General features: G+C 42.7%; 1 protein-coding gene and 3 long non-coding RNA genes across 6 annotated transcripts; 3 read left to right on the forward strand and 1 right to left on the reverse strand.

Annotated features, from left to right (window-relative positions):
• Positions 1-1217: 1217 nt before the first annotated feature.
• LOC306644205 lies at positions 1218-7030 on the forward strand. The gene is made up of 3 exons (XR_013759199.1): positions 1218-1559; positions 1961-2097; positions 2922-7030. It is a non-coding gene; the product is annotated as an uncharacterized lncRNA (long non-coding RNA).
• Positions 7031-12150: 5120 nt separating this feature from the next.
• On the reverse strand, positions 12151-59564 carry LOC306644200. 3 transcript variants are annotated; one of them, XR_013759191.1, is made up of 4 exons: positions 59432-59564; positions 58131-58221; positions 55462-55597; positions 12151-12395 (listed from the first exon to the last, which is right to left on the reverse strand). It is a non-coding gene; the product is annotated as an uncharacterized lncRNA (long non-coding RNA). The 3 variants fall into 3 exon arrangements; XR_013759192.1 differs by lacking the exon at positions 59432-59564 and adding an exon at positions 58639-59419; XR_013759193.1 differs by lacking the exon at positions 59432-59564 and adding an exon at positions 58364-58607.
• A 472-nt stretch (positions 59565-60036) lies between these two features.
• PCBP1 (poly(rC) binding protein 1) lies at positions 60037-61714 on the forward strand. Its single transcript, XM_079110870.1, has one exon. The coding sequence runs from the start codon at positions 60297-60299 to the stop codon at positions 61365-61367; it is 1071 nt and encodes a 356-aa protein (XP_078966996.1). The 5' UTR covers positions 60037-60296; the 3' UTR covers positions 61368-61714.
• A 31746-nt stretch (positions 61715-93460) lies between these two features.
• On the forward strand, positions 93461-100602 carry LOC306644201. The gene is made up of 2 exons (XR_013759194.1): positions 93461-93708; positions 100093-100602. It is a non-coding gene; the product is annotated as an uncharacterized lncRNA (long non-coding RNA).
• The last annotated feature ends 10856 nt before the right edge of the window (positions 100603-111458 follow it).

The raw sequence follows: 111458 nt of genomic DNA on the forward strand, positions 1-111458 counted from the left end.
TATGTCTAAACCGTTTGGGTTTTTCAATGATGGAACTATATTCAGCATTGCTTATATAATGTATTACTATATTTGTTTTTGGGTTTTGGTACTGGGAATTGAACCCAGGGGTGCTCTCCCATGGAGCTACATTTCCAGTCCTGTTTGCTAAATTTTAGTTTGAGACAGGGTCTCACTAAGGTGCTGAGGTTCTTCTGGAACTTGTGATCCTCCAGCTGAAGCCTCCCAGGTCATTGGGATTCCTGGTGCGCATTACCACACTCAGCTAATTTACGTTTTAAATAAATAAATATTCATGCATCTTTTGCCACCAGGCTGGTGATGGATGGGGCACAGGCCCTCCCTGTCTGGAATCTTGGTGGGCAACCCTTGGGAACCTCTTTGTATGAGGAGTTGAGAGACCTTCTGAGAAAGAAGAGGGAAACTAGCACAAGGAGCTGACACAGACAAAAACCTTTACTTGGTGGAAAGGAGCTGATCTGAGCTAGACTAGTATTTGTGAATTAGATATGTGTGGGGCCAAGTTCATGACTTTACAAGGCAACTGAGGACCAGCAGCCCCCAACACTGCTTCTTCAGTGAGGCCAGTAGGCATGCTGGTGACTCCCTACAGGTGTAAGGTGCATGATGGGTGTGGCAGTGTCCAGAAGACCTGATAGCTCCATGGGGTGTGGTGGGGGCACAGGGAGGTTGCAGAGGCGGAGGAAGGAAAAAGATCGGGGAAAAAAAGATCTAGTAATTTTCTAGGCCTGTCCACTAGGACACAGGAGACACACACCCTGGGGACACCCAAAATGATCTTGGGGTACGGGCGTGAGAACTAAGCAGGAACTGGGATCCTGAAATTGCAGTCAGAAGAAAGAGAGACACGTGGATGAGCCCTAACAACGTGATAGGTGCATACGAGTCCAGGTGTGTGTACAGGCAGGGAGCACAAGAGAGGGAGCCACAAAGTCTACAGGGGAGGGATCAGAGAAGGTCTCCTGAGACAGCTGACATCAGTGACTCAGAGCTTGATAGATAGGATATGGGACACTGGGTGGGAAGGGTGGAGGAAGCCGAATACACAAAAGCCTGGAGCTGAGTGTGGGGTTTGGGGGAACTGAAAGCGGCATAGGTCGATTACAGTAAATGTAAGGGAGTGGTAGGAGATGAGGCCACGAAGGTTGTGCTCCACGGTAAAGAATCTGGACTTTATCCTGCAGGCAGTGGTGAAGCTCAAAAGAGGGCTGTTTAGCAGGGAAATGAGATGATCAAGTTTATCAGAAAGCATTTCACCACCACACGCCCGCCTCTCTTAACTCCCACCCAGTGAGCAGTCTGAGAGTGAGATTCTCTTCCTTCAGTAAGTGTTCCCTGACCACCCCTGGGACTCACTCAGCTCTCAGCTAACAGTTCAAGTTCCCAAGCACCTCTGCCATCTTTCCCCATCGCACTGCATCTTAATGATTGTACCCTGTACTCTTCCCTCCTCCTCCACATGCTGAGTACTGGTAGTGAGGAACAATGTCTGCTGTATTCCATGTTGCATTCCCACACCCTGCACAGTGCCTGCCATGGTAAGTACTCGACATTTATCTATTTAATAAAACAAGAAAATGTGGGACACTCTTACTGTTTCCAACCCTTGGAGTCTAGGTTGGAAATGGGGGGCAGGGGGACCAAGAAGAAGCTCTTGCAATAGTTTAGGTGAGAAGCGATGAAGGCCTTACCTAAAGGGGTAGTGATGGGGATGAAGAGCAGGGAGACAGTGGGAAAAATATTTGGGAGGCAGAATTAATAGACATGGGTGATTAGACCAGGGTGCCAGATAAGGGGAGGAGGGGCTTCTAGCTTCAGCAGTTGAGTGGATGAGGAGTAAACCAAAAACTGTCTATTCTGTAAGAGGAGACAATGTGGGGAGAGGGGAGATGATTCTGGAATCAGTTTAGACATGCCCATGACTTTGACATGTTTTTAGTACATTCAAGTGGAGAGGTCCCAGGCAGAAAGATTTCAGAGTCATCAGCCTGCAGGTGATGGTTAAAAACCAGAGAGGAGAAGATTGCCCAGGGAGAGGAGGAGGTGGGGAAACAATGGAGATGTCAACTCTAACAGGTGAGCTGAGGAGGAATCAGAGAGGAAAGCAGGAATGAGATGGAAGAAGAAAAGCAGCCAAGGTGGTTTCACAATTTTTAAGAGAGAAGCAGTTTCAAGGACTAGAAAATAGAGTCCAACAGAGTGGAAAAACAGAGTTCACTCAGGTCTCACTTGCAGCAGAAAAAAACAAGGCCCAGGGAGGTTGATTAAAGTGGTAGAGGTCAAATGCTACCAGGCCCATGGTCACAGAGACTAGTGGCTCTCAATCTGTGACCCCTTGGCATCTAGAGCACCCAAGACCCTTCCAGGGAGGTCTATGAGGTCAGGAGTATTTTCATAATAATTAAAGTTTTGTGCAGTTATTCACTTATTTGCATTGATGTTGTAAAAGCAACAATGGATGAAACTTATAAGGCCTTAACCCAAATCAACGAACTGGTACAAAACATTCCCAGGAGTCATAATCTTCACCCCCACATACTTGCCGTTTAAAAGTTGTTTCATGTAAGAATGTCCATGACAGCCAGGTATAGTGGTACACACCTGTGATCTCAGCAACTCGAGAGGCTGAGGCAGGAAGATGGGTAGTTCAGGTCAGCCTCAGCAACTTAGTAAGGCTCTAAGCACCTTTGTGAGACCCCGTCTCAAAATAAAAAATAAAAAGGACTGGGGATGTGGCTTAGTGGGTAAGCACCTCTAGATTCAATCCCCAACACTAAAATAAATAAGTAAATAAATAAATAAAGTCTGTGATAAGGGTAATAACCATTGATTTTATTAAAACTGGACACTTAATTGCATGTCTTGCTAACAGTCTTCTCATAAAACACTTTTGAATACAGAAGTCCTGGAAGAACTCATACAATTGTTTTTGCAAGCTGAACTACCTGCTTTTTTGTGGAACATCATTTTCATATAAAGGACTGACAGATTATGCTTCTTCATACTTGGATATCTGTGGATGTTTGCCAGGAAAATGACTGAAGTGAGCCTGTCACCTCAAGGAAAACAACTATGTATTGCCAGGTACAGCAGTAAACACCTTTAATCCCAGAGATTCTGGAGGCTGAGGCAGGAGGATCACAAATTTGAGGTCAGCTTAGGCAATTTGGAATAACCCTGTCTCTAAATAAACAGAGGCTGGGAATTCAGTGCAGTGGTACTGGTAGAACATGTCTAGGTTCAATTCCCAGTACCAAAAAGAAATACAATAGAGAAAAGAGAATTTCGTCAATAAATGGCACTGGAAAACTGAATATACATAGCAAAGAATGAAATTAGACCTTCACCTCATACCAAAAGTGAACTCAAAATGGTTTAAGACAAATATAAGACCTGAAACTGCAAAACAACTACAAGTAAACAAAAAGGAAAAAGCCGGGCTAGGGAGATAGCTCAGTCAGTAGAGTGCATGCCTTGCATGCACAAGGCCCTGGGTTTGATTCCCCAGCACCGCAAAAAAAAAGACAAAAAAAAAGGAAAAAAGCTCCATGACCCGGGTCTGGGCAAAGATTTTCTGGATATGACTTCAAAAGCATCAGCAACACACACAAACATTGGCGCATGGGAGTCTATCAAACTAAAAGGCTTTTATAAAGAAGAATGAAATTATGTCACTGGCAGGAAACTATGTTAACCAAAATAAGCCCAACTCAAAATTCAAGGGTGGTATGTTTTCTGTCATTTGTGGAAGCTAGAAAGGAAAAAGGGAAAGATCGGCTCTCACGAAGATCATAAGGAGATCAGTGGATTAGAGGAAAAGGACCAGGGGATGGAAGAGGTAGGGAAAGGGAAAATACTGGGGAGTGATATTGACCAAATTATGTTATTATATTGTGTGCATATACAAATATATAACAAAAAATCCCACCATTATGTACAACTATAATGCACCAATAAAAAATGTGGGGAAAAAACCTAAAAGACACAGCAAATGAAACAATAAACAGAAGGAAGAGACAATCTACAGAATGGCAGAATATTTTTGCAAATTATTCATTGAGAAGTGGTTACAATTCAAAATATATAAGAAACTCAACAGGCATGATGGCACGCGACTGTAGTCTCTGTAACTTGGGAGGCTAAGGTAGGAGGATAGCAAGTTCAAGTCCAGCCTAGGAAACTTTGAGAGACCCTGTCTCAAAATAAACACCAAAAAAGGCTGGGGATATTTGTATACGCATGCTTTCAGCCACATTATCACAATAGCAAGCAAGGTACACGCGTCCTGGAAGAATGAATAGATGGGCAAAATATAGAGTATACATGCAATGGAATGTTGTTCCACCACAGAAAGGAAGACGTTCTGAAACATGCCACATGAGGCCTGAAAACACTACCAGGGGACATAAGCTGCTCACGGGGAGAGATGCACTATGTGGCTCCACACACTTGGGGTGTCTATAATTAAAGATTCATGGAGACAGGCTGTATGGGAGGTGGCTAGGAGAAGAGTGGGGAGGGGGATTTGTCACTTGATGAGTATAGTTTCAGTTGAGATGGAAAGAGTTGTGAAGATGGGTGATGGGTAGTTGCAGAATTAACTAAATGTACTAATTCCACTGAACCGTACGATAAATGGTGACGTAGGGGGCTGTGGTTGTGGCTCAGTGGTAGAGCACTTGCCTTTCAAATGTGAGGTACTGGGCTCAATCCTCAGCACCACATAAAAATAAATTTAAAAATAAAGGTATTGTGTCCATCTACAACTAAAAAAATTTTTAAAAATAGTGAAGATGGTAAATTTTATATTATAACCTATTTTACCACAATTAAAAATTTTAAATGTTGGAAATTTGATGCCCATTGAAAAATGATTTCCCATTTCCCCTCCCCCTCCCCTCTGGTAGCCACCACTCCGTCTCATCCATGTGACATATGCCTCATAAGGGTGGAATCATGCAGTGCTTTCCCTTCTGTGTCTGACTTGTTGCCCTTGGCATAGTGCCCTCTCGGTTTGCCCATGTTGCTGTAGATGGCTGGATTATTGTTAGAAGCTGTATTTTAACAATATGTCATTTGGGTATGTATATTCCATTGTATGTATACACCACATTTTCTTCATCCCTTCTTCTATATGCACACTGATTAAGTTCTAGAGACTTATCATACAACAACCATACAACATCATCAATATAGTCCAGAATACGGTTTTGTGCACTTTAAAATATGTTTAGAGGATACACATCATCTTAGGTTTCTCACCCCTCCCACTAAAAAGTCATATACAAACAAAAGAACACAAGAAAAGCTTTGGAACTAACAAATACCTTTAGTACTTTAGTACCTTGTTGGGACAGAATTGCAGGAGTATGCACATGTTCAAATTTGAAATGTACACATTAAATGTGTGCTATTGTTTGTATATCAATTACACCTCAATAAAGCTAAAAGGAAGGAGTAAAAAGTTTCTAAGACCAAAACATCTGAGAACCCCTGATGCAGACCATCTGTTCCTATCTTCCAGTTCTTGTACCCTGTTTTCAACACACCTACCACTCCCATTTACTTCACTGATTGCAGAATTATAAAATCACAAAAATAAACTTAAGAGGTAAGATAGCAGGCACAGCAAGCTAGAGAGTAAGACCTTCAAAACCATTTTCCTCTAGTGGCAAGGCCTGGTAAGTAGCTCTGCCAGGCTAGGCTGGGTTAATCACAACCCCTCCCTGCAGCCACTAGTGGGAGAATAATGCTGCCACGGCCTAAATAGGAGTTCAGGTGTCTTATCTCTTTCACATTCCATGTATGATAAGAAACAACAATGAGGTAAAGGCAGGTGGGTCCATTTTTTTTTTTATCAGTCACAATTTACAGGGGAGGAAACACCAGTAAATAAGTAAGAGACGGCTGTAGTGAGTACCTTCTGTCTGCAGTCCAGGGGTCCCTCCACTGGGCACTGGCACCAAGATGCCTAAATTGCAAAGCACAGTGGCACATGCTTATAATCCCAGCAACTTGGGAGGCTGAGGCAGGAGAACCACAAGTTCAAATCCAGCCTCAGCAATTTAGCAAGGCACGAGACCCTGCCTCAAAACAAGTACTGGGTTCAATCCCCAGCACCGCCAAATAAATAAATAGTACTGGGTATATGGCTCTGTGGTTAAGTGCCCTTGGGTTCAATCCCTGATACCAAACGAACAAAACGCTTAAACTACCCCTTGCCACTCAAGCCTAGAGGTCTACCATTAAAGCATGCATTTTTTACTTAAATTCTTTTCATTATGTTTATAAGCCATGTAGATTTTTTTTAACCTTTTTCCATTCTTTGGGTTGTTAGTCATTTTATATTTTGTAAGAGAAAGTGACCCTCTGTATTACTTTTCAATTAAAAAATAAATGTTTTAAATGATTAAAAAATAAAAGTTGTGGCACATGCCTGTAATTCCAGAGGCTTAGGAGGCTGAGGTAGGAGGATCACAAATTCAAAGTCAAACTCAGCAACTTAGTGAAGCCCTGAGCAACTTAGTGAGATCCTTTCTCAAAATAAAAAATAAAAAAAGGCTGGGATGTTGCTCAGTGGTTAAGCACTCCTGGGTTCAATACCCAATACCAAAAACAAAAAAAAACAAAACAAAACAAAAGTTAACGAAACAGAAGACAAATGAGATAATAAAACAAAAGCTGATTCTTAGGAGACAGACAACAAAAAAATATTATGGAAAACGGCCAAAGCATCAAATAAGTGACACTAGGAATGAAAAAGGTAAGATAAAATACAGTAGATATTAAACTATGAAAAATTGTACATTAATAGCTTAGAGACATTTTTGAGAATTAAAGTCATCAAAATCGATGTGAGAATAAATAATCGTTTTAGTAATAAAGTCATAGTAGAAGTATTCTGGAGTCTCCTCTTAATACTCACACTTGTCAAGATAAGCCAATCTCAAAACACCAAAGGACAAATGATCTCGATGATAAGCGGATGATGACACATAATGGGGGGTGGGAGGGGGGCAAGAATGGAGGAAGGAGGGAGGGACTGTATAGAGGGAAAAGAGGGGTGGGAGGGGTGGGGGAAGGAAAAAATAACAGAATGAATCAAACATCATTACCCTGTGTAAATGTATGATTACACAAATGGTATGCCTCTACTTCATATACAAACAGAAACAACATGTATCCCATTTGTTTACAATAAAAATAAATTAAAAACAACAACAACAACAACAAAAACCTCAAACTTATCAAGGCAGCTAAACTCTAGTAAGTCGTTCCTCAGCAGGTCTTCTGTGACAAGAGATGGGACTTTGGACCCTGGACTTGTCAGTCTGGTTTGGAAGGAAGAATGGATGTTGAGAATACAGCAGAGGGACTGGTCTGTCCCCTGCAGTCAGGTTACTTCAAGGCTGAACCAGGCTGCCAAAACATTGCCTCCTCAAGAGCAGCACACACACCCCTACCCCGCTTAGCCCTGTCCACAATTCCCTCCTCACTCACTGCTTTCTTTGTTCCCTACTCTCCTCTTCTCCCTGTGCCTCCCCTTCTTTCCCCCGTCTTCTATTGAAAGTCAAAGAATAGCTCCTGGTGCCACGCTACCTTGCCCCACATCGCCCTTTCCTGGCTCCTGGCACTTCTAGCCTGAGTTGTTGTAGTAGAGAGATAAAGTCCTGAGGCCCTTCTTGGCCCATTCCCCAAACTCATTTCTCAGTATGTTCTTAGGGACAGAGAAGGGACCTGTGGGGGTAAGGGATGTGCAGTAAAAGGTGATAGTTGTCTCGCTCTGAACCCTGGTATTGGAGTTAACCCAAAAGATCCATCATTTTGTATCTTGCTGTTTGTAATCCAATTAAATGTCTCATGTATAAACACTACTGTGTCTCAAGTTTGTCAGTATAGTTGGACGAGTAAAAGTTAAATGTAGTTAAATTTGCTATTCATTCTATTCCATCTGTAAACGACTTATCTGTAGCAATAGACATTATAATTACCACACACATTGTATGTGTGTGCATGCTGGGGGGTAGAAAACTATTAAATATTTTAATGACAGAAGAGCCATTTCTTTCAGGAAAAGAAGGGGATGACCAGTGTACCTCACATTACTGTGGTGATGTTTGACGTCTCTTTATGGTCCAACCATGACGTGGGTGGGAAGGGGTCAACACAAGTTGAATTCAGGTAGGAAGACTTCCTTTGTGGATCTTGCCGATGATTTAGTCTCGGATTGACCCCTGCCCTTAGCATTCCCTAAAGCAGGTACTTCCATGAACTCTTACCTTGCTCAAAGACTGGAAGGTAAGATGGCAAATGGAAGGCAGATATTCTCTGAGACCTCCAACTTCTGCTGATATGAATGGTCTAGAATGAGCAGCCTGTCCAGGTACAGAAAATTGATGCTACAATGACATCAACCACACTCAAGGTCAGTACCTGAATGAACACAGTTAGAAGGATGAACGTCTGAATTGTAGTAGGTATTTGGCGGTTCTTACCAAAGTCAGTCTTTGGTGAACGTAAATAGGAATCCAGCACCAGCACAAGGGTAAGAAAAGGGTGCCACGTCATGGACATTAGCCAATTCAGGGAACTGTGACTGAAGGTCCCTGAGGTAGGTCCCCTGATATTCCCACCTATCTCATGCAATGCCTAAAATCCAGAATTAGAATCTACCTTTCAGCAGGTTGGGCGGGGCTGGGTGAGGCTGGTTAAGGTTAGTTGGAGCTGGGACCAGTACTACCCTGAGCTGTTGGCACTCTGCTACTCCAGTACAGATGAGGGCTCTGGATGGAGTATGATGGGGTACAGGAGGACTGTACAGAAGTAATGATGAATAGTGAGAAAACAACTTTCTAGTGGATCTACTCACCATCTGGACTTTCAGATCCCCTCTAACACTACAAAACTTATTTGGGTTCAGTTTTTGGAAATTAGTGAGCTGCCTTCTTCAAACTATCCACCACTCCCTGAGATCGGAGACCTAGGAAGTAGGATGGATGCTTTCTGCTTGGGCTTTATAGAGGCTCAAGTGCTGTTAACAAGTGACTACTCAAAGCCTCCCTCTATGAGCACCTCTGGAGGTAACATCGTAGAAGGCCCGCATCTGTTTTGATGTGATCTGTTGGGCCCTTAGAAGTCATCTTTTCAAAAATATCCTCCCTGCTTTAGATCCACCTGGTAACTAAAATTTTATCATTAGTGTCCATAAAGTCGCTTTAGGTCTCTAGAAAAATATAATTTTTAACTCCAGGTAGGAATAGGGGATTGGTACAGAGTTACACAAGAACAAACAAGTAGAAGCCCCGAAATTCCTTTTTTGGGGCAGAAGCCCTGAAATTCCTTTATCTGGATGGCAATCCAGAGGGCAAAGGAGTGGAGTGTAAATCAAGAAATAGAATTAGGGGTGTCTATCTTGAAGTTGTGTTTTCATAGAATACATGGTTTGTATTTACTGAATATTTATTTAGGGTGGCTTTGACTATGGAACTGATAGGGATATGGTATGCTAGCCTCTCCCCATAAACCACTCCTTGGCTCCACCACTGCACAAGAAAATAAGTTGACTGCAAAGACCCTGGATATCCAGACACAAAGACCTGGACTTGAGAGGAGCTGTCAAATTCAACTCCCTTCCCCTGAGGCACTCACTGTGCTAGCCAGAAGCAGGTAAACACAGCAGGACTGAGCTAAGGATTATCCATAGGGGACCTTGCGTCCTCTGAAGGAATTGTTGGCAGCACTCCCACCCATGGAGAGGCCTAAGAAGGAAGGGCAGGGCCTTGGGTCACAAATGGTAGGAAAAAGGCACATAAATTGTGGCTGCATTATCCAGTCACATGACACAATCTTTTTTTTTTTTTTTTTTTTTGCGGTGCTGGGGATCGAACCCAGGGCCTTGTGCTTGCTGACACAATCTTGTTGCCACTTGTCACATGATCTCTTTTCCCCTCCTGCTCCGGTCTTTCCCTCTTCTCCCTTCCCCTCCCGTTGCTCTGTTTTGATTTGGTTAAAATAGCTGCAAACCCTGGTCTTTTCTATTTTTACTACCCAGCCATTACATAATCCACACCGTAATTGCTGACTTGCAAAACTATTGGCAACAGTAGAAAAACCCCAGAGTTTTAAAAAGGAAAAGGATTATTACAGTACAAAAGCCTTTGGCAGCTTTACTGACTGGTAAAGCATCTGTAATCGTCACTTGCCAGTGGAAATCACATGGGCCCTGGGAAACACCCCCCACCTCAGTGAAAGTGGGCTAGGGGATGAGAGGCAACCTGGCTGGGAGGAAATGGCAGTAGGTGGGGGGCTCATATTTGAAGTATGCCCCAAAGGTGCTGAGAGTGAGTGCCAGGTTACCAGGGGTGCCTTTTATTGCTTTTGTTTCTTGCTAGAAAGTGCAATCTCCAGTGGCCAGGACCTTGACCTCATCAGCTTCCTGGCCTTCCTACGGCCTGGACCATATTCCTGCAAGAGCCTGAGGGAGAGAGACCACCCCAGTTAAACATATGCCTGAGACACACGGGAGCAAGGAAGGTGCTTGTCAGGCACGAAGAGCTTCTCTGCAAGACTTTCCAGACATTAGGACAGAACCACATTATACAATGATTTCACAAAATGGTCCAATAAAAATATAAGAACTAGTGAGCTGATAAAGGGTTTTACAACCAAAAAGAACTATCTCACTGAGCCAAAATTCTCTGTATGTTAAGTGTGAGGAATGCAGGAGATGCAGGGGGAGATAAGGTCGTCTTTCCCTGATTTTGCCAATGCTGCCACAGTACTGACTCCCCCAAGAATCAAAGTGATCAGTCCAATCTGGGTAATTGTATGTATGACATTTGCCAAATGTCACATACTGGACTTGGTGCTGATATGGAACTGTGAGTAAAATCGTTGTCCTCATAGAACTCCCAGGTCAGTCAGGAAGGCAAGCATTAATCAAAATAAGATACATGCCCTTCAGTTGATGAATGGATAAAGAAACTGTGGCATATATACACAATGGCATATTACTCCGCCATGAAGAATGATAAAATTATGGCATTTGCAGGCAAATGGATGAAATTGGAGGATATCATGCTAAGTGAGATAAGACAATCTCAAAAAACTAAAGGAGGAATGATTTCGCTGATAAGCGGATGAGGACATATAATGGGTAGGAGGGGTTAGCGTTAGGATTAGGGTTAGGTTTAGGGTTAGGGATAAGGAGGGTGGTAAGACTGGAGGAAGGAAGGACTGTATAGAGGGAAAAGGGGTGGGAAGGGTGGGGGGAAGGGAAAAAATAACAGAATGAATCAAACAACATTGCCCTATGTAAATTTATGATTTTTAATAAAAAAAATGGAAAAAGGTTAATGCAAGAGGATATTTGTAAAAATTTTTATAAAAAATAAAACTGCCTGTACTTTTGAAAGAAAAAAAGTTTTCCTATTAGTTTTGTAAAGTATAGACATTTACATTACATTTTGATTCAGTACTGAAAATCTAAAACTTTCTGTTGTATTTTTGACTTCTACTTCTGATATATTGTTCTTTTTGAAATGATGTATTGAGCATAAATAAGCATTTAAAATTAAAAAAAAAAAAAAGATACAAACCTAGCATTACAACCACGATGAAAGGTTCTGAAGGGAAAGTATAGGGTGCTAAGGGCATTTAGAACAGAACGACCAGATAGGGTCAGAGGGTTCTTAGAAAATTACCCTAAGGACTTCAGGGTTCTTTCAATTTGGCACCTTTGTTTCCTTCTGTCCCCTGTCCCTCCCTTCTTGCTTCCTACAGTTAATATTTATTGGGTTTTTACTATGCAGAGAATAATACTAGGTTCTTTTACATACATGGTCTCATTTCATTTTTTTTTAATTTATTTTTATTGTAAACAAATGGGATAGGTCTCATTTCATTTTTATAACGAACTTATGATTCAAATTCAGCACTTTAAAAAAAGGATCTGTTGAAAAAAGCTGAACCATACTCTGTAAGAGAATGATATACAATTTATAACATGGATTAATTAAGATACTTCTGGCTACAGGTGACAAAAATTCAAATCAAACATTTTTTTTTTCTTTTCAGGTCCAATAATAAAGCAATCTTTATTTAACAGCATCAACCCCTCCTTCATCAAATCAAACTTTTATAAGGGGGACAAAAGGGAAAGTCTGGGTCCATGCAAAGAAAATGTCCAGGGTTACACCAATTTAATGCGTGGTTAGGTCCAGGTACTCAAGACACCATCTGGTCTCCAGTTTTCTCCATCTCACAGCTCAGACGTCATCTATGTTGCCTTCACTCTTGGACGATGTTCTCCTTGGGGTGGCAAGATGGTCCCCGGCAGCACAGGACTTACATTCTATAGGGTTAGGGCAACCCAGCTGGAAAGGAAAATAAAAGCACATTTCTTAAGTTCTAACAAAAACCCTGACAGACATGATTGGACTGGATGTGGACCCATGCCCCTGGTGGCCTGGTGCCATTCTCTGATGGGCATAGTAATGTGTCCTTCAAGAGATGAACTTACTCCACTGGAACCACTTCTGAAAATAGGAAAGGAGGTAGTCCCCCCAAAAAAATGAAAATGTTCTTATTTAAGAAAGGAGAATGGCGAACAAAACTCACTGACCTCTACTGTTCTCAGTGTGGGAATAACAGTGGATGTCAAGACCACACAATAGATTCTTCCATCAGCCAGGTCCTCCTCTCTGAGGCATATGCAAAAGTACTCAGTTCTGTGTGGCACTGGCTAGATTCACACTGCTCAGAAACCATGACTTCTTGCTATAAAACACTACTGTAGTATTATTTATTTAGGTCCTTGCTCAGAACAGTTTTCAAGTTCCAAGATTTTACAGATTTTTCCCAACTTTTCTTCACCCCTAAATGATACATCCTACTCAGCAAGAGCATGGCTGGGAAGGCTGCAGCTCATTGGCTCTTTAACCAGCATCCCTGGTTCTGCATAACTCATAGGGAGGCTGAAGTGTGACAAAGTCCTTTGTGGTGAAGTTTTGCTTCCCTTTTGGAGTCTGAACTGAAAACAGCTTTCACTGGGCAGCAAGAGCAATAATATGATAGCTCCTGGAACATCCACAGAGCAAGATTTTGGAGAACCACTGTTAAACATTCTGTGTTACACAGCACTCAGCAATCAGAGGTCAGCTGCAAACCCCCTGTTCTTGTGCATGCTTTTAAGAGCTGCCTGGATCCTCCCATCCCAAGAAGAAATCCAATGGTCTTCCCAGAATCTCTGCAAATTCCCAGCAGTTAATGCTCTTAGTAGCCTCTTTGGCTCTGCTCCAACTCTTGCTGGAGCTTTGATCTCTTTCACATCTCACCTCTTGAGGCTGGTTTCTTCCCTCTGCTCTAAGCAGGCCCAGATGTGGGACTCAGCTCTATTTTTCCATGCTTTACCCCAAAGAAAAAATATGTACACACAAAGTAACTCAAAACATCACGTGTGGGGCTGGAGTTGTGGCTCAGTGGTAGGGCGCTAATGTGTGTGAAGCTCTGGGTTTGATTCTTAGCACAAATGTAAATAAATATATACACAAACAAATAAATATCCATCAACTAAAAAATATTTTTAAAAAATCATGTGTCAGATTTTCTTGAAAATATAAAGAGATGTGGATTTTATTTTACCCTTCTGCTTGGTTCTTTTATCCGCTCCACATGTTCCTCACATTGCGTTAGTGGTGGGGACTAAATTACCCTTATATTCAAAGGACCTTAGCTTTCCATCCACATTCCAGACTTGGAACCCACTATGAACCATCCACTCCAGGTTCCTCCCTGAACAGCACCAAGGAATAGTTACAAACTTTTACTCTCGTCACCACCAACATTCTGTAGTGGTGAAAGGAATGGAATGATTTTTCCCTCTATGAATATGAATAATATCACCCCTCTTTAGAAGGAGAACTAGCCACAATTTTTGTTTTAAATAAATTTCTATTACACTACTCTAAATTCTTCAGCCCAGAAAACAATTGGTGTAACAAGTGTGAAACAATTCCCATATGACCACTGACACTGAAATGTGAATAATCAAAGCAACACTTCTGTCCCAGAGGCACTGCCTTGTCTTTGAAAGACAAGGAGGTATATATCCTTGCTACCTTATGATGGAATTCCTGCTATTTCCAGGATGGAGTTTCGAAGCCTTAAGCTTCAGCAAAATAAGTAAAACTAAAGCAAGCTTAAGACTCCTTTCACCTGGGTTGGTGAATCTGGGATCAGAGTTTAAACCAGTGAGAAGACCTCTCCAAAAGAGAGGTAAGGACAGATGCAAGAAGCAGGTTTCCTCTCCTGGACTAGACCAGCTCTAAGCCTTGCTTTCCTGGGCCACTCATGTTTCCTGTCCCTTTCTAAGAGGGTGGAACAAGCAAGGACTCCCACACAGAGGTCCCTGCATCAGAGGCAGGGGCAGGGAGGCTCTGCAGGGCTGTGAACACCAAAAACAAGTAAATCCATGAAAGAAGAATCCTGAGCTTTGAATTCCTTTGTTCATTACTCCAAAACATGCAACTGTAGACATGGTAGCCTCCTGGAGGAATCCTTTTAATTTTTGGGAAGACAGGGTGAGATGTTCCTAAATTCTTCCCAGAAGCTAAAATTTATAATACCAAAGTACATTAGTAAAGAAAGGAGAAGGTAAGGATGGGGAATATATTTTTTACCTTCCATAAGAAGGTGGCAAAAGTTAACATTTCATTCTTTAATGACAGAGAAAAATACAGCTTTAAATATTTTTAACCTAAAGGAACTCAATCAATTAAAACGTATAACAATACATTCTAAGTTAAATAAACAGGAATTATTTTTAAAATAAATGGGACTCTCCTATTCATGTTCTGTGCTTTGTTTTTACTGACACAAAAACGTACTTCCATGTTTTAACAGTCACATAGAATTTCACAGTACCCCTACTCATGGACATTCACCACTGCAACAAACACCCTTCTCTAGACAACTCTGAGCATAAGGATAAGTTATTCCTTAGATGAAATTTGTTGCTTTACTGTGACTTGCCTATTTGTATTCTTTGCCATTTTCTATTGGGTTTGTAGTATTTTTCTTATTGACTTATAGGATCTTTCTATAGATTATAGATATTAATCTATCATATATTACATATATTATAAAAATAATTCTCCTAGCCTGTTGGCTATCTTCTAACTTTATAGTAACTTGTGCCAGAACCAAGTTTCTCTTCTTTTTTTTTGAACCCAGGGCCTTGCATATGATAGACAAATGCTTTACCACTGAGCCACATCCCTAGCCCCAAGTTTCTCACTTTTATGTGGCAAAACCAATTACAAATTATTTAGAAAAAAGTGAAATGGGAGCAATGCACCCCAAGCTCTGAGCCATTATGGCCTCTTCCACTGAGGTTCCTTGGTAAAGTGGCTAGTTGTGTAGAGTTATTTTCTGAACTCTGGTTTTATAGCCAGGGTGACGGTGAAAATTGATCAAGAAATGGCAAAAAGAAGTATGAGGATTTTTGTTTGTTTCCACTAATTTGAGGTTGCTTTTTTTAAATGTTTGAAGTCATAGTACTAACAATGTTAAAGGAATCCTGAACCACTGAAAATCCCAAAACAACTTTATGAACAATGATCTGAGAATTTCCAGACTCTTTCAAACTATGTAGGCTTTAGGGCATTACTTGCTGTCACCATGAAGGGAATGACTGAACATAGCCCAGGAAAAATAAACGTCAGACCCCCAAAGGAATACAAAAGCTCAAGAGTCCACTGACTCCTACCAGAGTTTTACGCAAGAAACTTAAAAAGTTTCCATTCAACCTCTCAAAGATTAACACACCCCACTCTGAACTACAGCAATTAAAAAAAAAAAAAAACCTAGTGGCCAAATGGGATTTGCCTAAAAGAGGGCCACTGGCTTTTCCCTAAAAGTACTTAGCTCCTATACCTCACAAAGGCCCAGAATCTTGCAGCAGTTGTCCTAGTTGGCCATCACTCACCCTCAGTGATACCATTACACCCCCCCCCCCCCCCCCATTATTTAAGCAGGAAGTGTAGAAAGCATGCCTGAAAAATTGTCCTGGCAACCTTCCCTCCAGCTGAAACTTGACACTCCTTTATGAACTTGCTTTTCTGGGCAATGAATGTTCCACCATAAAAGCATTCTTCAGTGTCTAGCAGGAGGAGAAAGAGACTTCTTTACTTGATGTCTTGTTGCCTTGATGTTGCTTCAAAAACCATTATTGTTATAATCTTACCAAAAGCATTCTTTTTTTTGCTAAGGCTCGTGCTGAACGACTACATTCCATTCATTGCTGTCATCTGCTGACCTCCTGATCGCCAAGGACTGGGTCTAAGTCTTCCTTTCTACCTCAAGTCAGACCCTTTGCCTGGTCATGAGCTCCTCTCTTTCTACTACCTCTCACTGTGCCACCTATCAGACCTCTCGGATTCACTTCTTTCTCTAGCCAACTAATGGACAACCACTCTGCTGCCAATACTCTAAACCACATCTATTCCTCGTCTTCCATTTGTTGCACAACCACACCGCGTCTATCGGAATGAAGATGTCCTCTGCTTTAATCCCCCAGTTGTTTCACACTGCTGAAATAATCATTTAATAATGAGAGCTGCTTCCTCTATAAATTCATTGTCTCCAACACTGGGTGAGTCTTCAGCACTGCTCAGCTATCCTCTTACATGTCCCTCAAGGTCACAGCCATTGGCACAAGAGCGTTTTGAAACCATACTACTCTCCCCACTATCCGATTTGCTTCTAACAGATGACTTCAACTTTTTTTTTTTTGGTGCTGGGGATCGAACCCAGGACCTTGTGCTTGCAAGGCAAGCACTCTACCAACTGAGCTTTCTCCCCAGCAACTTCAACTTTTACCCAGAGAAAACAAAGCCCAGCTATCTCCCAAAACCTCATCAAATCACTCAGTGCCATTATATCCCTTGACCTTATCATATAAGACTTAAAAGTACTCAGCAGTGGTGGTGCACACCTATAGTCCCAGCTCCTTGAAAGGCTAAGACAGAATCACTTGAACCCAGAGTTCAAGATAAGTCTGGGCAACACAGTGAGACTATATCTTAGAAGGGGGGAAAAATGTTCAGCAGAATGTTGGCAAAATGTAGGAAAGTAACAAATGGTGGTACTGGTGGTGATGTTAATCTCAGTGCAGCCTTTGTCCTTTGTTCAGTTCAAGTTTAAACTTGTCCACCAGTACTCAGGATACAGTATTCGCTTCTCCCCAGGAGCCTTGCTCAACCATTTCTACTAGCTTTTTCCCCACAGCATAGGGCCGTGCTCTCAAAAAACAGATTAACAGCCCTCTTTACATCTTGCACCCTCCTTTCACTAATTCTCCTCAGTTCACAGATGAGCTTCTTGAAAGAGGAGCCTCCCTAACAGGGTCACACCCTTGCCTCCCATTTACTAGCTGCAGTCATGGTCCAGTAAAACAGTGAATTACTCTTACTTACCAAAGGTTCTGCTCTTTGGAAAATTATTTAGCGATTATCAAAGAAGCACAGTGAATGGAAATACACTGTATTACTGATTAGGGTTATAACAGTGAGAGTAATTTTTGATAATAGGAACAAGAAAAGATTTTTAACACTATTGATAATAAGCAACAGTAAGGTTGTTTTTTTAAAATGTTTTTTTAAAATGTTTTGTTAAAATAATAGTACTAATTAATAGTACTAATAACGATGTTCATATAAGCAAGATTGTTTACTGCTTTTTTAAATTTATTTTTATTGTGCACAAATGGAATACATACTGTTTGTTTGTACATGAAGTAAAGGTGTACCATTTGTGTAGTCATACTTTTACATAGGATAATAGTGTTTGATTCTGTTATTTTTTCCTTTGTTTACTGCTTTTTTAAACCAACCAACCTGTTTTCACAAAACTTACCTAATTCTCTAGATCCAAAAATTGGAAACAATCTCTTCTTACTCTGAATTCCCATAGCATCAGTCTGAATCTGTCATACTATGACTTTATCTACAATTAAAGTTACCTAAGCACTAAACGTAAGTTCCTCAAAAGCATGCTCAGTCAAGTTATTGCAGAACTCTCTGCAGTTAAAATAAGTACTTGATAAATGAAGAAATGGGCTTAATAAACACTACTGGAGAAAGCACAATTTTAATTAGAAATCAATCTAATTGGCCCATTAAATCAGGCCCCCTGAAGAACAACCTCCACTGACAATTTGCTAACCTAATAATTAGCTCTCCTTACATAGTCTAATAAACTTGCATTCATACACATGTTGTAATTTAGGTTTTCACTCCTGTAAATATACCTTGAAAACTCAAATTTTGAGATTTTTCTCATACTATTTCCTCTTAGGATCAGTCTGGAAGGCCTAGGATAAATCAATGAGGCAGCAATCATTCAGGCTGAAGAGGGGTGAGCATTCTCCCTTCTCAAAAATACCTTGGGAAGGTTTCAACTACTTTCATATAACCTAGGTGTCAGCACCTCAGCACAGGTCTGGCTTTGCCCTTGCCTGACCTCCCTAGATCTACTCATTTCTAAGACAAGGAAATTGGTCTAGAAAAATCTCAAAAAAATGTTTTTGGTACTAATATGCTGTAAATAATTGCATATTACTTACCATTTGAAAACCAGATTTTATTCTGAAAAGCAGGTTGAATGCTTAAAGAAATGCAGTGGTAAATCCTTCTGTGTTTGTGAGTATACTTCATGCCTCCCAATACCCTCAATATAACTGTTAGATCATCTATATGAGACCAACAATTCTCCCAAAGCAGCACATGCAGGAGCTTCTTCCAAAACACTGACCTTCCTGTCACATGTCCCTCTGAAGAAGCTAGTCCCTAATCCTTACCCAGGCAGAATTACAGGCTTTGAGAACTATGCCAAGGGTTAAAAGGTGGCCAGGAATGCATGACAGAAAACAGGGCAAGGTCAAGTGACAGGCCCCAGTCCCTCTGGAGCCAGAACCTACACCTCCCAAGTATGCTTTACCGTGGTAGAGAGTGTAATTTCTAGCAGGGCTAAAATCACCAACCGCACACACGGCCAGAGGGAGGGCCAGGGTGGGTAAGCAAAAGTCAGAGATAAACAAAAGAGGCTCCTGATTTAGTATCCAAACAGTCAGGAGAAAGACCTACAATGTAGCTGCGCTCTCTGGGTAAGATCCAATTTGCCAGTAGGCAATCCCCCACCTTTGGGGGCCTCCTCATTTGCTCTCATCCTTTAGGAGGAGAGATCATGTGACTGGGGCCCAAGTGACACTAGCTTACTAGTTTTGGAAATGCCTAAACAATGACGAGTTCATAAAGCAGAAACTTTCAACAGTGCCTCCATTTCCTCCCTCCTTCCTATAAAATCTGAGCAATAAGACTTATTATGAACAACGCATCAAAGCTGTGGTATGAGGCTGCGGGAAGACTGTCCCACCCAGCTCAACAAGCCTCAAGAAGAAAGATTCTATCAGTCCTTCATGCACTCATTCCATCATCCTTTCCAGACTGCCCAGAATGCTCCAAGCACTGGGCTGCAAGAATTCCCTGCAAGATTCTTTGGACACAAGTCTAATGATTGCCAGCCATCCTTAAAGTGGACTCTTTGGATTCAGAACATCTAAAAGGTCATTCCTGCCTTTTGTGTTTATGCTATCAGAATGAGCTAAATAATTTAATCCCATAAGTATAATTTCCAGTTGGAAAACTGAAGTGACTTAAGAGGCTCATGATTTTCTACTCATTAAAGCAGGTCCTCCTAGGATTTCCACTAGCTAATGAATACACAAGCGGAGGTAACATGGGATTCCAAAAATAAACAAACATCATGACTGCAAAAAAATTTTTTTTCATTTAACTAACTCGGACAAGCCTTTCCTTCACTGAACAAAGTCAATTCACTTTTACTGTATTGCTTTCAAAGACTGAAGCCAGAATTCAGTAAACCACTAAGACACCACTAACTATGCCATAATTAAACTGGGCAACCTTACTTCCAAAACACCTCACAGCTATTTACAGAACCGTTAGGACTCCCGAGTCCCTTTGAATTCAATGGAACATCCAACATTGTCTAGGTTTAGGAGAATGTCAGGACTCAAAAGGACATTCTCCTTTTGAGGGAACAAAAAAGGGAACAATGCACTGACTGCCTATCTCATAATTGTTCCTACCTCCAGGCTGCAGTCTTTGCTTCAGTATTTCCTTCCTTGGAAAATTCACCTCTAAGAGATAAGGAGTGGGAAAATGAGAAATGGAATTTGAAGCTGCACATCTCAATTTGAATCCTAATTCTACATTCTAATTGAGTTTCAATATCCATATAAAAGAAAAAGTAATTATGAAAAGTATGTAGGAATATGTTAGCTAAGTTACCATATCAGTGGCACTCTGTAATTGATAAAGTGATTTTTAGGTACTGTTTTGGCTGCTGTTTATTATTACTGAGCACTCCTACATTTCCCCAAGATTGACCCTCATATCTGATTGAGACTGCTATCATGTACTCCCTTCCAGTGTCTCTTTTAAGACTTACACAGACGGCTGGGGAGATAACTCAGTCGGTAGAGTGCTTGCCTTGCAAGCATAAGGCCCTGGGTTCGATCCCCAGCACCAAAAAAAAAAAAAAAAGACAGAACCAAGATACCACCATGCTTCCCCCAAGCCTGTAAGGGCACCAAATTTAGGGAATCTCTATACTTACTGCCTCTATTTTAGAAATAACTTTCTCTCTAAATGGAGGTCTACAGCCTACAGAACTTTTCTTCTTGGATATACCTCTAGACCTTCAAATTCAATTCCGGGAAACAAATTCATCTCCCCTTTCTATAAAAGTGGCTCCCCTTTCTAATTACCCCCATCTCTGTCATAATGGGTAGACAAACACTGGCATTATTGGTGATGGACTACTCCTTGTTCTTTTTACTCTTCCAGCCTTACAGACTATCAAACCAGTAGTTTCTTCCATGAAATGTCCTCAGATTAGTCCTTTCTCTCACTGGTCAAAGTCATTATAATTCCACTGCCCACCCTAGTTGAAAATTTATCATTGTAGGCCTGTACTTCTACTATAGCTTCCTAATCAGTTTCTCTAATCTTATTTTCTGCTTCATTCATTTCACACACCACACCATAAAACCTTCCCTGATTACTACCTTTTATCACCACTATCTTCCCAGGAATCTACAATGGCTCTTCATTACCTAACGCACCATGGGAAAATAATCTGCAGTCTACCCACCACTCATAAGTCAGAATTCTGTTTTTTAAGTAGTTTTTTCCAAATCTGAAAAGACAACTTATAATAACATTGTGTTGTATGATTTTTTTAAGAATATATACACACAGCAATGGCTATATTATTTCAAGTGAAAGAAGTTCATATACTATATAGTATTTCCATGTATATATTATAGCCATCTTCCATGTTAATTATAAATCTATCTCATTTATCAATGTATGGACACACCATAATTTGACCAATTTCTTATCAATGGCCATTTTGTTCTCTACACTCTGTAGTAACAAATATACTCATACATAAATCCCTGTAAATTCACCCTTAGTAAAGATACCTAGAAGTGGAATCAATGATGTACTATGTTCACTTTAAATTTTGACAGACACTGTCAAGTTCAACTTCAGAGAAGTTGTACCAATTTATATTCCCAGTCACAAAGTATGAGTTCCTGCTTCTTCAAGCCCTTACCAGCAATCCAGCAGTAAATATTTTCTTTTTTTTTGTTCTAGTCCTAAGGGTTAAACCCAGGACTTCACGGCATGTTCTCTTCCACAGAACTACACTTCCAGTCCTTTGTCTTCATTCTAATATTGCAGTTGAACTATGGTAAGTCATTTCTATTTGCACTTTCTGCACTGGAGTGAAACAGCCTTTTTCTGTATGTTTTATAGTTATTTGTATTTATTCTGTGACTTTGGCACATTTTCTTTTGGGGTATTTGCTTTTTTTCCCCTTGTGATCTGTAAGAGCTTTGTGTACATTACTGATATGTTTTTCAAAACCTAATTATCTTCCAATACATTTATTACTTTAGTTTTTACGTAAAAACCTCTTACCCATCTAGAATTTATTTTGCTATATGGTAACAGTGATTTTTTTTTTTTTTTTTTAATGGTTAGTCAGTTTTCTATCCTATATCATTTGTCCTAAACTATCCTTTCCCACTGAAACTGAGATCTGATTCTGGACTTTCTATTCCAAGCTCTGCTCACCAACAAGAATCCTCCTTGAAGAATTTTCTTCATTGTCCACACAGGTCTTATAAAGGTTGCTGCCTATATTCAAATTGTTGCCCATGCCTGGATAATCCTACCTTTATGCCATAGATCATTCAATGCAAAATCATGGGGCTAAAAAGTAAATGCCTTTAAAAAAGAAATGCCTTTAAAAGAGGAAGATAATTGAAGAGACACATCAGAGGTTCTACAGATGATCTTTTGTGTAGCTGAAGAAGTGGATGGAGCACTTTATTCATCTGAGCCCTATAGTGGGTTCTGAACAGACAGAAGGGAACCAAGAGTTGCACTTAGGAAGAATGATTAGTGAGAGTTCAACTGCTGCACAAAAGAGAGTGAGAACAATTTGGAGCCCTTGGTGGCAATATAGTATGGAAAGGAAAAAAAGACTAATGTCATATGCGTGGGCAATATGAATCATGATGCATCCCTAATCGAGAGCACTTTAAAGATAAGGGTAGTCAGTAATAGAATAAAGTTGCTTACTTTGTTGCAATGTAAAATCCTGTTCATTACTCGAAAAGTTTAATAAAGTCTACTACACATACAAAAGCTTTAACTCGGGGTTCTGCATCTGGGTCAATGTGGATAGAAACAGGGACAACATGCTTGAAACTGTACGACTATCCATGATCTGAAATAATTTAGTGGGAGTAAGACCTCATAATTAGAGGGACCACAATACATGAGAGCTCCCAGGAATTTATAAGAAATCTGGAGGAAAGAATCAGACTTCCTACAAATTGTAGAATGATACCTTGAGATGAAATTTAAAAGGAAAGAGTAATCCCAGCCAATTTATGGCTTAAGATGGGATACTCAATCCTTATAACTATTTAAAAGGAACCAAACTGCATATGGTTCAGTAGACTTACAAACACAGTCACCAGGGGAGGTGCCGATTACTCTGTTTATACAAGAAAGGATCACAGGTCCCACCCTTTCTCCACTTTTCATGCTTAGAAAGGAGTCAACTCTCACCTCTTCCGTGACATTTTCTCCCCAAGGTCTTAGCCCTCAGATGTTCTCTTTCTAGGACTTCCATTTCATTCAGAATCTACGCCTCAGATAAACCTTTAATTGTTCTTGAATCTTTTTTTCCTTTCCTGTTAATTTTACTTAGAATTCAACTAATTCCTTGTAGACCTTTAAGAAAAGAAGTGGGGGGTGGGTAGTGGTCTCATCCTAAACAGCTTACATTATACTCAAGAGGCTACTGAATTTCTGCTGGGGGAACAATAGTAGATAGTGATATGAAAGTAAGTTAATAAATGTTCCCAGATAATGACATACCTGAGTCTAAAAACAAAATTGGAAGAGGAGGAGATTTGGAATAGGGGTAAGAGGATGGGTTGATAAAGACTTTTAATGTGGCTTAGGAAGTTGACTTCAGGATGCCTAAATGCTATCCAGGTTACAGTGTCAATAGTGTTTGGTTACTATGAGATAGCAACTCAGAAGAACAATGATGCAGAGGAGATTTAAGAGTATTTGACATATTAGTAGTAGGTGAAACCATAAACAGATGGCAGGGACAGTATATAGAGGAAGGAGGTAAGGGGGCAAAGGATAGAATCTTAGGAAACGGCCTCATTTAGGGAACCTGTTAGGGGAAAATCTAGTAATGGGAAAAAAAGTCTTTTACAGATCAGGCCAACTTAGTAAAAACCTGTCTAAAATACCCAAATAACCAACAGGCTCTATTTAAGATCTCTGAGTGCCCGTTTCAAGCCCTCTTTCTACCTTCTCAGAAGTGAGCTGACTCCCTGATCTTCACTGCTTCTATAGCCCCAACTACTAGGAGGCTAAAGCAGGAGGATCTCAAGTTTAAGGCCAGCCTGGGCAACAAAGCTAGATACTGTCTCTCATAAAAATGAAACCAGGCTCTGGGTCAAAGGGGCGGACGCGGAGCTGGGGCCGAGGCCCCGCGCTCGAGAGAGGCGGAGGAGGCTCCGGAGGCGGGGCGGGCGGAGTGCAAGCCGCGGGCCCGCGTTCATCCCGGCGCCGCGCTGCCGAAGCGGGCCCAGGTGAAGGCGGCCTGGGCGCGGGTTCCCCGGCGCTGTCCCGCGGCCAGAGGCGTCGGAGGAAAGAGCCCCCGAGGCCGGCGGACTTCAAGCTGCAGGTCATCCTCAGCGGCCACCGCGGGGTGGGAAAGACCGGCCTGATGGAGCGTTTCAGGGACGACACCTTCTGCGAGGCCACCGTGAATCATGTGATCACAAGAGAAGGGGAAAGATAGTCAATGAGGAAAAGGAGAACCCTCATTCAGGATGAAACAATTAAAAAACTGCCCAAGATGCTGAAAGGAAAAAAGGCCGAGGGGAAGAAGGTAGCCCTGGCCCCCACTGTGGTCAAGAAGCAGGAAGCCAAGAAGGTGGTGAACCCTTTGTTCAAGAAGAGGCACAGAACTTTGGCAGTGACCGGAGTTGTAGCCCATACCTTACCCACTTTGTAAAATGACCCCAGTACATCTGCCTGCAACATCAAAGGGCTATTCTCTATAAGAGGCTGAAAGTGCCCCTGCAATTAACCAGTTCAGCCAGGACGTGGATTGCCAAACAACCACCAGCTGCTTAAGCTTACCCACAAGACCAGAGATGAAACAGAAGAAGCAGAGGCTGTTGACCTGGGCTGAGAAGAAGGCTGCTGGCAAAGTGGATGTCCCCATGAAGAGACCACTGGTCTCAAACTAGAGCAATAACTAATAAAATAAAATAGTTATAACAATTAAAAAAAAAAAAAAATGAAACCAAACTATAGTCTTTCAAAGGAAGTGGCGGACAAACAAGTACTATAGGCCAAAATCCCAAGGCCTCTCCTCTACCCCTTATGGGTAAAAGGTGCTACTTGCTGGATACTGAAAGAACATCATACTGGGGCTGGGGTTGTGGCTCAAGTACAGCACTTGCCTAGCACGTGTGAGGCACTGTGTTTGATTCTCAGCACTGCATATAAATAAACAAAGGTCCGTTGACAAATAGAAAAGTATTTAAAAAAAAAAAAAAAAAAGAACAGTGTAGGTCAAAGCTGAGTCTTTCCATCTAGTTTGTTTTATGATTAGCTCAGTTAACAATTTAAGAACAGCCAATGAACAATCTTATTCATGAGAGCAAAGACATATATATCAGGGTCTTCAAAAGACCAGTAATTTTTAAATCAGAAGTGCTAGAGATTTCTAACTGCTGCAAATGGTCCTTTCCTAGCTATACTGATTGTGAACGGTATGCAGACAAAGTAACAGGCTTCTCTTTAGTTATCAGCTAAACCAGCTACAACTCCTGGCACTTGCTCATCCATCCTATAGATTTAAATGGCTCTCCACTTGTAACACTGCCCGGCTCAGAAAGTAAGTACTATCTTCATTCAAGGACTGAAAAATACGACTATATTCCATACTGTCCATGAGAGGTAAGAGAAAAAGGATTTAATACGGAAAGCAGAAAATGTATCACCCATTCCATAATAATGAGCTCCATCCTATTTGGTACTGATCCCCATGTGTAGGTGAAAACCCCGAAACAGCAATGAGACTTGAGGCTGATACCGAGAAAAACAGTTCCAAAGTAGGAGGAAAGAATGCTCAGAGTGTTTTAGAGAAATCCTGACAGAAGTCAAATCTGGGGAAAGAAGCCTCAGAGAAGTCCTCCTTCTTTCCATAACTGATGACATGTATAGCCATGATGTTATCACCCCACTCACCACTTCCTATTTATTTCAATTGGGAGAAAAGGGGAAGAGGATTCAAAGTGGGAGAAAGAATGCAGAATCCTTCAAGCTCCACTCCAGATCACAGCTAACACATGGTATGATTCCAGCAGAGAAACTGGTAAAGAGTAGGTGCCCAGTGAGCATTTGTTGCACAGAGTACCACAAAGAGTGCCCAAAGAATTTTTTCATGATTGTCACATTATCCTCACCTGGAATCACTCCATTTGCTGTTCATTTAGAAAGGACAAAGCCTCACAATTTCAAAAACTATGTTCCACCAAATGCCATATTCTGTAAAATTCTAATAAATATTCCTCCAGGAAAAAAATGGTTCTCTAGTTAAGTTTGGAAAATGCTATATTCTCCATTTCCCTTTTGGAGTTTTATAATACTTATTAAAAGCTCTTTTTGAGGCAGAGGAAGTTGGAGAGCTAGCATGAAATCCAGGATAAAAGTCCAACTAAGCTAAGAGTCTTTTTCCAGAAGCATAGCTAGACAGCAGCATGACATCCAGTTAGCACAAGGAGCAGTACACAGAGTTCAACGAGGTCAGCACAAGGAGATCACTGCATGGGAAGGACTCTACCTACTGAAGCCTAGAAGTAAAGGGAAAAAAAGAGGGGGCACTAATATCAGATAAGCTACCTGGACCAGGAAAGGCTGGTCCAGGCAAAGGCCACAGACCCTGATGAGGAAAAACAGCAGGACTTTAGTCCTGGATAAGGTTGGGATTTCAGGTAGGGCAGCTGGACAGAACCTGATACTCTTAGGTAAAAAGGCAAAAGTAGTAAGATGGAAGGGAGGCAAAGACTGGTGGATAGAAAACTGTCATTTAGGACACAGAACCCCTGCCCAGAAATCCCTCTGTTTGGGGCACTGGTTCCAAAATCCTGGTGATCAGCATATCCAGTTAGATTTGGTATAGGAGGCTGTGGAAGTTGGAAAGAAACAAAGGGATGTGGAATATTCAGAAACTTCCAGAGCTGTGCTGATTTTGTTAAGAGGACCAAACCTCATCAGATATTGGGGAGAAAAGAGTAGAGATCATTTTCAGGATAGCCCTCTAGGGAATCTACCAAAAGAAATGACTTAGAATTCAAGAGAACTACATGAAATCTAAAGAAGTTTCTCTGGACTTAGGGTAAGACTGTGTTCAGTGTAGAAGTTGTAGCCTGCAGGTGAAGGGCATCAATGAACCCCTCTGTGTGGAGCTGGGAAGGATACAGATTTGAGCTGCCCCAGAAAAAAATTCGCTGGGGGGAGAAAAAGCTATGAGAATTCATATCATAAAGGTTATTTGAGAGCACTGGCAAATGAAAGTAGATGCCTAGTCACCTAGGAAGACTATGGAGAAACTCAGGCCAAAAAAATTTTTCTATCTGAATTGTAAGGGCTATCCTGAAAGCTTCTGGATCTTCTTAGTAGACAAGGGGGAGCTGTGCCTTTGTGTAGACATTCCAAGTGCTTTGTCATTGCTTTTGACATGGCTTATGTTGTTTTCTGGCAAAGCCCCATCTCAACATAGCTCATTGGGAAACAGAGACCAGAAGTTGTCTGTGACCAGCCACCACTGAGGAAGTGCCCTGCCCTTGTTGTCACTGGTGGCCTCTTTTGCGACACTATTTTGCATCATTTCTGGGAAGTTGTACCTCCCTTTTCCTAAGATCTGTGACTGTCTCATCTGAAGACATCACTGCAAACCACAGACCCAAAGCTTCTACACTCCTGGTTACATTATATGGGCATCAGCTACCTTCCAGACAACACTGCCTGCACTCCAGCATGCTGGTGGGAAAATCTCTCTACTCAGCACTCCCTCTTTGGGGGTTAAAAACCTCTATCCTCAGCTGGGTTTTGTTTGTCTGTCTGTTTTCTTGGTACTAGAAATTGAACCCAGGGACACTACCACTGAGGTCACAACCTCAACCTTTTTTTTTTTTTTTTTTTTTGAGACAGGGTCTTGCTTAATTGCTTAGGGTCTCAATAAGATGCTGAGGCTGGTCTCAAACTTGTGATCTTCCTGCCTCAACCTCCCAAATCACTGAGATTACAGGTGTCAGCCACTGTGCCAAGCTAGCTGCTTATCTTTTTATAACAAAACTGTGAAGGAAATAAACAGTTTCTTTAGAGAGTCAGTTTCTCTTTTCAGTGCCTTTATCTCAATCTCATTGTGTCCCTTTTCTGTCCCTAAAACTAGGTGTGCAGTGTCCTCTCTTCTCTACTCCTTCCTTAGTCTAGTTCTCAGAAATCAGTTTACAAACTCCTTCACACTTCCACTTACACGACTGAGATGCTTCATCATTAAATCCCTTTCTGGAGGTGTGTGTGTGTTTGCTGGGGACGGAAACCCCCAGGGCCTTGCACGTGCTAAGCACACTCTCTACCACTATTCAACAGGGTCTCAAAGATTTAAATCAAGGAGAAAAAAATTTCAGTTGTGGAATTCCAAGCAACAGCGAACAGCTGCGGCAAGTCTTTGAGGGGTAGAACACATTCTTGGTGCCCCCTACCACTTAACAGACCAGACTTTTTATTCTATCACCTGACACCCTCAAGCTGTGTCTTCTGCTAGCCCAGAGAACAGGATCCCCTGGATCTGTGCCAGTACTTGCTGCCATCTGGTCTCCCTTAGAAAGGCAAAAGAGAGACACCTCTTATTTACTCAGTACTAATTCACTCTAACAGTCACACAACAGGTGTCCCCAGCTCCAGCACATGCAGTGAAGCATACCACACCCTCACCTCTTACCCATCATAGCTTACTCCTTAGGACACATCAGATTTCATGTGGAGGACAGGATGGAGCCACTTAAGCAGTAAACCAGTTACCCATGGTTATTTTGACACTTGTGGGCTACCACTGAAGATGTAGAGGTAAGGAACAAAGGCTTTTTTAATCCTCCCCTACAGCCAATTGGTATCATTCCCATATATGTTGTTGCAACATTTCTATATATAGAACCTAGTATTTGATAAACAGGATGCTCTGGCTAAACGAGTCACTCCAAGCAAAATTGTGAGGTAGAGAAAGATGGTATCTTCTGTCTTTCCCCATTCTCCTTTCCTAAATCTCACTAGAGACAGAAAAGCTCAAGAAAGTAGCATGGACTCTGGAGCTGAACAGACCCAAGAAATAAACCTAGCTCAGCCTTTTATTAGCTGTGTGATCATGAGCAAGTTACATAACTTCAATGTTCAACTTACCTATGTGCAAAAATGAGGATGATGTTTTATTAAAGAAAATATATGAAAAAATATCTAATACATGCTTGACTTTCAAGGAATGAGTGTCTGTTTTTCCCCATTTAGTTCATTATGCACCTAGTGCCCTCAAGATATATTCTCTGGCTGTCCAAGGCCATAAAGTGTTCCCCACACAAACCTTCCTTTCTTTTCCTAATCCCTATTAAAGTTCCCAAGATCCCATCCCTTATGAGAGCTGACCTAATCACACTGTTAAAAGGAAAGCAATATGATGAAATGAATTCAAGTATAGTGTAAACAGTATTGTTGAGTTCCTATATTAACTCTGTGGTGGTGTTTCAGTATTTTAAAAAGGAACCTAGAAATTCAAACAAACCAAAGTTAATGGTGAGGTTCTCCAGGATAAAAAGACCACAGTGTAACCTCTTTCCTTGGGAGCACAGCCTCCATTACTCTCCGAGATGAAGATGAGAAATCAGAGCTACAGAATGTCAGCTCAGATTGCTGTCACACCTCAAATCAGCAACAGGTCCAGAATAGAACTTGGGAGCCTTGGCTACCCCTCCTGCTGTAGCCAGCACACACCACTTCCTCAGCCAGGAAGTTACAGTGGTACTTTTTTCCCTAGGAGGTTTCCAACACTATTTTAAACGCTTTGGAATCAAGCAATAGAATTTGACTATGGTCAGAACCTTGGAACAGTCTGTGGGAGGTCTGGGTCCCATTTCCAGCATCGCATTTTTCTTTCAAAATGGTCTCAATGAGGCCCAGATTAACACAGGAAACAGAATGGACCTGCATCTTAATATCTCACTCAGTGAGCCATAAAAAAGAATCACAGGGTAATTTCATTTCTAGACTTTCAATAGACAGGATCACAGAAGCAGATTACGATGGCTAAAATCAGCCTGAGTACAATCACCTGGCACAATGTGCTATGCTCAGTATAAATCACCATTCAGCATAGGAATTCTCATTACCAGGTATTCTTTAGCAGTGTGTATATTCAACTTGATTTTCCTGGAAAGCCCCTAGGGAGCCAGGAGTACCAACCAGCCTGGGTTCTCAGGAGCCAGACATCTCTTAGGGGTAGAAAAAGCTGGCTGGCAGCTTCAGCAGGTGATATAAAGAGGAACTGGAAGTGAAGTCTAGGTGAGGGAGGGACTGGTCCAGGTAGTATTGTCCAACATTATGTGCTTAGGGAACTGGCAGAGACTATGACAACAAATATTTTTAATTATTTTATATTTCTCAATACAGACACCACAATAAAAATCAGAATTTTGCTGTATTTCCTTACATTTTTTTGCTTTCAATACTATTTTTGATATACATACTACTGGCTGAAAGTATGAGGACTATCATAATCTTTCTACCGCTTAAAGTTCTTAATTTGGCCCTTGGCTTCAGAAAGAGGCAAGAAAAACCAAGAGTCTGAAGCTTTAAGGTCAATATCCATTTCTTCATTCAGCAAACACTTGAGGGGCTAGTAAGTGACAGGCCTTTGCTCAGTCCTGAGTAACAAACTAAACAGATGTGGTTCCCATGTTCCTGGAGCTCACAGTCTAGTGAGAGAAGTTGAAAATAAGAGCAGGATCCACAGCCAAAGGTCTATACTGGAAAACAGGAAAGAGTCCACAGTCAGCAATGAGATGGCAACAGAAGAGTCCATAAGCAGACAAGGAACTATTCAAGAAGATGAGCTGGTTCAGAGAATGCCTTCCTCCCCTCACTTCGTTTGTGCAAGGGAGAGAACCACTGTGATGAACTGAGCTCCTCAACATGACAACCGATGCCCTCACAGCCGGTGCAGCCATAAAGTTGCCCCTTTTCTGCTCACAGTCATAAACGGAAAGTTGTGTATGAGATCCTGAAGCTTTAAATAAAAACACAAGATCTGAGCTAACAGAACAGAAATTCTAAAAGATACAACAGGCCAAAAGCGGGAAGCATAAAAATGATGACCAGAAGCAGCTGGGGGACACCCCCGAGCTTGTCACCATAGCTCTCTGACACTGCAAGAAAAAGGAAAAAAAAAAAAAAAAAAAAAGGAAAGCTGTGAAGAGGAGACCTACTTTAATGGACAGGATGCCATCAGAAGTCTCTTCTGCACTACAGTATGAAGTGGGCAAGAATCAGGGACAGGTTATGGCCTGAGAGGTTAGACAAGGAGACATTTTAGGAACTAAGTTCTCGTACTGCCAGAAGCTGGTGGGTATGGGGAAGGTGCAAAGACAACAAGAGCATCAGCAGGAGCCAGAGAATCAGTGCTCTGCCAGCACAGCAGTACCTACAGAAGTACCTAAAGTATCTTACCTCTTTGTGCTTCATTTTTTTTACTTGAACACAGAGATGATGGTTACAGCATGTATCAGTTTTTATAGGACTGCTACAACAAACTGCCAAATTCATTTGGCTTAAAACACAAATTTATTATCTGACAGTTCTGGAGGCTACAAGTCTGAAATTAAGGTGTCAGCAGGCCCATGCTCCCTCTGAAATCTCTAAGGAAGAGTTCTTCCTTGAAGTCTCTAGTTTCTGGTGGTTGCTGGCAATCCCTGGAGTGCAAAGCCATTCCTAAGCTTGCTGTAGCATAACTCTAATCTCTGCCTCCACTGTCAGGTGACTATCTGTATCTCTCTCTCCTTAGAAAGTTACTGGGTTAGGATCTGCCAATAGGATCATCTGAACTTGATTACATCTGCAAAAATCCTATTTCCAAATAAGATCACATTCACAGGTTCTGGATGTGTATATGAATTTGGGGGGGATGGACCTAACAGAGCACAGACCTCATAATGGGGGGTTTATGTGTGTCAGGTGCTCAGGACTATGCCAGTATGTGTTCTATGTAAAGGTTAACCACCCTTCGTCATTGTTTCTGTCAGGCTGCAGCTGCCGACAGGATATGTGGGTGCTCTGTTATATAAGAATAACCTTCCCTCCATCTTGAGTTAAAGAATAGAACTAGAGTTCTGAAAAGAGATGATGAAGACAAAGACAAAACAAAACAGGTTTACTACCTTGGGTTCTACCACCTGCACTGGGGAAAAATAAATAAATAAAACAGAAATAAAGAAAAAATGTGCAAAGGACATGAATAAGCAATCCAAAGAGAGAAATACAGAAGTCTGAAATACACTTGTAAAGATGTTCAATCTTTTATATTCCAAGAAATACAAATTAAATCATACTGAGTATTGTCTCAGTTGTTAACTTAAGCATTTTAACTGAATTAACTAATTTATTCCTTACAATAATAATCCTTTAAAATAGGTGCTATTATTATCCCTACTTTACCAAAGATGAAATTGAGAGATGCAGAAAGGTAAATGACTTGCCTAACGTCACACAACAAGTGGTTGAGTCAAAATTCAGGTCCGAAGAGGCTAGTTCAAAGACATAGTCTTAACTCTGAACTATCATGTGACCTGTTGGATGGATAAGACATATCACCTATGAGATGGATAAGACAAAAAACACAATGCCAGCCGGGTACAGTGGTGCACACCTATAATCCCAGCAGTTCAGGGGATTGAGGCAGGCGGATAGTGAGTTCAAGTCAGGCTCAGCAACTTAGTGAGGCCCTAAGCAACTTTCAAGACCCTGTTTCAAAATAAAATATGAAAAAGAGCTGGGAATGTGGCTCAGTGGTTTAAGCACCCCTGGGTTCAATTCCCCATACCAAAAAGAACAAACAACCAAACACACACACACACACACACACACACACACACACACACAATGTCCAGTGTTGTTAAAACTATGGAAAATCATGTGCTACTGGCGGACATTTATATATATTTATTTATTTTTTTTTTTCCTTCCAGTGGCTCAGCTTGGGCTGAGGCCCTAAGCAACTTTGAGGATCTGTCTTAGAAAAAAGGTTGGGGACAGGCACAGTGTAATCCCAGCAGCTGAGGCTAAGGCAGAAGGATTGTGAGTTCAAAGCCAGCCTCGGCAAAAGTGAGGCACTAGGGAACTCAGTGAGACCTAGGGGGTGTAACTCAGTGGTAAAGCGCCCATAGGTTCAATCCCCAATACAAAAAAAAAAAAAAAAAAAAAAAAAAATTACACATGTACGTGTTTAAACTCTAACTGCGAGAGAAGAACAGCACATAAAAGATGGGTACCAAACAAGGGTTCGGGTTGAGTGCCAGGCAAGTGGTAGTGGCCAGGTAGTGTGTATGTTTTCCCACCCACTAACTCAGCCTCTTCCCCACACTTTGCTCCAAAAAGAATTTAAGGACAGCAAATCCCCACACCCTCTCAAGTTCTTTAACTTTCCCCATCCTCCCTCATTCTTTCCCTCCTCTTTCCAGGCCTCTGATAGGGTGAAAAGGGGATACAAGAAGAATGAAGGTACGGTAGCAGGAGGTCACACCAGGCCTGAATCTTTCTAGGAGTGGAAATGAAAGATTGGAGCTCTTTTGGCCCTATCTTGTCCCATCCTGCATGCTTGTACCCATGAGCTATCTTGGCGAAGTTAACTTGTCGTCCCCACCACACACACACACACACAAACCTACTGACTTGCCAAGGCTACCCTAGAAATGCACAAACTTCTCCACTAGGAATCTTAAGACTAAGTCCTTATCAGAAAAGCACCTATGGTGACATGCCAGTTTGAATGAATACTTTCATTCTAGGGTGCAGTTTGAGTAACCTGGTGGAGAGTCCAAATATATCTGTTCCCAGATATGTGATAAAAGATTATACTTCTTGCCTGCATAAAAAGCTACAAATAAGAAACTAGCAACTTCCCAGAGGGAGAATTCATGTTGCTGTCCCTGGATCTTTGGCTTAGGCTGGGGAATGGACATGAGCGGAGGTGGGAGTTTAGGGCACGATTCAACTTTTCCAAATATTTCTCCCACAGTCTCCATCACCTCCTTAGGCAACTATTACATGCCATGCCTCATAAGTATTTTCACATACTACTGCCTAAAATGGCAAAAATCACTATTTATCATAATTACTTTTATCATATTCCTACTATGTGCTATTGAATTTAAGAAGTTAAAGGCACATTCAAGTCCAGCTGCCCTGCTAATCATTAAATACCCAGGCCTGATATTAGGAAGAGTATAGAAATTTGAGGTTCTCCTAGGGTTATAATACCGAAGTCTCACTACATAATATAGACCATAGCCTTTAGGCCTCAATCTGACCTCTGTTCCTTTTCTAGGCTTTCAGTAGGGAACATTCACAAATTCATTTTCTTTTTCTTCCTCTCTCTCTTTCCTCTCTCCAACCCCTTTCTCCTCCCTCTCCGTCTCTTGCCCCACTCCCCAATCCCCCAACACACTTAGTCTGCCAACGAGAAGAAACACCCTCCTAGTGAAGTAAGCAAGTTGAGTCAGAGCAAAACCAATCACTTCTTTCATAGCAGAGTCTGTCTCTCTCATCTTTGTTGAATGCTTAGTGAGCAAATCTTATGCTACTCACTAAAGGATAAAATCTTAAGAGATGCCTTCTTCCTTTGAGAACTTACTCCATTTGGGAAAACAAAACCAACACACATACACTTTTTTTAAAAAAGGGGTGCTCCTAGCCAGGTGTGTGGTTTATGCACACCTGTAATCCCAGTGACTTGGGAGGCTAAGGCTAGAAGATATCAGGTTCAAGGTCAGTTGACTTGAGAGGCTAAGGCAGGAGGATATCAAGTTCAAGGTCAGTCTCAACAACTTAGAAAAACCCTAAGCAACTTAGTGAAATCTTGTCTCAAAATAAAAAATAAAAAGGGCTGGGGATGTGGCTCAATGGTTAAGTACCCCTGGGTTCAATGCCCAGTACCAAAATAAATAAATTCAATTCAATCCAATCCAATTCAAAAAGGACTGAGGATAAGGCTCAGTAATAGATCACTTGTCTAGCATGTGTAAGGCCCTGGGTTCAATCCCCAATACCACAAAAGTAGGGGTGGGGTGATGGTGTCCAAGACTTCTGCATGGAACAGGAAGAAATGGAACAGGAAGAATAAAGATGCTAATAAAACAAATGGTAGGAAAAGCAAAACAAATGGTGTGATATCCTGATGTACACAGGTATCTTCAGTTTCAAATACAATCAAAACTCCCCCCCCCCCTGTTTTGGTCTGGGCATATTACAGGTATACAGAGTTGCCCTCTTTTTTCATATAAATACTAATACTAGCACACTATTCTGTACCTCTCTTTAGTTTTCTCTTAATAATAAGTCTTAGAGATTGTTCCATACCACTATGTATTTGTATCATTCTTTTCAACAACTGCGTAATATCCACTGTTATGGATTGGATATGGAATGCCCAACACTTCATGTGTTGAAAACTTGGTCCCTAAGAAGCAATGTTCAAAACTGGAGATTATGGGAACTGACTGGATCATGGGGCCTCTGACCTCATCAATTAATTCATTCATTGAGGGATTCATAGCTAAATAGACTATTGGGAAGGGGCAGAAACAGCAGGAGGTAGAACCTAGTTGGTTCAGGGTCCTTAAGGGCATGCCCTTAGAGACTACATCTTCCCCCTAGCCCCTTTCCCTCTCTGCTTCCTGGTTACCATGAGGTGAGCAGCTAAGTTCCATCACATCCTCCTCATCATGATGTACCACTTCACCACAGGTCCAGAAACAATGGAGTCAGTCAAACATGGACAGAAACCCCTGAAACCATAAGCCAAAATAAATCACCTTTATTTAAATTGATTTTCTCAAGTATTTTGTCACAGCAACCAAAAGCTAACACATCCACTATAATTTACTCAACTAGTTCCTTATCAATGTTTTGTTGCTACTGTTGTTGTTGCCGCTGTTGTTTTGGTGATGGTACTGAGGACTGAACATGCCTCACACATGCCAGGCAAGCACTCTACCACTAAGTTACACTCCCAGCCCATAAGATATATTTTTAAGCAAAATATACTCTTGGCTCTGCACACTGTTCCCCTCAACAAAAAATGTTCAGATGTCACTCTTTATATATCCTCTAAGAAACCATGAGTTAATTATTGACAACCGCTTTGGTTTGAATTTAATAGTGTTCCACATCATTTCAACCAAGTTGTATGTTGGCTTTCTCAGAGTCACAAGATGACACTAAGGAGAGCTGGGTGCAGTTGTGCACATCTGTAATTCCAGTAACTCAGGAGGATGAGGCAGGAAGATCACAAGTTCGAGGCCAGCCTCAGCAACTTAGAAAGACTCTGTCTCAAAATAAAAAAATAAAAAGGGCTGGGGTTGCAGCTCAATGCTAAAGCAACCCTGATTCAATCCCAGTACCAAAAAAAAAAAAAGGTAACCAAAGATATGTCAAGGAAAAACATGAAATACACATCCTCTGAACACTACAATCACCCTTTTTTTCTATCTTCCCTACTAATGGCTTGTCAATAGTATTCATTTTACTGTGTTTAACTCTAAGGATATTTTAAAGAGCACACATAAGTTTTATTACCTAAATAATAATAAAAAGAAAAAAGCACCCCTTTGACTTCAGTGTCTCTGAGCTGCTAACTTTTTTTTGGAGGGAGCATAGTGAAGCAGAATGAGGGCTTCCCAGAGACATCAGGGTTAAAATATCACTTCTCCTATTTTCAAGTTAATTAATCTCTTAGAGCATCTAGTCAGTAACCTGTAAAACAGGCAATACCACTATCTTTTGCATAGGTGAAATCACAACACAGGGTGATAAGGCCTATTCAAGAGGAACAAAGTACTGTCTCTATTGAACCAGCACAACCTGGGAAGGTCAAAGAAATGCTTAGAGAAACAGAGGACAAGAAGCAATCTGACAAGATAATAAGAAAAAGGGTTTCTGGCAGAGGCAACAGCTTGTGCAAAGGGCAAGAGTTATGCAGAGCCACAATGCAGCAAAATAGATACTAATAAGACAAAAACGTGGATTAGTCAACAAGGACTTTTTGAGTGTCTTTATGCAACAGGCACTGAAAATACAATCATGAACAAGAAGATCCTTGCCCTCATGGAACTTATAATTTAAAAGGAGAAAAAGACAAACAGGTAAATAGCATTAAGTGTTCTGACTGAAGCCAATGAGGGCCTAAGGCAGTTTCTTTATACACAGTGGCCAGTAAAGACCTCTAAGACGAGATTATATAGGTATATAGAGTTGCCCCTCTTTTTCCATACAAACACTAATACTAGTTGACCCATTAAGCTAAGGATAGTTAATGAGATCAAGAACAAGGTAAAAAGTATTCCAGGCAGAGGCCATATGGTACTGCAAAGGCCTTGAGGCCAGAGACAGTTGGAAAAACGATCAAGCAACTGTGAGCAAGTGACGGTGCCTACAGTAAGGAAGGAGGAGTGTAGCCTGGGAGGAGATTTGAGAAACAAGATATTTCAGATCTCATGGGTGACAATTTGGACCAAATTGTGCTTGACTGTTTATTTCAACCTGAAACATTTGGACTTCACTACATAGGTAATAGGGATGCAACAGAGGATTTTTAAAGGAGAAAGATAAGATCAAGTTGTTCACAGAAGGTGGAACAGAAGCAGTATGGAAGATGACCATAATGGAGAGTGAGGGCAGCTTGGAGATTAGATAAGGAAGGCCAATATAAGAGCAGGATCAATGTAAACAAAGATGAGAAGAACCCCAGAGGCAAATCTGAAGTGTGACTGGCAGCCTTAGGGTCTACATTAACCTGCTTTCTCTGAGTCCAATGCCAAAGTCCTCTATAAACTCCAAAGGTACTGATCTCTAACTGGGAAAGATATTAAAGTCTTCCACCTCATATGGGCTCTGCTCCTACAGTGTCGTATGTTCTGGCACTCTCATAGGAGGTGGTGGGCCGGAACATAAGACACTGTCCTCATTGCATGACATGCAACAAGTCTAAGGTTCCTAGGATCTTAAAACACAAATAAAGAATTCAAATCCTCTTCTTGCTCCTTTAGGGATGAGGAGCTGGCAGAGACCTCTGTCAAGAGTTTCTTCAGGTATAATCTACAGATGATGACTAGTATCAGAATCACCTGGGAGGATGACTGAACTACAGATTCCTAGTCATCATTCCACACCTAAAGAATCAGAATATCTAAGAAAACAGGAATCTGTGTTTTAAACAAGTACCCAGACTCCCACTTGCCTTCATGGGTAATTTATTTCAATGCACTGAAGTTTCAAAACAATAGCTCTAAGAACAGGATTAATGGGGAAGACCTTTACTTGAAGCTGTTAGCAGTATCAAAATTAGGGAATGATATAGGGGCAAAGTCAAGCTGGGCACAGGGTGAATAATCTAGAAAGAGAATTCAGAATGAATATGCAATTTGAAGGTCTCAAACCATAAAAGAGAAGGCAGAATATCAGAGCCTGGAGCTTAGAACAGAGGAGTAAGCAAAGACTGGGAACACCTGGGGAAATCACTAACAATGGTCACGATGGCTTACTCGTAGCTTAGTTTTCCCCACAGAGCCCTAGGAGGGGAGTGCAGATGTCTTGCCTTACACAGGCCAGATGACGGTCATAGACTATACAATCTTTACACAAAACCACTCATCCAACCTTCAAAAGAGAAACTGTTTCACTGGGTGTGGTGGTGTATGCCTGTAATTCCAGTGACTGGAGAGGCTGAGGTAGGAAGATCGTAAGTTCAAGGCCAGTCTGAGCAACTTAGCAAGGCGAGACCCTACTTCAAAAAATAAAAAGTACTGGGGATGTGGTTCAGTAGTTAAGCACCCCTAGGTTCAATCTCTGGTACCAAAAAAAAACCCTTCTACTCTCAGTAAGTAATGTTTCTACTCTCATAATTCCCTCTCAGCATGCAGAAGAGCTCCAGGTTCTAGGAACACACACAGAACACCTCTAAGGGCTAAGGACTAAAACTACTAATGACTCTCTACTTGGTACATCAGAGCCCCAAACACTTCCAAACATGAGGACCCATTCCAGGTCAAAAACTTTGAAATCCACTTCACACCCTTAGATCCTGCCATCTACCCTATCCAGTCTACTACCTCTTACTATGCCTCACTGACAGAATTCCACCCTATAGTCTATATTCTTATGCCCCTCCCCAAAATTCAGAGGGCATTTACAGATTCAGTCTCAACAGAGTCTTGAACTCCTGAGGTTACTGAGGTGAGCTCCTATGTATGGTTCAGTGGACAGAGATGGCCCGAGGAGTGCGCCCCCCTTCATCCTACCTGAAGGGAACTCAGGGACTGCTTTAGGCTTTCATACTGGAAACTTATTTCGGAACTAGTTGAACCTGATAAAGGAAAGCATGGCAGAATCTGGAAGCAGAATGTGAGGTGGGAAAGGTAAAGTAGGATTTGATTTTAAAGTAAATAGCAAATAAAATACAAAGAAAAGAATATGTAATTTCAAACACCTGTATGTAAACCTTAATCCAAAAGCTTTTTTCAGATGAAAAAGGTAAGACTACTAAAAGATGATTTAAGTAATCTACAAGTTCATTTATGACCCAATCCTGAACTGCTTGCCCTGTCCCTGCTTACACTATCCTGATTCTCTAGGTTTCTGACCTAATGATTCAGCTTTCTGTTTCAGCTTTGCTTCTCACCTTGCTTACAATTTTGTTCCACTCTCAGTTATTCTGTCTTCAGCCAATCTCCCTACCTGAGATAATGATCTTCCTACACTGAACTTATGACCCTCCTGCTTCAACCTCCTAAATCACAGGGATTACAGGCATGTGCCATCAGCATCTATCTTAAAAACAAGTATCTCAATAAAAGGAAGCCAGTCCTTCAAATATCAAATAGGAAAGCATTCTAGGTGGACATAACATGCATAAAAGCCCAACAGAAACATCACTAAAGTATTTTTAAGCAGGGGAATGACTCTATGATCATCCTTACATTTTATAAACATTACTACAGGGTGAGAAATGGAATGGAGGTGGGGTAAGATAAAATCAATACTGGAAGCAGATTTGAGAAGGGATTATATAAACTAACATGAAAAAGATAACAAATAACATTCACATAGTACTTGGTAGGTACCAGTCTATTGTGCTAACACTTTATATACATTAATTCATTTGAATTCTCACATACTGCTTTTTAATTAGGAAACCCAGGTACAGGGTAGTAGCAATGCAAAAGGAAAATGACTAAATTCAAGAACCATCAAGGAAGGGAAAAGGAAGGAGACTGAACAAATTATGTTATATGCATGTACAAATCTGGCATAATGAATCCCACTATTATGTATGATTATAATGCACCAATAATAAATAAATAAATAAATAAATAAATAAATAAATAAAAACATTGAGGAGCTGGGTGCAGTGACACATGCTACAATCCCAGCAACTCGGGAGGCTGAGGCAGGAGCATTTCAAGTTTGAGGCCAGCCTGGGCAACTTAGCAAGGCTCTATATTAAAATAAAAAATAAAAACAGGGCTGGTGGGCTGGGGTTGTGGCTCAGTGGTGGAGTGCTTGCCTAGCATGTGTGAGGCATTGGGTTCAATTCTCAGCACCACATATAAATAAGTAAATAAAAAGTAAAAGTCCATCAATAATTAATAAAAATATTTTTTATAGGGCTGGGGATATAGTTCAGCAATAAAGGGCTCTGGGTTCAATTCCTAGTACTAAGAAAAAAAAGAAAAGAAAAAGAAAAGAAAAATATTGAGAATGTAAGGAAGACAAGTCCTAGTGACTGACTGGTCATCAGATGTGGAAAAGAAGGAAGGGCCTCCAGTCACTACTAGGTTTTGGGCTTCAGTCATTACATGCTATTTACAATGTGTACTGGAGAAACAAGTGGGACAAAGTAAGGGACTGTATTTTGCCATGAATACAAGAGATGCCAGTGGAGTTTTCCACGTGAGCAGTTGGATATTCTGGTCTGGAGAAAGATCTGGGCTGGAGATTTGGGGGTCATCCACGTGTAGATGGTAACAATCTGTCAGAGAGGCTGAGATCACTTAGAGTTAAGTACAAGGAAAAGCACAGGGGGGTGGAAAAGGCCTAGCAGCAGAATACCAACATTTAAAATAAGAATCATTTATAACAAAAAACTAGAAATACCTATGTCTTTGAACAGAAGAGTTAAATAAAACAGTATTGCCAGGTGTGGTGACACACACCTGTAATCCCAGCAGCTCAGGAGGCTGAGGCAGGAGGATTGAGAGTTCAAAGCCAGCCTCAGCAACTTGGCAAGGCCCTGTTTCAAAATAAAAAGGGCTGGGGATGTGGCTCAGTGGCTAAGTGTCCCTGGGTTCAATCCCTGGTACCAAAAAAAAGTAGTATCCACTCTATGAAACTCTATACAGTAGCCAAAAAGAATGAGATATATCTATCTTTATATACTAACATGGAATACTGTCAAGGCACATTCTTAAACCAAAGAAGGAAAAACCAGAATGATACATAAAATGTAATAACATTCATGTAAATAAGTCACAAAAAAACACTTCATACAGATGGATATAAACATACAGGAAAAAAATCTGAAAGTTTCATTCTAAAACACTAACATGTTACCACTAAGGACTATAAAAATAATTGAAATGGGGGGAGTAGTAGCCAAAATATTTTCTATAGCTGGCCACAATGAGCAGGGGTCTATAAACCTAGCAACTCAGTAGGCTGAAGCAGGAGGATCTCAAGTAAAAGGCCAACCTCAGCAACTTAGGAGACCCATCTCAAAATAAAAAAATTAAAAGGGCTGGGTTTGACCCAGCTATCCCACTCCTTGGCCTATACCCAAAGGACTTAAAATCAGCATACTACAGAGATGCAGCCACAACAATGTTCATAGCTGCTCAATTCACAATAGCAAGACTGTGGAACCAACCTAGATACCCTTCAATTGACGAATGGATAAAGAAACTGTGGTGTGTGTGTATATATATATACACACATACATACCATGGAATATTACTCAGCCATAAAGTATAATAAAATTATGGCATTTGCAGGCAAATGAATGCAGTTGGAGAATATCAGGCTAAGTGAGATAAGCCAATCTCAAAAAACCAAAGGATGAATGATCTTACTGATAAGCGGATGATGACACATATAGGGGGTGAGAAGGGGGAAAGAATGGAGGAAGGAGGGACTCTATAGAGGGATAAGAAGGGTGGGAGGGATGGGGGGGGGAGAAAAAAAATAACAGAATGAATCAAAAACTATTACCCTAGGTAAATGTATGATTACACGAATGGTATACCTCTACCTCATGTACAGAGAAACAAGATGTATCCCATTTGTTTAAATAAAAATGAATTTAAAAAAAAAAAAAGGGCTGGGGATGTAGCTTAGTGGTAAAGGGTCCCTGGGTTAAATCCCCAGTACCAAAACAAACAAAAATTGTACATATGTTTACAATGTTTTGACCTTTTAAAAACATAATTTGCAAGCCAATCCCAAAAAACCAAAGGCCAAATGTTTTCTCTGATAAGTGCATGCTGATCCACAGTGGGAGGTGGGTAGGGAAGAATGAAGGAACTTTGAATTATGCAGAGGGGAGTGAGGGGAGGGGTGGGGATGGGGAGGATGGTAGAATGAGACATTATTACCCTATGTATGAAAAAAATTTTTTTAATAAAATAAAAATGGGAAAAAAATCATTTGTCATATTCTCTGCAAATTATGCTTTGTGTATATGTGTATGTGTATATATGTTTCTGGTGTTTTTGTTTGCTTATTTTTAAAATGCTGGGGATCAAATCCTGGACCTTTTTGCTTGAACCCAGAGATATTTTACCACTGAGCATTATCTCCAGCCCTTTTTTCTCTTCTACTTTTTGAGACAGGGTCTCGCTAAATTGATTAGGGTCTTACTAAATTGGAGAGGCTAGCCTCAAACATGTAATCCTCCCACCTCAGCCTCCCAAGCAACTGGGATTACAGGTATGCACCACTGCAACTGACTAAACCCAGGGACTCTTGAGTGCTAGGCAAGAACTCCATTTACCACTCAGTCACGCCCCCAACCCCAAATAGCAATTACTCTTTTTTTCTCTAAGTTAATTTTTTTTTTTCTAAAACAGAATGGGCAGAAGAGGAAGCCTATTAAAGATATCCTCTGTTTCAGATACTAAATTTTTCTGTCCCTCCCACACTCCACTAGTCTTGATGTTCACATCTTTTAGCTTCCCATCTGCCCAAATCTGAAAATGTTAACACCAAGCTCCCTAATTCCATACTCTATCTGAATCATTGGCCCCAGGTCAGCCCTGGCCACCAATCCCCCAAGTAGCGCCACAGGCCCAGAAGGGGAGGTCAGACACCAAAGTCAAACACAGGAGAAAGGACTGTAGATGTTAGCTTCAAGAACAAGGATCAGAGTGGGTTTGGTGGCATGCCTGTAATCCCAGTAGCTCAAGAGACTAAGGCAGGAAGATCACAAATTCAAAGCCAGCCTCAGCAATTTAGGAAGGCCCTAAGTAACTCTGAGAGACTCTGTCTCTAAATAAAATAATAGAAAGGGTTGGGGGTAGAAATCTTAAAGGGGAAAAGGTGTTTGAAGATCTAAATAAGCAGCTCCCAAGTGCTCAGAAATGGGGCTTGGGACAGTCAGGCAAAAGTTGTAGGGTGAATTAAAGGGTGAGCTAGTTCTATTTGTAAAGATCCCAAAAGAAGTGCTGTAATCTGGTAGAAACCAGGTTTACAGCAAAGGGAGTAAGACAAGCTGCATTTTGTGAAGAGCTAGGTTGGAGGGAAGGGTATCTAAAGGAGTCACTTCACAAAGTAATTCCAGGAAGCACACTATAAAGGCTTACTATAGCTACAGCAGCAGGAGGAGGCTAGTGACTTGAATAAAACGGAGGTGAGTAGATTCTACAAATGAAGAGAGAAGCAGCTGGGATAAAGCCTTTCCTTCTTAAGCAAACCAAAGGCAGAGAGATCACAGGTAGCTCTCTGGTGACAGTGCTCTTAACTTTCAACTTTCCGTGGATAAAACACAACATACTTCCTCATGTTTTCCTGGTCACCCAAAGAAATGACACTGCCCAGGTCTTACACAATAGCTGATTCATCATCAATTAGTCTCTATCACAGTTGCTGAGCCTCACAGCTCACACAGACACATACAGATAGCCCTGGAAAATAAAACAACCTGGTGTGAGCTGTCAAAGTCCTCTTGGTAGCTGACCTCACCCTAAAGTAGGTTTCATTTCAAAACTGAAAGGTACTGCAGAGCTGGGGAAATCCAAAGATCAACAGAGCCAGGAACAGGTGGTTCCCATCAGAAAAAAGGTCTCAGGATGGAACTCAAAACAGAAACCAGACCAGTGATAAGACATGGTTTATGATGTCTGTCTCCAAGTCAGCCTTCAAATGCCATTTATATGTTTTCCAATATTTACAACAGGGCATGACCACACTTATCCAATACCTGACTACTAAATATCTAGTTCCTTGAGTGTTTAAGCAACCTTCTCATTTTATTCAGTTTTAGAGCTTTGAGGTAGCTTATTATCTGGCATACCAGGGGACCTGTGAACTTTTCAGTCTTCCGAATGGGCCAGGTTTTTCGTTTTTTTGTTGTTGTTGTTGTTGTTTTTTTCCTCCCTTCAATACTGGGGATCAAACTCAGGGCCTCAGGCATGCCAAGCAGGTGCTCTACCACTGATCTACATCCTTGGCTTTGGCCACATTTTAATTGTAATGGGTTTTATTATCTCTTCATTGTTCATCTTCCCATGAACCCTTTCCAAAATTCCTATTTCACTAAAAACTTTTCAAATTATTCATAATGGCCCACTCACTGGAGCAATATTAATACAAAAAAAGTCTAGCTCAAAGAGTCGAGTTACTTGCTTGAGGTTTATTCATAACTAGCTACATGATTTTTGGCAAGACACTTCACCTTTCTAGGTTTGGTTTCAGTTTCTTAACAGCTGCTCTCATGTAAGTTAAGAGTAGAATAATAGTTACCAGAGGCTGGGGAGAGGGGGGAGGAGTGAGGGATGGGAGAGGTTGATCAAAATAAGGAGACTAGAAACAGAAGAAAAGCAATACAATATCCTTGAACTGAGAAAAGTCTTAATGCTAATCAAGTGCCCAGCAGGGTCGCTTTAAAAAGACACATACCTTAGCATATTATGGTGAAATACTAAGCAAAAACAAAAAAAATCACAAACTTCCAGAAACAACAGGTTATTGTTTACAAAGGAAAAAGACTCCTACTGCACTGAACTTCTCATCTGTATCACTAGAAACTTAGGATAGTGAAAAGGTGCTTACAGACTTTTAGAGACTAGGACTAGAATTTGAAGAATCCTGAACCCAGCTAGGCCCAGGGGCACACTCCTGTAATCCCAGCTACTCAAGAGGCTGAGGTGGGAAGATCACAGTTTAAGGCCAGCCCAAGAAATGTGGAAAGACCCTATCTCAAAAAATAAATAAAGGGGTGGGGATGTTGCTCAATGGTAAAGCACACCTGGCTGGTGTCAGGGAGAATCCTAAACCCAATCAAGACATCGTTCATGCATACATTAAGGTTACACAAAATTGAACAAAGAAGACATTGCACTGCCATATTTATTGCAGTACTATTCACAATACCCAAGAAATGTAGACAACCTAAGTGTCCATCAACTGATAAATGAATAAAGAAAATGTAGAATATATGCAAAATGGACCACTATTCAGGAATAAAAAAGAGTGAAATCTTTTTTTTTTTTTTTTTGCGGTGCTGGGGATCAAACCCAGAGCCTTGTGCTTGCCTAAGCATTCTACCGACTGAGCTATCTCCTCAGCCCCTTTCTTCTTTTTTTTTTGGTACCAGGGATTGAACCCAGGGACTCTTAACCACTGAGCCACATCTCCAGCCCTTTTTATTTTTTATTTTGAGACAGAGTCTCTCTAGGTTGCTAAGGCTGGCTTTGAACTTGTGATCCTTCTGCCTCAGCCTCCCAGGTCACTGGGATTACAGGCATGAGCCACTGTGCCTGGCAAGAATGGAATCTTTTAAAAAATCCTGTCATTTGCAGCATCATGTATGGAACTGATGATCATTATGTTAAGTAAAATAACCCAGGAACAGAAAGATAAGCACGGCATGATCTCCCTTATATGTGGAATATAAAAATAGCTGATCTCAGACTGGGGTTGTAACTCAGTGGTTGAGTGCTTACCTAGCACATGTGAGGCCCTGGGTTTGATTCTCAACACCACATAAAAATAAATAAATAAAATAAAGGTATTGTGTCCATCTACAATTTAAAAAAATAAAAATAAAAACAGCTGCTCTCATGTAAGTTAAGGGTAGAATAATAGTTACCAGAGGCTGGGGAAAGGTGGGAGCAGTGAGGGATGGGAGAGGTTGATCAATGACTATTAAGTTATAGGTAGATAGGAGTAAGAAGTTCTAGCGTGCTGCTGAGTGGTGGTGCACGCCTATAATCCCAGCAAAATGGGAGGGTAAGGCAAGAAAATTGCAAAATTGAGGACAGCTTTGGCAATTTAGCAAGACAGTATCTCAAAATAAAAAATAAAAAGGACTGGGGATGTAGTTTAGAGGTAAAGCACCCCTGGGTTTAATTCCCAGTACAAAAAAAAAAAAAGTAATATTTCGGCTGTGCTCTTGCACAGAAGGATGACTACGGATACAATAATGTACTTATAGACTTCAAACAGCAAGAAGAAAGAATTTTGAATGTTTTTTCCATAAAGAAATAAATGTTTGAGCTGGGCATCATGGCATGTGCCTGTAATCCCAGCAACTTGGGAGGCTGACGCAGGAGGACTGCAATTTCAAGGTCAGTCTCAGCAACTTAATGAGGCCCTCGGCCACTTAGTGAGACCCTGTCCCAATATAAAAAATAAAAAGGACTGGGAATCTAGCTCAATGGTAAAATACCCCTGGATTTAATCCCCAGTACCAAAAAAAGAAAAAAGGAAAAAAGAAAAAGAAATGTATGAGGGAACAGATATATTTAACCTGATTTAAATATGATTACACAATTTACACAAGTAGTGCAACATCATGCAGTATACCATAAATATGTACAACTTTATGTTTTTGTGTCAGAAAACAAAATTAATTTAAATGTTTTAAAAATGGACATATAAATACTGTTCATGGAAGGGAGATCAGCAGAGCACAGGAAAAAGACCAGGGAAAGGAAGAGGGGAAAAAAAGGAAAATACTGGGGAAATTATATAGTTATATTGTGTGCATGTATGAATATGTAATAACAAATCTCACCACTATGTACAACTATAATACACCAATAAAAAAATATGGAAAAAGAAAAAATTTAAGAATTAAAAAAACACATATTTAAAGGTTGTTCATATCCCTCTTGTATGAAAATTGAAGAAATAGTCCTGCAAGATTATTATTTAAAATTGGAACAAAGCCAAGAAAGACAAAGTATACAAGAAACACATTTCCCCTCTTTGCACCCCCTAAAAAAACTTTTAATAAGATTGGACCAGATGACTTCTGATGGCCTTTCCAATTCCAAACAGAAACCATCCTTACACACAACAGTCCCTGGCAGTCTGGATTTGAGTTGTTCATCACCTAGTGGTCTGATGTAGTAAATGCAGTTCATCGAGTGCCCGGATAAACTTCCAGCCATTTTGTGACTTCTCAAGACAGCAGCCTAAACTTCTAAAAATTATAAAAGTAGGAGACTACAAACTCTCCAAACTTATACACAATTGTAAAGACTCAGCTCATCACACATTCATTCTCCAAGGATGGGGGAAAGGCCCACTTTGTGCCTAAGTTATCACAAGAAGTAAAGTAAAGATTTGTGAAGTTGAATTTACAAAGTAGTGAGGCAGAGATTGCTCTTGTGCATATCAATCAGAATTGAAAGCTACAAGAAAACTGCAAATGCGCCTTCTAAATAGGAAAACTGTCTCCAAAAGTTCACAAGACTGGCATATGGAAGATGAATTATATTTATCCTATATGGTTCAGGGGACTGGCCTAAAATTAATGAGAAGTCCCAATCAGATTTCAATCCAAAACAATAAATAGTTATCTGCCAAAGAGAGCTATTCAACAATTAATATCTTCAAGAAGTGATACACTCCCCCATCAATGGAGATATTCTAAGAGAATCTGGATGATCATCTGTCAGGGGACAATAGAAAGCATTCCTGTAATCAGTTGGCAGACTGGAGACAAGATTGTATTAAATTACTTTAATGGCTCTTTCCAGCTCTGAGAGTCTATCATTTCTAAATAAAACAAAACCAAAATAAACAAAACCCACTAATGAATAACTAAAGTTCTCTTTCTACTTTTTTTTTTTTTTTTTTTTCTCTTTTAGATTCACTCAGGCAGTTAAAACCTAGTGGCTAAAAGCATAGATTTGACTCTACCTTCTACTTGAGTAAAAGTAGACAAATTATTTAACTCTATTTCTTTCCATTTCATTATCTGTAAATTTAGAATAGGCCCTATTCTCACAAGCTTATTATGAAGATTAAATGATAAGTACTTGAAACACTGTCTTATACAGAAAAGTATTCAAAACTAGGGGTAGGGAGGTAAAGACTGAAACCTGCTTGTTTTAATTATCTGTATCCAAGCCTCAACCAAAGCATTCATGGCTATTGCTGACCATAAGTTAAGTTCCTTTGGCAACCAACCTCAAAAGAGCCCAGACTTACCTTCTTTAGTAAGGAGACACATCCCTTACACTGAAATTTGGCATCTTCCTTGCATAAAGCAGTTACCAAGACTTCACAAATACCACTACACAAAATTCAAAAAACTGAAAATGTTATTCTTCATATTTGCTATAATCAATCCTGGAACATCAGAGTTGAAAGGGACCTTAGAGACCATCTAGAGCAATTCCTTTATTTAATAAAGCAAAACAGGCTAAGAAAAGTAAACTCCTGGGGCGGGAGGGGGTGGAGGAAGGAAAGATAGTGGACTGAGACAAACAGTATTACTTTATGTACGTGGTATGATTACACGAATGGTGTGAATCTACATTGTGTACAACCACAGAAATGAAGAATTGTACCCCATTTGTATACAATGAATCAAAATGCAGTCTGTAAAAATAAAAATTTTTAAAAAGGGGTACAGGTGATCAACAAATATATGAAAAAGTACTCATCATTCCTAGATTAGAGAAATGTAAATTAAAACCACCCTAAGATTTCATCTAACTCCAATTACAATGGCTATTACCAAGAACACAAGCAATAATAAGTGTTGGCGTGGATGTGGGGAAAGAGGCACACTCATACATTGCTAGTGGAGCTGCAAATTGGTGCTGCCACTCTAGAAAACAGTACAGAGATTCCTCAGAAAACTTGGAATGGAACCACCATTGGCCCAGCTATCCCACTCCTAGGCCTATACCCAAAACACTTAAAATTACCATACTACAGTGACGCAGCCACATCAATGTTCATAGCAACTCAATTCACAATAGCTAGATTGTGGAACCAACCTCAATGCCCTCAGTTGACGAATAGATAAAGAAACTGTGATACATATACACAATGGAATATTATTCAGCCATAAAAAAGAATGAAATTATGGCATTTGCTGGTAAATGGATGAAGTTGGAAAATATGTTAAGTGAAATACACGAAGCCCAAAAAAACCAAAGGCCGAATGTTTTCTCTGATAAGTGGATGACGATATAAAACTAGGGGAGGTGGTGGCGGGGAAGAGAAGAATGAAGGGACTTTGGATGGTGTAGAGGAAAATGGGGTAGGAAGGGGTGAGGGATGGAAAGATAGAACGAAACAGTATTACCCTATGTATATATACGATTACATGAATGGTATGAAGCTATATTGTGTACAACCACAGAAATGAAAAGTTGTACCCCAATTGTGTACAATGAATCAAAATGCAGTTTGTAAAACTAAAAAAAAATTTAATTAAAAAAAAAGGGGGGGGGGGTCAACTCCTGGACATAATGAGTTGGTAACAGGACCAAGAAAGATCAAAGGCTTCTTTATTCCTAGTCCAGTAGCCAAAATCTTGCCATGTTGGGAAAAGCAAAACTGGTCTTCTATCTCAAACCACATGGCCTATACAGATTGAGCAACCTTTTGAGTTTCAAGTTTTAAATGTTGGATTTTCAAATTAGAGATGCTCAACTGGTAAAAATCTATACAAATATTTCAAAGTAAAAAAAAAAAAAAACTCCAAAGTCTGAAACACTTCTAAGCATTTCGGATACAGGATATTGAATTTATATCCCCTACTTTGCACAGGTCAAAGAAGACTAGAAAGAGCAGAACACAAAGCTTAGGAGCACGAACTCTGGAGCCTGGCCACCTTATCTGAATCCCAACTCTACTACTTATTAACTGTGTGGCTTTAAGCAAGTTTTCTAACCTCTCTTTAACTCTATAAAATAGAGAGTAAAAATGACTGTGTATTTATTTGGTACTGGGAATTGAATCCAGGAAAACTCTATCACTGAGCTACATCCCCAGTCCTTTTATTTTTTATTTTGAGACAGCATCTCGCTAAATTGCTTAAGGCCCCCCTAAATTGTTGAGGCTGGCCTTGAACTTGTGATCCTCCAGAGTTGCTGAGATGATAGGCATGTTCCACCATGCCTGGAAAGAACGACTATTTATAAAGTTATGTTTAAGGATTGAGATAATTCATGTAAAATACATAGCATGAAAGTTGTCAATCTGTACTCTGCTCCTCTTTGTTATCACTTATATTAAGAAGAGAAACAAGCATAACAACAAAAGATCAGACAAATTCCTACTTCTGGTCGGAGAGCAGTGAGACATACGTATTTATTCAGCTCCATTTCCTGGCCCAGGGAATACCCAATTCCGTAAGAGGAGACTACAGCTAACCTATCACTCATTCATTTCTTCGGACTGAGGGAAGAACCAATTCAGAGGATCAAGGCACGTGCGATGATGATAAGATGCTCAAAGTCAGAAAAATTAATGTCAGAACCCTTTATACTCAGCTCAAGTTCAACTAGATGCTTTTCTTGTTCAATCTCTTCCCCTCAACCTACCAAGCATACCTAGCATAACAGTTAAAAAAGCAAAAGCTGCTGGCTACAGTGGTGTACACCTATAATCTAAGCAACCTAGGAGGCTGAGGCAGGAGGATCACAAGTTCAAGGCCAGCCTAGGCAATTAGTGAAACCCTGTCTCAAAATAAAGAGTCTGGGAATGTAGTTCAGTGGTGGAGCACCCCCAGGTTCGATTCCCAGTATTGGGGGAGGGAGGATATATATAAAAAAATACATGTAATTAAGTACATATTTATAACTTTTTTCAAATAAGGCAGAGATCTATAGTATTTACTAAGAAAAATAAAGCCAATCCCTCTTCCTCTTTCCATCCTATTTTTAAAATTTACATATGCATCATTTAATCTTTAAAACAAAGACTGGTGTCACTTGTCATTATCTCCATTTGACAGGTACAGAAACAGGTTCAGAGAGGTTCAAGGCCATATAGTCAGTAAGTACATGGGCAGAGTTACTAGAAAGAACTAAATAATATACAAAATAGGACTGAGGATATGGCTCAGTGGTTGAGTGCATCTAAGTTGAATCCCCAGTACCAAAAAAAAAACCCCACAACATTCTGGGCTAGGGGATTAGCTCAGTGACACATCCCCCAACTCCACCAAAAAAAAAAAGAGAATTATCAGATTAAAAAAATATAAATTATATAACATACAAAAATATATATTTATATATAATATACAAAATTATATTTTAAAATATGTATTTTATGTATTATACATGTAAATATTTTCTATATTACATATAAAAATGTTTTGTATGTAAGTTTTTCCCTCAGATACTGGGGATTAAACCCAGGGGTGTGCTATCTCTGAGGAACATCCCAGGACTGTTTTTCTGTTTTTGTTTTTTGCTACCAGGGATTGAACCGAGAGGTGCTTAACTACTAAGCCATGTCCCCAGCTATTTTCTATATTTTATTTAGAGACAGAGTCTCACTGAACTGCTTTGAACTCACAATCCTCCCTCCTCAGCCACGGGGATCATATGTGAGCACCACCACACCAGCTATATGGTATTTAAAGTCTTGAAAGAAAGAAAGCACCTAGGAAATGAGTGCAGACAGAACAGGGTTACAAGGACTACTCTGAGTGCTCCATCACACTGGAGGCTGAAGAGATGAGAAAGAATCAGAAAGAAAAAAAAAATGTTGAAAAAGAGGAGCCAAGGAGGAAGGCAGAGAGCCAAGAGTGGCACCCTGGAAGTCAAGTGAAGCCAGGGTGCAAAAAGGGTGCAGCAACTGCTACTGAGAGGTAAGAAAGGAGACGGCTGAGAAAGGACCACTGAATCTACATGCTGCTTTCTACATTCTTTCTACCCCATTTCACATATACCTTTTTTTTTCTTGTTTAATCCAGGTAAAATCCCAGCACTGTTCAATGAATACACATAAGGTTTCTGTTTAATGAACCTATGTCCATGTCTCAAAAATACAAAAACAAAAATCAGTGCTCTTAATCTGACAGAAGACTTTACACAGTGAATAAGGTTGAACACACACTTTGTCTAGATGAAGTAACTTTCTCTCTGAAACAAAGTTCCTGACCATGGCTTGCTTTTGTTCTGCCATAAAGTCACAATTATTCTTGAACCCCTCTCCCTTCCCTCTAACTCAAACATCCTAACCATCTGAGCAAGGCCTTAAGTATAAACACACACACACACACACACACACACACACACACACACACAGTCCTTAAAAACAAAGCAAAACACAATCAGATCCTGAAGTTGGATGACAAAGAGATACACTGTACACTGCATCTTTCTTTTTCTTTTTCTGAGCTAGGGTATTGCTATGCTGCCCAGGCTGGCCTTGAACTTCTAGGATCAAGCAATCTTCCTGCCCAACCATACAACTGGCTGGGAGTACAGGCCTGCACTATTGCATTCTGCTGTATCTTCTTTGTTTTACTGAACACTGGATTATCAGTCATTTGCTAATCAAAGGTTGGGCTTCGTTTACATTTTCTCCTTCGAATTCCTAGACAGAAATGCAGTTTCTGATCTGGGGGCGGGTGTGTGTGTGTGTGTGTGTGTGTGTGTGTGTGTGCGCGCGTGTGCGTGCGTGTGTGTGCGCGCGCAATTTCTGATGTCTTTACTTTAAAACAGAAGTATTGCTCCAAAATAAGGCCTTCAACTTTCTCTGCTCTGGCAAACATAGTAGAGTCAGAATAATCCACACTACTGAAGCAGCAGCAGAACAATAATCACTAAAAATTGGACAATGCAAACATCCTTCATAAATGGCTACAACAACTGAATGGATTGTGCTCTCTCTGCCTTTGAACTTTTGTTCCCTCTGCCTGTAATACCCTTTCCTGCCCTCTCCCTCATATTTGGGACTCTGGATATCAACTTTTATCTAGATAGCCTTCTCCAATTGCTTCCAAAGCTAAATTAAGGCCCCTCCTCTCTTCTCCCACTGCATACTTTGCTAACTCATACACTAACACTTAACGCACTGTCCTGTGTTACCTGCCTCTTCATCTAGACCATAAACATTTTCAGGCCAAGGGCAGGATCTCATGCATTTGTTTATCCTTAGCAATCAATAATGGTTTGTTGAACGAATGCATATAATCAAATTTGACCAAGAAAAGTTTCAGTAATTTTTTAATATATTTTCCCTGATAAACCAACTGAATTCAGGCTAATATTAAAGTTACTGGCATCCAATTCTATCCCCAGCTGAGAGCAAATGCAAAGAAATTTACTCTACCTCATAATGGACACAGAAGTTAAAAAAAAAAAAAAAAAAAAAAAAAATGGAAATGCATGCTACCCAAAACCAACTCAAGAGGAATCATCATTTCCACTGGTCTTCTTTGGAGACAGCAGTCTATGCTTCTCAAACCACCAGCTATGCACTGGCACACAGGAAGGGAGCAGGAGTAATAATCTCTAAACTGTTTTCTTCACCTCTCTCCCACCAATACTGTATTTCATTCTTCTCTTTTTACCCATCCTCACATTCTATACTTTGTATTTGCATTCAGTTTTCATTTTTCCCTTTAACTTTCCTCTGTCTTCTCTTCTACATACCTTTTTACAGGCAGAGGTACTACAGGATATCCAAGGGCATTGCTTTGTCTAACGGGGAGAACTCAGACCAAGGATACTGCTGTATCTTTGGGTTACTTCTGCAAACTACACCAATATACTTCTTATATATTTCTCAGGCAACCAAAGAGTGACCTCCTAACCGCAGTGTAGGGGAACTAGCACATGACACCAAATTGTTACAAAGTGGATAAGATAAATTTTTAGGTTGTAGTAGCCTATGATATAATAGAGAAAAGGCCCTTCCAATTTACTATTATTTTAAATAAAAGACAGCTCTGAAGGGGAATTTAAAAATGAAGCCATGTTTTTAAAAAACAATGCTGCATGTGTGTAGAGCAAATAGTAAATAGCTATACTATACTTACTGGACCAGGTAGATTAAAGAAAAGAAATGTGGTCTCTGCTCCCAGGGAATTTAGGAGTGTCACTGAGTAATCACTCCCAACCCTTCACAAACTTATAAATGTAAACATTAGAGAACAAAAAGAGAACAGATTATCTTAAACCAAGAGTCAGGAGACTAGTAATTGAAATGGATGTTCTGGGACAGAAAAACAAAGACTGATTTGGTAGGTTTTTTGAATTTAAAGTTATCCCAAGTGTGAAAACATTGTGCCACAACCAGGCACAGTGACACATACCTATAATTCCAGCAATTCAGGAGACCGAGGAGGAGGATTTCAAGTTTGAGGCCAGCCTCAGCAATTGAGTGAGGTCCTAAGCAACTTAGCAAGACCCTGTTTCAAAATAAATAATAGGGGCTGGGGTTGTGGCTCAGTGGTAAAATGCTCGCCTAGTCTGTGTGAGGCACTGGGTTCGATCCTCAGCACCACATAAAAAGAAAAAAAAAAAAAAAAACACAAAATAAATAATAAAAAGGTCTGGAAATGTTGTTCAGTGGTTAAGCACCCCTGGGTTCAAGACCTAGTATGAAAAAAAAAAAATCTATGCCACAGGCATCCGAAGCCAAAGAAAGGAATAATCCACAACTAGGAATCAAGAGATCTAGCTCAGGTCTTAACAAGCTGTATATCTTGGGCAAATCACTTCACTCTTCTCATCCAAAGATGGCTCTTCAGTAAACTGGGCACAAATAACTTTTGGCAAAGTTGTCTGTGATAATATAAAATCACTTTGAAAAGTTTTATGTAACATACCTTCATAACATAAGAGGAAGCAAATACTGTTCCTCTGAATAGAGTATAAATCTTGTGGTTCCAAAGTCTAAGCCTGACTCACCTTCCCAGTCTTGTTAAAACCCCTTAACCAACCTGTGGTCATTTGAGTGAGAGAAGAGTCGTGTGTGAGGTTCCAGGGGTGGGATGCTGACTATTCAATCCGTTGTTCCGTATCTCACTGGCTTCATCCATAAAATGGGTGGTGTGGAATTTGAAAATTAGTGCAGATCTGAGTAAGAGAGTGGAGAATTTGTCAAAATGAGTAAAATATCTGTGCAACCCTACCCAACCACAAAGAGATAATAAAGTCACCAAATACCATCACTGCCTGGATAGAATTTAAAAATGGCTTAGCAATCATTTAATCTTTTCGTTTTACAGTGGGGAAAACTGAGACCCAGATATACAAGTTGTAGAAGTTTCACAGTCAGTCGCAGAACTGGGGCTAGGGCCCAGAGCCTTGGATTCCAAAACCCAGAGCCTTCTTTGCCAGATTACAGCTTCACCCATGGCACCGTGTGGCCTGCAGGGCACATTATCAACAAAAAGACATCACTGTAGGATTTCATCTATAGTAAAACGTGGGCCACTGAAGGTGAGATACAGGATTCTGGGGGGAAGGAGAGAAGTTAAGAGCTGAGAAAATAGGAAAGGGAATACTTCACTGAGGAGGTGTAGTTGAGTCCTAGAGATCCTCAGATAAGACAAAACCAAGGAAATATTTCAGGGAGAAAAAACTTAAAACAGGCAATCTTGGGAAAAAAAATTTTACCTGATGGGTAAAAAAATTCTTTAGGGAAGATAAAAAAGGAAATTTGGAGGACCAGAATGCATTCGAACAGGATACTCCATGATTATATGCAATTTAGTCCTTTTGTCTCCTGAGTTTTTAATATTTTCTAATATTTTTTGTTGTTATTTTTGGAGAAGGCATCCGGATTTGAACCATTACTAGCTTTTTTTTTTTTTTTTTTTGGTATTAGGGATTGAATCCAGGAGTGCTTAACCACTGAGCCACATCCCCAGTCCTTTATTTTTTGAGACAGTGTCTTGCTAAATTGCTTAAGGCCTTAAATTGCTGAGGCTGGTCTTGAATTTGCAATTCTTCTGCCTCAGCCTCCCAAGTCACTGGGATTACAGGCATGTACAACACCACACCCAGCTATTACTAGCATTTTTAATTCCTTAATCTACTGTCTCCCTACAAGTACCTCTGCAAAGACCACATCTATTTTATGGTTAAGTATACTGTCTCTGGACTCAGATTGCCTATTTTCAGATCCATACTTTACTACTTTATGTGAATTTGGACAAACTCCTTCACCTCTCTGTACCTCTGTAAAATGGAAATAGTATCACCACCCATTTCATGAGCTTATCTGAGGATTAAATGTGTATTCCAGTCACAACCTAATGGGTTTTGAATCATTTTAGTTATAACAACCCCCTTTATCTTTGAATATAAAAAAATGAACAAATTTCCAGAGTACACTGCAAGTAGTAATAAGTACTATTTTGCAAAAAATCTGTTATATAAATGCAGACAGTGACACACACCTATAATCCCAGCAGTTAGGATAATTTGAGGCAGGATTCCAAGTTCAAACCCAGCCTCAGCAATTTAGCAAGGTCCTCTGCAATTTAGTGAGACCCTGTCTCAAAATTTAAAAAATTAAAAGGGGATGTGGCTTAATGGTAAAATGCCCTGGATTAAATTCCCAGTACAAAAAAAAAAAAAAAAAAATCTGTTATATGTGTGCGTGTGTGTGTGTGTGTGTGTGTGAGAATGTTTGAATCATGATGTAAAAGTTCATTTTCTTTCTAATAGCTTACTTTTAATAATGTTAATAGCCACTGAGTTAAAGCATAGAATAAGGCTGAGAACAGGGCCTAGTATATAACTAAGCACTTAGTGCCATTTTTGTTACTGTTGCTGGTATGCACCTATCAAAGTGGTTTGCAGAGTAATATAAAAACAATATAAAATCTTTTGGAAAGTTTGATACACATTATTGTAAGTTAAAAGCAAAAAGCCCTTTTCCATCTCTGACAGCCATGCAGTCCTTGTCAAGCATGTATGTGTTGCCTGGACCCATAGCCATGTGTTACACTGAACAGTCCACAGACTATGATTTATCTAACACTATGTCATGCTTTGTCAATATTTGCACAGAAATGGAGGCTTGGTGCCAAAGTGAAATAACTCATTTTTACAGAGATAGGGACTAGGAGTAGTGAAGTGGGAGTGAAGCACAAGTAACTGCAGGAAGCTAGTGAGTCATTCAAAGAATTGTTCACTCCCCCAGAGCCAGGTAGACTCAAATGTGTCACAGACAAGGACAGACTAACAGACACCTGGGCTTTTGAAAAGGACTGAATCACTTCCACCTCTCTCTCCTTATCCAGACGCCTCATAAAACAGCCTTTGAGTCCCTACAGTTGTCACTCACATCAGGAGAAACTGGAAATCCCCAAGGAGAAACAAACAGGCTGACTATACAACAAAGGGTTACCTGAAGTATTCCTTCAAATGTCAGCACATCTACACGTGGGGAGACTGAGGCAGGAGGATCACAAAGCCAGCAACTCAGAGGCTGTAAGCAACCTGGCGAAATCCTATCTTAAAATAAAAAATAAAAAGGTCTAGGGATGTATCAGTGGTTAAAGCACCTTTGGGTTCAATCCCTGGTAGCAAAAATAAATAAATAAATAAATTAAATTCTAAAACCCTGATTTATAGAAAAACTGGAAAACATGCTCACCAGTAAGGAAATCAGAAGGTCTGGATTCCATCCCCGACAATGTAGAACCTTGAATTGATCACCTCATTTCTCTGGGTTTAAGTGTCTTCCTCTGTTAAAAGGAGAGAAAGAGAGATCACTACTTCACTATGGTAAAAAATTAATATAGTATGCAATAAAATGCCTAGCATAAGATCTGTCCCTTCTAGACAAGAAACAAGAATACAAATTCTAATAAGCTGTGCCTCACTGACCATGGAAAAGTCTAGAGTATCCTGGTCTCTTCATAGATGTATTATTTTAAAAGAACCTTACATAAAATCATATTTTGGTCTCCCCAACAGAACCACCTATACTAGGAATATCTTGGAAAGCAATATTTTTCCATCTCATTCCTTAAAGCAATGGTTTCTAAGAGTTTTGGTACAGGGTGAGGGGTGGGAGGTGGGGGTGGGGACTCAAATTTTCCCTTGGTAATGCCCATCCATTATGAAAATCTAAAAGAAGAGATGATCGACATCGTGCCTACATTTTACTATTATTCACATTCTCGTTTGAAATTAAAGGAGGGGGAATTAAACTTCTTCCGCCACGCTTCGGACCAGCCTACAGGAGGAGTCTTAGGACTCGCGTCGCAGGGAAGTCCCCGTGAACAGTAGGAGGCGCGTTCTAGAGCTTTCAGGGCGCCCCCAATTTCTCCTTAGCGACGAATCCAGGCCACGTGTCGCCATTTTGTGTTCAGAAAACATGGCGGCCGGTGGGGGGGGGCGCCCCGTTAGACCGCTTTCACTGAGGGATTAAGTATGGTTTGCACGCCTGACATCCTCGGTTTGGCTTAGCCCATGGAGGAAAGGGAAGGGGCAGAAATCACAACTCATATGCCAGCATCTCGAGCGACATTTCCTAGTGAGAACTCGGCAAAAGAAAGGCCTCCCAAGATGGCGGGCGTCACCAGGGGCCGCCCCGACTGTGGGGCGCGGCGCAGCCGCCGTGAGGGAAGAAGGCCGAAAAGCGAGACCGGAGAGGAGGCCGCGCGGGAAATGCCGCAGAGAACCTCCAATTCTGGTCGGCACCCCTTGAATAAATAAGACCTCCACTAAAGCACATATTGTTTCAAATACAAAACTGCCACGGCAGAAACGACAAAAGAGCTAGAGGTTGAGTTTCTGCGGGTTTCAACCAAAAGAAACCAGCAAGATGCAAACAAAGCATTATGTAAATGGACGCCATTCTTTTCATGGCTGTTACTAGCACTTCGCAAAAACAAAGGTGCAACTGCGTCAGGCGGCGGCAGGGGGTCGGGTTTCGATCTTTCGGCTCACCGGCCACCTCCGTGGGGCCGGGGCAGGGGTGGGGGCTGGCGCGGGGTGCCCGGGACGCCGGGGACGAAAGGGCCCCACGTGCCCGCTCGCGCGCGCACCCGCCCCGCAGGCCGCACCTCGCCGCCCCTCCCCCCCGGAAGACGGCGGCTGCCCCTCCCGTCTCCCCCACACCCTCGCGCATGCGGTCTGGGTACCTCACGCGCACGTTTTAAACCCGCGGCGTCCCGGCTGCCGCCTGCACTGACCGTCGGGGCTGCCCGTGTCGCTCTGCGTACAAACCCCTTTGGTCTATCAGGAAAATGATATGTGTCACCCAAACATAACATTAATATTTTCAGCCACCCGCCGGTACTGTTGGAGTTAATAAAACACGTGTTCACTTCAGAACCCTGCCGGACTCAGACCTTCCGCCCATCGTATGCATTATTTTCACTACTGCGGTGTAGAAAGTGTTTTTTTTAAAGTACCGCGTGAGGGTTGGCGCAATCTCGTGACCTAAAAAAAACGGGTCCTCATTTTTTTCAAGGGGTCCTGCGCAGCAAGCACTTCCGGGGTCAGAGGGTACGCGGGGTTGAAAGCGGGCTTCCCGCCCCGCCCAGACCGCCGAGGCTGCCGCCGGAGTCGCCACCGCCGCGCCCTCGCCCACCCGCCCGCCCGCCGCTCCCGGCCCCGCTCGCCCCCTCCGCCGCCGCCGCCCGCCCCTGCGACGACGCCGCGGCCTCCCGCCCGCTCCCGCTCGCTCCCGCGGCCCTCGCTCGCCTCGCGCCGGCAGTTTTGGGCCTACACCTCCCCTCCCCCCCGCCAGCCACCAAAGACTTGACCACGTAACGAGCCCAACTCCCCCGAACGCCGCCCGCCGCTCGCCATGGATGCCGGTGTGACTGAAAGTGGACTAAATGTGACTCTCACCATTCGGCTTCTTATGCACGGAAAGGAAGTAGGAAGCATCATTGGGAAGAAAGGGGAGTCGGTTAAGAGGATCCGCGAGGAGAGTGGCGCGCGGATCAACATCTCGGAGGGGAATTGTCCGGAGAGAATCATCACTCTGACCGGCCCCACCAATGCCATCTTTAAGGCCTTCGCAATGATCATCGACAAGCTGGAGGAAGATATCAACAGCTCCATGACCAACAGCACGGCGGCCAGCAGGCCCCCGGTCACCCTGCGGCTGGTGGTGCCGGCCACCCAGTGCGGCTCCCTGATTGGGAAAGGCGGCTGTAAGATCAAAGAGATCCGCGAGAGTACCGGGGCCCAGGTCCAGGTGGCGGGGGATATGCTGCCCAACTCCACCGAGCGGGCCATCACTATCGCTGGCGTGCCGCAGTCTGTCACCGAGTGTGTCAAGCAGATCTGCCTGGTCATGCTGGAGACGCTCTCCCAGTCTCCGCAAGGGAGAGTCATGACCATTCCGTACCAGCCCATGCCGGCCAGCTCTCCGGTTATCTGCGCTGGCGGCCAAGATCGGTGCAGCGACGCTGCGGGCTACCCTCACGCCACCCATGACCTGGAGGGACCACCTCTAGATGCCTACTCGATTCAAGGACAACACACCATTTCTCCGCTCGATCTGGCCAAGCTGAACCAGGTGGCAAGACAACAGTCTCACTTTGCCATGATGCACGGCGGGACCGGATTCGCCGGAATTGACTCCAGCTCTCCAGAGGTGAAAGGCTATTGGGCAAGTTTGGATGCATCTACTCAAACTACCCATGAACTCACCATTCCAAATAACTTAATTGGCTGCATAATCGGGCGCCAAGGCGCCAACATCAATGAGATCCGCCAGATGTCCGGGGCCCAGATCAAAATTGCCAATCCAGTGGAAGGCTCGTCTGGTAGGCAGGTTACTATCACTGGCTCTGCTGCCAGTATTAGTCTGGCCCAATATCTAATCAATGCCAGGCTTTCCTCTGAGAAGGGCATGGGGTGCAGCTAGAACAGTGTAGGATCACTCATAACCCCCTTCTGCTGTTTTCCCATGATCCAACTGTGTAATTTCTGGTCAGTGATTCCAGGTTTTAAATAATTTGTAAGTGTTCAGTTTCTACACTTTATCATCCGCTAAGAATTTAAAAATCACATTCTCTGTTCAGCTGTTAATGCTGGAATCCATATTTAGTTTTATAAGCTTTTCCCTGTTTTTAGTTTTGTTTTGGGTTTTTTGGCTCATGGATTTTATTTCTGTTTGTCGATAAGAAATGTAAGAGTGGAATGTTAATAAATTTCAGTTTAGTTCTGTAATGTCAAGAATTTAAGAATTAAAAATGGATTGGTTAAAAAATGCTTCATATTTGAAAAAGCTGGGAATTGCTATCTTAAACTCTTTGTTGGTGCTTTTTTTTCTTCCCGCTTTAGCATTAGGTGTTTGGAGGGCAGAGGGAGAAGGGTGGGCCCGTCCTCGGTATTCTTTCAAGCTCTTCTCACCTTATCGGTAAGATTCCATTCCCCCTGCCTCAACAAAGGAGCTCAGCAGGTTGGGCCTGCTTTGGGCTGTTTACAGAGATGGAGGGGCCCTCCCCAGGAGTGACATCCCTCCAGCCAAGTTCCAGAGAGTGGCCTCTGCCCATTTCTCTGATAGAAAACATAAGGTTTTCTCAGGTGGAAAAAGTGCCCATTCAGTAGGACCTGATGAATGGAGAGCATCCTCTTCATCTAACCAGCCCCCTCTACCCCCACCCCACAGGAAAAACTTGGCCAGGAACAATAAAATATTCCGAGGTGGGAGGAGCCTGGGGTGGAGAAGGGATGGGGGTGGGGCAAGGGTGGGAGGAGGGCAACAGCTGCGAGGTGGCGGTGGGGAGAGGGGTCTTGATTGGACAGCTGGGGAGGGGGGCAGGAAGGAGCAGCTATGCAGACAGTATGCACCTGTGGCAATCCTGTCTGAGGATGTTGTTACACCTGTCAAGTGAGGTATCCAGAAACAAAAGAGGCCCAGTTCCCAATTTTTCAGCTATGTGCAATGTTCAGAGAATCACTACACCAGGAAATAATCCTGCCTAAATGAGGCAGTCCTTACTGGCAGGAATTTAGACTGACCCATTGATCACAGCCTAAGGATGACCAGGGTGTTAATACAAATTCCTGGATCCTGCCCCAAATGAACCAGAGAGCTGCATTTTTTAACACCCCAAAAGTGTCTGAGTTGAGTATCACTTTCTCTTCGCTGGATGAGGGAAGTTCTGTGAAGGTCTAGCTGAACCACGTCCACATCAGCTAATGGGGCTAGGATGAACCTGATGAAAGAAGAAAAATTCTCAACAAGGCAATGGCAAAGCTAAAAATAAGACAATTAGGTACCAAAGTAGGTAATGCAAGCCTCAGGCACTACATGAGATCACTACTAGCAAAGAGAAATTCCTGTGAAAGGGAAGTATTACCCATAATAGATATTTGTTGAAGCTTCTCTACAGGACAACTTCCTGAGGTACAGCCCTGGTTTTGAGAGTCCCTAGAGGTAAGATTGCCATATACTTCACATCCACTGTGGAGGTCAGGCAGGCAGTTGCCGAAAAGGAGCCCAAATTCTGGTGTTAGACCTGTTTTTATACATTCTGCCACTTGCTGGCCTTGGGGCAAATTACTTTACCTTTATAAGATAGTGTTAAAAGTATATACCTCCTAGGCTTGAGAAAATAAAAAATATTATATAAAGCAAGATATTGCTTAGGCTAGGTATGGTGGCACCGACCTGTAATCCCTGTGGTTCAGGAGGCTGAGGCAGAAGTTCAAGTAATAAGGGCCTTCGTAACTCAAGTGAGACCCTGTCTCTAAATAAAGTACAAAGAAAAAGGTCTGGGGATGTGGTTAAGTGCCCCTGAGTCCAATCCGTAGTACCAAAAATATATCATTTAGATCAAGGGGTTACAAAAACCAAAGACCTATTTTTGGGGGCAGGAGTATCTGAGCACAGAAGACAACTAATTGAAAGGTAGGAAACAAAGTAACTTGTATTAAATGTTGAGCTAGAGAAGAACTTGGTGGAGAGGCCAAAACACAAGGGGATAGGGGGAATAGTGAAGGCCTGGAAGCCTGTTCATTACCTTCTGGAAACAATGAGCACTAATCAGGGCAAGTGGATAATAAACTCAAACCCTGAGACACCAAGCCAAATAGTCTCTGAAGCTTGCTAGGTGAAGTGGTTTGAATGCCCTATGGAAAACGGCTCAACCTCTACTCCTTACCATACGTAGCCCTTATTAGGACAAAGCTGGCAATAATTTGTAAAAAATAATTTGGGCAATAAGACACATGATAAATTGCTCCTTGAAGAGACAAAAGGCAGGAGTAGCAGTTAGAAAACTACCTGAAGCAGATTCTAACACAGGCTGGAAAGTGGAATCAACAGGAACACAAAGAGGCCAATGGAAGCAGTGCTGTAGGCCTGTAATCCGAGATTGAGGCAGGAGGCTCACAAGGTTGAGGCTAGTCTGGGCAATTTAGACCTCGTCTCAAAAGGGCTGGGATGTAACTCAGAACACCTCTGGGTGTTCTGGGGTTGGGGGCCAATCAAAGCAAGAGAAATCGGGTTTGGAGACCAGAGACATAATGAAGAACAATAAATCTAGGCATGGTAATAGAAGCATATACTGTGCAAAATATTTGACCAGTAAATGACTAGAAATGGAAGGCAAACTGAAAAGGTAGCCAGAGCTACATGAGACAGATAAATAAGGAAAAAGGGCTGGAGACGAGTTTTGGTTTATCACCTGGGGATGAGGAACCTAGTTGTCTTCTTCGTTGCTGTATCTTATACCTGTCACTGTGCTAGTGGAGGCTCAAATAATATTTGTAGAGCTGGGAATGTAGCTCGGTAGTGGTAGAGCACTCAAAAACCACACATACACTCTAAAAAAGTAGAACGAACATGGAAGAAGGAGCCAATGAGGAAGACAGAAGGAACAGTTGGAACAGCAGGAGAGAAACCAGGATAATGCCCTTGAGAAGCGTCAAGGAGGAAAGTTTCAAGATTGATGGAGTGATACTAATTTTAACAGGGCTGAGGTTGTGGCTCAGTGGTAGAGCACTTACCTTGCACATGTGAAGCACTGGGTACGATTCTCAGCACCACGTATAAAAAAAGAATAAAATAAAGGTCCATCAACACCTAAAAGAAATATATAAAAAAAGAGGTGGTTAGTAGATTTGATTGAACATTTACCATGGGTAAAATACTTTGAACTTAAACATGATGGTATACATTGGGAAGATACCTAAGCATGAATAAATGGTAAAGGGAGGAAGAAGAGAGAGAAGCAGCCATTATTTTTTTTAAAAAAAATTTTTAGTTTTATGTGGACAGAATTATTTATTTCATTTTATGTGGTGCTGAGGACCGAATCCAGTACCCCACACATGCGCAGCAAGCACTCTACCACTGAGCTACAGCCCCAGCCCCAGAAGCAGCCATCATTTGAAGCTGAATTCTCGACAGTCTTCACTGTCATAATAAAGCATTCAAGCTTTATTTTGGAGATTCCAAAACATTTTCTTAAAGTTTGTGTCTCCAATAAGTCTTTAACACATACCCTTATTACATATTTGTAAATGACTTGTACATTAATCATCTCTGCTTATTTATAAGCTATATACAAGCAGAATTCTAAGAACTATTTGTATGATAAAACACAAAAATTTAAAAGTTAGCAGATTTAAAAAATTAAAGGCCTGGGGTATAGCTCAGAGGTTGAGTGCTTACCTAGCATGTGTCAGACCCTGGGTTCTATCCCCTGCAATCTATCAATAAATAAAATTTTAAATTTCAAGTCAGGCATGGTGGCCCATGTCTATAATCCCATGGCTCAGGAGACTGAGGTAGGAGGATCACAAGTTCAAGGCCACCCTCATAACTTATCAAGGCCTTAAGCAACTTAGTGAGGCCCTATCTCAAAAAATAAAAAGGAGTGGGAATGTAGCTCAGTGGTATAGCACCCCTGAGTTCAATTTCCAGTAATTAAAAAAAATACATAAATTTCAATAATTTTTTTTACCTTTGCCCCCAGTTACTTCAGAGATCAAGGAATACTGGGGAGGACAATTTCAATGGAATGGGTGCACTCAGAGAGTAGAATTTCAGAAGAGCAATGGAAGGAAGCCAGGTTGCAGCAGGAGAGGGCCTCCTGCCTCCAAGGAGTGTGGACCACTCAAATACTTCGTGCAAAGGAGGGAAAGAAATAGAACCAGAACTTGAAGGAGAGAGCATCAGGGAAAAGATCCTTTTATTTGTTGTTTTTGAAAAGAACTTCACTGAAGTCAGATAATAAGGAGCCAAAAGGAAGCAGAATATTAAAGGTACAAGACAGAACGGTAGGTAGAAGAGAGTCTGCAGTGCTTTTAGGCCGAGGCAGCTGGACTATTGGAAGTTAACTCACTTATTCTGTGCCCTTTCCTAAGGCAACATGCATTTCAGAACTCACCCCCACACGCACTTTGTCCTTTCTCTTTGGGGCAGCTTGAGCATGTCTGCTTCTTAACTAACGACTGGAAATCGATGAGGCCCCTCTGCAGTTGCTATGTTTCTTGTTACAGCTCCATTCCTGCCACCAACTGTAAGGTCACAGCCACTGCCACAATAAAGAAGCCCAAACAGGTTGACAAACACCTGTTGTGTGGTAGCCACAGGAGTTGTATCATGTGTTTAGAAGGCTGATCTTTCCCTAGTCCCCAATCGCCTCCCTTGCTTGCCTCACTCAGCATCACTCACAGGCACATTTGAACACTACCACTAAATGCTCCACGAGGCCAGCACTTTGGACAGTGAATCACCACCCTGAGTTCACCCCTCCAGCACATACTCCAGTTCTCCATGACCTGAGAACTAAGCAGTGTTTGCCAAGAGCTTGGGATTTGAGTTGATCCTACCTGACCCCTGGCCACTCTTGGTGACCCTGAGTGGTGCACTACATACTATCCAACACCCCTGGGTCTGCCACAGCAGATGTGTGAATAAGCAATTGTGGCAAGAGAAGCCTCCCACTACCAGGTTTTCTGGTCACTTTGTCTGGCCACAGGAGGGGCCTTTCTAAAAATTCAAATCTGACTGACATCACTCCCCTGCTTAAATTAAGCCTCATCTCCACTCTCCATGCATGCCTAAAAAGAAAGTCCAAACATTTTAGCAGGGCTTAGACAGCCCTCAGGTTGTTTCCCACCAATTGCACTGGGGCTGTACCAACCAGTTGCTCTTTAGCTCCACCTTCCACACCCAACAACTTGCAGTCCCCCCAAAGACATTCTGTTTGGGCATCCTTGCCTGGGGACATAATTGTTTCTTCTTCTTCCTGACCCAGACTGGGCTCTTTCATCCCTGCTTAGGGGCCTAAGGTTCTTGGGCTCCTGTATCTTTGTTTTTGTTTTGTTTTGTTTTTGAACTGGGAACTTTACCACTGAGCTATATTCTCAGCCCTTTTTATTTTTTATTTTGAGATAGGGTCTCCCTAAATTACTGGGATTATAGGCATGTGCCTCCAGAGCTCCTGCTTTTGAGTATCAACATTCTGCAAGGAAAATCATACCTGGAGGACTGGGAGACCTGAGTTCTGGTCCAGGTTCTGGCATGGACTCACTGGGTGATCTGGGACAAGTTGCTCCCCATCTCTGAAGCTCAGTTCTCCATCTGAAAGACACAGCCTCTTGCTGCCTTGGGAATAATGCTGTCTTTGAGGCACCCATTCCTGCTTCTGCTTTCTGCCACAGGGCTGACTTCTGACACCCAGGCCTTCTATAAACACTCAAGAGAGAAAAGCAGAAACTAACAAAAAATTGGCAGCAACCAGCCTCAGCTTGGCATTTTGAGCAACTATTCATGGGTGCTTGGTTGAGGAGGAAGGAGAAAGGAAGGAACTCCAGGGAGATTTGCTCATCGCTGGTCATGCCTGTCACTTTAGGCTTTGTGGGGAAGAGGGGACAATATAGAAGGGATGGAGAAAAGGAGAAAAGGGGCATGGCAGGGAAGGTTAGACATGCAAAGGTGGTCCCCAAAAGCAGACCCTAGCCCTCTTCCCTTTCGTTCCCCTGCTCTTATGCCCTAGCTTTCTGGTTGACCCCCAGGCTTTGTGTCCACTAAAGTAAGGATAGGGTAACTGCAGGCCCCTCTTTTTCTTCCCAGTACCAATTATGCCTCTGGGTATTGGCCACCAGGTCGAGCAGGCCTTGATGGAGAGCTGAGGCAATGATACTTCAGTGGCACCAAATACATTGCCCATCAGTCACTCAGGTGGTGAATGATACTGGACTGGTTACTCTCTGAGTAGCTGGATCACAGTGAAATGAGTGCCCTTTCTTAACCCTGCCTCATTGTGGATGTGGATGAAACCCGTGTCTTTTTTTTTTTTTTTTTTTTTTTTCTGGTACCAGGGATTGAACCCAGGGCACTTAACCACCGAGCCACATCCCTAGCCCTTTTTTCTTTTCTTTTCTTCTTCTTCTTCTTTTTAATACTTTATTTAAAGACAGGGTCTTGCTGAGTTGCTTAGGGTCTCCCTAAATTTTTGAGCTGGCCTTATTTTCATGATCCTCCTGCTTCAGCCTCCTGAGCCTCTGGGATTATAGGTGTGTGCCACCACTCCTGGCATGTCTTCATTTTTTAGTTCATCTTCTGTTCAAGAGCATTTTCTGAACTTGCTCAATGGGCTCTTACAAGAACCTTCTCCAACTGACTTCTGATGGGACTTTAATAAGGTCTGTTGTGACATTTCCTCACCTGAAACCTGAGCCACCCTAAGCAATACCTCCTGTAATGACTAACAAGTATCAAATGCTTACCATATGCAAAGCACCAACTCAAGCATTTACATGAATAAACTCACTGAGTTCAGGGTCCCAGGCAGGAGAAGTCCCCTCTCTCACCTCATACTAGGGATGGAACCTGGGGCCTCACACGTGCCAGGCAGGCACTCTACCACTGAGCTGCATTCCCAGTGTTTATTTTTTTGTTTTGTTTTGAGACAGGTCACTAAATGACCTTGAGTATCATGCTCCTGCCTTGACCTCCCCAATAACTGGGATTACAGGCATACACCAACATGCCCAGCATGTTTTATTTTGCTAAGAAAGCAAGACATGTTTTATGAATTATATGTGAATATGTAGTACGTATGACGATCCTGTTGCTGTTGTTAACATTTTCTATTCTTTGTTTTATATGTACGTACATTGCTTTTTTAAAAAAGGAAATCATACTCTACACCCTAACTTATATGCTATTTTTTCTTCTTATCAAATCAACATATTCATATCCTATAAAATTCACAATTGGGGGATGGGATGTAACCCAGTGATAGAGTGCTTGCCTTGCATGTGTGAAGCCCTGAGTTTAGTCCCCAGTACTACAAAATAAATAAAATAAAATAAATTTAAGGGCTGGGGTTGTGACTCAGTGGTAGAGCGCTTGCCTTAGCTTGCGTGAGGCCCTGGGTTTAATTCTCAGCACTGCACATAAATAAAGAAAGAAAATAAAGGTCCACCAACAACTAAGAAAATATTTTTAAAAATAAATAAATTCAAAATAAATAAAATTTTATAAAAAATAAAAACTAGGGCTGGAATTGTGGCTCAATGATAGCATGCTCGCCTATCATGTGTGAGACACTGGATTCCATCCCAGCACCATGTAAAAATAAATAAATAAAGGTGTCGTGTCCATCTACAACTAAAAAATATTTTTAAAAAATAAAATTAAAAAATAAAAACTAAGTGGGCACTGTGGCACACACCTATAATCCCAGTGACTGAGGCTGAGGTAACCTCAGTAATTTAGTGAGACCCTCAGCAACTTAGTGAAAACCCATTTCAAAATAAAAATAGACCTGAGGATGTACCTCAATGGCAAAGAACCCCTGGCTTCAATCCCCAGTACCTAATAAACAAAATTCCCCATGTTATTTACTTTTCATCATGTATTTCTTTTTAATTTTTGGTGCTGGGGATGGAACCAGGGCCTCTGTATATTAAGTCCATGCTCTACCACTGGGCTGCATTCCCATGCCCAAAAGTCACCACTTCTCAAAATTTTTATTTATTTGTTTGTTGGTTGGTTGGTTGGTTCCAGGGATTAACCCAGGGGGTCTTACCCACTGAGCCATATTCCCAGAGACAGGGTCTGGCTAAGTTGCTTTAGGGCCTCCCTAAATTGCTAAGGTGGCTTTCAACTTGTGATCCTCTGGCCTCAACTTCAGGAGTTGCTGGGATTACAAATGGGCACCACCAGGTCTGGCCCTTGGCCACTTTAAAATGTACAATTTAGTGGTTTTTAATGTATTCACAAATGGTATCAGTCATCACCACTCATTATATCATACATTGTTTTCATCCCCCATAGCTGTTATCATTCATTCCCTCCCTCGCCCCAGTCCCCAGTCCTCTATCCTTGGCAAGGACTAATCTACCTTAGGTCTCTATGTGTTTGCTTCTTCTGGACGTTTTATGCAGATAGAATTATATGGTACGTGGCCTTTTGCCTCTGATTTCTTTCAGTTAGCATATTTTAAAGATTCATCCATGTCGTAGCATATATCAGTGCTTTTTTTGTGTATGTAGTACTGGGAATCAAACCCACAACCTGACTTTAAGCAAGGGCTCTACCACGGTGCTACATCTCCAATTTTTTTTTTTTTTTTTTTTAATTGTAGTATGGGGTTTGAACCCAGGGACACTTGACCACTGAGCATACCCTCTGCCCTTTTTATTTTGAGACAGGGTCTTGCTATGTTGTGCAGGCTGGCCTTGAACTCTCAATCCTCCTGCCTCAGTCTCCCAAATTACTGGGATTATAGGTATGTGCCACAGTTGCCAGTCTCATTTTTAAACAGCTATAGTAAACCCATTCGATTCTCACATAAGTGTTTGTTTTGTTTTGTTTTTGGTACTGGTACTGAGTACTGAACCCAGGGATGCTTTACCACTAAGCTACATTCCCCGACCCTTTTTATTCTTTATTTTTAGACAGGGTCTCTAAATTGCTAAAAGTATTACTAAATTACTGAGACTGACCTTGAATTAGCAATCCTCCTGCCTCTGCTTCCCAAGTCTGATTACAGACATTTGCCATTGTGCCTGGTGTAAGTGATATATATTTATTAAAACAACAATTTTCCAAAACCAAAAATATGTAGTGAGAAAAGGGGCATTGTTTTACATTTTAGCAACTTATATATATATATATATATATATATTTTTTTTTTTTTTTTTTTTTTTTTTTTTTTGGCAGTGCTAGGGATTGAACCCAGTGCCTTGTGCCTTGCAAGCAAGCACTCTACAAACTGAGCTATATCCCCAGCGCAATCACTTGTATTTTGAGACAGAGTCTCACTGAGTTGCCTAGGGCCTTACTAAACTGCTGAGACTGGCTTTGAACTCTCAATCCTCCTGCTTCTGCTTCCAGAGTCTCTGGGATCACAGGTAGGCATCACCACACCTGGCTTTGCAAACTCTCTTTAATGTCTGGCAATAGAATACACTGGAGTCTCATATCTGTTTCTGCATCGGTCTGTTGTGGTATCACAAATCACTCAGTTGCTGGAACACTGCATTCTACACCAGGGAACAAGTGAGAACGAAAAAGGCAAATAAATCTTAGCATTCTCGTTTTGACTTCTTAGACCCCTGGAAGTATCTCAGGGAGCCCTGGAGCCCCTAACCACTCTGAGAAGTGCCGCTTTACAGAAAAATTCTTCCAAAGTAGACTACCATTGTGCCCTTTTTTCCCATATCTTCACCAACACTGGGCAACACTTTTTTTTAAAAAAACTTTGCTACTTCATTAAGCAAAAAGCAGAATTTCTCATGATTTTAACTTGGCTTTTCTAATTCCAGATTATGTTGAAGCTTTTTTCATGGGTTTCACATTTATGTATTTTCTTTAAGGAGTTGCCTCTTTATATCCTTTACACATTTTCTTCCTTGAGTGGGCATCTTTACCTGACTGGTTGTAAACCCACTTGTGTGTGTATGGTGTGGGGGTGTGTGTGGTGCTAAGGATTGAACGCAGGGCCTTGGGCATGCTAGGTAAGTGCTCTACTGAGCTAGATCCCCAGTCCTGAAAATCATTTTGATGTACAAGAAATTTTTAATTTTTTTAGACTAGGAATTGAACCCAGGAGCACTTTACCACATTCCCCCCCCCCCAACACTTTTTTTTTTTTTTAGTTGCAGATGGACACAATACTTTCATTTTATTTATTTATGTGTGGTGCCCAGGTCAAACCCAGTGCCTCACACGTGCTAGGCAAGTGCCCTACCACTGAGCTACAACCTCAGCCCAATTCTTTTAATTTTGAAACAGGGTCTCACTAAGTTGCATAAGGCTTTACTAAATTGCTTAGGTAGGGCCTTGCTAAATTGCTGAGGCTGGCTTTGAACTTGTGATCCTTCTGCCTCCTCAACCTCCCAAGGCATTGAGATTACAGGTGTGCGTCACCAAGCTTGGTTTTTTTTTTTTTTTTTTTTTTTTTTGAGACACAGCCTTGCTAAATTGCCAAGGGTGTGATTTCAAATTTGTGATCCTCCTGCCTCAGCCTCCTGCATCGCTGAGATTATACGTGTGTACCACCATGCCTGGCTTTAAATTATTATTTTCAAATAGGCAAATCTATCACCATTTTTAATGACTTCTTCCTTTTCTCTATCTTATCCAAAGTCAAATAAATTATCCTCCAATTTACTTTCCCACCAGTAGTGTGTAAATGTGCCTGTTTGGCCGAAAAAGATATCAGGAGATGCCTGATCTGCACTTTTATTTATTATAGTGAAACCTCCCAGTTTTAATTTGCTGATTATTTGGTTATGTCACAGTGAAAGTGAAATCACATTTGAGCCACAATGAAAGATGATCTTTGATGACACCAAAACAAGATACCTCCCACCAAATGCCCTTGGAGAGCCTCTTCCCACCCAGAACAGGCACGGTTTATTGTTTGCACGTGTAAGTGGTTTATTGTTTGCACATGTATGTGTAATAAGGTGGGTCTCACTTGATTGGAAGGCTGGAGACGCGTGGGTCTCCTGTTTCTCACAGTGGCTGAGATGGCCCAGTTGGGTGGGCCTCCTGGCCTCAGGCCAACGCAGTGGTGCCCAGCAGGGGGCTGTCTCACTGTACCCTGAGATGGAGCCAGTTGATACCCACAATTGTAGCAAGGGATTTGGGTATCTAAGAAGTTAAAGCTTGACCAGCGGCACGCACTTGTAATTCAAGCCTCTTGGAAGGATGAAAAGTTAAGGCCAGTGTGAGCAATTTATGGAGACCCTGTCTCAAAATGAACTTTAAGAAATACTGGGACTGAAGCTCAGTGGAAGAGCGCTTCTCTAGCATGAGAGGCCCTGTGTTCAATCCCCAGGGATTGAAAATACAAAACAAAAACTGAAAGTTTTATTAGGGGAAAGAGCCTAAGCCTCGTGACCTATATCTTAAGACGAGATCTTTTAGAATAAGAAACAGAAACTTGAATTTAAACAGTCTTACAGGATATTCTTGCTAACCACAAATTTATAGAATTGTGGCTTAGCAACAGAGATCTTCTTTCACAACTTTTTGCAGATCTCTCTAGTAAATGCCACCTTCCACTGCTTGACTGCTCACGAAAAAATTTAAAAAAGTTACAAAGTGTATTTTGTGTCTAAGGTAGTATGTCCCATTAACTGGGCTTTTCTCCATTTCAAGTTTATTTCCCATTTTCTTAGCCATGCTTGAGATTTTTCTTGGCTTGTCTAGTAGTTTGATTAAAAAAAAAAAAAGAGACACAGCATTGTTTTCATATTCATTCCTTAGATTACTGGTAGGTTAAAAAAATTATATATATAGTATGTATATAGTGTATATATATATATTTATGTGTATATATATATTCCATGTTTCTCAGTGGTTTGCATTTCGCCCTTAATGAATCACCTGTTTCTCACCTTTTTTACCCTTTTCTGTCAGGGTGTTGATCATTTTCTCATTAATTGAGGAAGAGGAACTTATTGAGTGTTGAAATATTAGCCCTTCATCACATGTCCTGCATCTTTTTTCTTAATTTGTCAGTTTCCTTTTAACTTCTGCTTTGCAGAAGTTGCTAATGATTAGGCAGCTAATCTGTCAATCTTTAACTATGGTTTCTGTCTTGAATGTCACACTTGGGAAGTCCTTCCCTAACCACAACACTTTCTGTTTTGTGTTTTAATTTCCTCTTTTATTCCTCTAACATTTTATGTTTCCGTTTATTTAATATTAAAATAGAATCCATCCATATTCGGCGATATACGATGAGAAGAGCTAATGATCCCCCCACCAAAAGTTGCTGGCTTGTCATCTCAGTGATTTTCATGAATAATCCATGAATTTCAAATATGTGGCCCCAGTGAAGTCAGTCTCCCCATCCAGGGCCTCTGGAAGACATTTCTAATCAAATGCAGAACTCCTGGCTAAACCTAGAACAGCCCTCCTGGAACTTCAGGTGGCTACCTCCTACCTGTGAGATTTGGCATCAAAAGAAAGCTTTTTGTCACATCCTAGACCAATCCATACTTTTCCCTACTGATGCGTGACATGTCTAATTAAATAATAAGACCTTTTTTATTTGATATTTGCCTTTCTGTTCTATTCATATACCTGCCTTCTTGGACCAGCGCCATACTGCTTGGTTATTGCTTTTATTATATGCTGAGTGACTATAACTGGAGGTGCGGGCTTTAAACTTTAAAAAAATTTTTTGACTACTTTCTCTCATGTTAAACTTTTGGCTAAACGTATTGCATCAAAGTATCTCCAAAATAAATAAATTAAAATTTGAAATTCATTAGATTTTCTCATCTAGGTACACAGTAATTCTTTCATTTTTTTTAAAGGTTCTCTATGTTTCCAGATGGTTTTATTCTAATAAATCTTAACATTACTGGTTAAGTTTATTGCTACATATTTCTTATTCATGTTTACTGTTATAAGTGAGATTTTTTTCAATATAATATCTTTTTTTTTCTGGGGTTCTGGGAATTGAATGCAGGGGTTCTTTGCCACTAAGTTACATCCCTGGCCCTTTTGATTATTTTTTGAGACAGGGTCTTACTAACTTGTTGAGGCTGGCTTCATACTTGGAATCCTTGGGCCTTAGCCTCCCAGGTGGCTGGGATTACAGATGCATTACTAGGTCCCACCAAGGAGAAAGAAATGTGATAGGGAAAAAATTACTGGCTGAGTGTTGGTGGCACATGCCTGTAATCCTAGCAATTTGGGAGACCGAAACAAGAACATTGCAAGTTTGAGGCCAGCCTTAGCAATTTATGAGGCCCTAAGTAACTTAGGAAGACCCTGTCTCAAAAGGACTGGGGGTATAACTCAGTGGTAGAGCACCCCTAGGTTCGATCTCTAGTATCAAAAAAAAATAAAGAAAGAAAGAAGAAGAAGAGGGGGGGGGGAGGAAAGGGGGGGAAGGAAGGAGGAGGGGAGAGAAGGAAGGAGGAGGGGGAGGGAAGGAAGGAGGAGGGGGAGGAGGAGGAAGGAAGGAAGGAAGAAAGGGAGGGAGGGAGAAAAGAAAAAGAAAAGAAGGAAGGAAGGGAGAAAGAAAAAAGAAAAGAAATGGGTTCCATGCCAGGCATGGTAGCATAAGCCTATATAACCCAGATACTCAGGAGGCTGAGACAGGAGGATTGAAGTTTGAGGCCAGCTTGGGCAATTTAATGAGGCCCTTGTAACAGTGGTTCACTTTATGCTTTGATGTAGCGCTCGTTGCCCTGACTCTGTGACTTATTTTTAAACGGGCATGTTTCTTTCTTTTCCTCTCTCCCTCCTGCTCTCTAATCTTAGGGGAAACAGGATTACCTTTTCTTCCCCATCCTAGGCAGTTATCTGTCCTTGAGCACACACCCACCACAGGAACGAAGTCATACAGACTTTGGGGATGGTACTAGAAGATCTCAGAAATTACTATCTCCCACATTAACAAGTGAATTACAACTCCAACAGAGAATGGGTAGAATGTAGTCTTTGAATCACCTCTTTAAAAATGCCCTGTTCTCCCTGATGGGCAGAATCACAGCCTCTGGGACAGGAAAGAGTCCTCTGTGTTTTTCCTTTGCTAGCAAAGCAAAGAAACTTTTTTTTTTTCTTTTTCATAAAACCGTGTCCTCATTACTGAATTGGCACTAGGGACAAGGACCGGACCGAGCTTTCAGTAACATTGTCTCAAAATAAAATTTTAAAATTGACGAGGGATGTAGCTCTGTGGTAGAAAGCTTGCCTAGCAAGGCCCAGGGTTCAATCCCCAGTATTGCAGCAGGGGCAGGGGTGGGAGAAAATTAAATAATGGATGTCTTTTTGTAAATGTTCAGAGGGATATTACTATGGAGATGTCCAATAGACAATTGGACATATAAGAAATCTGGACTAGAGAAAAAGATTCAGGAGTTTACATCCCATAGGTGTTAGAAGTTCAGGGTTGCCAAGATGGTGGAGACAGGGTATAAGAAAGATGCGGCTGGTTGGGCACGGTAGTGCATGCCTGTAACCCCAGCAGCTCAGGAGGCTGAGGCAGGAGGGTCTTGGGTTCAAAGCCAGCCTCATCAATTTAGCAATGCCCTAAGCAACTCAGCAAGACCCTGACTCTAAATTTAAAAATACAAAAAAGGACTGGGGATGTGGCTCAGTGGTTAAGTACTCCTGGGTTCAATCCCTGGTACCAAAAACAAACAAACAAACAAAAGGCTTCTGGAGGACAAGACAGGGAGATGAGTCATGTCCCTGTTTATGATAAGTCCAGGACTTATCACCATGACAACTCCTGCCACAGGTTAGATATTTTTAAATGACCAATGGGGGTACAGTGGGCAGTATTCTAATTAGGTTTTCTAAAGTAACCAATGGGGGAGGATTGGACAATATTCGAATCAGGTATCATAAGGCAACCAATGGGAGCAAATGGGATGAGGTCTTCAATCTGATCCATATAGGAAGAGAACTCAGCATATAAGACACTAATTCCTAGGCATCAGGGCCTTGAGCCTCTCAGCTTATTCTGCTCTATCTTAGAGTGCTACTTCCACCTTCAATAGATCTGTAGTCTGCCTGTTCTGCATGCCTTGCTCAATTCTTTGGGACAACAAGAACCTGGACTCCCAACTAGATACCCCAACGATAACATAGTAGTCAAAGCCTTAGAATAGGCAGATTCACACTGGAGAGAAGGCCGAAGAAAGAACTGCAGAACATCAGCCCTGAACCAAGGAAGAGGAATGAGGAAGAAACCATGACAGAGGAGAAGACTCACCAGGGACCAAAGATGGATTCAAAGGAGAGGAAGTGATAGACATTATCAAAGACCAAAAAGGAGGAGATTGAAAACAGCCCAAAGTAACTGGAGGACATTGGTGACCTTAGTGAGTATCAGGATGTCCCTGTTATAATGGGGCCAAAGTCATCTACAGCAGGTTGAGGAAAGGTAAGAAAATATAGACTCCCTTCAGGGACACTCCTTCAAGAAGCTTAACAGGGAAGAGAAGGCAAGAGGTGAGGTACTAAGATGAAGGGGAAAGGACTGAGATTGTTCTAGGTGGTGGCAAGCGAGAGGGTGGTCATAAACTGAAAGGGGGAAAAAAACTGAGAAAGAAGCTAAAGGCTTGGGAAAGAGAGAAGTGCAGAGTGACTGGTGGTCAAGGGGGTACACCACTGGAACTCCAGTGATCTGGGAGACAGGTGGGAGTATCACAAGTTCAAGGCCAGCCTAGGCGACTGAGCAAGAACCTGTCTCAAAATAAAAAATAAGAAGGGCTGGATGTAGCTCAGTGGTTGAGCACTGCTGGGTTCAATTTCAAGTACCACAAGCATAAATCATAAAATAAAAATTTTAAGAAGAGAGAAAGCATCAGGGAGGGTGTGGAAGGGATGGCCTCCACATTGGGGCCCCTGTGAGATCTTTCTGAAGTGGACAGGAAAGATCAGTGCCTCTGCAGCAAAGTGCCTCTGCTACCTCTGAGCTCCCTCACCCTCACCTCAGCGGCAAAGGAGCCTTGTGGCTGGGAGCAGGGCAGGTGTTCAAGTCGCTGTTCTTGAGCTGGGAATGGGGGGCCTGCTGACTCTGGCAGACTGCAAACAGCCTTAGGGTCTCAATTACAGGTCCACCTGGTCAGCGTAAAGGCCTCAAAATTATCTGATTTTGTCATGGGAAAAGAAGATCAGACGAGGATCCCTAGGAGAGTGGGGCAGAAATTCCACTCAGGACCACCTTGGGCCTTGACATACGTGATGGATGGAAAAGAATTTCAGCATGTACTCACTAGAGGCACAGAGATTTATTCAAGAGAGCAAGGAATACACATTCAAGGGAGAATGCAAGCCATCTCAAGAGTAAGATGTATTTCCAACTCTTCTTTGAAAGGAAACTGGGTAAGAGGTGGGGATGGGGAGATATGGGGTGGTATCAGCATGGAAGACAGTTTCTGGTAATCTAGTCATTCTCGGGATCCTTAGCCATCTTCATTATCGGAACAATAGATAACACTGGAAATTCCCCTAAATTGTAGGTTTCTTCAAATGTCATATCTCTCCTTACATAATCTGTTATTTATGGGATAATTAACAGAGCACAAGATAGATATACAGATTTCCCAGAAATTTGTGAGTGACAGACCTGGGAGAAAGATAAGTTTAGGGAGTGGTAGACCTGGAAAGTATGCAGAATTTTGAGATTATATGTCCTTGTCTTTCCTTTATATTTCCTTTCTACTATTTCTTAATTTCTTCAATCCTACCTCAGTTTACTTGGTCTGGTTTGAGGTCTGGGTCCGGGTGTTGGGAATTTTAAAAGCTGCCAGGCTGATTCAAATGTGCAGCCATGACTGGGAACCACTGGTGCAAAAAGTGAATAAGAGCTGGGCACGGTGGTGCACACCTGTGATCCCAGTGGCTTGGGAGGCTGAGGCAGGAGGATCCAGAATTCAAAGCCAGCCTCAGCAACTTAGCAAGGTCCTAAGCAACTTAGTGAGACCCTATCTCTAAATAAAATAGAAAAGAGGTTGATGATGTGGCTCCATGGTTAAGAGCCCCTGGGCTCAATCCCCCTGCCCTACTAAAAAAATAAATAAAGTGAATTAGAGCATGTGGAGACTGAATTCCTAAACCTGGGGAGGGGAAGGCCCAAGAGAGTCTCTGCTCCCCTCACTGGAGCTGGGTCCCTGCGGGGTTTGTGGAATCCCTCCAGGCAGAGCATAGGAGGATGACTTTCTGCCTGGTTCTGCCCTTTGTTAGGATCTGAATTTTTCCGCAATCTCCTACCCTAAGTTAAAACACAGAGAGCTTCCCTGAGAGAGGCCATCAGCCCCTGGGGAGGCAGAGGAAGGTCTAGTTCAGGAATATGATAGTAATTACCACAAACAATAGTGAGTGTGTGTGTGTGTGTGTGTTCAGGGCTGCCTATTCAACCGAAAAACAAAAGCGGCTCTGAGTCTAGAGCTAAGGTTTAACAAGTGACCACGATGACTCATGCTGCTTGGCTGCTGAGGGCCACAGAGCTACCACCCCCAGCGGGGCGGGGCGGGGCCTGGGTGGGAAGAGTGGAAGGTGCAGAGATTCCTGCAAACTTCCCAGCCTGCCCCTGAACAGGCTGCTTTTTTTTTTTTTTTTTTTTTTTAACTAGAGGGCAAGCTGCCTTTGGGACCGATCTCATACTTTAGTAAAAATTAAGATAGAAAATATAACTTTCTTTTTACTATCAGAAATCTCCCATCATGAGCAAGCAGTCTTGCAATCTTGCAAAGGCGTGTTGCACGAGGATGGAGATGCACAATAGCAAGCTAAAAATGTGGCCTTTCAAAACAGCCTCAAGCTGGAACAAGAGAAGGCCTGGGGAGCGCAGGTGCTGCTGTGAGAGGGGTCCTCAACAGGAGCCAGGACCAGCCCAGAGGAGCAGGTGCAATGGTAACTCACAGCCTGCAGATGTGAGGTCAGGAAGGAAATCTGCGCTAAACCTGCAGCCTTCAACACAGTAGCCCCTTGACGCACGGAGCTGTCGAATACTTGAAATGCGTTCATCTCAATTAAGAGTAAAATATATATATTGAATTCCAAGACTTACTGTGGGGGGTGTAGAATACATCACTAATAATTTATTAATACCTTTAATACTGACTACTTGTTGAAATAATATTTGCATTAAATGAACTGTTGTTTAAATTGATGTCACCTGTTTCATTTTACTTTTTTTTTTGCAGCGATGGGGATTGAACCCAGGGCCTTGTGCTTGCAAGGCAAGCACTCTACCAACTGAGTCATATCCCCAGCCCCCATTTTACTTTTTATATATGGCTTCTAGAAAATTTGAAATTACATATGCGGCTTCCATTAAATTCTATTGCCTAGTGCCACATTAACCCCATTAACCACTTCATGCTTGCCCAAGGAAGCACGAAGGCACAAAAGCTATTTATGATAATAATGGCACCAGTTTTTATAAGGCTGACTACTTGCCAGGCACTTGGCCCTGATTTAGTAACTTGCCCTAAGTTGGAACCCCCATTATGAGCCATGAAGTTAAAATGCCTTCCTGGTGGGCTGGGGATGTAGCTCAGTTGGTAGAGTACCTGCCTCGCATGCACAAGGCCCTGGGTTCAATCCCCAGCACCGCAAAAAAAAAAAAAAAAAAATGCCTCCCTGGTGGCAAAGACCTTAGGGACTATTTGGGGCACCCCACAGACACATGCCCTAACAAAACATAAACTGCCCGCATGTTGAAGTCTCACACAGCAGAGAACACCCAAGTTAAAAACCCACCACCCTCAGGGAAAAACAAAACAAAAACTCACACAGGTCCTAGCCACACAACAAACAAAACCTACCCTCAGGAACACTCACACCATTTAGTACTTTTTAACCCGACTGAAAGATGCAGCAAACTGGGTGCAGTGGCGCACACCTGTAATCCCAGCGGCGGCAATCCCAGTGACTCAGGAGGCTGAAGCAGGAGGATTGAAAATTCAAGGCCAGCCTCAGCAATTTAGCAAGGCCTTCAGCAACTTAGTGAGAACCTGTCTCAAAATAAAAAGGGCTGGGGATGTAGCTCAGGGGTTAAGCACCCCTGGATTCAATTCCCAGGACCAAAAAAAAAAAAAAGACAGCCATGATTCTCCACCTTGTCTGTCCAGAGGTAGTAATCATCTGGGGAGTTTTGAAAAATCTTGATGCCTGGACCCCACTCCTAGAAAGTCTCATGTATTTGTGGTTCGGGACCAGGGCTTTGGGGTTTAACATCTACCCAGAAGATCCTCATGTGTAGCCCTGGTTGAGAACCACTGAAGTGAAAAGTTGATTGTCCCATGTGTTACTGGGTTCTCAAAACCCTGCTCTCGCTTTGGCTCTTCCAGCCTATACTCCCCACCCAATCATAACCATGTCAGGCTGGTCTGATGCCCCAAATTAATGACACTGTTGTGGGAGCAAACAGAGCTCACTGCAGAAAAGGACCCTGGGGCTTCTCCAACACACAGCATTTGACTTGAACTCTTTTTGAATGGGCACCTTTTAAAAAATTCAGCTGCTTTTGGGGGCATTCTCTTCCACTTTATTTCTTCCTGGAGTTGCACTTTTTCTTTTCTTTTTTTAGTACCAGGGATTGAACCCAGGGACACTCAACTACTGAGCCACATCCCCAGCCCTTTTTTGTACTTTATTTAGAGACAGGGTCTCTCTCAGTTGCTTAGGATCTTGCTAAGTTAATGAGGCTGACTTTGAACTCGAGGTCCTCCTGCCTCAGCCTCCTGAGTGACTGAGATTACAGGTGTGCACCACCGCACCTTGCCTTATACTTATTTTCAAATCTATACACACATACACGCGACGACTGGATGAAAGCAGCAGGAGATTGTGAAAAGTACCAGGGACTTGAAGTCAGGTCTGGTCTGCCACTTCTAGGGACTCAGTTTCCCCATTTGTGAAATGGATGGGTTGGCCTGAAAAAGATCCTTCCAACTTGGACATTCCAGGATTCTAGATCAAGGTCAGACTCTGCCCTAGATTTTGTGTCTGATCCTGTAGCCAGAGAGCAGGGTTGGCTCCCTTGCTAGTGCAGATCCAGAGCTGCCTGCTGTGATGGGATTTCACCTTTGGAACAGAAACTTCCATCGGCATCCTCTCAGTACTTCACCCTATTCCTCCTCCCCTCTCCACCCCTCCTCACGTAAACCTGCCTGGGGAATCAGATCATGGAGAAACTTTGATCTCTTTATCTAGAAGGCTCAAGGATAGCTTTGCAAAGCCTGCCATGGGTGTAGAGGTGCTTTTAGGAAATGTTTCACATTTTTCTAGCAAGTTTCATTTCTATATTTTCTAGCAGTGATTTTCCCCCAGGGAGGCCTCGTGGAAATGGCAATGGAAGGAAGGAAAGAACGTGGATGGGATGAGAGGGAGTCTTCTTTGGAAGGAAATATCATGGCAAAGTTTTGAAAAATCCATCCTGCGGCAGTTATTCAGAAAGAACCCAGGACTGGGGTATGGACCTGCCTCTGACACTGTGTGATTAAAAAGATGTTTAATAATTTCAAGCTGCGGAGTACAGGAGGCCTCTCTCCAAACTCTGTTTGGTATGCCTCCAGCCCACTATCTGCATTGCTGCCCACACTGGCCCTAAAATGCACCTCTGACTCCACCCCACCCCCACCCCACCCCCTCTGCCTCCCTCAGATACCCATAGTGGAAAAACTATTCTAAGCCAGGCGCAGTGGCACACACATGTAATCCCAGCTATTCAGGAGACTGAAGCAGGAAGATCGCAGCAAGCTTGAGGCCACCCTCACCAATTTGGCAAGACACTGTCTCAAAATAAAAAAAATGAATAAGGCTAAGGATATAGCTCAAGGGTAGGCACCCCCAATTCAATTCCACCCCCTCCCACATTGAAGCTCTTCTCTTTTGCATTTGAACACCTCCAAAATCTGGTTCCAGTCTTTTATTTTATTATTATTTTTTAATTAAGTTTCATCTCATGAATATACCCATATCCTGCCAGCCTACTTAACCCCTTCCCCTGTTGTCTTGTGTCCATATTTGTCTCTGGACAGCCCTGAACTCCAGTGGAAAGGACAGTGGCTCAGCCACTTGTGGCTGTTCCTTCCTTCAGTTCCCATCCAGTTCCTGTCACACAGGCTCAATATAGGTTTGATGCTTGAATGACCAAAACAGGGGACTATGTAAATTAAGACCTTGGACTGAACAAACCGAAACTCCCTTCGAGCACTAACTTGTGAGAACTTCTCTCTAGGGCAGAACATAAAAACTGCTTAGAACTTGACTCATTTTAGGCTGTGGATGTAGCTCAGTGGTATAAGGCTTGCCTAGCATGTGTAAGGCCCCTTGGTTCAATCCCCATAACTGCAAAAAAGAAAAAACCTGACTCTGCATATTAACAACTACTTTAGTTTCTAAACCAGAAAAACAGACAGGCAATCTGACAAAGGGTTTGGAAGTTTTTTTTTTTTTTAATTAGCTGGGCATGGCGGGCATACCTGTAATCCTAGGGACTCCAGAAGGTTGAGGGAGGAGGAGTACAAGTTTGAAGCCAGCCTCAGAAATTTAGTGAGACCCTCAGCAACTTAGGGAGATCGTGTCTCTAAATAAAATATAAAAAGGGCTGGGAATGTGGCTCAGTAGTTAAGTGCCCCTGGATTCCATCCCCAGTACCAAAAATAAATAAATAAATAGAACTGGGGTTGTGACTCACTGGAAAAATAAAAGTTTTTTTTTTTTTATTAGTATGATAAGTTTTCATAAAGCATACAATTAAATTACAATGCAATTATTTGAAATCACATTAAAACAAGAATGTTCTTTTTTTTTTTTTTTTTTAAGGTGGACACAATACTTTTATTTTATTTTTACATGATGCTGAGGATTAAACCCAGGGCCTCACGCAAGCTAGGCAAGTGCTCTACCCCTTGCCACAAACCCAGCCCAAAACAAGAATGTTCTTAATGGCACTGAGTTGGGCACTTAAAAGTGGTTAAAGAGGTTGAGGGTGTAGCTCAATGATAGAGCATTTGGTCATCATGTGTGAAGCCCTGGATTTGATCCTCTAGTATCTCCAGGAAAAGGAGAGAAAGGGGAAGGGAGGGGATACAAGAATAGTTATGATGCGAGTTTTAGGCCAGTTGTGGTGAGGAATACTAAGGCAAGACTATCAAGTTCAAAGCCAGCCTCAGCAATGGCAAGACGCTAAGCAACTCAGTGAGACCCTGTCTCTACATAAAATACGAAATAGGGTTGGGGACGTGGCTCAGTGATCAAGTGACCCTGAGTTCAATCCCTGGTACCCACCCCCCAAAATAAAAAAGATGCAAGTTTTATGCTGTGTATATTTCATCACAATTAAAAAAAAAGAAAAAAGAAAAAAGAGACCATCCTGAATATGCCTTCGTTACTCCTTAGCCCTTCTGTGGAGTGGAATTTTAAATCAACTAAACAAAAACCCTTTTAAATAGGGAAGAATATTAAAACCTTTGATTCTTAGAAAAAATGGAGACAAGAGGCTCTTTGATTTAATAAAATGTTCAAATATAACGATATTTAAAGAACCCTAACTTTACCAACATCCCCAAGGTCTGTCACAGAGCCAGTGAACTAGGAAATAAGCAAAAATAGCTACTGACTGACCACAAGAAATGTCAGTTGACTAACTGAAGAACCAACTTTATGAGGTTAAGTGATCCCCATTTTTATAGCTGAGGAAATTAAGGCTCAGGGAGAGTAGCTTGCCTAAATTTATACAGCTGACCAGTTGAAATCCAGTATTCAAAACTACTTTTGGGTATGGAAAGAGTTTTTAAATAAAAAAAAAAAAAAAAAAGGACCCAAAGTTTGTGCTTTTTCCACTACACCATGCTTATATTCTTCGGGTGCTATGATATTTATGATGGCTTTCACATCTGGCTTGGTTCGTTTTTCTGTTCAGTCCTTCCTCCCAAAGCAACTCTGACCACTTAATACAAATGGGACTTCATCGGGAGGAAGCAAGAGTGGCTCCAGGAACTGTGGGAACAGGTAACAAACAGCAGCAGACTGGCAGGAACCAGGGCAGCCTGGGACCTTCTTTCTATAACACAGTGGCTCATGTGACACTGCTGCAAACTTGGCAGGCTCTGAGACTCTCCGTTCAGGTTTCAGATTCCCAGGAGAGAGAATCCTGGTTTGCCTGCCCGGATTAGGTGTCTGCAGCCCTGCCAATCAGCTCTGTCCAGAGTCGCAGGGTCTTGCTCCCCAGATGTGGCCCCCAGGCTCATCCTGTGTGTTGCTTTTTTGGGCAGGGGAGGTTACTAGAGTTGACCCCAAAGGTCCTTTACCACTGACATACATTCTCAGCCCTTTTTATTGTTTAATTTGTCACAGGGTCTCACTAAGTTGTTTAGGTCCTCACTAAATTGCTAAGACTGGTCTCTGATTTGTGATTCTCCTGCCTCAGCCTCCCTAGTTGCTGGAATTGCAGGCATGCACCATTGTGCAGGCTGGGTGTTGGCAGGGAAGTGCCTCAGGTGCCAGGTAATCCCTCCAGGTGCGTTCTGAGCTGAAATTTTCTGGGGAAGGGAAAAAGGCAACAGAAGTGCCCTGTCACCTGAGAAGAGCTCGTGGAAATGTTCTGAACTATAAATTGAGCCTGAGTCGTCGTCTTGTTCCTTTCATGTGTCATCCTCAGGGCAGCATATCTGCAATTTTGACCTTACTGTATATCTGCATTGTTAGAACTCATTTAACTACACCCAGTTCGTGGCTCCAGGGCTTATCTGCAAAGGCACACTTGGGGGGCTATTGGGTGAAGGGCTGCTCAGGGAAGGGAGAGGGAAGGCACACACTCTAGAAAGCTTGGAGATGCCTGGGAGGCAGACTGTACTCACTCTCCAAGAAGCCCCTGGGGCTCTCTACAAAAAACAAACAAAAACAGTGTGCCAGGCATTTGACTAAATGTAACTGTTTGGGGGTACATTACATAGAAACTTGTGTGTGCACAATGAGTCCTAACAAGAAGTAACCAGGGGTGCCTGGCCCAAATTCTAAAACCCTTTTAAGAATATTAGAACTATTAGCTCTAACTGGAGTTAAATTATAGGCACAAATCAATATCCAAATTAACGACCAGTATTGGACATCTTTTCAGAGTCGGGAAGGTCTCTGTATTTACCAACAGCAGCAGCTACCTTTGCTTAACACCTTACTGCTAGGTATTTAGAGCTCATTTCTCTACAATCCTGAGGAAGCTGCTATTATTATAACCACTTATGAAGGAATGATTGAGGCATGGAGGAATTTTGACTTGGCCCAGAACAGAAAGTTGGGAAATCCCAGAAAGAATGGTTGACATCTGAATTCAGGTCTTTAGACCTCAAAACGGGTGATGTATTTTATGAGGACTACCTAAGGGATTCTTCACTTATTTATATTTATACCCTTTATGTTATCAGTCTTTTTTTTTTTTTTTTTTTTTTTTTAATAAACAAGACAGGGTCCTGCTAAATTGCCCAGGCTGGAGTGAAAACTGTGAACCTCTTTTTTCAGTCTCCCGAGTCACTGGAATTAAAGGTGTGTACTACAATGCCTGGCTCATCAGCCATTTTTCCAAGTAAATTATCTAAGATTCTCTACCCTTAAACAGTGGGACCAGATTCGCCACACCAGTCTAAATATATCTGCAAAGAATGCATCGGGGGGCTGGGGTTGTGGCTCAGTGGTAGAGCATTTGCCTAGCATGTGTGAGGCACTGGGTTCGATTCTCAGCATTTCTTACAAATAAATAAAAAATAAAGGTCCATCAACTTAAAAAAAAAAAAAAAATGCATCCGATTAATTTCCTGGCCCAGGAAAGTAGGGTCATCCTTTTCTTGGGCTCTAATTGCAAGAACAGCTGAGCTGGAGCAGATCTTGGTGATCATTTGTTGCCAAGTCCCAGATTATACTGTAGACAAGAGGAGTCTTCTAGGACTACATTAAAGTGAGTGTAGTTAGGGTGAGGACTCAGGACTGTGGAACTAGAAGGAATGTTATGCTAAACCTCAGGATTGAAATGTGAAACCAGAGTTTGGGTTCCTGCCTGTTAGATGTCAATCAAAACTTAGTTCAGCCTGAGTGCCCATACACAAGTCCTGGGTGTTCCTCTATGGATTTATGATAGTCTAATCTCTCCATCACCTCACGTGGGAGATGAGTGGAAGTGGCATGAAAGTAGATAAAATCTGTGGACAGAAAAACCACCCTCTCCATGGCCCTGATCTAGGTTTTTCAAACTCAGTTAAATTTCTTGATGGGTTGTTAAATCAATTTTCTTGGTCAAGACCAACACCTGTTTTTGTTTGTTTGGAGCTGGGGACTGAGCCCAGAACCTCATGAATGCTAAAAATGTACTCTACCACCTACACCCTACTTTTCAAAAATTTTAAACTTTATTATTATTTTATGTTACTGGGGATTGAACCCACTCTGTCACATCTATAGTCCTTTTTATTTTTTTATGTTGAGACAGGGTCTTGCTAAATTGCAACCTGGGCAATTTAGCAAGACCAACTTGCAATCCTTCTACCTGAGCCTCCCAATACTTTTTTTTTTTTGTATTAAGGACTGAACCCAAGGACGCTTCGCTACTGATCTACATCTCCAGTCATTTTTATGTTTTTATTTTTTATTTATTTTTGGTACTGGGGATTGAACCCAGGGATACCTAATCACTGAGCCACATCCTCAGCCTTTTTATATTTTATTTTGAGACCGGGTCTCACTCAGTTGCTTAGGGCTTCACTAAGTTGCTGAGGTTGGCTTTGAACTTGAAATCCTCCTGCCTCAGCCTCCTGAGCTGCTAGGATTACAGACATGTGTCACCATGCTCTGCTTTCCCAATATTTTTTTGAAAATGAAATAGAATAAAATTAGTCTGTTTGACTTTCTTGTTTAGAAATTTCAGACTATAACTGGACATGGTAGCACATGCCTGTAATCTCAGAGACTCAGAAGGCTAGGGCAGGAGGATCACAAGTTTCAGGCCAGCCTTGGCAACTTCGCGAGACCCTGCTACAAAATAAAAATTTTAAAAAAGGACTGGGGATGTAACTCAGTGGTTGAGCACTTGGGTTCATTCCCTAGTACTGCAAAAAAAAAAAAAAAAAAAAATCAGGCTCTATGATAAGCTATGTTCCATGAAACATTCTAAAATCAATTTTTAAATAGTTTTGTGTATAGTGGTTTGTAATATAAAGTGTAAAAAAAGTAAGAATCCAAGTAAATGTTTTTTGCAAGTCATTGGCTAGATGGACTGACAAATGTCTTACATCTACAAGGATCTCCAATTAGTATTAGGTATCAGTGTTAGGGCTATTTTAAAATTGCCTCCTTAGAAGCATGAAAAAAAACAAAACAAAACAAAAACCCACAAAACTGCCAAGAAAAAGATCTAGAGAGTTGATTTTGTAAATATTTCTAAATTTTTGGTATTGAAAAGTATAGCTGGGCACAGTTGCACACACCTGTAATCCCAGAGGCTCAGGAGGCTGAGGCAAGAGGATCAGAAGTTCAAAGTCAGCCTCAGCAAAAGCGAGGTGCTAAGCAACTCAGTGAGATCCTGTCTTTAAACAAAATACAAAACAGGGTTGGGGATGTGGCTCAGTGATTGAGTGCCCCTGAGTTTAATACCCAGTACGAAAAAAAAAAAAGCATAAAACGGAATTGATCACTGAGGGGGAAAAAAAATACTTGTTCATGCACATTTCAATTTTTATTTTTATTTTTTGATACTGTGTATTGAACTCAGGGAGCAATTTACCACTGAAAAACATCCCCAGGCCTTTTTTTTTTTTTTTCCTGCAGCGCTGGGATTGAACCCAGGGCCTTGTGCTTACAAGGCAAGCACTCTACCAACTGAGCTATCTCTCTAGTTCCACAAGCCCCTTTTTAAAAAAAAAAAAAATTTAGTTGTAGATGACACAATACCTTTATTTTATTTTATTTTACTTTATTTTGTTTTATTTTCATGTGGTGCTGAGGGTCGAACCCAGTGCCTCACATGTGCTAGGCAAGCACTCTACCACTGAGCTATAACCCCAGCCCCCAAAATGTGTTCTTAATATTAAAATAATGATTATAAACAACAGCAAAAGACTGGGCATTTTGGCACAAACCTGTAATCCCAGCCAGTCAGGAGGCTGAGGCTGGAGAATTGCAAATTAGAGGCCAGTCTCTGCAACTTAACAAGACCCTGTCTCAAAATAAAAAATAAAAAGGCCGAATGGCTCGCTCCTGTAATCCGAGTGACTCCAGCACCTGAGGCAGAAGGATCACAAGTTCAAAGTCAGCCTTATCAATTTAGCAAGACCCTAAGCAATTTAGCGAGACCCTGTCTCAAAAAATAAAAAGGGCTGGGGATGTGGCTCAGTAGCTAACCCCAGGGTTCAATCCCCAGCATGCACCCCCCAAAAAAAATCATTAAAAAAAAAAAGCAACAGATTTAAAAAATCTTCAAATTAACCAGTAACATCAGTTAAAGCAAGATATAGTTTTTTCATCTCCCAATGTATTTTAAATACTCAGTTTTGCCAAGGATGTAAGACTATAAAAGTCATCACATGCAGCTGGTCAGAGTATAATTAGATAAACCAGAGAAAAAATTGGCAATACACACTCAGAAGCCTTGCAAATCATGCATCCTTTGACTTGATAATTCCTCTTCAAATAATTTATCTCAAGGAAACAATCGTGGGTGTGGTTCAAGGTTGTCTACAATAGTAAGAACTTGGAAAAAATTCTGGCTGTGCAACAATAAGATTGTTATGATCTCTGTTGTGTAAATGGTAGAATGCATGAATGACTAAGTTTGCTGGCAGAGCCCACCCTTGGACACCCTTGGACTTGAGCCATTTGGGGACCTGGAAACCTGGTACTTGCTCCCAGAGTTTATATTCTTGATCTGACAGGAGAGAGCAGAAGGAGGAAGTTTGGGGAAATCAAGCCTGGGGGCAGGAGATGCTGACAAGGGACTATTGAACCTCAGTGAAGAAAAAGGACTGAGGTAGAAACAGGAGCTGTTTTCATAAGAAACATAGTGAGGCTCTAAATCTGGGGCTTAAGATTAACACAAACGATATCAAAAGAGCTGCTAAAAGGTGCCCTGGGAAAAGCACAGTAGAGAAGACGTGTGGGGGGCCTTTGCAGGTTTAGTTAGGGTGGTCAGGGAAGGCCCCTCTGAGTTAAGTGGAGATTTGTCAGAGAGCAGATAGAAAGGCCAGAACTCCCAAGGAAATCTAAGCCAAGAGAATAACAAGTGCAAAGACCCTGAGGCAGCAAAATACTTGTTGTGTTTGAGGAATAGCTAGGAAGCCAGTGAGGCTGGAGTGCAGTCAACAAAGGGGAGGAGACAAAATCAGTGAAGTAGCCAGGTCAGGCCCTGTAGCAGAACACTGTGGCCATCTACGGACTTGGCTTTTTCTTTGAGTAAGAAGGAGAGCTGTGGGAGAATTTTGAGAAGGGACACAATGTGACTTATGCTTTAAGAGGAACGCTCTGGCCAGGCTCCATGGCAAACGCCTGTAATCCCGGCAGCTCTGGAGGCTGAGATAGGAGGATCTGAGTTCAAAGACAGCCTCAACAATTTAGCGAGGCCCTAAGCAACTGAGTGAGTCTCTGTCTTTAAATAAAATACAAAAAAGGGCTGGGGATGTGGTTCAGTGGTAAAGCGCCCCTCGATTTAATCCCTGGTACCAAAAGCAAAGCAAAGCAAAGCAAAACAAAACAAAAACACTCTGGAGAAACAGACTTGAGGGATAGGTGTAGGGACCGAAGATAGAGATGCGACATCAGTCAGGAGGCTACTGCAGTAAGCAGGCAAGTCTTGGGTCAGGATGATCACTAGAGAGAGAAAGTAAGAACTGGCCAATGTGAATGTTTTGAAGGTAGACTGGCAAGATTTGCCAACCTGTGGGTGAGGGGTGTGTGTGTGTGTGTATTTGTGTGTGTGTGTGTATGTGTGTGTGTATGTGAGTGAGAGAGGGAAACTGAGGCTAACTTTATCCCACATGAACACGAATTTCTGTAGATTTTCTCTACCACTGAACTACACCCCAGCCCAAAAAGTTTTAATAAGGGAAAGAATGCATATTTTAAGCCAAAAATTTTCCTCTCTCACCCTTAAGTATGAAATGAAAGATAATACCATCAGACTCGATTTTAACGATCACATCTCCATTTGTCAAATTACTACCTTCCTCCACAGCTAGCATAAATACCACCTTCTCTCTGGAACCCCTTGCTTCCCCAGCCACTTGTGAGAGCTCACTTTTCTCAGCCTCTGGTGTTTGTAGGCGGAGCCTGATTTTCAGTTGGAGAAGTTCTTTCCTGTAAACCCACTCGGGACCTCAGAGGTTGTATTTGTCAGAGGTCCACAGTCCAGCTGGGTCAAGTAGTGGACAGAGGACCCTAGAATGTCAAGCCAGAGGGACTCAGGCAAACCAAAGGCTGTCCCGGATCTGGGACAGGCCATGGCCTCCCTGGAGGCACTAGGCTCCTGGATCATCCGCCCTGAATCCTTGGCTCTTGGGAGACAGGAAGGGAGCTATTTGTGTACAACTCAGGCTCTGGAAGGTGTCCCAAGCTCTTGGCACTAGGTGCCCCATTTGGAGGTCTAAAAAAAAGCTATGAAGAGTGCTGGGGGGTCTCTTCTTATACTTCTCTACCAACACTATTTAGCATCCTGAGTTTGGGGGTTTTATATTATGTCATTAAACATCCTTCAGAAATGTGTGCATGTATTTTTTTTTCATGTGTGTGGTAATATGGATTGAATCCAGAGGCACTTTACCACTAGGACACATTTCCCAATCCTTCTTATTTTTATTTTGAGACAGGGCTTTGCTAAGTTGCTGAAGCTGGCCTGGAACTGGAGATCCTCTTGCCTCAGCCTCCCAAATTGCTGGGCTTACAGGCATGCATCACTGTGCCTAGCTTTTACTACTTATTAGGGGGCAGGAAGGATAGTAGAGTGAAAAACAGACATTATTACCTCATGTACATATACGACTGCATGACAGGATCCTGCAATATGCACAATGAGAAAAATGAGAAATTATATCCATTTATGTATGATTTATCAAAATGCATAAATGCAGTCTACTGTCATGTGTACCTAATTAGAACAAATTTTAAAAATTAAAAAACACACCTGGTAATTGATTTAAAAGGAATAGTTAAAAATTGACCTCCAAATTTTGAGTTAGCAACCAAGAAAAAGATTCCTTACATTTTCTACACTTTTCCCGACTTTTTTTTTTTTACTTCTGTTTGGAAATAATTCTTCCCACATCTGGGCAATATTTTTCTTCATCTTTACTATTATTATTTATATCTGTGAATAGCTTTGGAGTTCACAAGGCACTTTCTCATAAATATTGTCACACCTAGTCAACATAAGCACACCATGAACTAAGTTATTATTCCCGTATTACATTTGAGGAAACTGAGGCTTAGAAAAGCAAAGTGACATATGCAAGGTAACAACTACTTAGTGTCACAGTCATATGTGGGCTCAGGTCTTGGGATTCCCCAAACCAAATTCTCTCCCATATGCAAAGTGCTATACCAGGGGCAATTCAGGATAGGTGGATGGCAGCAGGACAGACACAGGGGTCAATGACATTGGTGAGCAATAGATAAAGTGCTAAGGACAGTGGCTTTGCAAGGACAGAGCAGTTTTCCTACCAGAGAACATGAGGGAGGTTTTGGGGAGACCCAGGCAAGTCAAGATCTCAAGGAGGAGCAGGGTCTGGATGTTCAGGGTAAGAAGGGCCTGGGCGGGTGGGGTGGTGTACACCTGTAAACCCAGTGGCTTGGGAGGCTGAGGCAGGAGGATTGTGAGTTCAAAGCCAGCCTCAGCAATTTAGTGGGGCCCTAAGCAACTCAGCAAGACTCTGTCTCAAAATAAAATATAAAAAAGGGCTGGGGATGTGACTCAGTGGTAAAATGCTTGACTCACATGCATGAAGCTCTGGGTTCTATGCCCAGTACCACAAAAACAAACAACAATACAAAACAGAATAAAAAGGGCTTTCCAGAGGTTCAGCAAATGGGAAGTGTGGCTGACTGGGGAAAGGGTCGCACAGGGAGCAAGATGGGGCATGACCAGGGAGGAATGGAACTGTAATTACATCCTTCGCTACAGCCAACTGAGCCTTGGAGGTCATCTGGTAAGGAAACTAGAGATGTGGGCCAATTTGCTGCCAGTGGTTTCAGGCAAGGAAAGGGCAGGGTCCAGCTTCTAAACCTGGCCTCCCATCACTCAGGCCAGTGCTTCTCTCAGGCAGTAAGCCTTTTAGATCTCCTGAAATGAAAGAGCCCTTTCCTAGGAACAGGATATGCTACACAGTCCTGAATCAAGCACCAGTGGCAGGATGAGGGATCGATAATGAGATCTTGGGTGGGGGCAGTCAGGAAGCTACTGCAGTGGCCTGGCAAGGTGACAAATGGGGCCCAAAGAAGGTGGAGTCAGAGAATTAAGGAAGAGGGACTGGAACAACAGATACGACAAAGGTCAGAAGAGTCACACTGTTGGCACCCAGCAAGTTGATCAGATACAGAACCTGCTGGAAGGGACTAGAGATGAGTGCCACCCCTTAGAGCAAGTAGCTGCAGTGGTGTGAGGACTGCAGAAGGGAGCGGATAAGAAGCTGGTGGGGAGCCAGAGGGAGCAGGTAGCCTTCCAAGAAGTTCTGCAGCATTGCAGGGCAGTCTGTACCTTTCATGCTACTATTTGTGAATATAAATACAGAGCTATAATGTTTCCAGAAAAATACACAAGAAAGAGGCATCAGTTATGGCCTTGAGGAAGGAAAGTGAGTGGTTAGCTGACAGGGCTCTGCTGGGGTAAGAGGGGGTGAAGCAGGGAATGGGGGTTGGACCTGGGGGTGCTCTACCACTGAGCTACATCCCCAGCCCTTCTTATTTTGGGGGGCAGGGCCTCAGTACAATGACCAGGCTGGCCGCCACCACTTGTGATGCTCCTGCCTCATCCTCCCAGTCTCTAGGATTATGAGTGCGCCACCTCCTCTGGCTTGTCTGTCCCTTTTTTTATTACACCTTTGGATTATGAGCAGTGGGCATTTAATAACAAAATAATGAGAAAAAGTTGTCCAAGATATATAGAAAATGGAAGGAAAGAAAGAGGACAATAACACCGGGCGGTACCAGTTTCTTTTTTCGATCGTCTGGGGAGACCGGGCACCTCTGGAAAATGAAATAGAAAATGTGAGGGGGAGGGGTTAAGCGAACAGAGGCCGGGCAGGAGAGCAGCAGGGAGCACAGGGGCCCAAAGCAGGTTAGTGTTGCCGGGGAGAAGGCCTTCTTCATGTCAGGGTGCAAATGGCAGGAGGAGGCCAGGGAGATGCAGAGCCACTGCTGGTGGGCGCCATCTCGGAAAGGCGGCAGCGACACAGTCACTTCCACTTAGGCGGGCGGGCAGGACGCTCGCAGGGCTGGAGAGTTCCTTCTGAGACCCAACCGGGGAGAAACGGCAATTGTTCCCGCCGTGGGTGGTGTGCATTCATCGCAGCGCAGTTTCTGGTGCCAAAGCACAGGAAACAAAGGAATTATTAAATGCACGGAGGTGCCTTCGCGCGCTGGAGTCATGTTAGAAGAGCGATCAAACTGGGATCGGGGGGTTTCCACGATGTACTAGAAAAGCAAGATAGGGACGCGCCTACTTGATGGTGCTGTTTTGGAAAACAAAAGCAAACGCCGTGTGCGGGTGCGGGTGGTTGTACGTGGGTACGGGAGGAATTACGGGAGTATATTCTGCTAGTTCAAATCGGGAGGTGGAAGGTGAGGTAGAGGAAGGGGAAGGGGAAGAGAAGGGGAAGGGGAAGGAATCCTCACTACCCATAATGTAAACGGCGCAAATGCAACCCCGGGCCCCAGGCTCCCCAACACGGCGGCGGGAAAGGGGCACCAGGCCTCCCGAAAGTCCTTCCCGCACCTCGTCACCGCGGATGACCCGCGGGCGAGGTGCAGCAGCCCCCGCAGAGCCGTGCGGAGAAGGGCATCTCTGAGCCCTTTGTTAGGTGAAGATGGTGAGGGAGGGGACGCGCGGCGCGGGCGCAGGGGCCGGTGGGCGTGCGCGCGCCGCCCGGGACAAAGACGCCTGCGCGGCGGGAGCGCGGGGCGGCGCGCGCGCCCTGGGGCCTGTCCCCTCGCTCCCTGCTGCCCGCGCGCCCGCCCACTCCCCTCTCCTCCAGGCAGCCATTTGCTTCCCAGTCTGGTTTTTCTTTTTTTCTTTACCCCTCCCCACCGCCCCCGGTAACTTCTGATCTACTTTCTGGCTCTAGGAATTTGCCTATTCTAGATTTTTTTGTGTGTAAGTGGGATCATGCAATATTTGTCCTTTTGTGTCAGGCTTGTTTTGCTTAGTGTAGTGTTTTCAAGGGTTTCATCCATGTTGTAGCATATAGGAGAACTTTATTCCTTTTTAAATATTTTTATTCTGGTGAACTGTACATAATAAAATTTGCCATTCTCTGACATCCCCCGCTTTTGCAGTGGGATGGAACCCAGGACTTTGAGCAGGCTAGATAAGAGCTCTGCCACTCAGCTACGCTCCTGGGGTGATTTCTGTTCATGTGAAAACAGACAAAAAGCAACTGGAGGTTTCAGTTTAACATCAGATTTAAAAGGAACCAATAATAGGATATCATTGAGGGAGAGGGATAGGGTTGTAGCGCAGTGGTAGAGAGCTTGCCTAGCATGTGTGGGGCCCTGGGTTTGATTCTCAGCACTACATATAAATAAGTGAATAAAATAAAGGACTATCAACATTAAAAAATATATTTAAAAAAAATTGAGGGAGAAAAGATTCAGGTCACCAACAAAGATATCTTCACCCAAGTGAAGGATGGTAGAGTAGTAAAATGGTTACAACTGTGCTGTTAGAGATATGTGAGTCATATTTAAATTTTCTGGTAGCAACATTCAAAAAATGAGACAATAAAACATTTTACTGAACTTACCGTAGCAAAAATATTGAGAGCTGGGAATGGTGGCCTACACCTGTAATCCTAGCCACTCAGGAGGCTGAGGCAGGAGGAGAACAGGTTCAAGGCCTGTCTGAGCAATTTAACACAACTGTATCAAAAGTAAAATAAGCCTGGCACTGTGGCATTAATCTGTAATCCCAGTTATTCCGGAGACTGAGGCAGATGCCTAAGCAATTTGGTGAGATCCTATCTCAAAATAAAAAATGAAAAGGGCTGGGAATGTTACTCAGTGGTTAAGCACCCCTGCATTCAATCCCCCTGGTACAAAAAAATAAAAAGTAAAACAGGCTGGGGATATAGCTCAGAGGTAGAGTGCCCTAAATTCAATCCCCAATATCACCCCCCATTATCACTTCAGCATGTCATTAATTTAAAAATTAATAATGAGACTGTAATCCCAGCTACTCAGGAGACTGAGGCTGGATAATAGTTTTGAGTCTAGTCTGGGCAACATAGCAAGACCCCTATCTCGAAAATAAATAAGTAAAACAGTACAAAGATTATTAATGAGACAACTCACCTTTTTTTTTTAATACTCGTTCTCTGAAATCAGGCTGGCCACATTTCAAATGCTCAATGACCACTAGTGGCTACTGTATTAGACAGTGCAGGGTTGAAACAGGACATGGAAGCTGGACAGGTCTGGATTCTACATCCACATTCCAGTCCTTACTAGGTTATGTGGACAAACTATTTCTCCTTTTTCTATTTTTTGATCTATAAAATGGAACTCATAACAATACACACTTTATGGGGTAATTCTGAGAATTCATGGCACATGAAGCACCTAGTATATGCTCAGTAAATGTTCATATTATTAGCAGTAAATTAGGTGATTATTAAATTGAATTAATGAGATTTTGGTATTACTGTTAAGATGACCTCATTCATTCCCTTCAGATGATGTGGCTTGGAGACATTCCAGATAGACAGACAACAAACAAACCAGGAAAACACATTTCCAACATGTATGACTCACAAAATGGTGTTATTTTTGGTAGGTAAGAAGTGTTTGCAAATAAAATAAGAAAATAAATATGAATGAGAAGTTCAACAGAAGAAACAAACATCTGAAGTAATTTTTAAAAGCAAGACTTGTCAGGCACAGTGCATACTCCTGCAATCCTAGCAACTCAGGAAGCTGAGGCAAATTTGGGGCCAGCCTCAGCAACTTAGCAAGACCCTTGTCTTAAAAAAAAAAAAAAAAAAAAATGGCATTAGCAAGAACCTTTTAGAGTTCAGAGTTCTTAGGAATCAGGTATAAAAATAAACATAAGATACTATTGCTGGGACTGGGGTTGTGGCTCAGTGGTAGAGTGCTTGCCTAGCACATGTGAGGCATTGGGTTTGATCCTTAGCACCACATAAAAATAAATAAATAAACAAAAAAAGGTGTCCATCTGTAACAAAAAAAAAAAAAAAAAAAAAAAAGATACCATGGTTGGTGGCACCTAATTTTTTCTTTTTTGGCGGTGCTGGAGATTGAACCCAGGGCCTTGTGCTTGCAAGGTAAGCACTCTACCGACTGCCATCTCCCCAGCCCAGTGGCACCTCATATTGAAGAAGGAGATAAGCTCTCTTCCCAGATCAAAATTTCCTGAGGTTTTGATTGTTAGATCTGATCTCTGTAAGGAAAGAAGCAAATGAAGGAAATCAAGAGGAGAGGCATCTCAATAGTAACACAGGTTTATTCAGGACAAACCTGTGGAAGTGTGCCCAGTGGAGACAGACCTGTCTTCCTCTTAAAGCCTGGGGTAGACGTAGGGGAAGGAGGGAGGGAGGAATTAGGCTGTTGCTAGGGTTGTCAGGAGGGGTCCCTGTGGGGTCATCTTCATAAGGAACTGATGTTTTCAGGTTTTCAATCTCAGATAACAATTTCCTTTCTTATCATTTGGGGGTTTCTCTGTAGGATGATAGAGTATTTTCTGAGGGTTAGGTCAGGCTGAGTTAGAGAGAACTTGAGGTGACTCTTGTTCTAAGATGGAGGATATGTTTCAAAATGGCATTGCCCATGTCAAGTTCTACCTAACAACTACAGATTGTCAGGATAAATGAACTGTGTTCCTATTTCAAGGAGGAACTAACCAGCCTCCCCCTGTATCAGGGATCCAACCTAGGACCTCAAGCATGCTGGGAAAGTGCTCTACCACTGAGTTTCATCCCTGGTCCTTTTTATTTTTTATTTTGAGACAGGGTCTTGCTAAGTTGCTTAGGGCCTCACTAAGTTGCTGAAGCTGGTGTCAAGCTTGGGATCCTCCTGCCTCAGCCTCCTGAGCAGCTGAGGTTTCAATGCCATTATGCCCAGCTCTCCACAGCCTTTTCTATCCATCTTTTCCCTCTTTCAAATGAAACTGAACAGCCAGCAGGCCCCTTCAGCAAGTTTGATTTTTTTCACTGTCACATGTACTGTCACTTCACATTTGCTTTGCTAATAGTCCCTTACCACAGGTGTTGACATTTCACGTGGCTTGAAATAGCCCCCAACATTGTACCAAATTTGGACAGGGTTGACATTCGTACCTAAACCACAACAGTCCCAGAATATTCTTAGACTTTTGTCTGACGCTTTAGGGAATGTTTTATCTGCCAGCAGGGTCAGCTCCATAATATTCAGTCCTTTTTTTTTTTTTTTTTGGTGCTGGGGATTTGAACCCAGGGCCTTGTGCTTGTGAGGCACGCACTCTACCAACTGAGCTATATACCCAGCCCCCAGTCTCTCTCTCTCTCTTTTTTTTTTTTTTTTTTTTTTTAATAAAAGGAGGAAAAAAATCTTTATCCTCTGTCCTGCAGTCTCCATCTACCTGTCATGATGATTTTTATTTGCTACTTATTGCTGTGCTTCCATGGACATGGGACTGTTCCAGAAAGTAGATGCAGATCCTCACAAATGTCTGAAGGCAACCTGCATTTCCCAGTCTGGGAAAACTTGATCCAGTGTGGTGGAAGGGACAAACTCTGCCTCATCTAAGTCCTTAGTGGTCTTTTCTCTGTATTCTGCTCTATAGTAGTGCTTTGAGGCCAACGAGGCATGATTGTCCATCCATCCCAAGGGAAGGGAGTGTCACAGGGGAACAGGAAGCAGAGAAAAGAGCACATTGGCAAGGAGTTCAAACTACTATCCCTGTACATACAGCAGTGTCTGAGAGCTGGGCTGGTGAGTGAGAGCCCAGAGAGCTGATCTGCTCCCTGTGTTGCCAACTTAGGTCTTGGGCCAAGCAAGGCTGAGGACCAAAGTTCTAAGGTGAGCTGACACCATGGGGATGTCCATGTGGGTGGCCAGCCAGTCTGGTGACCCCATTCTGTCTCCCTGCACAAACTTCTAGAACATTCCCAGACTGCTCAGGGGCCCAAATGAGAAAGAGGATGTGGTTAATTAGGAGTGGGATTAGACCCTCTTTCACCACTTCTATTCAACATCATCCTTGAAATACTAGCCAGAGCAATTAGACAGACTAAAGAAATTAAAGGGATACAAATAGGAAAAGAGGAACTCAAGCATCACTATTTGCTGATGACATGATTCTCTATTTAGAGGACCCAAAAACTCCACCAGAAAACTTCTAGACCTCATAAATGAATTCAACAAAATGGCAGGATGTAAAATCAACACACATAAATCTAAAGCATTTTTATACACAAGCAATGAAACATCTGAAAGGGAAATGAGGAAAACAGCTCTATTCACAAACAAACAAAACAAAAACAACAAAGTAGCCAAAACAAACAAACAACAAAACAACAACAACTTGGGAATCAATCTAACCAAAGAGGTGAAAGAACTCTACAAGGAGTGGGATTAGAGGTGGGGTCTCACCCTATGCCCGCTCCCTTCTTTCAAATCCTGTTTTCTTGCTTCAGAAAATGCCTCTCTTCTGGAGTTGGGGAAAACCCCACTCCTTTCAGTTATCCAGAGACTGCTCACTCCTTCCTGCTCCTTGTAAGGCCAGGTTCCCCACCCTTAGAAATCTAGCATGAAAAGAAACCAACACAGGCCCCTCACCTTAGCCAAACAAAGGATAAGAAACAGTTCTCGCTGACTCGCTCGGCAGGCAGGGCCCAGCACCCAAACCCCAACAGGAGAGGTCCCCGCTGTGCTGTGTGGAGTCACCATGTGCTCCTCTGGACCACGTACCTGTGATCACTTGAGCTTTATAAAAAGACGGAGAAAGCTGAGGGCTGCTCATTTGTCAACATTGGCCTCTTCGTTTTACATTATCATCCACTTTTTTGGAAAGTGCCCATTTCCGTTTGTTTGTTTGTTTGTTTTGACCCTGGGGATTGAACTCGGCATTTGACTGCTTAGTCACATCCCCAACCCTACTTTTTGTATTTTATTTAGAGATAGGGTCGTACTGATTTGCTTAACTTGCTGAGGCTGGCTTTGAACTTGTGATCCTCCTGCCTCAACCTCCCTAGCCATTAGGATTACAGGTGTGCACCACTGAGCCCGGCTCCCTTTTCTTTTTTTTTTTCTTTCTTTTTTTTTTTTTTTTAATTTTTGTTTTACGTGTCGATAGACCTTTATTTTATTCATTTATTTATATGTGGTGCTGAGGATTGAACCCAGTGCCTCACATGTACTAGGCAAGCGCTCTACCACTGAGCCACACCCCAGCCCCCGCTTTTCTTTTTGATTCTATTCTCTGCGGATCCTTCATTCCTTCTTCCCTCAGTCAGCAGATCTCCCTCGAGGACCTGCCCATTGTGCAGGAGGCACAGTGATGGATGCAGGGGACACCCAGGTGAGACACCAGATCTCTGTCTTCAAGGTTGTCGCTCACAAAGGATCCTCCTTCTCCACAGCTGGTCCTTCAGCTCTCGCACTGTCCCATCTTCCTCTCAGCTCCCAAGGATGACACAGATGGTTCCCTCCTCTCCTTCCGCATGTCTGCACTCCCAGAACTCCAGGACCATCACAGAGCAGATGTCCCTTAAATCCTACTCTAACCTAAGACTCTCCCATCCTCTGGAACTGATTTTCCTACACTGACAAGTTATCCCCTTCTGTACGTCATGTTAGTATGTCGACTAATAATGACCATAAAGGAATTGCTCACCTTCCCAGTATCCTCACACCCTGCTGCCTCGCTGCCCTCCTGACCACCTTATCTCCTGACTTCAATGTGTATGTCAGGAAAACATTCTTTCCCAGGTATCTAAAATAAAGGTTTGGTTTATTTGGCCTCTTGTTCATGCCCTCTTTCACATTCAATCAGTGTTCACCGTCCATAAATTCTACTGTGTCCCACAGATTCGTTTTTCACTCATTTCCATTTCCACCATCATTGGCTGAGTCTCTGCCATGCTTCTAACTTTTCCTCTTATGTATGTAGGTATGTATGTGCACTGGGGGTTGAACTCAGGGGTGCTCTACCACCTCTCTCAGTTGCTGAGGCTGGCCTCAAACTTGTGATCCTCCTGCCTTAGCCTCCTGAATCATTGGGATTGCAGGCATGCACCAGGATGCCTGTCCTTTTCTCTTTTAAACGTTGAGCTGGCAGCATGCCCTTTTCTTGCCTGAAAAGTCTTCATGGATTCATTACTGTCACTGGGACAAAATGCAGAATCCCAAACTTGACCTCCAAGGCCTCATCAAAACAGCCCTATCTGTCCCCTCGGGTCCTTTTTGTCTTAAACACAGAGCCTGCGCTTCAGCCACACTACGCCACTGTTTTCTGTTTGTTGTTGGCTCTGCCAGCGCGCTTCCCTAACTGCCACATCTCCTGGTCCAGATCTTTTCTATGCCATGAAGCTTTTCTTTTCTCCCAAATAGTTGGACTTTTTATTCTTTAGAGAACCACAACCTGTGAGGTGACCTCTCTGAGACCCATATGTCTTTTCTTTCTGTCCCCTCTTGCCCCTAGGGAATTGTAAACTTAGGGCAAGGAGACTTTATTTCTTATGGATGCAGCTCCCAAAACCTAGCACAGAGCAACAAAATGAAGCGGAAGGAGCAAGAACTTTAGCACAAGAAACCCTGGTTATTGTCTGTTAACCTTGAGTCACATCCCTCAAACTTTCTCAGCCTATTTCCTCCTATGGTGTTTCCTACCTTGCGTGATCTGTCACTCAAGTGTCTGTCCAGATAGGTGATAAATGTTAAAGTTCACACCCCACATTGCTTTATTTATTTATTTTAGATGTTGACAGACAGACCAGTCGAACCCAGTGCCTCACATCTGCTAGGCAAGCCCTCTGTCACTGAGCCCCACCCCCAGCCCCACCCCCACAGGTATCCTTCTAACAGTCAGAGGGAGCTTTGACACATATGGCAGAGGAAGCAGTATTGTGACCATGGAGACGAGTGTTGCAGTTCCAAGTCAAGTATTGCATGTCAGCAGCCACCAGAAACTGCTAGAGAAAACAAATGAATTCTTTCCTGCAGTTCTGGATAGAGCATGCCTGACTGACACAGCCCTGCACAGCCCTGCCCACAGCTTGTTTACAGCCTAGTGACAATTATTTCAGACTTCAGACTTTTGGCCTCTAGAACTGTGAAAAAATTATTTATTTATTTATTTTACACTGGGGATTGAATCCAGGGGTGCATAACCACTGAGCTACATCCCAAGTCCTTTTTGTTTTTTATTTTGAGACAGGGTCTCACTAAGTTTGCTTAGGGCCTCACTAAGTTGCTGAGACTGGCCTCAAACTTGCAATCCTCCTGCCTCAGTCTCCTGAGTAGCTGGAATTACAGGTGTACAACACTGGGCCCAGATTATTTTATTTTTTGAACTGTGTAAGTGAAACACCGATTTAGAGAAGTCAATATATATAAACACTTTAAAGGCAAAATTAAACAAAATCCTTGTATTGTTTAAACATTCATTTCTGGAGGGCAGTCTCTGTCCCCCCTTTCTAATGTCGTCCAGGGCAGTGGGCTGCCCTGATTCCCTGGTGGCTGTCAGGACAGCTTCAGCACATGGACTCCCTATGTCCTGCCAACAAGCAGCTAAGCCAAGAACTCCTTCTTTCCTTACCCCTGACTTAGAAAATGAACCAGTAGGCAAATCCCTGTGTCAGCTTTCTGAAGGCAGTTGTTATCCAATCCTCTTCTGCCCTTTGCTCTCCTTTTCTTCCATTTTCCAGAAAAACCTGGAAAGCTCTGCAGCCACAGAGTGCTGTAGAGCTCTGCTTTGTTTCCCTTCTTCCCTTTGGTCTGTGTCATCCTCTCAGCAAGGACTGCAGTCAGACTTCCTGCCAGCTCACCTGCTGGGCTCATCTGTCTTAAAAAAACAACAAATAAACAAAAAACCCCTGATATTTTCATAGAAACAAAAAACCTCAAATTACATGTTATTTTGTCCAACTTCCCACCCAAAGCAAAATGTCCCAGCTGTAAAATTTAGCAGAATAAATCTATTTGGTTTCACTTTGTCAGTTCAATTACATCGGAGTGACAGTTCTCATAAAATATCTGTTCTTGTGAGGAATCCCATGGGGCAGGTCTATTTGAGTGCGGTGTAGAGCCAGCACTGAGCCCCAGTAAATTTCCATTCAGTAATTCAGTGACTGTTAATCAACACTGAATTTGTATCCGTTGCTGTGAGGCCCCCGGCCGGGGACAGCAACAAACATGAGACCCAGCTCCTGCCCGCCAAACTCTTAGCAATCGTATTAGGATACCTTTAACTCATCATTGTGTCTGACTTGTTTTGTTTTAAACCCGTTTGCAAGGTATCAATGATATTACTGAGTTGCAGACATTTTCATGATTATCTAGGTCAGAAATATGATTTATGAACATGACTTTCTACCCCTGCCTTTTTTGAGGTTTGGGGGGAAATAGATGTTATATTGCAGAGATCATAGCTGAAGTGGTAACTCTAGATAATCCACGTAAGACTCACTATACTTTCAGGGTATTGATTTAGCTATAAGAGTGACATAGCTTTCTTTGATTAGCTAGAAGTCCTTGGCTAATGTGCAGGAAATTTGAGATGTCTGCCAAGTGTGTTCAGTGAAGGGTTTTGCTCAAATCAAATGTGAGTCTAAGAGCAAGTCATTCTCCCAGATGCTGTGTGGGGCAGGGATTCGGGTGTCTAGAACCACACCATATATCTCCCCAGAGGATGCTGGGCCTGAACACTCCTTCCCTTGAGTGCTATTAAACTTGCAGGGACGCCAAACCAAAGGCCTACAGAGGCAGCACGCTCACTCCCTATGACACATGTACAGTGTCACCAGGAGTGTTACCTGAAGATTCACTCCTCCCTGCTTAGTCTCAAAGGAAAACCCACATCAGGCAGAGGATGATGAACACCACAGACTGTAGGCAGCAGCAAGAAGCTACCACACAGTGGTGACTCCACACGTCCACACAAAACATGCCGGCAGGAAGAAGGAGCAAACATGTTACTTAGGTTTCCTGTCAGGACATCCTGGCTTGAGACACAGGGCTGGCACCGCAAAATAGAAGATAACAGACAGATGGGAAACTGCCAGATCATGTCCTTGAGAAGCTCAGAGATCTGTCAGTCTGCAAAGCATGGTTCAAAAGCAGGTATGAAAATCACCTGTTCCAAGAAATGACAAGTAGTTTTTCTTCCACGTGAAGAGGAACCTAGGAACATGAGGGCCTGAACTGGCTCAAAGCATCTAGCCTTGGGCTGGGCTTGTGGCTCAGTGGTAGAGCGCTTGCCTAGCCTGTGTGAGGCACTGGGTTTGATTCTCAGCACTGCATATACATAAATTAAAGGTTCCCTGACAACTAAAAATAAAAAAAAACAATTAAAAATAAAGACTCTAGCCTGGGGAAGGCTCCATGCACACATTCTGAGTAGACTGGGCCCTATGTGAAATCAATAGGCTTGAACCAAATTTGTCATAAGGATGTGACAAACTTGGGATATGAGCATTACTGTGTAGGTGGCAGGCCTCATTTTGCTTGTGACTCTGAAGATTACCTGTGAATTCCCCAATGTCCACGGACCCACATGCCTTGCCACCTGGCATTGGACAGCATAAGGCTACACACTGAACATATACACTGTCTCCCTGGCAGGACCCCAGGATGAAGGAGAATCCCTTAAAAGCAGGATGTAGGTCAGGGTCCTCCCTGCACTCCGGCTTGTCATGGCAAGCTCAGGATCAGAGACATCACTCATCTGTTCATTAATTTATTCATTCACTCATTGAACAAAACAACTCTGAGGTTTCAAGCACTATGCTAGATACTGGAAATGCAAAGGTGGATTAAGACTCATTTCCCTGTATTGTAGAAGTTTAGAGACTAACAGCAGAGAGCCAAGTAAACCAACAGTTCCAGTAAGGCACTACTGTGCTGGAAGTACTGCCACTATTATTATTGTACTGACCTTGTTTCAAGGATGGGGGCGTAAGGAGTGTTAGGGAAAAGTCAGCAGGGTCTCTTATGTCTGAAGATTAAGTAGGAATTAGCCAGGAGATGTGGGGAAGGTTGGGATGTGGGGCGACATGCACAGTGGTACAGAGGAGAGAGGAAACATGGCTCGGTTAGAACAATGCATGATTCAGCGTGGATGGAAAATAGAGGGTAACAGGGTTAGGGTGGAACGGATGAGGGTAGATGGAGAAATGAGCAGAACCAGGTGACTAAGGCCCTGGTCATCATGCTGAGAAGGACTGGGTCTGTTTCCCCACCCCCGGCCCCTACAGTGCTGGGGATCAAAACCCCTCTACAACTGAGCTACATTCATTCCCCAAAGGTTGGGTTTTATGATTGCTTTATCACCCATGGATTAAAACCAAAAAAAAAAAGTGATGGGCACAATTAGTTGTCAATGAACATCTGAAGATAATGGGGAGCCATTGAAGGGTTCTAAGCAGAACAGCATGGCCAGGTTTGTGCAGACATGCCACAGGGAGACTTGAAAAGGGTAAAGGGGAGCAGGAAACTTCCGGGGATCCAGGAGAGAGATGAAAATAGCCGAACTAAGGTAGTGCCCTGGGAGTGGGGAGAAGTGGGTGGACACAGAGTCAGCATTTGATGTCAAAGAGTATGGATACTTTTGTGATTTCTTCTGGGCAACGCCAGACCACATGCAGAAAGTATCAGTCAACCTGCTGATTCTTCGAATAGACATGTGTACTTGGCTTTCTCAGACTATAAAAGCTGGTGGTCTCCACCACGCATTTCTGTGTCTTGGGGTGAAGCCACTTCTCAGGTCCCTGTAGGTCTTTCTTGTGCTTATTCCTATGGTCCCTTCTGTGCAAAGGAAGTAAGTGGCCAACCTCATTTCTCACCATCAGGTCAGGTCCTAAGGGAAGAGCCCCATCATTTCCTTATAGAATGTCCGAGCCTGAAGGACCAAGGAAGGTCAGTTCAAGCCCTCCTCATGCAGAAGTAGCCAGAATTCCAAGGGGTAGAGGCCCTTGCCCAAAGGCAGATCTAGAGGTTAGTAGAGCCGGCCAAAAACCGAAGTCTCCCAGCTCCTCTTCTATTAGTCAGCCACTTTAATTTTCCCCAATCTGATAATTAGCAGAGGAGGAGACGAGGGTCCGGGTGATGCCAGGAATTTAAGTCACTAGGCACAGTTCAGCTACCAGCCTTTCTCAGTTTGGGTTGTATAGCCCTAGCCTTGTTTTCCCCTTTCCTCAGCTTCCAAGAGAATATAGTAGACCACTGTCCCAAAGATTTTGCAGGCCAGTGTGGGTGCTTTCTTTCTCTCTTTTTCTTTTTTAATTTTTTGGGACCAGGGATTGAACCCAAGGGGGCTTAGCCACTGAGCCACATCCCCAGCTCTCTTTATTTTTTATTTTGAGACAGGGCAAGAAAAGTTGCTGAGAATGTGCTTCTTTAGCTCATTCCTCTTCCCAGCTTAGCTCTTATCAGCCCACCAGATCAACACTGTTATTTTCTTAGAACTATAGTGTCTATCACCTGACAGAGTAACACACCTGTAACCCCATCTTCTTGGAAGACTGAAGCAGGAGGATCATAAGTTTGAGGCAAGGTAGGGCAAGCTAGGGAGACCCTACCTCAAACTTAAAAATAAAAAAGGACTGGGTATCTGGGTACGTGCCTAAAGCAAACAAAACAGTAACAACCACACACACACACACACACACACACACACAAAGGAAAAAAGGAAAAAGCAGAACTATAATATTTCTGTCTAGGATAAAATTGCATTTTCCTCTATCATTGCACTTGGCTTTTCTGGCTGTAGAGAATATGCTGGATTCAGAGCTCTTGGCTTGTTTTTCCCTAGGCCATGAGTCATATTCACACATTTTGTCTCCTGTGGCACAACAGGGTCAGCTCTCCAACTCACAGAAAAATGATCAAAGATTGTGTATCCCTTTTACCTTTATATTCACTTGCACACAATTTATAAAATCTAGAGAAAAATTGTGGGGACTGTGCAGTGACCACTTACAGTAGCCCCCTTGGTAGTACATGCAGCCAGTTGCATTTTGGATTGCTGCAGGGGACCTTGGAGACAGGTCTTTCCAGCAGATGTTCATGGCTCTGATCTCATGCAGTTTCCAATCTAGGCTCCAGACAAGTATGTGGGGTGCCTATGGGACATGAAGGCACAGTGACCAGGGTTCACATTGGCCAAGTCATCGTGACCATCCACACCAAGTTCCAGAACCAGGAGTATGTGACTGAGACTCTGCAGGGCCACATTTAAGTTCCCTGTCTTTGGACTGGGGATATAGCTCAGTGGTAGAGTGCTTGCCTAGCATGCGCAAGGCCCCGGGTTTGATGCCCATCACTGCAAGAAGGAGAAAAAAGGAAAGAAGAGAAAGAATGAGTTCTCTAGCCACACAATATCCACATCGCAAAGAAGTGGGGCCATAATTCAGGAGAATTTGGAGACATGGTAGCTGAGAAGCAGCTCTTCCCAAATGGCTGTGAAGTCAAGTACATTCCCAATCATGGCCCTCAGCCAAGTTGCAGGCCCTGTGCTCATAAGGTTTCCACTGCGCTGCTTCTTCCTTCTTCCTTACTTGTGCTAAGGGGCACACCTTAGCATTTCTTCTGGCATTCCACTCCTGATTTGAATTTTCTCCAAAGCATCTTTATCACCTTCTTCACACTATATAGTTCATGTTAGCTCTCTTTCCTCACTAGAATGTAAACTTTATTTTGGTTATTTTTTGTATAGGAAATTGAACCCAGGGGCACTTTACTGCTGAGCTACATCTCGTCCTCAGTCCTACTTATTTACTTATTTGGTACTGGGAATTGAACTCAGGGAAACTTAACCACTGAGCCACAACCCCAGCCTCTTTTTAAATTTTTTTTTTTTTACTCTGAGACAAGGTTGCTTAGGGCCTCACTAAGTTATTGAGGCTGGCTTTGAACTTGCCATCCTCCTGCCTCAGCCTTCCAAGTCATTGGGATTACAGGTGTGCACTACCATACCTGGCTTAAAATGTAAACTTTCTGAAAGCAGGACTTTTGTTCATTGTTGTAGCTCCAGGACTCAGATCAGTGCCTGACACACGTTAGCTATTAAAGAAATGTTGAACAAATTGTTGAATGAATAGTTTTCTTTCAATAGGTTTTCCTTCTCTCTGGGCCCTACCACTTCCCTCTCCAACTACAACCATGCCTTCCCATTGGCTGTAGGTAGTTCCCCTCCATCTCCAACTACTGACTGACGTTACATCATTCTGCAGGTCCTACTCACTCCTCGGTGGTGCCATCCCTTAACTTCCCATAGCAAGCTTACCCTCCTCTGAATCCACAGCATCCCAGGTATAGGTCCCTCCTCTAGAATCCAGCATTTTCTGCTTTGTGCTGGTAATATACTTTTCCTGAATATGACAGAAATCAGGCAAACGGTAGACACTGGTTAGTATTTCCTGGGCAAGCTGACTTCCTGTCCCCTTTCCACTCCCTTTTCCCACAGTTCATCAGACAGTGCCCAATGGACTTAGGAAAAGGACACGGAGGTGGGCCTGACACTTTCAGGCTGGTGTACGGTAAGGGGAGTTATATCTCAAACACCTGTTTACGAAGTTCACACAGAGTTGATGAACACACAAACCAAATGTCAATTTGTTGATTGATCCTGAGGAATGGTGACAGGGCAGGCAGACTGGAATACATGAACTGGCCTAACCAGTTATTTCCCCATGGGCTCAAGACTACTTAGTAAATGTGGACTTAAGACAAAAGTAACCACCTAAAGTCAGTTCTCTCCCTTAAGGTAGGTTCTCTCTCTTTTCTACAGGAGCCACTTGACCAAGGAAATCAGTGCTCAAGTCTCCTTAGTCAGGTTCGAGCCCTCGTCAGTCAGGGCCAGCATGGACCCTGCCAAGGCTCGCTGCTATACTTCTGAGGATGGCCACACCCCTTCTGTTCACTCTTCACACTGGTTCATAACACAACTGAGTAGACGTAACCTCAATTATAGCCACTCTCCAGCCCCTCACTTGTCTGCAAGTTCCTCAGGGTCCATACTTTGTAGGTTTCAATAAGTATGCCAGCTGATTTAGGACAGGAAGGGCTGCTTTGGCAGCAAAGGAAAACCTCATTCTCTTAATCTAACGGGTCCCTGGGTCAACCAGTTTCATGCACTGTTTTGATCTGAAACACAGAAGCTACCTGTTCAGAACTAAGAAGTGTCTACCTACAAAGCCCTGGGTTTTGAAGTACCAATCCCAAACACTTAGGCTTTCATTTGTTTGCCTTCTCTTGGAAGTTTCTCTATTCCACACTTTAGCCAAGTTTGAGATGGGAGAGGGGAGACTTCTGCCTCTGTTGGCTTTCTCTTGTCCCTAGTGGTTCCACATACAACTCAACAGTGTGTACAGGCTTCCATACTTACAACACTAAGAAAAGAACACAGCTGACCCCTGGGGGGCACTGAATCCAAATTACGCAGGAGTCACATCTCTGTCTTCCACGCTGCTGACTGGCAAATGAGCAATGGTTTGTAGAAGCAGCAGGTGCAGGAGAGGTGACTCCTGCCAGATGGTGCTAAAAAAAGGCCCAAGTCTGATACACAGGACTCCTTTCACTAACCCCTCCAAGACCAAGGAAAAGTGGGGGAGGGTTGCCTCTCCTCTGCCTTTTGGGGATTCTACCTTAAATGCCAGTTCTTCATCTGTCACTTAATGTGTTGTTTTCTTTTTTGGTACCAAGGATTGAACGTGGGGGCAGGTAATCACTGAGCCCAGCCCTTTTTATTTTTTGAAACAGGGTCTAAGTTGCCTTGGCTGGTCTTGTACTTACAATCTGCCTGCCTCATCCTCCCAAGCAGCAGGGATTACAGGTGTGTACCACACCCCTGGTTCTGACCTGATACAAATGGCCTAGAACATGGAGGGATAGACCACAGTGTAAGATGCCTTCACTCACCCTCTAGCATGGTCCCTAGTACCTCGGATTGTGGAGAAGACCTGACTAGGTGCCTCTTTGCCAGAACCCTACAAGACAAGTGGAGTCTCCAAGAGTATGACTCACATCCTTGATGTGAGGTGAACTATTTCAACCTGCTGAACCAGTTTCCCCATTTCAAATGGTTCCACCTAGCTCACAACACCCTTATGGATTCGGATGAACTCACTTGTGAAAAAACTTAGGTCAGTCCCTGACCCGTGCTTCATCAGCACTTTCTTTTCTTCCTTCCAGGAGATAGTCCTGCCTTCAGTCGACTATCCTAGTTAGTTTCATTCAAACTACTGGAGGCTGACTTCTCTTCAGGGTTTAGGCCACCCTTCCACCATGGCCACAGTATTGTCACACGAAGTGAAAAATTCTGGGGAGGGGCAGCAAAACAAAAACAAAAACAAAACAACAAAAAACTGTGCCATGTGTCCTATACTAGTCTTCCAGTAAAGAGTGAGGTAGGTGCTAGGGTAGAGAAAACAGTGTCCCACAATTCTCAGAGTCATGGATGAGCCCTTGGCCATCTTTTCTTCCAGAGTCACTGGGTGGACTATGAAGCTCACCCTAAGAAAAGAGAAGCTTCCATTAACCAGAACGCGGAAACACACAACACCCTTTGTTTCAGGGACACCATAGGAATTAACGCCCTTTTAAAGCTGACCCGTCAGGTCGGGTGGGAATTAGTGGGAAACGGTGTAGAGTAATGCATGTAGGCCGAACTTCTACCACGTGCTAGGCAGACTGCTGGGTCAGTGCGGTGGATGGTGGATGGTGCTGTAGGTGCTTCACAAAGGATCCTTATTTCGGAGATGCTGAATGGCTTGCTCAAGGCCAGCAGCACACAGCAACTGGCAGCCCGGGTTCAGACGCACACTCTTTCCCGGGCGCCCGATTCTCCTTTCCGCACCTGGCAGGCACCGCCCAGGTGAGGGCTGCAAAGTGCTAGTGAGCCGGGAGGTCAAACGTGCGCCGCGACAGGGCGGGGCCCGGGGCCCAGGGCGCAGCTTCCTCGCCGCGCCGCGCGGTTAGGATCTCGAGTGCTGCTCAGCCCCGTGCTGCGAGGCCACTCCGCCGCCTCAGAGGACCCGCGAACCCACATCCAGGACTAGGCCCGCCCGCAGGAGGGTCCGACCGACCAACGATCGACCTCCGAGGAGCCTCGCGCCAGGCCGCTGCGCGCCCGCTTAGTCAGCAGCTCGGCCGGGCGCGCAGGTCCAGGCTGGGCCTCAGGGTGGGTCACGAGGCGGGCGCGGCCGGGTCAGCCCCCGCCAGACCGCGCTCGCACTGCTCGCCGACCTCCCCCAGCCCTCCTCCCGCACCTCCTCCTCTTCCCCTTCCCCTCCCCCTCCCCCTCTTCGCTTTCCACTCTCCCCTGCGAGGGCCGCAGCGCGCGCCACGTCCCCAGCCCCGCCCCCGCAAGCCACGCGGGGAACCCCGGTGACGTCACCACCTCCCAGCCCTCGCATTCCCGCGCTCTCCAGAAAAGACGCGAAGGTGGTGACGTGTCCGAGGCGCCAGCGCGGCTGCGCAAGAGGCGTAGCTAACTGAACGTCCTGCGGCGCCGCCTGGTGGTAGAAAGCCGTCAAGACGGCCGGAAGCAGCAGCGCGGGCGAAAGGAGAGCGTGACTTACGTCATCTCGCGGAGGCGAGCAGGCGGCTGCCGCGTGACCAGCCCCTACCCGTGTTGTCTTAGTGTCGTCTCTTTTCCTG

The sequence above is a fragment of the Sciurus vulgaris genome (genome assembly GCF_902686455.1).
Source record: "Sciurus vulgaris genome assembly, chromosome: 14".
Classification (NCBI taxonomy): domain Eukaryota; kingdom Metazoa; phylum Chordata; class Mammalia; order Rodentia; family Sciuridae; genus Sciurus; species Sciurus vulgaris.

Excerpts from the sequence above, each read along its gene's own strand:
- PCBP1 (XM_079110870.1), top strand. The coding sequence starts at position 60,297 with ATGGATGCCGGTGTGACTGAAAGTGGACTAAATGTGACTCTCACCATT.